This window comes from Cupressus sempervirens, chromosome 8 (assembly GCF_028749045.1).
Source record: "Cupressus sempervirens isolate cs-2001-9-10 chromosome 8, ASM2874904v1, whole genome shotgun sequence".
Lineage (NCBI taxonomy): Eukaryota > Viridiplantae > Streptophyta > Pinopsida > Cupressales > Cupressaceae > Cupressus > Cupressus sempervirens.
The window spans coordinates 329,811,391-329,955,569 of NC_143125.1; the positions used below are offsets into that span (position 1 = coordinate 329,811,391).

Here is a 144,179-nt window from a genome sequence, read left to right on the forward strand (position 1 = left end):
AACTAGAAAAATACAATGAAGATTTGATGATGGAGATTGAAGAAGGATAAGGATGAGCACAAATTTCTATGAAAGTTATATTTGTTGATTTTCTAGATTCATTGTATGTGGTATGAATATGAGATCGATGATTGTGGTTAAATAACAAAATCCAGAAGAATCTGGAAACAAAGAGACTACTATTTAAGGAGAAGCTAGAGAAATTTTTTGGTTGCTAATTAAGTTGTTGATCATTGGTGGAATTGTTGGAGAAAGCATATCAAAGTTCAAAATTGTTGAAGTTGAAAGAATCAAGGAGAACCAAGAAGAGTAGAAGGAAGATCAAGCAGAGTTAAGTGAAAAGTGAAAGTGAGAAGGTGTGAATCAATGAGTAAGAGATCAAAAAGAGATGAAGAAGAATAGAGATCTGAACAAGAAAGGTAGTGCTAAACCTAATAGAGCATTTGAACTAAAAAATCTCTTAACTGAGTATACCTAACAAGTCTTTGAAATCCCATATGGAAACATTGATTAATTATGTTTGTAATTCCTTTAGAGCATACCACTCTTTAGACAAGATCAAGGAGTAATAAGGTCTAGATGACCTTTGGTGTAAATCCTCTAACTAGGTCACAATAACTATGTATTTGTAAAATTTTAACAAGGTTGACTTGTAGTAGACCTCACTTCAGAAGAGTGAAATTTTTTGGATTGTTGATCCTATGTGGTTTTTCCCTTTAAAGGATTTTCATGTTAAAATTAATGGTATCAAATGTGTGAATTTTGTTATCTTACAAGTTATTTTTATCATTTTTACTTATTACTACAACTCAATAATAACTAGGTAATATTAGAGTTATAATTCTGATGTTTGGTAATAACAAAGACAGTGAGTTAATAGTCTAGAGTTAATTGATTACAAGATTTGAATGTGAAGTTGAATGAGATAACCAAGTGATTGAGTTTTATGATTGAGAAGTTTTATTAGTACTAAAATGTTTAAAGGGACTATAGGATAACTAAACATAGTTTATTCACCCCACCCCGTTGTCTAACAATGTAAATAGATGAAGGGTGCTCCCCTTAATACCATAAACACATAATAGAAACAAAGAAACAATAGAAAATGCGAGAACAAAATATGGACTTCTTATTATCACCAAAAATGTAGGTTTATAGAATTCACAAGTACAATATGTTAACCCATGTGGGTGCCTTCATTACAGTAATTTGCAAGACTAAGCTGTGAAATACAACCCAGAGTTGTTTTAGAAAATGGCCAGGCCTTTCTTAAATAGGCAATTTTATCCCACCTAAGAAGGTTCTAGACATTAAAACTTGATACCTAGGGTCAACTGACCCTAACAAAACATATAGAGTTGGCCAAATGCATCTTTGAAAATTATTTTAAAAATTTTGGGTAGCCCAACTTTGGAAGGCCATAACTCTCGAACCATTGCTCTGATTAGCTATTAAAACCACTTTTCAAAAATTTCATCTCCTGATCTATGGGCTTGAAATCATGCAAGCACCCTTCTGTTAAGTTTCCAGACCTCATCTGAACACTCTAAGGCCTCCAACAATGAGCCTGAAGGTTTTTCTCCTAAATTTTCCACCGAAAATCCACAATAACTTATCCAATACTTAAGCTAGAAAAATGAGATTTCTATGGTAGGCTTATAATTATAAAATGAACCTTCATGTAGAAAATGAGAACATTCTAAGCTCATATGACAAACTTACTAAAAATAGCAAGTTCCTAGAAATAGAAACCCCCTTATTAAAATAGAAAAGGCTGAAAACAAATTTTTTTTGGGTGATGCAAGATTGCTCTTACTCCCAGGATGCTCCTACATCATAAATCCATAGCACATTTTCTATTAGAAGCATCTGGAGAGCTTGGGAAGCCATCAATTTATGGATTTGTTGGGATTTTGATGGATTTAGGGATGGGTTATCTATGAACCAACACAATATTTTGTGGTCTCCCCTTTTTGTAGTGAAAGGAGTTCCACTTGATAAAGTCTAGGGTGCTAGTTCACCACATTTTTCCAAACGTGGCTTTTAAGACTCCCAAAGATATGTTCTTCAAAGTTATCATGAGCCTTAGATCATGGAAAAATATGCAAGTTTTGTTTTGTCTAACTCGTCCAAATCATCAAACTTTTGACCTACTTGATTATGCTCTAACTTCTCATATGTTCCGCAACCTAGGTATTTAACCAGTCAAGTCATGGTGTAAGGACTGGAAGTGGTATATGTGTACTCCTCTTATCAATTACAAGCCCAAGATGGGATATCTTAGGATGGTTGATACTCTCAACTAGTGTTGGCACCTCCAGTCTTTGCAGCATAATTAGAGATACAAGTTTAATACTATTTGGAATGTCATCATTAATCCAAAGATTGCACACTTTTCTTAGCATGTTCTATTCTAGAGATTGCCTCTAGGTCCTTGACTAAAGAACTTGGGTATTTCTGACCCTTGTTGTCCCTTTTGTGGGCAACTTGAGTCTTTACTACACTTTTTTTGGTTTTGTCACAAAGCCGAACATTATTGGCTCTAGATTCATGATTTTCAAGCCTTTTAGGCTAGAGCTATTTTCTTGGCACATGATCTTGCTAGGAGATTCTCCCTTAATCCCCTTCAAGTATACCCAATTTTGACATACTTTCAGGATGGAGATTCTTTTCACTTTTTGGAAGGATAGGAATGTTGTTCTTTTTACTCACAACGTTCTATATATAAATGTCTCTATGTCTATTAAAGCTTGCATATATAACAATGCAATGATGCAAGTCCAAGTACAAGCCAACAAGGTGGCTCTTAAGGTGGCCCATCTATAGGAGTTTCTTAATCATTGGGGTAATGTACCATGTATAGTTTCTTGTGTGCCACCAAATTCTACTTCCATGCATCGGAGTCCACCTCATGGCTACTGATGGGGTCATAGTTCCTCTATTCACCACTCACCAAAGAATGGTTTTGATGGTCAACATTGTCACTTAGCCTCTCTATGATGGGTTTCTCATTGGTCCCTGGTTGCTTCTCTTGCTATCCCTATTATTTTTTGTTGACCTTCTTCTAGTAGAGATTCAAAGTGGTCATTCCCCCACCTAGATTTGGTGATCTCATCTCTAGGGGAGGAGGGAGAAGAAGAGAAATAAAAATATGCTTTTGATGGTAGGTGGGCTCCTTCTAAGTTTATCCACTAATGATGTTGATGTATGGGGTTATAGTGATCATCATGATCTATCTCCCTTGGCTGGCACTACTTTAGCCACCTAAAGGAAGATTTTTTTTTTTTTATGAATAGTTTTTAGCTTTTTAGCTTTGTCATGTGAACTCTCGTAGGGTGATCATTGTATCCTCCAACCCTTTTTTTGTGAATATGTAACTTTAATATTTTAGTTAATAGAAAAGTGAATATTCATCTAAAACATATATAGGAAGATTAATTTATTTTTTAATAGGCAATTTATTAATTTCCTCTTTTAGATTTGAGCATGAGATTTCTTTTGGTTGCCTCATTTTTTTAACTTTCTTTTGTTGACTTGATGACTTTGCCTTTTTAATAGGATGTTATTAGAAGATTAAATAGGAAAGTAATTAATTATAAGCATAAATCTTTTACACATTGGGATTTATTTCGTTCTCATACATTTTCTAGAGACCAGTAGGTCTCCATTTGGACTTTTTTTTGTCTAGTCTCTTGATTTTTTCACTTCAATTTTCTAAATTATGAATTTATTTATTTTCGTAAGAATTAATCTAATGCTATCTTTTAATAACTTCAAATGAAACTATAGGAATTAATTTATTTAATTGAGTCTAATGCATTTCTTAGTTTAAAATTGGAAATGAAACATGCTAAAACTTATATGGCTATTTTCCTAAACTTTATTTTGCTAAAATAAACAAAGATATGCATTTAATAATCTATTAATTTTCTCACAAATGAAATCTTTGTTTGTGCACCTTTCAAGTTAATTTCAATCAATTATTTTTCCTTTCACTAACATAAGTAAAACTTGAATTTGAGAATATCATTTATAATTCCAGATTTTACAATGAATTTGAAGACATTCCATTAACTATTTGAAACACATTGGAACTAGCTTTTAAAGAATTCCTCATTTCATTACAAATCAATTTTCTCAACAAGTTCAAAAAATTGATTCTTGTTAAAAACGTATTTACATTTTGGATACACCAACAACACATTATAAAAGAACTAGATACATTTTTTCCATTATACACTTTGGGACAGCAATACAAGGAGAATGAAAAAATGAAGATTCCTCCTTTACAATGAAACTTCACAATACATCATAAATATTCCTTCATAATAACACCAATATGGTGAATAAATTAAAATATTTTTCCACATATTTAATTGACATATAACTTGCAGAACAATGAGTACAACCATGGAGAGCTCACCTCCTAGCCTAGGTCTCTACACGACCACCTCCAAATTTGGAGATCTAAGACTAAACAGGTTACAAACATGCACAATTCACAATGCAAAAATTTACAAGAACAAAAATAAACTCCCATTTTTATCATCACAATGGCTCACCCAAGCAACCCATGAAATAGGGTTATGGTGTGCCAAACCCAAGAGGAGAGTCCAAAAATAATGAATAACATGTGTTCACAAGGCTATAAAAATATGCCAAAACAATGTCTTCACAAGGCTCACAATACATATATCATTCTTCTCAAAAAGTCTCATTATCACCCCCAAGTTTATAATACATATTTCGCACATGGATCCCATGCTTCGTGATTTATCCCTCTTCTTTCCAAGGAAGAGACTCTATACTTAAAGGTTGGCCCATCTAACCCCTTCACCCAAGGCCACTACTTCCCTCCCAAGGGTGAGTGATATCCTTTCACACCCATTAACAACAAGCCATAAAAATCACAAAGAAGAAGAAATCAATGAAAACCATTCATACCCAACACTACAACAAGAACAATTTACATAACAAGGATTCATCTACAATAATTTTATTCTACAATAACTTAATGAAATCAACAAAAGCATGACTCTCTTTCATGGAAAGAGTAGAAATATTTCTCCAATGCAAATGGAAAATGAGATTTGAGAAGAGCCCCTTTCCTTTCCTTAGCTTATGCAATCTCCAAAAACCCTAGGTGTCTCTAAAATTAGATAGTGGGTGAACAACAACCAAGCTTTAAAAACTCCTTTAAAAAGCCTCCAAATTCCTACTCCACTACTCAACATAAATGTGAGGAATATCTAGTATCATATTTCCTCCACCTAAGTCTCCCCTCATGAATGCAATTTCAACTAAGAGTGTGGATAAGAAGGAAAATTAGCTACAACCAATTTCATTTTTGTAACTTTTTAAAACTGGAATATTTGAAGGGTCATAAAAGTTATTTAAGCATTAAGTAGTTAAAAAATAGTCCTAACTCATAGTACTATCATATAGGTAAGTTATTTTCACTAAAAGAATACTATATGACCATTTTTAAGCCCTCTAAAGTCTCTCTAACATCTGAATTCAATACTCATCTAAATGGAGCTTCACATGATATTAATATGCAAATAAATTTATCTTAAACATCCTATTTGGTCTAGTCTCAAGTTTTGTGTCTCTTTCCAACATCCTAATTTGATATGTCGCTAAATACATAAACATTACAAGCTTCAAGTGACACCATAAAACATATTTCACATTACAAGTGATGTATCGAATTCACAAAATGAAATTAATCTAAAGTACAAATTCACATTACATTTATGAAATAAAATACATCACAACAAGGTTTGAATCTCTTCAATAGATTAAACCTTGGCTCTTATAGCTTAAAAATAGGTTTATCCATGATTATCTAACGTAATACCATGCTTATTTTCCTACACACTCAAATTTGCATATCAGTAGTCCAAGGAAAAATCACACACATATAAAATCAAATCTACATACATTAATTGAATTCCAACACTTAAAGTTTCTTGATCCAATTCCAAATAACCTTTTAAATTCTAAATCAGTGTGCATATTAAATACTTGCATAATTCAAATCATCAAGATATAATTATTAACATCATCTCCTGACTTTAAAATATTACTCATCTAACATTTGCATTTAATCATGATTCAATTTCCATGAATAAAGTGAACAAATGAGTGCATATATAAATAATTAGCAAGCATAATAAGTAGGTCCTAATCATCATAGATAAAATCATCGTAAAGTAAATCATCACATAGTATCAAATGATATGCATCACTATCCAAATCAGTAAGAAGTATATCAAAGTCTCAAAACATAAAGTATTAAAATGTAAATGAAACGTAAATGAAATGTCTATGCTATGATGGGTTCAGGTGAGGCCTCACATCCTTCCCCCTAGGTATGAACCTCCTCTGGGAGTTCATAAAAAAGTATGGGTACTATGATCTCATTTGAATTGCATCCTCCCATGAAACTATGACAATCCAACTAGACCCTAACCTTGTCCAGCTCTCTATGTTGAAGTGCAAGAGTCCATCAGCCTAAAATGCAAATGGGATCCAACGCTAGTTGCCCACCTAACTCCAAATGCAAGGCATCTAAATATATAATATATGAATCATCATAAATATTCTTTCATAATATAGAAACATGAAATACATTGTGGATGCTTGACAGGATAGGTAGAAAGGCTAGATGGTAAGCAATTGGTCCTTGTCTCTCCAAGATCTCAAAAGGTTCAACAAAATGAGGTACCAACTTAGATCCTTTTTTGAAATTGATCAAACTCTTGTGTAGACACACTCTCAAGAAGAATTTTTCTCTATCCATATACTCTCCATCAACCCTCTTCACATCTACATACTTCTTCTACCTATCCTGAGCCTCCCTAAGGTGTTATCTAATCAAGGCTACTTGCTATTCCATATCTCTGACTAACTAAGGCCCAATAAACACTTTGTCCTTAATCTTATCATAACTCAGTGGTGTCCAACAAGGTCTACCATATAGGGCATGATAAGGTGGCATGCCTATAGATGAATGATGTCCATTATTAAAGGAAAACTTTAAAAGATCAAGGTACTCTTTCTACTTGACCTAATGGTCAATCACATACATACACAACATTGTTAGCATGAATTTTGATGATTCTACTTTGGGGAGTATCTTGAGCATTGGAAAGTATTGACATGTTCTATTCATGACTATTTGTTTTCATTGATGTCAATATATCATGGTTTCTGTAAAGACTGGCTGAGTAGCAAACAGAGATCTTGATGGTACAAACAATGGTTTGATTATCTAGTGATATGTATTTACAAACATGTTCGACATACTGGCCTACTGACATGGTCAGGTGTGCAGTATCTAAGTTGAAGACGTATAGTAGATGTACCTAATTTATAGAGAGAAGTTTAGAGATAGATTATTGGGAAAGTAGTTTGTGATGTTTGTTGGCTATCTTACATCTAAGATGTAATGAGGAGATCCATAGTTAGGCAATGATAGAGGACAGTTAGCTAATGACATCAGTAAGTGTGCAAGCCCTAGTATCGCATGGATAAATTTTTATATAGACTATGAGCCGACAGTGCTATTGTAATTATAATTTATTAATTATCTTATTATAATTAAATGGGAAAGCCTCAAGTCTGAGTCAAGGAATTATTATGAAGATATGGTATAAAGGAAAGGTGTTTCCCTTCTTTGTAATGTGTATCCATTGTTTCAAGAAGTGTGCAATGCAAAAAGGAGTAGAGTATTTACTGAATGCATCTAAATGGTCCAAGGGATTATTAGATGTAATATTTGTGATCTGGTTACAAGATCAAAATAGAGCAGAGGTCTGGTTGATAGGATAGAGAATGAGGAACAGTATAGTACCATTCTATTATTCTACAAGAACTAATACAGAGGTCATTTGGACAGTGGGTGCATTGGTCTTGCCCTTGAATTTGTTTGGGTAGTGAGTCCAACTATCTTCCACAACTCCTAATAGGGTTGGAATCTCCTAATAGGGATTCAAAGTCTCTTAATGGGAACTTATATGTATTGAATGTATTCATAGACTCCTAACAAGGTCCATCCTCTAATAAGGAATATTTATACTAGTACATCATCTTGTGGGTACCATCCCCATTGGAGTTTAACTGATTCAGCCCCCCCCCCCCCCCCCCCCCCTGTCAATTATATCAGTAGACTATATATTCTAACAATTAGTATTAGAGCATCAGGTCCTTGAAGGATAAGCTTAACAACTTTGGGAGATTGATGGTGAATCTTTTCAAAAAGGATAGTCCTAGATTTGATGGGGCCAACTGTGACAATTGGAAGGAGAAGATGAGGACTCATCTATTGTGCATGGGTTTAGGATATTGGATCTTGATAAAGGGAAAGAAGCCAATTATTGAAGAAGAAGAGCTTGAAGGATGCAATGAAGAAGAGAGAGATCTATTCATGTGTAACATGAGAGAAAGAGAATCTCTACTAACAACTCTTCAAGAAATGAATAAAGAAGTAGATCAGATAGTAAAGAATGATACATGGGATTTATTTCCTAGACCTAAAGACAAAAATGTGATAGGAACCAAATGGGTATTCAGAAAAAATATGAGTGAGCAAGGCGAAGGGAGGAACAAGGCTAGACTTGTATGCAAGGGATATTCATAGCAAGAAGGCATAGACTACAAGGAGACATATGCACCTATAGCCATAATGGAAGTAGTAAGGATGTTCCTAGCTTATGCAGCTAATAAGAAGTTTAAGGTTTATCAAATGGATGTTAAATCAGCCTTTCTGAATGGAGAACTTGAAGAATAGGTATATATTGAGAAGCCTAAAGGTTTTCCTTTATCAGAAGACAAAGATATGGTATGCAGATTAAAGAAAGCTTTATATAGTCTAAAGCAAGCACCTAGAACCTGGTATGCAAAGTTGGACAGTTATTTGGCAAAGTTTGGATTTGCTAAAGGTGCAGCAGACAATAACTTGTATTTGAAAGAAGTTAAAAATGGTTTGCTGATTATTATAATATTTTTTGATGACTTCATTTTTGGAGGTAATTATGAAGCAAGTGATAATCTTGCTAAAGAGATGAAGAAAGAATTTGAAATGAGCATGATAGGAGAAATGAAGTTTTTCCTAAGATTGCAAATTGTACATAATAGTCATGGTATTTTTATTTCACAAGCTAAGTACTTGAAATATTTATTGAAAATGTGTGGTTTGGAAAGTTGTAAACTTGTTGGTACACCTGTGATAACTGGTCACAAGTTATCCAGCAAAGATGAGACACCTGTAGTAGAGCAGAAGAAGTACAGATCCATGATTGGAGGTTTGTAGTATCTGATTCACACCAAACCAGATATAGCAAATGCAGTTAAGATTATAGCTAGATTTCAAGATGATCCTAAGGAATATCATTTTGTAGTAGTGAAGAGAATATTCAGATATCTGAAAAGGACATCTGATTATGGAATTTGGTATGACAGATCAAGTGATTTCACTCTATGTGCATAAACTGATGTGGATTGGATAAGAAATATGGATGATAGAAAGAGTGTCAGTGGTGGAGCATTCTTTCTTGGAGGAAGATTGGTTTCTTGGCTAAGTAAGAAGCAATATTGTATTTCACAGAGTATTGTTGAGGTAGAGTATGTTACAATAAAAAATAATTGTAATCAAGTTATGTGGATGAAGTAGATGCTAAAGGATATAACAATTGAGTTTGAAGAACCTATTATCATTTACTGTGATAACAGAAGTACAATGAGTATGTCTAAGAATCTTGTATTGCATTATAATACTAAACATATATCTATTAAGTATCATGTGCTAAGAGAGAAAGTAGCAAAAAAGGAGATCAAATTGGAGTATGTGAGTACTAAACATCAGATTGCAGATATCTTTACGAAGCCTTTTCCTAAAGATACATTTGAGTACTTGAGGTATGCTTTGGGTTATTCCCCTACCTACTTATGAGTAGATAATGCAAAGAGTGCATCAGTCTAGTGGTACAGAGCACTATTGTTAGCCTAGACTAAATGTTGATGCTTCCCATATGGGGGAGTATCTATGATGATCTAAGTCACTAAGGACTCTTGGTATTTGGTATTGAATAGTGTCTTTAGACACTCGAGCTGATTGATGAATTGGTGCAGCATATTGGTAATTGGTATTTAACAATTGGTATGTTGTAACATTGAGATTGAGGTCTTTGACATTGATGTCAATGGTGGAAAATATGCATGAAAAATACATCTCCTAAGCATGGGGAGAGATATCTCTTTAGAGATATTTAGAAAGATTCACAAAAGGAAGCAGAAATGTGCACCTGATGTATTTGAATTTTTTAGTGTAAGTAAAAAATTGTTGTCTAAGAAGGAGTATGCACATGTGTGCATCAGTTGTGTTTGAGATTGTTTTTAGTGTGTGGACAACTGATGATGGTCAACAGTAGGAGTAGAACACCATTTGATATTCTTGGAATTTAGATGTCTTTTCATCTATGTTTCCATCAATGCCAAAGGGGGAGATTGTTAGCATGAATGCTCATGATATTGCTTTGGGGAGTATCCTGAGCATTAGAGAGTATTGACATGTTGCATTCATGACTATGTTTTTCATTGATGTTAACATAGCATGGTTTCTATAAAGATTGGTTGAGTAGAAGACAGAGATCTTGATTGTATAGACAATGGTTTGATTGTCTAGTGTGTCATGCCCAAAATTTATAGGGAAAAAACATAACTACTTTTTTCTTTTTTCTTTTTTTTTGAAAAGTGAAATTAAGTTTACTAACACAATGGCCATTGAAAAGTTATGATCCAGTTATTGCCTAGCTATGTGTGCAAGACACACCTACTCAAGATTTTTGAGGGACAATTATGATCCCTAAGTCTCCTAAAGATCATTGTCTTAATCATGGGTAACTCCCTAGTGGTTGGGTTAGAATGAATAACATTAGTCCTCAAGTACTCAATTTATAATGTTCTACTGTCCAAAGAGAGTGTTCAGTTCTAACATGCTTAGTAACATAGCCCAATCCCAACTCTACTTCTTACTACAAGGACATACATATACCCTAGTCATGATTGATGTCATAATTACTAAGACACATGTTGTCAAGGCTTGCTTTGATGAACTTACTGGACTTAGGTTCTATTTGGACCATATATTAATAGATCATTTTGTGACAATAATGTATCCTTCCTTGCATCAATTTTTATCCAAATTATAAGATACCCTTCTTTATTCACTAGTTATGAAATAATAGAAAAAAAAATTCAGTAAATCTATAATGCTTTAGCTATTAATAATGTTAGAGTTCACAACCTATGTATTTATACAAGGATTTTAGGTATTCATATTACAGTTATGATGTGCACCAAATAAGAAGTAGCACCTAATACAACCAATCCTATGTAAAGTTTGTGATCAAACATATGTGCTAAAGATTAATAAAATCATCTATCAATCACATCAAATATCTAATTATGTTTATATGCCTTTATAAGACAATCACATCTTCACAACTACAAATTTAACCATGCCACATAATGGTGACTCGACGTATTATCTTTTAGTGTCATAGCCTATACAAATTGAAACCATATATGATAGCAGAAGTAACTAATTTTAATAATATGCATAGTGTACACACCTATAATGTTGCTTGATACATTGCATGACATCATGTACTTCTAATTTTACTATCAAATGTTATTTATTATTGAACATTAAATATTTTTAATAACTATTCTAACTTGATTAAACATGGAACCCTAGCTATTCCACCATATTATACACAAATTTATCTCACCATAATGATATTTTGTTTTTTACTAAAAATTTAACTAAAACAATCCACCTATAAGCTAAACATCCTATTTCCTAATACACCTACTACCCAATCTATTTTATTATTACTATTTTAACACACACAAAACCTATATTACTATTTCATTCACATTCCTCATAGTGCCCTCCTATCTTTATTTTATTTTCACATATTATTAATGACACACTACTAGCCATAACCCAATACTAACTAACCCACTAATACTTATAATATCACATTCTCATTGACTGATTCTAACTTCCTACTAACTAATATTCATTATTCTCTAAAGTCTTCCTCTCATGCCACGTGGCCAACCCCAAGGCCCCTTAGCCCCTCCTTTCTTATCACTCATTTTACCCTAAGCCGCCACTCCCTTTTCAATGCCCATGTGATGGGTTGGAGTGCTTGGGAGGCACAAATGAGAGGTGGGGACACATTGTGGAAGGGGTCTTTAGCTTGGATAGAGTGCTAGGACCATCAATGCATGGAGTGTGGAAGTTGATTTGGGTGGGGATTGGGACCACCGACCAAAAGGGGTCCCCTCCCATCATATCATTATAATTGTGTTTGTATCTCCTTGGAACAAGTGCCCATTATGACCAAGATAACTCATGCTAGGAAATACAAGTGCTTAGGAGTTAGTATAAATATTTTATTTGAAACCCCCTTTTTGTTCTAAAGACTTTACCATGGGGGAGGTGTTGAATCCCTGGGAAGGCTAGGGTGATAAGGGATAAAAGAAGGTGTTCTATATTAATACTTTCTTTTTTTTATGCTGAATGTGACCCTTTTTTATTGAGTGTCTTTATAGGTGGAAAGGTCTCATACTTTTATATATATATTCCTCTTTTTTTAACATGAAATGTGACACAAGGGTCACATGAGTCTTATATGACTATTTGTTTGTACTAAGAAATTTCATAGGTTATAAGGCTATAAGTTACCCATTATTTTATTAGCTTACTTAGGTGAGGATATGCTAGAGTATATCCTATTTGAATATTTTAATGGATTGTAATAGATAGTGGAATATTTTCCACTTCTCATACAAAATCTAGAGAAATAAAGAGCATGTATAGGCATGCTTCACTATAGGTTTTACTGCATTCTTTCTCTCTTCTCATTTTGGGAGACTATGATTATTGGTTTGATGAAGGCTTATCTATTCTTTTTAATTATCAATTTGTTCTTATTCCTTTGCACCATCTAATCTATAAGATTATTAATATTTACCACCTCAAAAGTTTAAAACACAAGATACATATGCACAAGATCAAGATATGTTCTATATGATGAATAATCTCATATATGGGGTTGCTTTTTAACTAGAACATATTGAAATATTTATCATACATACATGTCACTATTGTAACATAGAAAATTTAATTTCCATTGCTTCAAGGAAATGAAATCACTTATGTTTAAATTGAAAAACTATTATAATTTTTCGCTATAGAGTTTCACTATTGATTGATAAATAAATCTGCATGACGAGAAGTAACTCAACTACATGACTTCAACATAGACCTCACAACCATGGATATTCCTTCACACATGAACTATTTCCTTCCTTCTTAAACACTATGAATATGATATCATCTTTTCCTAAAATACCATTTATATGCATAAAAACCAATCTCATCTTACTCATTCACATTTATATACAACATGATGTGAATCCCTCTCACAATACATAAACCCCAAATGGATATTTTTCCATCACAACATATTTCAAAATGACATGAGAAGGAATTATTCCTTCAACTAGATGATACATCAACATAAAACTTGATTCTTCAATAATGTCAGGGGAAAACCCTAATTTTTTCATAGATCCAAAGCATAAAAATCTACAAAACAAATATACAAGAACCATGGAGGCTCACCTCCCATCCTAGGCTTCTAACAAGCCACCCACCGAGTAGAGGAAACAAAACTTGAACGGGTCACACTCAAACATTTCACAATGCATGCAAAACTCAATATCACCATGCATTTACAAACCCTCCAAGGTTTAACACAATGATTCACCATTGGAATCATGAAACAATGGGTGAAGGTGGGCTCTCCAAGGAGGAGAATTCCATATCCATATACACATATACATCTAAAATTGCATAATGCCCCTTCAAGGCTATAACCACATCAATACACTTATACCTCCCATAATACAAATTCCTTTTCAAGGCTATCAATATACACTTATACTTCCCATAACAAACAAGGCATATGGCTTCAATGGAGCCCATACTCCATGAACAAACCTCTCCAAGAGGAAAATATCTCAACTTCAATGTTGAGCCCAACTAACCCCTTCACCCAAGGCATCTCTTCCCTCCCAAGGGTGAGTGAAGCCTTCACACCCATTAACAATCAACACTCAAAAATAAGAACAAAGAAAGAAATCCAAAGAAAGTACATGCAACACAATCTACAATCACTTCAATGCAAAACAAAAATTTGATTCCTCCAACAATAGTATAGCAAGGTCACAACACCATTATGCAAGTGCAAAAGAAGGACATGGCATGGGCACAAACCTTGGTCCAAGCTAGCGCAATGATAGTTGATGAAGAGCTCCCTTCTCCTTAGTCTTTCTCCTTCCAAAACCTTAGTTATCTCCAAACTGAGAAAGTGGGTGAACACCCACTAGTTTGTCCAAACTCTCTTAAAAAGACCTCCAAGCTTCCCACTATCTCCATTTTTGGCAAAACATGAAACCCACTTTCTCTTACACTATTGTCCCTCCTAAACATAGGACCTTGACCAAGTGTGAAGAAAAGGTTAACGTTGTGTGACAACTCCAATTTCGAATTGGTGTAAGAATGCATTGGTTAAAGGGTCCCCTAGGTTATCTAAGCACTAAAATGGTCAAATTTAGGCCCCTAACATGTTATGCTAACATATAGGTAGCTTATTTTCACAAAAATGACACTTTGGGACCACATATTGACCCTCTAAAATCCTTGTAAAGTTTGAATTCGAAATTCATTTGATGGTGAACCATCCTATCCTTTCTCCAAGTGGTTTTACTTAATTTTATGAAAGATAATTAGTTTAAGGTTAAGTGTACCCATGACGAAAACCCTAGGTGACATCTCATCAACACATAAATAATTACAAGTGTAAAGTGACACATTAAAACACATTACACATCACAATGACATGTCCCTACTTATTCATGAGTTTAAACTTATTACACACATGTAAACTCATGATTACAAAATAAACACATCACAATGAGGCTTTGAATCTTCCAAAGATTTTCCTTGGTTATACTGTGTCCACATAAGTTTGGACCGTATTTCCCCAATTAAATTTTATGGTTCAATTGCCTGCACACTAAACTTGAACATCATTAGCCCAATGAAAAATCATCTAAAATGCATGTACATAGGTGCATGACAAATTCCATACTAAATAATTCACATTAACATACTCAATTGTCATAATCAACTTTTATTTCTTAGTCATTTTCATATAAAGCATTTGAAATGTTATAATGTCAAAATTTGCATATCAGCATTAATTATCTAATCAAATGATCCAACTAACATTTTGAGCCACATAATAATCCATTCCCTATCATAATGAAAAAATGTTGAATCTATACTTCTAAATCAGCCAGCATGAAAATTAGTTCTGATTACATACCTTAGATCAAAACCACCAAAATGTAATCATTACAAATAGTATTCTTTGATTCAATTAAATATAGTTTGATTATTAACACTATCTTGTTATCATTATGAGATATTACATTATAAGGCATATGTCTCTAAAATCACTAATGTCAGGAAATCAGGATGTTTTCATAATCATGTCTGCATAGGTTCAAAATTAGTCATTAGGTAAACCCATTATATCTGTTAGTCAATATACTATATGTTCATCTTAATCATCATCCACTGTGATCCCATCTACCTAATACTACTTGCACAAAAATTGGCTTATTATATTTACATCATGTTGAGTTCTACCAAGTAGGCCTTTATCTAAATTGATAACAATTTCTATCTATAATTATTATTAGTACTCACAAAGGCAGGTGTTAATTCATCTTTCCACAATGGCCATCTAAATCAATTATCCTAATAGATCATAACATACCATGAACCCATTGGAATAGTTTCTAAGTTATAACATCTCGAGTCTTTATTCCATAAGGTCTTAGCTCACCAGCTTGATAAAATTTTGAATATGATACTTTGCAAAATAATGACTAAAATGTATATCAGTCTCAATAAGATCTCAAGTCCAATATTAATAAGGAGATTTCCAATCATGACATACCTAAATCTTGGAACCTACTTACCATCATTCTATCATAAGGTGTACGATAATAGTCTATGATTCACATACCATACATGAGAGACAAAGACATGACATCTCACCTTCCTATGTTTCCTAGTTCTAACCATATTTGTGTTATTTAGGGTTTATAAAAGGGTACTGGGGAAGGGAACTTACATCATGATGTGTAGTTATGGACATGTTTGGCACAATGTCCTAATGATGTGGTCAAGTTCGTAGTGTCTAAGTCGAAGGCCTACAGAAGATGTACCTAATTTATAAAGAGCAATTCAAAGATAGAGTATTGGGAAAGTAGTTCTTGATATTTTTTGGCTATCTTACATATGAAATGTAATGAAGAGATGCACAGTCAAGCAGTGATAGAGGACAGTCAGCTGATGACATCAATGAGTGTGCAAGCGCTAGTATTGCACGTGTGAAGTTTTGTATAGACTGCAAGCCGATAGTGCTATTGTAATTATTGTAATTTTAATTAATTAATTATCTTATTATAATTAATTTGGAAAGCTTCAAGACTGACTCAAGGAATTATTATGAAGATATGGTATAAAGGAAAGATCTTTTCCTTGTTTTAAATGTGTATCTATTGTTGCAAGAAGTGTGAAGTGTGAAAAGGAGTAGAGTTCTTATTGAATGTGTGTAAGGGATCCAAGGGATTATTAGATGTGAGATTTGTGATCTGGTTACAAGATCAGAAGGAGCAGAGGTTCGGTTGATAGGCAGAGAAAGAGGAAGGAACAATATAGTATCATTCTATTATTCTACAAGGAATAATACAGAGATCATTTGGATAGTAGGTGCATTGGTCTTGCCCTTGAAGTTGTTTGGGTAGTGGGTCTAGTTGTCTTCCACAACTCCTAATAGGGTTGACACAACTCCTAATAGGGTTAGAATCTCCTAACAGGGATTCAAAATCTCCTAACAAGGACTCATGTACTGAATGTATTCATAGACTCCTAATAGGGTTCATCCTCTAACAACGAATTTTTATATTAGTACATCATCTTGTGGGTACCATCCTGATGTAATGCAAGGTAGGAGAATTCCCAAAGGAAATGTCCTAGCCCCCAACAATATAAACACATAGTGGAAACACAACATCAAGAAATAATAATGCAAGAACTGATACCAAATTACAATGTTTGATTTATGAAATATAATTGATTACATGCAATATGCCCAGCTGTAAGGCCTTCTGAGTTACGGCCAAATACAAATAGAAATTGAAAAATACAATAAATTCTACAAGATCCAACTTACAAAACCTAATATTAGCTACTCCAGATACACAACTGGATAAGAACACCAAGAAGAATCCACACTTGTACCCGTAGGTCCACCAAGCAATCCTCTAGTTCCTAAGCTGCAGCTCTAGCTCTTCAAATTCACATCTATTCTTAATTCCATTCCCAACTCCATATGACTAAAAGGCTCCACAAGACCCCTACTTATACCAATCTAAGCCAAAAGTTGGTCTAGAACACAAATTAAATACAAATACATAAATTAAATGCCACAAGTTGGCCTACAACAATAATTAAATGTCTAGAAATTGATATCTAAGTAAAATTGTGATATCTCCTAGCTCCAATTGAATTAGAACTCATGATTCAAACCATAGGTATAACTTTAGGTCATATACTACCTCTTAAATGTGAAAATTTTTATTCCCCAAGTAAAAGTGCACACCCATCCTGAAAGTCATGCACAGAAAATTGTCACGAAACTGCTAGAAATTGATACTCCAGGAGAATTGCCATATCTCCCAACCTTTGATGAATTAGGTCTTGCACCCTTAATCAAAGATATTTCTCTAGGACCTCTTTAATCCCTAAAATTAATAGACTCTCATTCATTAAGGATAATTGGTTACATTTCTTGCAATAGACACCCAAAAACCAAAAAACATAGATTCAACAGCAAGGTACAAACAGCTCAAACTCCAACTCAATCCATCCAATCTCTATGAAATCATGAGGAAATGTTCTCCAATGTGTCTCCAACACATCCCTAACTAGAGATATTACTATAGGCCCTCTTTAATCCCTAAAGTGCATAGCCTCTCATTCATTAAGGATAATTAGTTACATTTCCTGCATTAGGCACCTAGAAACCAGAAAACATAGATTTAGAAGTAAGGTACAAATAGCTCAAACTCCAACTCAATCCATCCAATATCTATGAAATCATGAGGAAATGTTCTCCAATGTGTCTCCAACACATCCCTAACCATTAAAACATAACTCCACCAAAATCCAAGATCGATGCTCCTCAACACTTAACCAAAATCCCTCCAAACATGCAGGATTGCAGCAAGCCTAGGATGCTCCTGCATTAGACACCCCAGGTTTGAAAAGATGTTCTAGTAACTGAAAGAACATCTTCTAGGATTCAAAACATAAATCCAAAACTAGTTCTTCACATACATGTCCTCCAAGTCTTCAACTTGCACACTCTTTCATTTTTTTTTCTTCTTCTTCTTCATATCCACCACAGGTGTTCCACAGGTATGCTTTCCATGCTAATCTCAACCTTCTCAAAATCTACCAACTCAACTTGGTTTCCAATACTCAAGTTCCTCCTACCAAGCTCTTCATTCTATAAAGAAATTACGAAAAACTTTCTACCACCTTTCTCAATAGTAAACACATTCCTAACACAATCATGCACAGCCCTGCAATCATACTGTCAAGGTCTACCAAGTAACACATGACAATTGTTCATATCCACAATATCTCACAACACTTGATCCTTATACTGCCCAATCTAGAAATCAACAAGGCATTTCTCCCTCATTTCTAAAGCATGTTCACCTTGCAACTACCCAATCCTATAAGGATAAGGAAGTCTCATTCTCTTCAAACCAAGTTTTTGAACCATCTCCTTAGCAATAAGGTTGTCTGTACTACCACCATCTATAATCACCTTACAGATTTTGCCACCGTACCTACAACAAGTCCTGAACAAACTAGTCCTCTAAAAAAAATCCAATATCCTTTCACCAATCAATATTTTTCAAGCTAGAAAACTCTCTCCTTACTCAAGCTGACTATCCTAGATTGCAACTTCATTCACAATAGCAGTTGTCCTCCCAAATGGACATTCAAAAAATATGTGCCCCTTCTTGACCACACTTGAAATAATTACCTCTGAACCCACCTCCACCTGTCCTTCTTTTCTATTCAATAGGTTTTGGTTCACCTTCTGCTTTTAGTTTAGCTTGTGCCTAACTATCTTGCTTCTCCTTCCCTCGGGAACTACCTTGATTCTTCCTCTTTAGCTTCTCCTCTGCTCTCAAAGCATACTAAAAAGCATCCTCAACTGAAGAAATATTCAGCATACCAAACTCATCCTAAATATTGAATCTCAAACTATTAATGTACCACTCTACCTTCTCCTTTGACAATTCTCTATGCCCAAACTGAATAGTCAACTTGTAGAACTCCTCTGTATAATCTTTCATAGCCATATCCTTATGTTTTAGATTCTGCAACCTCTTAAACAACTCAAGTTCATAATCGGTAGGAATGAACTTAACCTTTAACTTAGCCACCATCAACCTCCATCTAGTGATCTTCATTTCACCTTCCTCTTCTCTATCTTTTTGTAGTTCTTTCCACCAAAGAGCAACATATCTCTTCAACTTAGTTTGTGCCAACCTCACTCTGAGTGGATCCTTAATATCCTCAAGCTCAAAGTAGCCTTCCAATTCACCAATCCAATCAATCAGGTCTTCAAAATTCAAAGTACCTAAAAAAATAGAAACCTCTATCTTATGCTTTAGCTTCAACTGTGATCCAGGTCTGGCAAACTAACCAACCTTAGTTCTAATAAGTCTCTCCACATGATCAGTTATGTCCTTATTACTAGATCCAATAGCTTCAAATTCTTTAGTAACTTCCTCATAACTTCCTTTAGTACCCACATGCCTAGGTACACCACCTAAAGCACTTAAAATTTCAGCAATCATGTCACTCTTCATCAATGCAATCTCAAATCTGAACTTTGCTCCCATCTTCTCTGAGATCCATTCTTCTACAACATCACTAAGATTAGCAATTGCCCTAGGGTCCAATCTTCTCGAAGGCATCTTCCAAAAAAATTAGCAAACCCTAAGTAGAAAATTTACCAATCCACAAGATCAATCAGCCACAAGATCAAACTTCTTTGCAAATCTTGGTGTAAACTACCTCAGCTTTGGCGATCTATCAACACACTTAGGAAAAACCTTTTCTCTGATACCACCTAATGCAGTGCAAGGTAGGAGAATCCCCAAAGGATATGTTGTTGTTGTGTTTCCATTGTTTTTTTATATTACTAGGGGCTAGGACATCTTCTTTGGGGATTCTCCTACCTTGGACTGCATTAGGCACCTAGAAACCAGAAAACATAGTTTCAACAGCAAGGTAAAAACAACTCAAACTTCAACTCAATCCATCCAATCTCTATGAAATCATGAGGAAAGGTTCTCCAATGTGTCTAACACATTCCTAACCATGAATACATAACTCCACCAAAATCAAAGCTTGATGCTCCTCAACACTTAACCAAAATCCCTCCAAACATGCAGGATTGCAACAAGCCTAGGATGCTCCTGCATCACATCCCCGCTGGGGTTTTCCATCTGATCAAGGGTTTCCCTAGTTAACATATCTGATGTTTTTGTGTATGAGTATCTTGTTATGGTTTCAATTTATATTACTCATATGGTTTAGTTCACTTAAGTTTGATAATGATGGTATTAGTTGGATAACTGATTCACCCCCCCCCCCCCCCCCCCCCCCCGCCCTTCAATTATATCAGTGGACTATATATTCTAACAATTCTCGAACACTTGATTAACCCTCTTTGTCTATCCATCTACTTGAGGGTGATATTCTATGCTAAAATTGAGCACATGCCCAAAGTTTTCTAAAGCTTTCTCCAAAAAGAAGACATAAAAAAAGAATCCCTATTTGTAATTATCTAACAAGGAATACCATAGATTCTCACAATATCTCACAAGAAATCTTATGCAAATGCTAGTATTATAAAGCTGTTACAAATAGGTGAGAAGTGAACAACATTGGTCAACATATCAACCATCACCAAGATAACATCATGGTGATGAAAATACTTAGGAAAATCAACTATAAAATCTATAGAGATCATATCCCACTTCCACTCGAGTATCTCATGTGGCTACAGAAGTCCACCCAAATGACTATTTTCTATCTTTACTCTTCAGCACTCTAGGCATCTAGAAAAAATACTAGTAATCTACAATCTCGTGTCTGACTAATGATACAACTATCTCAAATCAAACTTCTTAACTGTGGGATGTGCAACATAAGGTGCTTGATGAGCCTCTAGGATAATAAAATCATATAGGTCACTAGTATAAGGTACATAGATACATCGTCTATGGTGTAAAAGTCCATCAGACTCCAAGGAATAATTTTTGTACTTCCCTTCTAGGGATATCTAAGAATGAACTAGCTGAAAAACCTATGCATATAACCTATCCTCTAAAAAATTATACATAATACACTCTCTCAAGTTCGTTACATACTCAGAGGTTAATTTATCTCACTTTATTCAATGCATTTTCCCCCCCATATTATTACTATATGGGTTTGGGTAGTACTCCCAAGATAGGGTCAAGGGGCAATGCCCTCGAAGCCAAAAATGAATTAACTATTGTACAATGGTTGGTTGTTATTTTTCTATTGGATGACTTATTCTAGCCCTAATTTTGTTAGTAAAACGCTTGTACAAAATGGCTTAGAGTTATAGATGTCATAATGTATAATAAGATTGTAGCTTCTTGCAATGGTATTAAGTTGTAAGGGATTGCAGATTGTAATCACTAGATAATAATAATATTTGACTTGTTGTTGGTGGACATAACCTAGGGATTGGGTGAATCATGTTAAATCTTTATGTCTTGTGTTCTCTTCTCTGTGATTTATTATTTTTTGATATTGGTTATATTTGCATGTAAGTGTTATTTATGTTCGTGGTTATTCCCAACAAGTGGTATCAGAGTGAGGTGTTGTCATTTTTTTTAGCTATCCTTTGCAAGAAGGTCTCATAGTTGAGTGGGAGTCTTGTGGTTGAGTGGAAGCAATGGAAAACGAGTGTAAGCTAAGGTTGAGAAGTTTAATTGGAAAAGCTTTTAGTTATGAAAGATGCAAATGGAGGACCATCTTTATCAAAAGGATTTATGACAGCCATTATAAGGAAAAAATAAGAAACTAACCATTATACAGATGAGGACTGGGAGATTCTAGACAGAAAGGCACTTGGAAGTATTCATTCATTCCTAGCATAATCAATGGCATTTAATACAAAAACTAAGAGGGTCGAAGAGCTTATGCAAACCCTAGCAAAACTGTATAAAAAGTCCTCTGCTTCAAACAAGGTATTTCTCATGAAGCATTTTTTTAATATTAAGACGATAGAAGGTGGATTTGTTGAAGATCATTTAAATAAGTTTAATATGGTTACCACCCAGTTATCTTCTGTAAATTTCAATTTTGATGAAGAAATTAGGGCTCTCTTGATTTTGTGTTCTTTGCCTAAAAGTTGGAATGGCTTGGTAATAGTTGTGAGTAATTTTGTTTTTGGATCTAATACCCTAAATTTTGATGATGTGATTTGTGTTATTCTAAGTGAGGAAACTTGTAGGAAAATCTCTGGTGGATCTATATCAAAAAGTTTTTTGAATGTATAAAGCACATGCAAAACAACTAAAAGAGGAAACAATTCTAAGATCATGGAAAATCAAGAGCAAAATCAAAGGTAAAGAGATCTCAATCTAGAGGACCAAGAGATTGTTGGTACTGCAGAAAACCAATGCATAAGAAGAAATATTATTGGACTCGAAAAAATAATGGAGACAAACAAAATGGAAACAAGGAAGCAAATGTGATAAGTAATAAATCTGAAAAGGATGCTTTTCTTCTTTCCTTAGAAAGTGTTGATGATTCATGGTTTTTAGATACAAGGGCTTCATTTTGTTCAAGGGGATTTTGGGCTTGTTTATTTGGGGGTTAATGAACCATGCAGGTTGTTGGAAAGGGACAAATTAAGATTAAGCTGTTGAATGGGAGTCATTGGCTACTACAAGAGGTAAGGCATGTTCCAAGGCTAAGTAGGAATTTAATTTAGTAGGGAAACTAGGTTATGAGGGTTGCTGAAATGTCCCTTTTCTAATTTTATATGATATTTCATGCCTCTAATCAGATTTTCAAAATCAAACAAGCAATATCACAAAGATCCACCAAATTTCTCAATAAACCCCAAATCGGGTATGCCAGAAATAGTGCCAAAAGCTTCACAGCTTCACCTATTATTAATAAATCTGAAAGTGGAAATTTTTACAAAAATTTGAGCAGCATAACAGCCTATAAAATGATATTCTAGATCTGTATAACATGCACACAATAGCTTCCAAACGGAGGACAAAAACAATGCTCATCGGGCTCACGAAAATAGCACAAAATAGCCCGGAATCACCACAAAAACTTAATAATATATCATAGAAGTATAATCATATATAAATACATATATTCAGCTCTATTTTAACATTTAAAAGTTTGATATACAGCAGCAACCCAAACTAATATGAAATACTCAACCGGAAACACCAAACTCTTACAAAACACACTCGAAAACTCACAAATCTGCACTGTTCAGCACAAAGGCAAACTCTGCATGAGCATGCCCATGGAATGGCTTCAAACTCCTGTCCTTAGCCTTCCTGGAAACTTGCAAACTCCCGTTCTTGGGTCTCCTTCTCCACAGGTTTGGCAGCCTCTGAAGAATAACAAAGAAATGAGCAAAAATCAAGTTCTGGAATGGGCCCAAAATGCCTCCAAACCCCTTAAAAGAGGGCATAACCATAACTCACGTCCTAGAGGGGTTAATAAAACATATTTTAATAATAATTTTCATTTATTAGTCCATTAGCTTCCAAATATTATCCCCTTTTTCCGAAACTTCACCTTTTTGGGCCTGCTTGCCTTAGCAAAGATTATTATTTTTAATTATTTGAAAAGGGGACATGACAAGTCCTCCCCTTCCAAATATTGCTTGTCCTCAAGAAATGGCTGAAAAATAGACCAATCAATCCACCTGGATCCCAAATGTAGTCATGAACTATACTATTTTCAATTAACACAGGCTCCTGCAATATCCTCTACAATATAACCAAGAGGAATCCATAATCAAACTGATAATTATTGCTCAACCAAACTCCAAAGTCACAACTTCCACAGTCAGAAACCCACGAGACACAAACTCTTAGAACATCAAAACTCAAGTAAAGTGGACAAATCAAATTGCCAACATAGTAAATACCATCAACGCATCCCACTGGCCTATACAGAATGTACAATCCAACTTTGCAACAATGGTGAATGCTCTTGAATGAAACTGTACCAAGTATGGAGAATCCACACACTATACAACTCCTACAGTCAACACAACTCTGCAGATCACTAGCCATTGTCGCATAACCATAACTCCCATGCACCCCTGATGGTGAAAAGCCATCACAAGATAAACAGCAAGAAATGGAACCCAAACCAAGTTTGTCTGCCATCAACTCCTCAGCACAAGGATCAAATGCTAACTGATGTACATACCTTGCAATATAATGTTGATAAAAAAAACCAACCTCAGTCAAAAACTCACCATGAACAAGTGATACAACCCACTGTGACTGATCACCAGCTAAGACAGGAGATGTCATAGCCAAAGGAGTAGAATCAATAACAACACCCGTTGAAGCATCACTCCAAAACTCCTGCTCTAAGTCATGTATTATCAAGCTGTCAATTGCAGGACCTATCGCCATGTCATGCCCATCACAACTCTCATCCCAAGGCATCAAACTATCCCATAACTGATGATAAGCACTAGGAACCAAAGTAAATCTCTGTATCATCATCTCATCAACATGGTCATCAAAGGTGAATTGATGAGCATACCTCACAATGTAATGTCAATAGAATGCACCAATCTTAGTCAGTGGCTTAGACTACAATCCAGATGTAACTAACTACAATTGATCACTAACCAAGTTGGAACTGACTACTACCTCTGAAGACATCGCCAAGGGAGTAGTATTACTAGCAGGAACCATGCCAACTGTCGGCTCACCAACATCACACATGGTCTTTGATACATCATCTCTAGTCTTTGTGCCATTAGTACTAGAGGTCACCACCATGTCAGGCATACCACAAAAATCTGTTGCAGCACCCAACTCAACTGAACCTGACTCTAGTGGGGACAAACCCGATATGCCAATGTTAGTATCAAGGATCGATGCATCCCCATCTCCACTGTCTTTGACAATCTTGACCATGGACATCCTTAGATCACCAGACACCATAGCTTGTGACTGTATAGAATCTGGTAAAGACTATAGTTGCTCTAACTCCATGGTCACCTTAGCCAAATAAAACTGTGACTCCTTGAAAGCCAACTGTGTACTCTCAAGAATCTCAGAAGTCACCTCAAGCTGCTGAGTAAGCTCACTCACCTCATCTTCCTTGGCCAACAATGCATCGTATGTTGTACTGCCCCACTCCATAAGATAATCTCTATCGGCTACCAACTGCATATAATCCTGTCTTAGAATTCGGATAGCCTCCCATAAAGAGTGGAACTCTATCAAGGAAAGATAATTGCCTCCCTGCTCATCACTAATAGGATAACCCCATCCATAAACTACTAACAACTGACGAGCAACATCAAAATGCTGGCAAGCAATAGCAATGTCTCACTCACTAACTCTCAACTGATTAGACACATGATGGCACTCGCTAGACTGTCTCCTACAAACCTCCTCTGATGCACTGTCTAAAGGAGTATCCTCAAAGTTACTAGTCTTTAGAGTATTACCATCCATATCCTATGAATCAACTCTAAAGCTCATATCAACATACGGAGTATCAAAAACTATAGCACTCCTGTCCAACTCCTTTGTATCCAAGGAAACTAAGTCTTCAAAATTGCCCACTGCATCATCTTGGATGTCATCAATGCCAATATGATCCTGGGACTCATTTGTACACACTGCCAAATATGAAAGATCATCAACACATTCCAGCAAGTATGGTCGACTGGATATATGAACAAAACCCAACACCGGTGTATAAAAACTAATACCAACATCGGACAAGCTGCTGGCACAAGAAAAGACAACACCCTACAATCTACTAATCAAATCCATGATAGCACCCAAACAAACACTGCTACCAAAAAGTGTTAAAGATCTCCAGTCAACTGAATCCCAAACGCCAATATAACAATCTCGAGTCCATATCTGTAAACTAGAATCAGCTGGTAACTCAAGAAAACTCCTCACCTGAGTAATATGACCAATACCAACTAACTCCATATACCTGTCATGATGAGATAATGAAGTCACAATACTATCTTTGTCCACTTTCAGCCAGTTGGACAAATCATGTGAAGTACTACCAGCCTCAACCTCATGTGTCAAAGCATCTAACTGTGCCTGGTACTCTTTCCCAGCAAAGTCATGAATGCTCAATGTCTGCTCATCTCTACTAGGTATCTCACCATCATGCACAACAACATCCTCATAATCATCATCTGAACCCACTACGATGTAGTCACTACCTGTTGTAACTATACCATCCTAAATACCTGTGACATCACCCTTTGATGACCTATATACAATTGTCTCAATTTGAGTATCAAGTTGACCATTACTATCAATCTTTGTAATATCCTTTCTCACTACCTCCTGTGGTAGAGTAGAATCTGAGACCTCAGCCTGGCTATAAGCTAGTTTCTCAAACTCCTCATGCAAGTTCTTGGTAATTGTGTCATCTGCCCTGTGAGAAAATCTGCCAAATAGAAATTCAGTCAACTTATCCACCTTAGCTGGGTTGGACAACATATCATTCATTATACGGTGGTGTTCAACCAACTGTTCAGACATGTCATGGCTTATTTTCCTAAGTTTATCTCGAATGTCTAAATAACCATCCTTTCTACTATTCTGACTCTGGATATCAATTGTCCAAGATCGTGTCCTCTGAGACTCTGTACTATACCTGTCCATTCTGGATAAAGTAGAGTGTAACCTCAATAGGTTATAACTTCTTCAAACACCAAGAACTAACATGCAATTGATTAGAAGTAGCATGCAACCATAGATTTTGACATGCAGCTGATTAGAAGCAACATGCAACCACCAAATTCACCAAGAACTAACATGCAAATGATTAGAAATAGCATGCAACCATAGATTTTGACATGCAACTGATTAGAAGCAACATACAACCATAAATTATGACATTCAAGATCTAGGTAGTTGTCAAAACTGACATGCAAGATCTGGGTAGTTGTCAAAACTGACATGCAAGATCTGGGTAGTTGTCAAAACTGACATGCAAACTTCTACAAACCCTTAGGCTGGCAAGATCATGGCTCTGATACCACTGAAATGTCCCTTTTCTAATTTTATATGATATTTCATGCCTCTATTCATATTTTCAAAATCAAACAACTAATATCACAAAGATCCACCAAATTTCTTAATAAACCCCAAATCGGGTATGCCAGAAATAGTGCCAAAAGCTTCATAGCTTCACCTATTATTAATAAATCTGAAAGTGCACATTTTAACAAAAATTTGAGCAGAATAACAGCCTATAAAATGATATTTCCATATCTGTAAAACATGCACACAATAGCTTCCAAACAGAGGACAAAAACAATGCTCATCGGGCTCACGAAAATAGCACAAAATAGCCCGGAATCACCACAAAAACTTAATAATCTATCATAGAAGTATAATCATATCCAAATAAATATATTCAGCTCTATTTTAACATTTAAAAGTTTGATATACAGAAGCAACCCAAACTGATATGAAATACTCAACCAGAAACACCAAACTCTTACAAAAACACACCCAAAAACTCACAAATATGCACTGTTCAGCACAAAGGCAAACTCTGCATGAGCATGCACATGGAATGGCTTCAAAATCCCATCCTTAGCCTTCTTAAAAACTTGCAAACTCCCATTCTTGGGTCTCCTTCTCCACAGGTTTGGCAGCCTCTGAAGAATAACAAAGAAATGAGCAAAAATCAAGTTCTGGAATGGGCCCAAAATGCCTCCAGACCCCTTAAAAGAGGGCATAACCCTAACTCACGTCCAAGAGGGGTTAATAAAACATATTTTAATAATAATTTTCATTTATTAGTCCATTAGCTTCCAAAGATTATCCCCTTTTTTCTGAAACTTCACCTTTTTGGGCCTGCCTGCCTTAGCAAAGATTATTATTTTTAATTATTTGAAAAGGGGACATGACAGTTGCATAGTTGCTTTTAATGATAAAAATTAGAAATTTTCAAAACGTTGCCTTGTAGAAGAAAAAGTTATAGATTTAGGCACCATATGTCTTCGTACATATTATATCGTTCCTTCGACTTTAATTTTTTCAAAGTACAATTAATGTTCGGGAACAATTAATTTAGTTGAGCAGGGAGAACAAACAATTGTTCTAGATTGTAAAACAATGTTATGGCAAAATAGGCTTGTGCACATGAGTGAGAGAAGTATGAAGTTAATTCATTCAAAGAAAATTTGAAATGTTTCAATATGAATTTCTGTGAAATTTGTGTGTATGGAAAACAAAGGTGAGCTTTGTGAAGAGTGTGAAGGAAAAGAAAGATGAGAAATTAGAGCTTGTGTTTACAGATGTATGGGGACCAACTCAGGTATATTCCTTTGGTGGCTTTCATTATTATGTTATATTTGTTTATGATGCAACTAGAAAAGTATAGGTTTATTTCCTTAGACATAAATATGATGTATATATAACTTTTAAGAAATGGAATGCTTGGTTGAGAATGAGACTGGTAAAAAGCTAAAATATTTCAGATCTGATAATGGTGGTGAGTATTGATGTAAAGCATTTTAAGATTATTGTTCTGCTAATTGTATTCATATATAGAAAATTCTTCCAAGGACTTGATGTAGGAGCTTTTAGTGGCTTTTTAAGTAGCAGCTTTTAGTAGTTTTTTTAAAGCTTTTAATGTTTTTCTTAGTTTTTAGAAAGTTGGTTTTTATTAATAACCTCAAAATATTACTTCCAATTTTCAGTGTTAGTTGGCAGTTCATCTTATCTCAGTTCTAGAAAGCTTCACAAAAAAAATTAGCTTTTTCGAGTTGTTTTAAAAATTACCAAAAATGGCAAAAAATGGTTTTATGAAAAAAATGGCAAAAATGGTAATCTTGAATTTGTATTTAAATTTTTATTTCCTCTCATTATAGGGGAAGAGAATTGGGGAGATGAATAAAGAATAATTTGGAGTTCTAATATTTATTTTTGTGTTCTTTCTCTCTTATGTTTATGTTAATTATTTGAGGAATTTTGGTTGCATCATCTAGTATCAGAGCACAGAAGGTCTGGGAAAAGGAGATTTTTATGGTTGTGTGGTTTTGAGTTTATGTTTGTGCAAGTTGAGAAGAGGAACTAGTTTCCCGAAGACTAGGTAGAGAAGATAAAATACCTAGGTTGAGGCAAAGACAAAGTAGAAGCATGGTTAATGGACTCATTTGAAAAACTAGATTTATTGATGAAGTATTTGCATATGAGGAGAGAAGAAAATAAAATAAAAAAGAAAGAGAGAAAGAGGAAGAAGGAAGAGAATAGACAATTAGAGTTGAAAAAAATGTTAAGAGAATTACAAGAAAGTTGGCAACAATTAAGAAAGCTAATAGAATTAGAAATGCAAAAATGATACCTACTAGTCAAGAAGAAGATCACATGGTCTATTCAGAAGAAGAAAAGGAAAGAAGAGATGGAAAAAATAAAAGAAGAGATAAAAAATAAAATTGTGAATATACCAATGACTTTTTTGACATCAAAAATTGAAGAAGCCAAGATAAACATAGATGTGGAAGTGTCTTTTTGTCATTTTCAGTATTATGTTCATAATGAGCAAATAGAAAAGGTTGTTTATAATGAGATTTCTAATGAAGATATTTCAAATTTTTTTAATGAGGTATATGAATTTTCCAAAAGGTATTATGTTAACTGTGGAAATGGTGGATATGTTGATATATTAGATATTGAAGACATAAATAATCATGGTGCAAAGGTTTATACAGAAGAAATTAAATTTTGGATTTTAAAGGCTAAGAAGATATTGAGTAGATTATGAGTTAAGAAAAATAAGACAAAGAATGATCCCATGATAGTTGCAAAATTGAATGATAAGATGTCAAAAAATTAGAAGACTAGGAAGAAGGAATAAACTTGTATTCCTCTGAGTCAATAAAATCAATGTTTGATATAATGGAAGGAAAAGTTCTAGAAAAGAAACTATACACATTCAAAAAAAAACTTGCAGGAGCTACATTCTTTCAACTAGAGGAGAATGATGTAGGAGCTTTTAGTGGCTTTTAAAGCAAGAGTTTTTAGTAGTTTTTTAAAGCTTTTAATGTTTTTCTTAGTTTTTAGAAAGTTCATTTTTATTAATAACCTCAAAATATAACTTCCAATTTTGAATGTTAGTTTGTAGTTCATCTTATCTTAGTTTTAGGAAGCTTCGCGAAAAAAAATTATATTTTTTTGAGTTGTTTTAAAAATTACCAATAATGGCAAAAAATAGTTTTATGAAAAAAATTTCCAAAAATGGTAATTTCAAATTTATATTTAAATTTGTATTTCCTCGCATTGTAGGGGAAGAGAATTGGGAAGATGAATAAAGAATAATTTGGAGTTCTAATATTTATTTTTGTGTTCTTTCTCTCTTATGTTTCTATTAATTATTTGAGGAATTTTGGATGCATCAGGACTCCACGAGAAAATGGAGTTGTTGAACACATGAACGGGACAATAATGGAGTGTCCAAGGAGCATGAAGTTGCATGTGGGGCTGCCCTTAAACATGTGGGTTGAAGGTGTCAATATTATTATATATTTTATCAATAGAGGTCCCTCTACTCCTTTGGGTTGTGGTATTCCAGAGGAAGCATGGACTAGTAAGAAGGTGAATTATTCTTTTCTCATAACCTCTAGTTGTGAAGAATTTGCACATATAGATTATGAAAATAGAACTATGCTAGAAAAAAATCAAAGAAATGTGTATTTTTTGGATATGGCATTGATAAATTTAATTATAGGCTTTTGGATTTTAAAAATCTTTAAAATGTAAAAAGCAAGGATGTCATATTATTCAATAAGAAAGTATTGTATAGAGATATGTTGCAGAAGCATGAAAAGAAAGAAAATGATTATGTAGCACTGGATGATACTCCAAAAGATGATGTTCCAGCAGTCCCTCATGCTCTGCAACAACCACAAGAACAAATACCACACACCCTAGTGAATGTTAGATGCTCAAGAAGGCTAACTAGACCTCTAGAAAGATTTTATCCCTCTTTGTATTCTATTCTATTAACAGATGTTGGTGAACCTGAATATTATGATGAAGTTGTGTAGGTGGATATAAAGATTCAAGTGGAGTCTGCAATGGTAGAAGGTATGGACTCCTTGATGAAAAATCAAACTTGGGATTTATGAAAGTTGTCTGCAAGTAAAAGGGCTTTACAAAATAAAAGGGTTTACAGGTTGAAAGAAGAGGATGGAGGTAAAAAAAAATTTAAATCTATGTATGTTGTAAAAGGATTTGTACAAAAAAGGGCATTGATTTTGATTATATATGTTCTCCTATTGTTAAAATGACTTCTATTCAGATTGTTTTAAGTATTGTGGCTACTAAAGATTTACATTTGGAGAATCTTGATGTTAAAACATCTTTTCTTCATTTTTCTTTTGATGAAGAAATATATGGTGCAGTCACAAGGATTTGAGGTCAAAGGTAAGGAGAACTTAGTGTGTAAATTGAAGAAAAGTTTATATGGTTTGAAGCAAGCACCTCGATAATGGTTTCTTAAACTTGATAGTTTTATGAATGAGCATTGTTATAGTCGGTGTCATTTTGACCATGGTGTTTATTTTCAGAGGTTAGATGATGACAACTACATTATTTTATGTTTATATGTTGATGATGTTCTTGTAGTTATGTCTAACATGGATCATATGAAGAGGTTAAAAGCATAATTAGTACATTCATTTTCTATGAAGGATTTGGGAGCAACAAAGGAAATAACTGGTATCAAAATTTTTAGAGATAGGAAGAATATAAAATTGACATTATCTCATGTTGATTATATTGAGAAGGTGTTGCAACGTTTCTCTGTGGAGAATGTCAAAGTTGTCAGCACAACTTGTACCTAGTAATTTAAAATTGACTAAGGAGATGTGTCCAAAGATATTAGAAGAGGAGGCTAAGATGTCCAAGGTATCTTCTACTTTAGCTATAGGTAGTTTAATGTATGCTATGGTATGTACTAGGCTAGATATTGCACATGTAGTGGGAGTTGTTAGTGGGTATACGAGTCATCCAACAATTGAGCATTGGAATTTAGTTAAATGGATTCTCAGATATTTGAGAGGAACATCCAGTAAGTGTTTATAATTTGGGGGCTCTACTACTGATTTTTAGGGCTATGTTGACTCAGATTTGGTAGAGGATATTGATACTAGGAAAAGTACTACATTTTATGTATTTACTATTGGTGGGACAAGAGTGAGTTGGATTTCTCGATTGCAAAAGGTTAATGTTGTATCCACTACAGAGGCAAAGTATGTTTTTGTTACAGAGGGAACCAAGGAGATGATATGGCTCCAGTTCCTCATAGAAGAATTGGGACACCCGCAAAGGGGTAATTATTTATTTATAAATAGCCAGAGTGTCATTCATCTTTCACAAAATTCTACTCTACATTCAAAGAGAAAGAAATGCAGTTGCAGTACCATTTCATTCAATAAGTTTTGGATGATGGTTAGTTTAAAATGTAGAAGATAGATACAAATGATAATCTAGCAAATATGTTTACCAAGGCAGTAACAAGGGAGAAGTTGCAATACCTCTTCAACTTTAGTTGGTCTTCTAGAGTGAACAAGATAAAAGAACAATAGTGTCTAGGGTGGTTTGATATTCCAGTGAGAGTTAAAAGTTTAATAGTGCTATGATCAATCTCCAAGAGGGAGGTTATTAGTGAGGAATTTGATCAGTCTCCAATTGGGAGATTGTTGTGACATGGAGCCTTATCAGACTCAGAGGCTAATTTCTCTCATCACTTTATTCAGAGCAATTTCCCCCTAGATTATTACTATGGAAATTGGGAGCAACTCCCCCAAGACAGGGTCAAGGGGTCTGCCCCTTGTAGGATCCTAGGGCAGTGCCCCAGGTGCGCTCCCTGTCACAATATAAGGTGCAATTGAGGGGTAACACCCCTATAAGGGTTTTTTGGGGGAAATTCCCTTGAAGCCAAAAATGATTTGACTATTGTAAAAGGTGTTGGTTGTTATTTTTCTATTGGACAACTTATTCTATCCCTAATTTTTGTAAGCGACAAAGACTTGTACAAAATGGCTTAGGGTTACAGATTTCATAATGTACGATGAGATTGTAGCTTCTTTTAGTTGTATTGAGCTATAAGGGATTGTGGATTGTAATCATTAGATAATAATAATATTGGACTTATTGTTGGTGGACACAACCTAGGGATTGGGTGAACCACGTTAAATCTTTGTGTCTTGTGTTCTCTTCTATGTGATTTATTATTTTTTGATATTGGTTATCTTTGCATTTAATTGTTATTTTTGTTTGTGTTTATTCTTAACACATACTATAAGTCATGGATGATAACATATGTCACCTCCTACTCAAGGCATCTGCAACTATGGTCTCTTTCCTCTTTATGGAATGAACATCAAAATCATACTCACATAGGAACTTCATCCATCTCCTCTGCATAGCACAAAGGTTTGGCTATGAAAAGATATAATGTAAAATTTGATGATCTAAATGAAGCTCAAATATGGCCTAAAAGGAAATATCACCATCTCACCAAGGCATGAACCACTACTTTGAGATCTAGGTCATTATTAGGGTAATTAAGTTTGTGAGTCTTTAGCTTCCTAGACTTGTATGCTATAACTCGACCATCCTAAATAAGAATTACTCCTATACCATCCAAAGAAACATCTGAGCACACAACAAAATTTGTTGAAGGATCATGCACTGCAAGAACTGGTGCACTAGTAAGAGCTCTCTTGAGCTCCTAAAAAGCTCCCTCGTACTTCTCTATCCACTCAAACTTCTTTCCCTTTCTCTAAGGAAATGTGGTAGGATGTGCCAATCTAGAGAATCTCACACCAAAGTGTTTTTAGTAACCTTCTAATCCCATGAAACTCCCCACCTTAGTGACACTAGTAGGTGTAGGCCAACCCATAATGCCTCTAATCCTTGATGGGTCAACTATGATCCCATCACTTTATATAACATGGCCCAAATAATGTACCTTAGATCTGAAGAAAGCACACTTTGACAAGTTGCCTAACATAAGGGAAGGTTTACCTCAAGGAGAAAAACCCCAAGCTATCCTTGCTAAGATTAATACACAAAACTTAATGAAATACAAAGGAATATGAGACCATATGCAACCATTTAATAAGTGTAATTATTAACTTCGCATATAAAATCAGCAACATGCCCATCTATGAGGCCTTCCTGGTTGTGACCTTATGCAGAATAATAATTACAATTTATAGTCCCATCTCATAGCTATATTTCCTATTGCTATCTATTCTTATTGATTCTCTCTCTAAATTTGTTTTCCTACATCTAACCAAGCTTCTTATATAGCCAGTTAAGAAACAATTAGGATTGTCAAGCATTTAACTATATTATAAGTCTAGTCTTTCAAGAGTAAACCAAAACCCAAGAAAAGGATAACATAAGATCATGTGCACTTAAAGATAGGTCCACATAGGAGTTAGGAGTTGGCTACCAACTTTGCAAGATGCCATGTCATCAACGATAACTACAAAAATAGAAAAACATGCCTTGCTAGATGAAAATTACAAGAAATAGAGATCACAAAGAACAACATAGAACTCAAAGAATATGAAACATCAGAATGCACAGACATAAGGAAAGGATCTAGGATATGTCCTCGACATGATGCCAATTGCGCACAATCTAAATTCAAAAGCAGAAATAGCTACTTCGTGAACAAAAAACTGGTACAAAAAATAAGAAATATTTTTGTTTGATGCAAGATTGCTGATTAACCCAAGATGTGCTTGCATCAGACGCTTGGGGTAAGAAGAGAAATGATGTCCACATTAGGACTCAAGTGTGTTCTATCCTAAATCATAAAGATCCAATTCAACCTATGATATCCGTATATTTTCTTCAATTGGTTTTCCTTTTTATTAAACAAGGTATTCCATGTAATCCTTTCCTCTGGTGCTTCTTCTTAGTCTGGTATTCAAGATCTTCTCAATGCCTTCCTCTTTCTTCTTTGGATAATCTGGATTATCAATCAACTCACTTTTAGGCTCATGGTACTCAAAGAAATAAAATGTTGAATATGGGTGAAATATCCATATCTTTAGGCAACTAAACTTCAAAAGCATTTCCACTATCAAACTTTATCTGAATTTTACAAGGTCCAAACTTCTTCATCTTCAATTTGTTCTATGTTCAAACTGGAAATCTAGCTTTCTTCAAATGAACCATCACTTGATCACCTTCATTGAAATATTTATGTCTTCTCCTCTTATGAGCTTGCTATTTATATTGTTGACTATTGTTCTGCAAAGTGTCTCTTACATCATCATGCAAATCATTTATGAAACTCACAAAATCTTCAACATCAACACTACAATGTTCTTCCTTACTCAAGTTTCTTAGCTTCATAATTCCTCTAGGATGCATTCCATTTATGATCTCAAAAGGAGTATTTTTATTACTTCTATTCACAAAGTTGTTGTATGAAAATTCAATGTGTGTCAAAACCAAGCCCAATTTGTGGGCTTACTTCCAACCAAAGATCTCAACAAGTTACAGAAACTTCTATTCACAACTTCAATTCGTCTATCATCTTGAGGGTGAAATGTAGAACTAAACTTTAGCTCAGTTCCCAACTTCTTCTAAAGTGTCTTCCAAAAGTATCTGGTGAACTTAGTATCTCTACCTGCAATAATTATCTTCGACAATCCATGCAGCCTCGTTGTCTTTGAAAAATAGTTATGCTATATGAACTAGATCAAATGTTTTCTTGCAAGGTATGAAATATTCCATTTTAGAACAATTTTCTATTGCCACAAAGATAGATTCAAAACCTCTCTAAGTCTTAGGTAGTCCAAGTACAAATTACATGCTTATATCTTCCCAAGGTGTGATGGGAATAGACAAAGGTGAATACAGTCCCAAATTCTGAATAGTTCCTTTGGGTACTTGACAAACTCCACAATTTCTCACAAATTTCTGAACATCCTTATACATCTATGGCCAATAGTATCTTTCAACAATCAACTTCAATGTCTTACCAATTCTAAAATGTCCAACAAGTCCACCATTATGCCTCTCTTTAATTGTGTTACTTCCCATAAATCCTCCAGGTATACAAAGTTGAATTCCTTTGAACAACATGTCATCCTGAATGAAATAGTCAATCCGATTATCTTGTTTAGTTGTCAGATGATTCTTACAATCTTTCCAAGGTTCTGCAAAATCAAGGTTAGTTTCATACATAGTATTCAAGTCATAAAAAGTAAGCACTTCAACCTTCATTTATGTGAGGAAAAGCTTTCTTGTACTCAAAGCACTAGCAACTTTGTATGATTTCCCATTTCTATGTTTCAATATAAAGGTGAAATTTTACAAATATTCTACTCACTTTATATGTCTTTGACTCAGTTTTTTTAGACTTCCAATGTATTGCAAGGCTTTATGATTTGTAAAGAAAACAAATTCCTTAGGCATCAAGTAATGTCTCCATTTCTTCAAAGCTTGAACAATAACATATAATTTGTGATCATAAATAGAGTATTTCCATCTAACAAAATTCAATTTCTCACTAAAGAAAGCTACAGGTCTTCCTTCGTGACTCAAAGAAACTCTAATTGCATTCCCACTGGCATAACAATCTACTTGAAAAATGTAACGCCCCGCTCAGGAACCCAAAAGAAATAAACCTAATATGTTACAAAGTTTACTGAACTATTTTTAAAAACAAAGTTTAAACAACATCAAAGTAACAATAATGTGGAAGCAATATATACATGCACATCAAGAACACGTAATCAATTACAAATGCAATTTCAATTCCTCAAGGGGTCCTTCCCATTGAGTCACATTTAAGAAAGTTTTATTAATAAGTTTAAGTCTCAATTACAATGTCCATAATCATAAAATAAATAAACACATACATAGTCATATAAGAAAATGCATAAGTACAACTAATAATATGAAAGCACATCTAATGAATAACATCCACTGCACATGTCACAAGGTATGTGAAAATAGATACAAGTACATCAATATTTAATAAAATATCATGTAGGATCTCAAAACACATGATACATAGATACATCAAATGAATAGAAGTCATCAAGATAAGAGGAAGAATGATAATGGTACCACTGTATTAAGGAGCATTCAATATTTGTCAATCTAAGGGGGACCCAAATGGTAAGAATACACTACTTCCCAACCGCGTGATCACCTCATCAGGCTCCCACTCCCACTATGCAGGAGAGATAATGTACGATCCACACACAGATAATCAAACCATAAAATAATCCTAGCTAAGAAATTCTAATAGCCAAAACAACTTCAAGGGTAACACAAACTACTCAAGAAGAAGATAATAAAAATCATAAGGACACTCATCCAATACCAACACCACATATCAAGTCAACATACAAATACCAAGACCAAAAATATACAACCACAACGAAATCAATGTCAAGTGTCACAAGCACAATGACCAACAAATAACAATTGTTATTAATAAAAGTAAACTACCAATCACTAACTCCAACAATAAAAACACCACTAATGAATAACTAATTATTCATTAATAAAAGTCAACTGTCAAAAATAAATGACATCCAATCAATGAGTAACAACTCACAATAAATACACCATCAAAAGCAATATCCAACAAGTACACCTCTAGAGGCAAATATAAAAAAACTATGAAGGAGACTCAGGCTACATACTATGGAGTGTCATCACATGAGCCAACTCTAGAGTTACCCTAGCAGTCTCTCAAGACCCCGACCCCCTAATGACTCTATGCAAAACTAGAATACCCTCTCATGATGATGAGGACACTAGTCATACCTCTCAAGGTATCATCTCCATGTCATCCTTAGTCTATACAAGCACTCAAGGCATGGACAAGGAAAAATCTCTAACTTATCTTTTTAATGTATCTCAAGGAAAAGGGGTAGGCAAGATATTTTAATTACTATGTTATCACTTGTTACACAACTTACAATGAATTACCTTGGCAACCACCTTAGGCCCCAACCCCCATTGCAAGCCACTCCCATAGACATGCACCTAGACTACCTTCCCAAAAATTGCAAACCACAATAGTGTCCCATACCACCAAAAGTAATATTGATCCAATTTGGTTCCTTAACATGTAACCCAAAAAATAACATTGGTTCCCAAAACTCAAGTTCTCAAAATTCCTCAATAGCATAAAACTCATAAAACGTAAATCTCAATTCAAATAATAAAGTTCATCATAACATCTAGTCAAATAATCATAAAAGAAATCTCAAAACTGTCTCTAGTTCACATCCTAACTTGGCCAACTAAACAACCCAGAAAGAAAAACTATCAATAAAATAAACATCACAAGACTATAAATAGAACATTAGAAAATACATTGTTTTTAGCAACAAGATTTAATTCCACCAAATTCTCTTGTTTAGTTTGGGTCATAAGGATGTGTTTAGAAATAAAGTAAAAATATATATGTTAATATAAATTGTTATGCTAATATACTTATTTAAAATAATAAGTATTTAAATATCCAATCTTTTTGTGCATATAAAATATCATACAATATTATCATGTTATTAATTTAAATAATCTTAAATCATAAATGATTTAATTAATAACATAAATGTATATCATTATATTTAAACATTGATATTAATTTCAATTTTTAAAATATTAATATGACTTATATTCAAGTCTAATATTAATATTTACTTTTTTTTTTAATTCATAATGCAACTAGAGATAAAATTATAAATTTAATTTAATTATTTATAATTTCTCTCATAAAGTCAAATAGTTATTAACTAAATGATTACAAAGTGAACTCTACCACAACTTCTCTTAAAATATAATAAAATTATAAATATTTAGTTATTAACTTCCCTCTTGCATTAATAAATATTAAATTATTTATATGCAACTAAGAGGTTAATTAGACTTAAAGAATCACTAATATTACCAACATTTACTTTAACTAAATGAATAATATTTATTTAAATTTTTTAAAATTAATAAATATTTTTAATTTTTAATTTTTAATTAACTAATTTATTTTTAATTTATTTAATTTATTTTTAATTTATTTAATTTATTTTTAAATAAATAAATCTGAAAATTATATTATATTATATAAAAATACACATGCAATTAGTATTTTTGCATGTCTTTGATCTCTCAAATCATGCAACCATACTATACTTATTCTTCTATTTTTATCATATTTGTTTTCACATGCAACCCTACTATACTTAGCTTTGTATTTTTAGCGTATTTATTTTTACATGCATGTAACCATATTATACTTAGCTTTCTATTTTTAACATATTTATTTTCACATGCATCTAACCATATTATACTTAGGTTTCTATTTTTAGCATATTTGTTTTCACATGCATGTAATCTTACTATACTAAATTTTTATTTTTAACATCTTTGTTTTCGCATGCATGCATAAGTTTGGTTACAACATGCTTTCCTCTCAATTAATCTTTTTTCTTTTCTCTAATAATTTTTACAATTAAATTATTTTAGATATAAGAATAATATTTATCTATATTTAAAAAATTCATGGTAATCACAAGATCTTAATGACAAATTTAAAGTAGAAAACCTAACTGTTCAATTTATTATTTTCTTCCAAATTTGCATAATCAAATATTCCTTATATTATCTAAAGGAGTTTATTAGAATACAGTCACAATAATTTTCTACAATTTTTCTATAATTTTCTTCAATCAAGTTTTATTGATTAATAAGTTTTTTTTTTCTTCAAAATCTACAACATAATTCTTTATTCAATAATCAATACAATAACTTAATAAGCAATGTGCAAACACCCACAAAAACATGAAGTAGACAGATCTTTCAATAAAATTCTTCAATGGGTTTTCAAACCCTCCCTCAAAACCACAGCTAAAATCTGAGACAATCTGTGAATGCATGCAAATCCAAACTCTTTGAAACTTTCAACAATTCTTTTGATCCAATTCCAAATTTTGTTCTCCAAAACCTATGTTTTTAGAAATGAGCTCTAATTTCCTTAATAAAGAGTTTTTCCCCAAAATCAAGGCTTTGATCATGCAATCATGCGACAACCCTTTGTCTTTAATTACTATATTTTAATTTTCATGCACACACTTTATGCAATTTAATTAAAATAAACTTTATTAAATCAAAGTTTTCTCTCTTTTATTAAATCATGCGACGTTTTTAATATAATATTTATTAATTTCACTAATAATATTATTTAGAGTTTATTAAAAATAAATCTCTTAAATAAATTATTATTAAATTAAATAAATATAAATACGCCTAAATTATAACTTTAATCAAATTTTTTAAATTTAATTCTTTTATGCACATTTTTAAAAAAATAAAAAATAAAATATTCTTTTATATTTATTTTTCGTCCACTTATTAATTAGTGCAAGCACTAATTAAAGCATAGTTTATTATTTAAATTAATAAAATAATCAAAGCTCATTGTTTCAATGGAACTCTTATTTAATTACTATTAAATAAATAATTATAATAAAGAAATATTAAATCTTTAATATTTTAATATTTTAATTATCTCTTTTTGTCCAACTTCTTAAATTAAATCTTTTAAAGTAAAGTAAATATTTAATTAATTTATAATTAATTAAATATCATCATTTTATAATTTATCTTTAACCAATTTTCTAAATTTAGACTTTGAATTAAAACTTTTAAATCAAAACACATATTTAATTAGTTTTTTAATTAATCAAATAGTCTCCCGCTTTAATATTTTATTTTTAATCAAATAATATTTAATTATATGATTAACCTAAATATTATAATTAAATCATTTACCAAATAAATCACATAGCAAAATTCACATAAAAGCAACATTACCAAAACAGACTGAAATTCAAAATCAAACAACATAGACAAAAATAAACTCATGGGTTTTAAAAAGGGTGGAAAGCCAGTTAGAGTCCTCCTTGCAAGACAAGTATTTAGGCAATGGTTGGGATTGGACCTGAACATTATCTCTCCATACTTACCATTGAGTTATTGTGATAGGGCACACTCATCATGGCAATTCAAGGAAGTCAATGTATGGTACCTACATTAGGCATAAAAGATGAGCATGTACATGTATATAAATATATCTAAACTAAACAGGTAATGGCAGGGAGTGGTACATCGTGTAGATCCTGACTAGTAGGTGACTACGACTCCCTCCCTTAACCACATCAAACACAACAAATAGAAAGATAAAACAAACACATGCACCATATACATGCAAGTATGCAGTAAGTACCATAATAATTATAAATCAAACATCAAACGCTCAGATAAAATTATGCATCGTTAAAAATATGAAGTAATCATCATTAAAGCATCATTAATGCACTAGTAATCATAATCATCAATAAACATGCAAAATATAATCAACTAAGTAATTCTTTGTTAATATATGTATAATCTAAATCATGAAATAATTTCATAATTATAAATCCAATACCCTTGAAATTAACACGTCCATGAAATAAGCATAAAAGAGTTTAATAAATATAATAGAAAAATAAACTATGGGTGGGCAATACATCCACCCCCCCTAGAATTAGGCTTACGCCTAGAGGCCTACTACAATGACTAGGGTAACTAAAAGTCAAAGAGTACTATCTACCATGTCAAATAAAAGGATCATTTAAGAAACTAATACAAATAACTATGTATACACTTTCAGTCACTTAGAGTAATATGATCCTGGTTTAATAATAAACCAAAAATTGTATTGATCCAATATTTATATTTTTTAATAAATACTAAAATAGATCCCCTAAAATACTCTTAACAAAAGATCAACATCTCTCAATCTATCGGAAAACATAAAATTTATAATGCATAAACATAAATCAAAAGGCAAGGACACAAATGTTATGAGTTTCCATATTTCATACTCAAAAGTTCCACTACTACTAATTTTTTGTTCAAACTGTTTAGGTTCAAGTTTGATGTTGATAAATGTTTATTATTTAAATCATGTTTCAAGTTTAACTACTTGCTAACTAATCGCACACAATATGCCTAGAGTTCCCAATGTTGAAACTTGGGCTCTGATAAAAAACCTTGGTGAAATCAAGCAAAGCAAGTGTAGGCAATTTTGCAACCTTTTGTTTCAACGTTTTAAAACTCTTATTTTCTCCTTATGTCCACTTGAAATCTTTTTTATCTCCTCTTATAGTCTCTATCATAGCATTACATACTAAACTGGAGTTTCTGATAAACTTTCTGTAAAAGCTTGTTAATCCATTAAATGATCTAACATATCCAATTGTCTCAGGTGTAGGTCATTCTGGTATAGCTTTTACCATCTCAAGATCCATCTTCAAACCTTCAACTAAAATCACAAAACCAAGAAATACTAGTTCCTCTTTGATAAAAGAACATTTCTTCAAGTTAATCAATGACTTTTCCTCTTGCAACCTTTATAACACTTCTATGATATGCTCAAGATGTTCTTCTTTAGTCTTACTGAAAATCAATATGTCATCAAGGTATACAATCAAAAATTTACCAAAAAATATCTTCAAAGATTCATTCATCAATCTCATGAAAGTGCTAGGTACATTAGTTAAACCAAAAAGAATAACCAACCATTCATACAAACCTTCATTGCTCTTAAAAGAAGTTTTTCATTCATCTCCTTCTCTAATTATGATCTAATGACAACCACTTTTCAAATCAATTTTGGTAAAGTATCTAGATCCACTCAAATAACCTATGATGTCATCAATCCTATGTAAAGGATGTTGAAAATTTGTTAAGTGCTCCCCTCGGGATTTGTGACAAGGACTTAACTACCTCCTATGTACTATAAGTTGAATGGTTGTATCGGGCATTGAGAGATCGATATTTTGGTGCAATGGAAACCCCACTCTAAAAAGTGGTATCAGAGCTTGGTCACAGGTTTGAATCCTCAAACCCTCGGGTAACACTGAGGGGGAGATTGTTGGAAATTTGTTTAGTGCTCCCCTCAGGATTTGTAACAAGGGCTTAACCACCTCATGTGTACTATAAGGTGAGTGGTTGTATCAGGTATTGACAAATTGGTCTTTTGGTGCAACGGCAACCCCACTCTAATAGAGACCAACCCCCTATTATGTTTGCATTCACCAACTTGTTGGAGACCTGCATGATCATACAAAAATATGTTGTGAAAGATGTCACCTCATACACAACCAAATGTAATGACCACCTAAGCATAAAGAAGAAAATGATGAAGCAAACTAGAAAGAAAAACACAAGAATTTTTTTTTATTTGCTCAACGTAATATATGTGTCCATACATTGATCTATCAACACTTAAAGCGAAAACTTCATAATAATAAAGAATTCCATCTACATACATCTCCATAGAAATACAAATACATATGGAGTTCAAAATAAGAATGAGATACATATTCATCCTTTTTAAATATATTATCAAGTTCCCTCCGAGTATTCTTCAACGAATAGTTTTCTGAATAAAGTAATCTTCAACAGTAATCCACAGATACTTATTAGCCATACAAAGCACCTGAAAGTGATCACATAAAAGAATACAACATAGAACAAGAGGGCTCAGTACACACTGAATCAAATGAATAATCCACCTGCATACATGTTAGAATAAACATATATAAACCATAATGCAGACATCTGAACCATTAATCATAATGCAGTTTCAAATTAATATGCAAGAAGTAAATTATTTACTTAACAACGCAAAATTAAACTCGCACTAAGAATAACCCGTAAATGAATCATATATATACTGAGGTGTCATCGTTATGGCACTGAGATTCTGCATCCATGTTTGGTATGCCCATAGTCAACTCATAACGGAAATTTCTATTATACTTATCATTGATAGAATAGAAATATGCCTTTTTCTCCGTACTCAACCATACAGGTGTAAGTCATAGGTAAGGCCAAATATATTTTATATAGATTTAACCCATCCCAAATTATTTTAAGGTTATCACTTATTTAATCAACTGAATTAGAATAATTCGATATTCAGCCACCTCGATATACATTCATTACAGTTATCCTTAAAATACACATCAAGCAGATATTCTAAGAATGCACAATTAAGAATAGCAAATCAGTTATTACATTCTTCATCTTTTGATAAACAAACTCATCTTTTACCGTCACATTCAAAAGTAAACTTAGATTATTTTAACAACAGAAATAAGTACTATAATATTACGCCCTCGTAATTATAACTAAACTATTTCACCGATTTAATGATAATTACCAGTCGTAACACTATACTACTTACTCCTATCGTCAAAGTAAACTAAGTTTAACCTTTGAAAAGACCAAGACAAATAAATAATGCTCGTATGATATTCTAGTTTAATTTGGTTAACTTATATCATAAAGTTGCCTTTCACAAAACAACTTCCCATTTCATTCATGAACAGAAATACATCAGGATAAATTAAAAAGAATTATGTTTCATCATAACATTCCAAACAATGCATAATAACTATGAAAAAACTTCACAACAAAATTCAAATATAATTAAATCCAAATACAGAATTACATACCATTCAGATATTGATAAAATAGCAACCAAAACAAATCAATTTCTTCAATCATAAAAAGAAGTTTATGCTGTCGCAACAGAACTTATACTTTAAATACAATCTCCATATAACTGTTTGATGAATTTCCATGTCAGATATCAACCGATAGTGAAACCTAAATTTCAAAATTATCAATGAATACTTTGTAACAGTAATACGATTTCGAATCACATTGCATTTCCATGATAAAAACAGTTGATAGTTTTACTATACTAATAAGCATTAAACGACTCTAAAAAAATCATTTCAATTTTATAGTACTCGTTCTAAAATCCTGAAGGTCAAACTTGAGTTTTATTCCTCTAAACCCATACAGTTGAATAAACAAAAACAGTGCCTTAAACAACATACAGGTGACTCTATGTTACAGCTTAAACCTTAGATCCTTGCAATAGTATGAAATTGTAAACACATAATGCCTCCAAATTTTGCTCAATGATGTCACATAAAAACTCAATCAATTCACACAAACATATCATATAAAAACTCCTTTACATACAACCAAGCTCAAACAAACACCATAATTTTGAAAATAATCCCCTAAGCTGTTAATCCTAATGTCTGTATATGAGCAATGTTAGTATGCTAATAGAAACCAAATTTAAATAAAGCTTCTACAAACTAAACAAAATTCATAAACTTCAAGATAGACTAAGATGAGCTCTCAATTGAGAATATGAGCCATTAATGGGCTCTCTCAATGAGAAGCTCTCTTGTTGAGTGGCTTTGTCTAAATAGATAGGATGTATGCTCAAGCTTATGCTTCAAAAAGGGCTTCAAATGGAGTTGGAATTTGGGTGTGAGTGTATGGTTTTGATGTAAAATGGCTTCTTAAAATGGCATTATGACTTTACTTCATGGATTGTGTTATTTTGCAAAGGGGAAGGATCCAATTTATAGGCAAGAGGCTTGAGGGATTGAGGGCTAAGATGCAAGGATGGGAAAAAGCTCATGGAGGGCTCAGATTGCATGAGAGGAGAGCACATGGATTGTGCTTCCTTACATCCAATCAAGGAGTGACACATGTCACATGGTGAGAGGATGGAGGAAAGGGGAAGGATGAGTCAACAAAGGAGGCTCAAGGGATAAAATCTTCATAAAGACCCTCATAATGACTTGTAAGAGCAATAAAAGGGCTTGGAAGAGTCATTTATGGCCTAGTGGGCTTCATAAAGTTTTATGGTTGAGATATTTTGAAGGAGATGAGAGCAATTTTGACTTGGGCTTGATTAGGAGGGTTTTAAGCTTGCTTAGGATTGTGCAAATGATTAGAGGATGGATTAGGATGGTTTAGGATTAGCTTAGGGATAGGCAAGTGGATGGCATTTAATGAGGGTGGGTGAAGGAGGAGATATTTGTTAACTTTGGCTTGGGTTAGTAAGTCTTAACCCATTTTTAGGGAATGTGACAAGGTTAGGAGGGGATTAGGATTAGGTTTAAAGACATCTTCTAGAAGAGTCTAGACTTTGGATGAGGATAAAGACTTTCTAGAATAGTCTAGAATTTCCTAGGATGAGGATGAAGACTTTCTAGAAGAGTCTAGAACTTCTTAGGATGAGGATAAATTAGATTTTTAGGAAATAAATAAAGTTTTATTTATTTCAAGGGTTTGGGTTGAGGAGATATTTATTAAAACTTTTTTAATAAACATGAGGATTAATATTTAATCTTAATTAAATATTTTGAGTTGGGATTAGGGGTAGGAAATGATGGGATTAGCCTTTAATCAAAATTAAAGAAGGATTTAGAAGATTTTGGAAGAGGTTAGTGGTCTTAAGGAAATTGGCCAAATTTTGGGCAAAAAAATAAATTTTTTATTTATTTTGGGTTTTTTGGTCAATTTATTAATTAAATAATTAATAAATAAGGAAATAATGTTTAAATAAGATTTAAACATTTTTGGGAGGGATTCCTTAATTAAATATTTTTAATTAAGATAAAGGGATTTAATGGCATAAAAATAAATTAAATCAGGACTTTTTTAGAAAACAAAAATACTTTATTTTCTAAAGGTTTTTAGGTGTCTACAATGTCATTACCATCAAGAGTCTCAAAACAATTCACTACATTTTTCTTCATCTTTCCCAACCAACAGTTCCAGACAGCTAATTCATGAAACAGAGTAACTATGTCCTCAAACCGACGTGATACTGAAATTTAATATGTGCACAGGACTGTGGTAGAACCACACATACCAATATCTCAAGGTATGGTTCTATCCAAGCTCAGTCCCAACGTAATCATAATACCAAACCCACATACAACCAACTGTCTCAAACTGAGGCTTCGACAGGGTTTAATATGAACTGAATGTATAGCTAGGGCACAGCCCAACTATAAGATTCATCAATATACCCAAATATGGTATTCCATACTCCACATCCAAAGGTGGGTATCTACAGGGCATTGCTCATAGTGTCATGCTCTGTACATATCCATCTTTGAATGCAGATTCTCATAATAAAAATCAAATACCCATTTGCCAAAACACTAAATAACAACATATAAAATTACAAACAAAAGAGAGAGTAGGGTAAGGAATTGCCCCTACGTGGGTAATGAAGATGGAAACACTCCAGTAATGAAGCACGAAGCTAAAGCCCAAAACCCAAGTCCAAACCACACTTCCACAAAACAGAGATTGAAGAACTTGCTCGCAACAAAGGAAACAATTTCCAACAACAAAACTCGAACCATAAAACAAATGAACTGACTGTCAGCAACATCCCAAATCTCTCTCTTAAACATAAAATCTCTTTTCTCGAGACCTTCCATAATGCCAATTTCCCAGCATCAAGGGCTACAGATGCATAAAAATCAAAGCAATGCGGCCATATTTCCGGCCCTAACTCAAAGATAACCATAAAACCATGATATCTCATTAATACACAACTGCCAGATTCATCGCACTGGAGTTCACCACAATTTCGTGGATATGGCGGTTCCATTTCCACCACCATGAGTGATATGCTTATAAAACAAAGCCAAAACCCCTTAGGTTTCTTTTATAAGACCATTCCAATTAAATACAACACATAACAAATTGAAACTAAAGGTATTTTTAAAAAGAAACCCTTATCACATAATCAGGAAAAATATAAATAACAAGAGAACCTCTTATTACTTATCATCATTTATCTCAACTGTAACCTAACCGATAATAATTCTTTTAATTTAGTGAATCAGATCAAACTGTTTTATAACAATATGCCTAAGCAAGAAAACTCTTTTCTGCATATCATAAATTGACATTGGCAATTGAATACTCGTAGCAATGTTTACAAATTAATCACACCATATCATTCTGAAGTAAAATTTCTAACATAATTCCCAACAGACTTATTAAAAATGTTTGCACAACAACATTGTAAAAACAGTGAAATCAAACATAGAAATCTGAGATAGCAATATGTTATGAAATAACACATGTCTCTAGAGAGTAACACCAAGTCCAACGGATAAAAAAAAATGTATCATCAGAAAGATACTATAACCACATAATCTTGATAAGCAGTAAAGTCCAGAAAAAAGAAAAAATCAGGCATGACATCCTCCCCCACTAGGTTTCGACTTTCTCCTAGAAGTCAGCAAACAAATGCAGATGAGTTGTTCTCATCATCTTAGTGTCCTCCCAGGTAGCAGATGTTTCATCATTGGGGTCCCATAGGACCTTTACCTGCCTTATTTCTCTTCCTCTTAAACTCATAGTTCTACTTTGCATGATCTGCACTGGTTCCAGCATGATTTGACAATCCAAAATCTGCAATTTTTTCCAATCCAGCATGTGAGCAATATCAAGAATATACTTACGCAAAACAGAAACATGAAATACATTATGAATGCGTGAAAGACTCGGTGGTAAGGCAAGTTTGTAGGCAATAGGCCCAATCTGTTCCAAAATTTCAAATGGACCTACAAATCGTGGTGCCAACTTGGACCCCTTTCCATAACGAATTGGACTTTTACACGGCCTTATCCGGAGAAACACTTTATCGCCAACCAAGAACTAACGGTCAATCCTATGCTTATCAGCATATTTCTTTTGTTGGTCTTGAGTAGTAATAAGGTGTTCTCAGATCCTCTTCACTTGTTGTTCCAAATCTTGCAACATATCAGGTCCTAAAAGAATCCTTTCATCCAAATTATCCCAACTGAGAAGTGTTCTACAAGGTTTGTCGTACAATGCTTGAAATGTTGCCATACTGATGGAACTGTGATATCCATTATTATAAGAAAATTCTACCAAATGTAGATACTCCTCCCACTTATTTAGTCTGTCCATAACATACATCCTAAGCATGTCTTCCAGAATCTGGTTGACACGTTCAGTTTGTCCATCTGTTTCTGGATGATAAGCTGAACTGAAATTCAGCTGAGTACCTAACTCTCGCTGCAAGGATTTCTAAAGAGATGAAGTAAACACTGGATCCCTATCAGAAATAATCTTTTTAGGAATTCTGTGTAACTTAACTATCTGTTCCATATATACTTTGGCAACCGATGCTACATTATAAGATGATCTAACCGGAACAAAATGAGCAACCTTAGAAAATTGGTCCACTACCACCATAATAGCATCATGCCTATGGGTTGTAATAGGCAATCTAGTAATAAAATCTATCGAAATGGTGTCCCATTTCCATTCTGGAATACTATGTGGTTGCAAAAGTCTCGCAGGGTGCTGATGTTCAGCCTTAACCCGTTGACACTCCAAGCATCGAGCCACAAAATCTGCTATGTCCCTCTTCATTCCCGGCCAATAATAATGTTGCTTAAGGTTAAAATGCATTTTCTTGACTCCCGGATGAGCTGAATATGGTGCTTTGTGAGCCTCGAACATAACCAAATTTCTCAAATCACCCGAATTAGGAATGTACACGCTCCCTCTAAAATGCAGTAAACCTTCAGAATTTACTGAATACCCCTCAAAATGCCCTTCCAAGATGTTGTTACTGTCTATAACAGCCTTAACATCCCAAAACCAAAGATCTGTAGAAAGATTCTGAAGAATCTTATCCCTAAGGTCCATTGTTAAGATCAAAGAAGATAATTCATGTCGCCTTCTGCTAAGTGCATCAGCAACAATGTTCTCCTTCCCTTGCACATACTTAATCCCAAAGTCATATTCACACAAGAACTCCATCCATCTTCGTTGCCTAGCGTTGAGGTTTGGTTGTGTGAAAAGATACTAAAGGCTTCAGTGATCAGTATGCAACTCAAATCGTTGTCCCAAAAGAAAATGCCACCACTTGGTCAAAGCATGCATTATCGCTGCAAGTTTGAGAACATGATAAGGGTAATTCACCTCATGACTCTTGAGCTTTCTAGATTCAAAAGCTATAACACGTCCTTCCTGCATCAACACTGCCCCTAAGCCATTCAAAGATGCATCAGTGCAAACCATGAACTCTTTAGCTGAATCAGGAACTGCCAAAACGGGTGCACTTGTCAAACAATCCTTAAGTTTCTGAAATGCTATCTCGCACTCCTCTATCCATACAAATTTCTTCCATTTTCTCTGAAGAGACGTGATAGGATGCGCTATTTTGAAAAAGTTTGACACAAACTTGCGGTAATAGCTTGCTAAACCCATGAAACTTCAAACCTCAGACACATTAGAAGGTACTGGCCAATCGACAATAGCTTGAATTTTGGATGGATCGACAAAAATTCCATCCCCAGAAATGATATGACCTAAGTAACAAATCTCAGACTTAAAGAATTCGCACTTCAAAGGATTTGCAAACAGTTTATTCCTACGAAGCCACTCCAAAATTTGCTCTAAATGCCGATCATGCTCCTCGACAGAGCTAGAATAAACCAAAATATCATCCAAAAAAACCACTACGAACTTATCAAGGAAAGTTCTAAGCACACTATGCATAAGGCTCATAAAAATAGAAGGTGCATTAGTTAACCCAAATGGTACTACCGTGAATTCGTAGTGCCCATACCTGGTGCGAAAAGTTGTCTTATGAATATCCGCTTCCTGGATTCTAAGTTGATGATATCCGAATTTCAAATCAATCTTCGAAAAGACTCGGGCACCCTTGACTTGATCAAACAAGTCATCAATTCTAGGCAAAGGATACCTGTTCTTAACAGTGACCTTGTTTAACTGTCTATAGTCTATACAAAGTCTTAATGAACAGTCTTTCTTCTTGACAAAGATTATCGGAGCACCCCAAGGTGAAACGCTAGGTCGAATCAAACCTTTCTCCAAAAGTTCTTCCAACTGAAATTTAAGTTCAATTAGCTCTTGGGCTGTCATTCTGTAAGGAGTCTTGGAAATTGGTTCCGTTCCTGGCACTAAATCGATCTGAAAATCAACTTCTCTTCTCAGGGGTATTCCCGAAATCTCTTCAACAAAAACATCCAAAAATTTCCGCAAGACTGGACGATCAAGAGAAGAATCCTTATCCATGATATTATTTAAGTCGTTTACCGATATAGCAAACAAACTACAGCCTTTTCGAGCACACCTTGCCAATTGCTTGGCAGAAATTTTCCGCAAAGAGATGGGTCTCTTGATTCCAGCAATAACTCTAGCTGATCCAACATCATCTAAACAAGTGATTAACTTATCCTTGAAATCTAAAATAGCTTGATGTTGTTCTAACCAATCCATTCCCAAAACTATGTCATATGATCCCAAAGGTATAACCCTAAGGTTCGTTGAAGTAGTAAATGGTTTCATTTGAATCTTACAATCAAGAGCCACTATATCAGCGTTCACCCTAAAACCTGACGCTAACTCCACAAGCCATCTATCCCTTTCCTTAACCACAGGAATTCCACTATATGCAACTAAAGTAGAAGAAATAAAGGAATCTATAGCTCCAGAGTCAAATAAAATAGATATTTTCATACCTTGGATATTACCCTGAGCTTCAATAACCATGTTCTGATGTTCTGCTTGCTTCTGATCCAGGGTAGCAAAAACACGGTGGTTTCTGGCAGAATCACCAACTGTCGCTTCAGACCTAGCTGGCTTAGGTCCAACCTTTGGCTTGTCCCAATTAGGGCACTGAGACTAGTAATGACCTATCTGACCACAATGATAACACTCAACAGATTTTTGAAATCCCATATTCTGACCAGAAAGGTTAGGAGATGGGTTATTACTCTGCACACTAAGAGGTGGTTGAGATGATTTAGGCTATTCTGAACTCGTGGAAATCTTACCAAATTTTCTCTTCTTGAATTTTCCACCTGAAAATCCTAATTTCAAACTACCTTGTGGAGGCTTTTGATTCCTACTGACATCTGGAGTGGGTGGATTCATGCTGGTTTTGTATGAAGCCCCATGATACCCAGACTTCATCTCAATCAGCTTTGCTGGTTCTGAAGCTTCCTGCATAGGCACAGGTCTGAAAGTTCTCACTTCCTCCCCGATCTTGGGCATAAGCCCCCTGATGAAATGCTGAATCACGGCTTTATCATTTTCTGCCCAACCAGAAAACTTCTTAAGCTCGTAGAATCTACATTCATAAGCTTCCACTATAGAGCCAGACTGCATAATCTGAAAGAACTCTTCTGCACGAGCCTGTCGCCAATATTTTGACATAAACCTCTCCTTGAATCGCTCTACAAAGAGCTCCCAAGTAACTAAAGAGATATCAATGCCCAGTCTCCAACTCCTGCTCCCACCACAAGGAACCAAATCCTCTCAAATGCATAACCGTCCATCTTACCTTCATATTACTCAAGTAACGATGTAAGACAAAGCATCGTTCAATGTTCAGCAGCCAAGCTTCTGCCGCTGTACCCTGTTTCATACCGTAGAATAACGACCCTTTCATCTTGGAAAGATCCTTGAGCTGAGCTCTTGCCACTGGATTTTCCTTAACAAGAAGGTTAATACCCTGCACCAGAGGTATTCACACATTTGCACCCCCACCAGGAATCTGGTTATTAGTCTCAATATTATCGAGACGTTCCAATATCCGTTGAAGTACCATAGCTTGATCTGCCTGATTCTCTAGATTTTTTCCAACCCCAGCATTCTAATCAAACTGATCATCCCCAACATTTCCTTGGTGCCTAGGACCTCTACCACGGCCCCTACCTCTACCAACAAGGTTATCTTCAAGAACACCACGACCTCGAGTTTCTCTAGTGACGGGAGGCATGGTAACAACCTAAAACAAATAACTATTAATAATGCAACGAAGACGAGAAAAACCCTAAAACCCAAGAGTCCTAATTAATCTAAAACTGAGGCTCTGATACCAAAATGTAATGCCCACCTAAGTATAAAGAAGAAAATGATGAAGCAAACTAGAAAGAAAAACACAACAATTTTTTTTTATTTACTCAACGTAATATATGTGTCCATACATTGATCTATCCACACTTAAAGCGAAAACTTCATAATAATAAAGAATTCCATCTACACACATCTCCATAGAAATACAAATACATATGGAGTTCAAAATAAGAATGAGATACATATTCATCCTTTTTAAATATATTATCAAGTTCCCTCTGAGTATTCTTCAACGAATAGTTTTCTAAATAAAGTAATCTTCAACAGTAATCCACAGATACCTATTAGCCATACAAAGCACCTGAAAGTGATCACATAAAAGAATACAACACAAAACAAGAGGGCTCAGTACACACTAAATCAAATGAATAATCCACCTGCATACATGTTAGAATAAACATATATAAACCATAATGCAGACATCTGAACCATTAATCATAGTGCAGTTTCAAATTAATATGCAAGAAGTAAATTATTTACTTAACAACGCAAAATTAAACTTGCACTAAGAATAACCCGTAAATGAATCATATATATACTGAGGTGTCATCGTTATGGCACTGAGATTCTGCATCCATGTTTGGTATGCCCATAGTCAACTCATAACGGAAATTTCTATTATACTTATCATTGATAGAATAGAAATATGCCTTTTTCTCCGTACTCAACCATACAAGTGTAAGTCATAGGTAAGGCCAAATATATTCTATATAGATTTAACCCATCCCAAGTTATTTTAAGGTTATCACTGATTTAATCAACTGAATTAGAATAATTCGATATTCAGCCACCTCGATATACATTCATTACAGTTATCCTTAAAATACACATCAAGCAGATATTCTAAGAATGCACAATTAAGAATAGCAAATCAGTTATTACATTCTTCATCTTTTGATAAACAAACTCATCTTTTACTGTCACATTCAAAAGTAAACTTAGATTATTTTAACAACAGAAATAAGTACTATAATATTATGCCCTCGTAATTATAACTAAACTATTTCACCGATTTAATGATAATTACTAGTCGTAACACTATACTACTTACTCCTACCGTCAAAGTAAACTAAGTTTAACCTTTGAAAAGACCAAGACAAATAAATAATGCTCGTATGATATTCTAGTTTAATTTGGTAAGACAAATAAATAATGCTCGTATGATATTCTAGTTTAATTTGGTTAACTTATATCATAAAGCTGCCTTTCACAAAACAACTTCCCATTTCATTTATGAATAGAAATGCATCAGGATAAATTAAAAAGAATTATGTTTCATCATAACATTCCAAACAATCCATAATAACTATGAAAAAACTTCACAACAAAATTCAAATATAATTAAATCCAAATATAGAATTACATACCATTCAGATATTGATAAAACAGCAACCAAAACAAATCAATTTCTTCAATCATAAAAAGAAGTTTATGCTGTCGCAACAGAACTTATGCTTTAAATACAATCTCCATATAACTGTTTGACGAATTGCCATGTCAGATATCAACCGACAGTGAAACCTAAATTTCAAAATTATCAATGAATACTTTGTAACAGTAATACGATTTCAAATCACATTGCATTTCCATGATAAAAACAGTCGATAGTTTTACTATACTAATAAGCATTAAACGACTCTAAAAAAATCATTTCAATTTTATAGTACTCGTTCTAAAATCCTGAAGGTCAAACTCGAGTTTTATTCCTCTAAACCCATACAGTTGAATAAACAAAAACGGTGCCTTAAACAACATACAGGTGACTCTATGTTACAGCTTAAACCTTAGATCCTTGCAATAGTATGAAATTGTAAACACATAATGCCTCCAGATTTTGCTCAATGATGTCACATAAAAACTCAATCAATTCACACAAACATATCATATAAAAACTCCTTTACATACAACTGAGCTCAAACAAACACCATAATTTTGAAAATAATCCCCTAAGCTGTTAATCCTAATGTCATTACCATCAAGAGTCTCAAAACAGTTCACTACGTTTTTCCTCATCTTTCCCAACCAACAGTTCCAGACAGCTAATTCATGAAATAGAGTAACTATGTCCTCAAACCGACGTGATACTGAAATTTAATATGTGCACAGGACTGTGGCAGAACCACACATACCAATATCTCAAGGTATGGTTCTATCCAAGCTCAGTCCCAACGTAATCATAATACCAAACCCACATACAGCCAATTGTCTCAAACTGAGGCTTCGACAGGGTTTAATATGAACCGAACGTACAGCTAGGGCACAGCCCGACTATAAGATTCATCAATATACCCAAATATGGTATTCCGTACTCCACATCCAAAGGTGGGTATCTACAGGGCATTGCTCATAGTGCCATGCTCTGTACATATCCATCTTTGAATGCAGATTCTCATAATAAAAATCAAATACCCATTTGCCAAAACGCTAAATAACAACATATAAAAGTACAAACAAAAGAGAGAGTAGGGTAAGGAATTGCCCCTACGTGGGTAATGAAGATGGAAACACTCCAATAATGAAGCACGAAGCCAAAGCCCAAAACCCAAGTCCAAACCGCACTTCCACAAAACAGAGATTGAAGAACTTGCTTGCAACAGAGGAAACAATTTCCAACAACAAAACCCGAACCATAAAACAAATGAACCGACTGTCAACATCATCCCAAATCTCTGTCTCTTAAACATAAAATCTCTTTTCTCGAGACCTTCTATAATGTCGATTTCCCAGCATCAAGGGCTACAGATGCATAAAAATCAAAGCAATGCAACCATATTTCCGGCCCTAACTCAAAGATAACCATAAAACCATGATATCTCATTAATACACAACTGCCAGATTCATCGCACTGGAGTTCACCACAATGTCATGGATATGGCAGTTCCATTTCCACCGCCATGAGTGATATGCTTATAAAACAAAGCCAAAACCCCTTAGGTTTCTTTTATAAGACCATTCCAATTAAATACAACACATAACAAATTGAAACTAAAGGTATTTTTAAAAAGAAACCCTAATCAAATAATCAGGAAAAATATAAATAACAAGAGAACCTCTTATTACTTATCATCATTTATCTCAATTGTAACCTAATCGATAATAATTCTTTTAATTTAGTGAATCAGATCGAATTGTTTTATAACAATATGCCTAAGCAAGAAAACTCTTATCTGCATATCATAAATTGACATTGGCAATTGAATACTCGTAGCAATGTTTGCAAATTAATCACACCATATCATTCTGAAGTAAAATTTCTAACATAATTCCCAACAAACTTATTAAAAATGTTTACACAACAACATTGTAAAAACAGTGAAATCAAACATAGAAATCTGAGATAGCAATATGTTCTAAAATAACACGTCTCTAGACATTAACACCAAGACCAACGGATAAAAAAAAAATGTACCATTAGAAAGATACTATAACCACATAATCTTGATAAGCAGTAAAGTCCAGAAAAAAGAAAAAGTCAGGCATGACACCATATACATGAGATTTTTCAAAGCTTTTCAATAACAATGCAAGATCAAGAAAGAATGTCTTATAATATGGTTTGGAAATATAGTATTGGTTTTCTCATAAATAATGAATATAATATGATGTCCAAAGAAACAGAAAAGCAACCAAATAGACTTTTAGATAACATGTTGCATAAGTATGTGAAGCTTTAAGGTTGGAGCATAGCATGTAGACTAAGGGTATTGAGCATGAGTTACGACCTACCTTATAGATACAAATACAATGTAGGATTTGTCATTATAAAATCTCGTCTCAAAGGCACTAAGGATCCATGTAACTCTTCTATAATTTATTCAAATATTTAGCTTCTACGATTGCAAAAAAATTAGGATCAAAACTTAGGGTAAATTACCTTCTCTACAATTATAATTTCCTTCAATTCTTCACCAGCTCATGTAACAAAGATAATTATATAATCAATCCAAAGCAAGAAAGAAAAATTATTCTCATCCTCTTTCACTTTGAGAACTTAAAACTGAGCTCTAAGGATTTGAAGCTTTAATTCCTTAGCTTTCTCATCTCCTTCATTAATAGTATAGTATGTGACCCAAATTTTCTTTTTTGTCTTGCAATGCATGACTTTCACAAAATCAAAGTTAGTTAAACACTATATATTAGAATTTGTTGCTCTACTTTATTCTCACAAGCCTTCTTTCCATCTTGATCCTTTGGACGACTATCTAGAAATTTATATCCATTGACAATTGATTTTCAAACCTCAAATCCTAAAGCCATCAAATAAGATTCCATCATTTCAATCTAAATAGCATAGTTAGATTCATGAAAGAGTGGACTACAATTTAAAGCCAAAACTTTTAGGGCAACTAAATGTGTCACCCTCAATCTACCTTAGTATGTTAATCTTCTTGAAATTAACTTAGCTTTGATACCAATTCTAAGTCACACAATATAAGTTGAGTGGGGGTGAATCAAAATATTCCAATTTCAACTTGATTGAACATTAATTACCATTAATAACAAGAAATTCAAGTCATTAGAACCGCAATTACTAATTTCCTCAATGTTAAAGCAATTAAATAACATTTAACAGACACATCCACACAAGGAACACTATATATATGTGTGTGTGGAAAGTCAATATGAGAAAAACCATGGTGAGAATATCAGCTTAGATCTATTGTCCAAATCCAACCTCACAAAAATAATGAATCATGTACAATATGAAGTAGGAACAAACCAAATGGAGACACCAACCCCCTATTTTGTTTGCATTCACCAACCTATTAGAGACCTAGATGATAATACAAAAATGGGTTAAGCATGTCAAAGATGTCACCTCATACACAACCATAAACATGAAATTTTTCAAAGCTTTTCAACAAGAATGCGGGATAGGGAAATAATGTTTTATAAAGTGGTTTGGAAATATAGTATTGGTTTTCTCATAAATAATGACTATAATATGATGGAAGCAAAAAAAGAGCAACCAAACAGACTTTTAGAGAACATGTTGCATAAGTATGTGGAGCTTTCAGGTTGGAGCATAGCATGTAGACTAAGGGTATTGAGCATGGGATACGATCCACCTTATAGATACAAATATAATGTAGGAATTGTCATTATCAAATCTCATCTCAAAAGCAAATAAGGATCCTTGTTACTCATCCATAATTCATTCAAATCTTTAGCTTCTTCGCTTGCAACAACATTAGGATCAAAACTCAAGGTAGGGATCTAATTATCTTCTTTACGATTATAACTTCCTTCAATTCTTCACCAAGTCATGTAACAGAGATAACTGTCTAATCAATCCAAAGCAAGAAAGCAACAATATTCACATCCTCTTTCATTTTAAGAACTTTGAACTGGACTTTAAGGATTTGAAGGTTTAATTCCTTAGCTTTCTCATCTCCTTCATTATTAGTATACTATTTGATCCAAATATTCTTTGTTGTCTTGCAATGCATGACTATCACAAAATTGGAGTTAGTTAAACAATATATATTAGAATTCTTTGCTCTACTCTAATATCACAAGCCTTCTTTCCATCTTAATCCCTTGAACAACTATCTAGAAATTTATATCCATCGGCAACAAATTTTCAAACCTCAAATGCCATCAAATAAGATTCCATCCTTTCAATCTGAAAAGCATAGTTAGATTCATGAAAGAGTGGAGTGTAGTTTGAAGTCAAACCTTTTAGGGAAATTGAATGTGTCACCCTCAATCTACCTTGGTATATTAATCTTCTTGAAAGGAGCTTAGCTTTTATATATATTGAGTGGGTATGAATCAAAATATTCCAATTTCAACTTGATTGAACATTAATTACCATTAATAACATGAAATTCAAGTCATTAGAACCATAACTACTTATCTCCTTAATGTTAAAGCAATTAAACAACATTTAACAGACACATCCACACAAGGAACACTAGATATACATGGAAAGTCAATATGGGAAAAACCATGGTGAGAATATCAGCTTAGATCTATTGCCCAAATCCAACCTCACAAAAATAATGAATCACTTATGATATGAAGAAGGAACAAACCAATAGGAGACACCAATCCCCTAATATGTTTGCATTCGCTAACCTATTGGAGACCTAGATGATCATACAAAAATATGTTAAGCATGTCAAAGATGTCACCTCATACACAACCATATACATAAGATTTTTCAAAGCTTTGTAGCAAGAATGCAAGGTAGGGAAAGAATGTTTTATAATATGGTTTGAAAATATAGTATTGATTCATAAATAATGACTATAAGATGATAGAAGCATCAAAAGAGCAACCAAATAAAGTTTTAGAGAACATGACGCACAAGTATGTGTAGTTTTGAGGTTGAAGCATAGCATGTAGACTAAGGGTATTGAGCATGAGTCATAACCCACCTTACAGATACAAATATAAAGTAGGATATGATCCCTAGTAGTGAAGATATACTAGAGAAACTTACTAGATTTATAAGGAAAGATAGAATGTGAAGCTAGAATATAGATTATATGAATGTATGAGAGCAATAGGACTAAGTCAGAGACAAACTATATAACACTAGAAAATCAACAAGGTTCAAAACTCTACTTTGTCCCCAAATATTTTGCTAGCACATAGAATAATTGTGATTATATTTAATTCAAATACATGATATGCCAATTACCTAAGTTTTCACAATGGAGGGTTCATTGTGAGGCAACGCGATATCGTCATTATCTATGTCCTTTATGAGTATATTATTCCTTTCAAATTGGCTATTTGTCTATTTCACAATGCATCTTCATAGCTATATATGGAGGCCATAGTAAGATCTGAGAGTAAGGCTAAAACTACATACCTTACACTTTTCCTATCCATTTTGAACTCACCAAAAACCAATAAATGCCTATGTAATAAATTGATTCCAAAATAAATAAAAATTTGCCAACATGTTGACAACATAGAACTATTTTTATAAGGTGTTTAACAAAATAACCTAAATACAGTCCTACACATCAAAAAAATTAATTTAATTAATTTAATTTACAATTTGTCGTGAATGACCTTCACTCAAAACCACAATGCAAGAACAAACCAGTTAAAGTAATTTCAACCCTTAAATATTTTTATTTTTATTTTTAAGTACAATTTGGCCGATCCACCATCACACCTATTTGCATTATGAACGACTAAAGCGCCCAAAACGTTAAATTGCATACTAGGAAATTGTATAAATAGAAAGCTCAACTCACTCGTCATTCATTAACCAAATTTACGAAAAGAAAAATCTTAAAAAATCACTAAACATCACATCGTCATGTGTGTTGCATCTACATCCCAACCATATTGCAAAGTTTCTTTGGTGGCATACAACTATCAAGTATCAAGGTTTTGACCGAAAGGGAATCATACTAACCTAGCAAGATCATCGACAGCATTTATCTTACTATAATTTCAAGCACGGATTTAAGAGTCAACGTTAAGGAGATCTCAAAACCTTTTCAATGCACATCAAATCCACACATAGAGGTCAAACTCTGGTAACCACAAATGTCAACCAACAAATAACAATTTTAGCAATCGTAATCAATTGCAGCAAATCAACTAACTACATTTTATTTCAACCACATCTTCATTGAACCTAAAGCTAATCACAATTAATACTTAAATGGAAACATAAATCTCCAAAATAAAACGGTTTCCTCGTTGAAATTTTGATTACTTTCTCTAGCATTTCTGTACGGTAATATTAAATTTCCTTACAATTATATGTTTCAGTATCCACTTTGTTAAAATAATATGCTACTTACAGCCAAGAAACATTCATGTGCCAAATGTGGAAGTCTAAACCCTTCTTGATATTTGTATCCACCTCATAAGGTGCCATCATTAAACCCTTCAAACCATCTGTTTCCCAAGGTAAATTGCCTCAGCGGGAACATATGGGAAAATACATACAGTTGTTCAAGGGCAGGTAGGGCAGGTATCTTTTAGCTCGGCCAGACTGTCAAACTGCACCCAAATTAAAAACTTCATAGGGGAAAATGAGAGAAGATTCTAATATGAACATGTCCAGAATATAGTTGGACGCAAAGAGATGCTACTATTATGGTTTAGTGTAGATATAATCCGGTGTAATGTTATGTTAACAAAAAACTATGCAAGGCAGCAATTCTTCAATATAATCAGCATCATTCTTACTAACCTCAACTGTGACAAACCTGAAAGCCAAAATCAAAACAAATGACAAAATCCAATTACATTGCAATAGTTTCATTGTATTTCATTTGTTACTTCTCACATAGAAAATACAGAGATGTGTGCAAGCAAATCAAACAAGTGATTCTCCGACATGCTTAAAGACACTTTAAAAGCTTATTCAGAGCCACTCCAATTCATTATACAAATTTAATGAAGTGTATTTTGCGAAACAGGGAGATCCAAGCAGTGTACTCATATTTGTGGATTCTAACAAATGATTTAATAAGGCCCGACTCCTTGACCTTAAATCCCTCACCCTAGAGCATCTGAAGCCGTTTAGCTAAATATGTCTACTGCAAATAAATGACTCCTTCCTCTCTGATCAGTATGTTATATAATAAAATGAAACTCACTATGGAGGCTCAGATATTCAGGGAACATAAGCAGCGATCCATTCCAGATTGTTTGGAGTATGGTTACATTGTTCGGCACTGCAGTAATTTTATCCTCTTAAGGAAATTTTCAATTAAAAGGCCCCTCCGGTGAAGTTAAATCTTACTGAGCTTTTTAAACAAATATCTCGTGTTTTAGATACATTTCCAGGTGTCCTTATGCCAATATGATATTGCTCATTGTGTATGATTAACTACACATAAGATCTAGAATTATTCACAACTAAGCTGTCAGTTCAGTTTCAGGTGAAGTTCATTCAAAAAAATTTGGGGGCAAGTTTTGAATTTGTTTTGGGTTCATCCGTACAAAACATGTTTTTTCTAGAAATGTGTGCAATGTATACGAATACATATGCAGCAGCAAACAAGTTCATAAACCACTATGCTAATAGTAAAGCGACGTAGAAATACACCACCCTATATACATTAGTGAATTAGTCCAAATGAAAAATGTTTTACCTTTTTGGCCTTTTAAGTGATCTATTTTAGGGTTGGAGGATAGGATTGACTAAAACAGACCAAACAAAAACTTTATAAAAGTAAATATTTCCATTTTTTTACCAAATTCGGCCTAGGTCCTGCTGCAGATTTGCACATTCGCAATAAAAATGGCAAAATTCATGTCACTTTCATCTGACAGAACTTAGGCAGGCTTCGAATCTACAGCAGACTTTTGGAAGAATATGACAAGGACCAGACTTTTGCAAGAACCGGCCCAGACTTTGGGCTTGCCTGGGAAGAATTTGGTAACATAGATTCACAAGTAGGCTCCAGTGAAAAGCAGCCAAATTTTGACAATATTATTGAAGTATATACACAATTGAGCCGCAAAACAAGTACCTTTAAAGAATCAAACAAGCGGGCTAAACAAAATGAAACATTAACCTCTAAACACGTGACCAGCCTTTATCAATTGATCTCCCTTCGAAAAAGGCCAATTAAGATACAGAATTTTGGAATCCCTCCCATTATTCACCTATAGCTGAGAATCTCTCTGTTCTCATAAATCTTGGAATATTCACACAAACAAGCAAAACTAAATGAAACATTGATCTCTTAAAAAGTACATGTGTGAGAACATTCCATATCTGGAACAGAAGGAACTCCAAGAGCTTCGGTTACATTTATGCCTTTTCTATTACCTATTCCTGTTAATGTGCTACCTATTCCTCATGTGCTGCATGAGATTAAGATGATCCAGTCCATCTATTTTGAAGAGTCCTGAGAATGGGAATAATTCCAATCAAAGCTAGCTGAAGTTGCTCTGAACTGCTTGTACGAATACTAATTTGCCCAGCACCTCGATTGTTCAAATTTGCACGAGCTGTCATGGTTGTGTTCCGTCCTACTGGAAATTGAGATTGTAGATTGCACCCAATAGCAAGATCTCCATGCCAGTCCATGACAGAAAGCCCCAAGGTAGAAAGCGACCGACCTATTGGGTAGTCCTTGTCTCGCAAAGTAGCTTCAACACTTCCTCCGTATGCTACATCTCCACGACCAGTAATGGCACCCCCATTTACAACCAGCTTAATCCTCTTGCCAATCATTAATATATCTTCAAGCTTCATACCAGTTGCTATGGCATTTCCCAACAAAGTAATAGCAAGACCTGCTGTGGTTTTATTGTGTTTAAAATTACTAAATCTAGTTTCACTTCGCAAGGTGTAGGACAGTTCCTTGCCAACACTTTGAATTTCCAATCCAGCCAAAGTAGATTTGTCCTCACCAAGCTTTAAAGATGTTGCACATTCCATTTGTACATTGCATTCCTTTTTGTCTTTTGTAGCTTGACCGGAGACTGAAACGGGAAACTTTTTGGCAATCACAAACATCTTTTCCACATTCACACCCTCGTATCCAATGTCATGGTCCCAACCATGGGTTTCCAGAACAGGTCGTACAAGCCATTGATTATATGAATCACTATCAAGATAGCGATACCTATGAGCAGGATTATCAGCATCAAAGGAGGGTGGCAAAGCCATATCTGGCATCGGCACAGGCACAGACTCTGGGCCAACATTCTCCTCCTCCTCCTCCATGTTACGAAGATTCTCAATTTTCTCCTTTGAAGCTGCTTTCATCTTCTTCAAAGCCCTCCGACGTGCCCTCTCTTCCTTCAACTGTTTCTTAATGAATAGTTTTTCCCTAAGCTCCAGTTCTTTATAATAAGCATCTTTCTCTTCTTTACTTAACTCATTGAGCTCAGCCTTTTTTAATGGTCTAAAGCTAGGAAGTTTATCATACTCAGATTGACCCTCTGCATCAGAAGTTTCTTCCAATTCGTCATCAGAAACATCCTCATCTCCGAGCTGTTCTTCTGGCAGCTTCAGCTGAGCTCTTGACTGTAGCAGAGAAGAAAGAAGATAAGGCAAAGGTGGAACCCTTGGGCGTGTGCCAAATGCCTTTCCTGTTGAGCTGTCTTGTAACTTCAGGAGTGCGTTTGCTTCAGCCAGGATCTTGGATGCAAAACAAAGTAACAATAATTGTGGCTTCCAAATCTGCCCATTTGGTAAAACTCTCTGCCCTGCCCTGTTGGTCCTGCAGGCAGAGTGATTTTCCACCAAAGATACAGGATTCATAAGTCGCATGTCTCCAGCAGCTTGTCGAATGGCCTGTTGCACCACATGGGATCGCTGAGCTACAAACATTTCATAGCTCAGAGGAGTCCCATTTGGTCCATCAGGTGGTGCAGACGCAGCATGAGTGAGGACTACAATTGCATTAAACCAGACAGTTGGGGCAAAAGTTTCAGTGATGGTGTGCAATAATGGCAAATCTCCATAGTCTCTAGTCTGCATATCTAAACGATCAAAATACAAAACAATATCAGGGGGTGTCTTTTTGATAAAATGCTTTACTGATCGCAGAACCTTCTCATTGTGATGCTGATCAGCAGAAGAAGCTAGAAGTCCAGGTGTATCAATTACTCTAATTTGAATTCCCTGGACTGTTCCTACGATCTCCTGAACCTTCTTTGTCCCTAACTGAAATGCATTTGTACCAGATTTCACCTCATCAAAAATTGAATTAATGGTTGCACTCTTACCAACTCCTGTCTTTCCAAGAACCATGATTGTACAAGTAAAATCAAGGCCTTCCTGCCCAGCTGCTTCTTCCTGCTCTGCAATCACACTTGCTCTGTCAAAACTGAAGGCTCCATTTCTTCTGGGATTTCGGCTTTGCCTCAACTGCTCAGCCAAACCAAGCCTGTACAAGACCTGTGCTACCACAACATTGTGTGGAGTTTGGCCTAATCTATGCGCAAGCCGCAAAAATTTCACCCTAATCATCTGAAGCTTCTCATGAGTTTCATTATTCTCATCTGACTCTTCACTGGGCTGCTCCTCCACAACCTGAGATGCACGAGCTGCTGAAGTGCCATTTGCTCTGGAGTGCTGCACTGCACGTGAGACGGGCTCTAACAATGGTACTGATGATCCTAGGCCTGCAGGTCGAACTGGAAGAGATAATCCAGAACTGCTTGAGGGCGCGCCATTGGATCCTGCTGTGCTAGCTATTTTTGCAGCCAAGGAAGGCATCGTATCATTCATTTCTTCATCTTCATCACTGTCATCCTCTGCCATCTCGTCATCTGAGTGGTCATTCTCAACTGTAATGAACCCTGAGTTATCATTGGTTTGTTCAATTGTCTTGCTCCTATTTGATTCAACAGCCAACACTGCATCTGGTACAGGCTTTTTTTCTCTCCCATTGGTACTACTAAATGTTTCATGAATCTCTGTTGTATAATCATCTTGTAATTGAATTGTGTCATCCTGCTTTCCATCTTCATCTGGGATTACCTTTTCTTCAATCTCCATAGGAATTGCTTCAACCTCTACCTGTTTCTCATCATTCATCAAAGAGAGTTCTGAGATCATGTCAATCTGCGAAGACATTTCATTGATCGGTAATTGTTTATCAGTCTTAATATGCCGTCTAGTGTTTTCTTCATTATCTTTAATTTGTTGTTCTTCAATAGGTTCTGCCTCACTCACATCTTTAATTTCCTGATTAGTTGAGCAGTTGTCCAATATCTCTGTTTTTTGAACAATGTCTATTATTTGCTCACCCTTATCAGACAATTTATCAAAGCTGTTAACTTCATACTGGCGTTCATCTTGAACTTCCTCTCTTGAGTCAGACAATTTATCTGCATCCCACTGTATAACTTCAGAATTTGCTTCCTCACCATTTCCATTTGCTATTAAATCCATATTCTCTAGATGGTTCTCCCCAAATTCTTCAACTTCCCTATCTCCTCCTCCAAAATTAGGCTCCTCGTTGATTGCAATCTCTTCTATCTCCCTTGTCCATTCTGATATTGTTCCTTCTTTACTTGTATCCATCAACATTGTTGCTGCCTCCACTCCCACAGTAGAAAGAAACTGATCAGTAGCTGCAGGCGTCTGAGGGGCATTAGACAGATGAGAGAATGACTTTGGTACAATACACTTGGCAATAATTCCTTGCATGTGTGGTTCAGAATTCTCTTCTTGGTATTTGCCATCTTCTGAAGATTTGTTCTCTTCTTCTGGCAACGTTTCACTTACTTGGATGCCTTCCACTGTATCGTGGTTTACATTTTGGTATTTGCCATCTTCTGATGACTGTTTCTCTTCTTCTGGCAACATTTCACTCACTTGGATTCCTCTCACTGTATCCTGTTTTGCATTTTCACTGCCATCATTTTCCCTCGTTAACAGAGGTTCATCTTCTGATACAGCTTCCACGTCAATCCCTTTGGACTTGTGCATGGATTCAGTCTTAGCCGATTCAAATGATCCTTCCTTTCCTTCAGAAAGATCTACGACCCCTCCATCTTTTTTTCTAGCCTCCAATTCATAATGACTTGTTTCTTGCTGATTATCTACTGGTGGTTCAGATGATTCTTCACATTTATTCTCCATCTCTTTCATGTCCTCAGTTCTCTTCTCATTTACTGGTTCCACTCTATCCTCAACCACCGACATGGTTGAAAAGTTGTTCTTTTTTTACACAACTTTAATATTGTTATAACTACTGATACGCAACAGATCTATCCCTCTGTGTATTTCATTGCCAAGATAAGTACATTCAAGGACAGAAGTGCCTATGTAATACACTTCTTGAAAAAAAGAACTGAAAACTCCCAAATACAGGAGCTCCTCTCTGACTGCGCGCAAAAAAACTGCCAACAAACACATCTTCTCTTAAGTAAATTCTAAAAGGCTATTAAATGAGATGCCATGCCTGATTCTTCATAAGAAAATTGCAGGGCCAACTAGCAATGTCAAAGTAATATAACTAGTTTAGAGCAACTACAGAACCATAAAAAATTATTTAAATTCCAATCCTAATGCATCTCAATACAATATCAAATTTAACAAAGTGATATAATACCTCTGGCAAATTACTGACTAAAACCATGCGCTCAAATAGCTGAAGAAAACTATGACTTTATCAAATTTGTCAGGGATAAAGTACATAAGACAAGTAGTAAAATTAGCAGTGTCTGAACTGAACAAAATCCCCCAAACAAATTGGATATCTCAACATCTCGAACATATGCCCAAAGAGAAAGTGCAGCAAACAATAGAGAGCGAGTAGAATTCTACGACAACGCAGTTGAATCCAGAACACCTATTATATATGGTCATCTTGAGACCAACTAGTAAACATAAATAACTCGAAGCAGCTTGTATGGCATCCATAACAGTTTATCTTCGCCTTAAAGACCTTACAATATACTGAGAAAAAATTGAAAGCCTCATTCATAATAGAAACAAACAATGAAAAGGCCCTTCAACAACAATTTACAAGCTACACCCAAAGAACAGATTGCCCAGGATCTAAAACTCTAAAAGAAAAATGAAGACCTGCATTTCCCAGTTCAGACTTTCAATAAAATAGGTATCCAACTGTAGGGAAAATAGACTCAAACCTCAATGAAGAAGAGGCATCGATCAAGAATTATCCTTCAATCCACCAACGAAAAACATCCAAGAAGAAAACAGCATTGCTCAACATACAAATTCGAACCTTGGGGCACTCCAGATGAAATGTAAATCCATAAGGATTTTTTTAAGTTTAAAAAAAAATAACCGAATTCAAAACCCCCATAAACAAAAGAACAGATCCAAAATCTGCTAAGTAATTAACAACTCCGACCAAAAAACCCAAAATAATCTCCGTAAAACAACAACACTTGCGATCAAGTACACATGATTTCATCATACAAGCTCCAATGATCCATAATTAAATTAGGATTTTTTAATTTACATATTAGATCGTGTAATTGCAGACTGATAAACTACCAAAATAATCCTCTGAAATGAATAAGTAGAACACTTGATAGAGAACTTCAAACGACAAGATTCGAACATGACTGTTTCTAATAAATTCAAAGGAGCCGAAACAAGTATACTACAGTGCCTAGGAACCTAACGAAAAAAATCCAAACAATACACGCTTCCACCCACCCGACTGAAACAGATGCCCTAAAATTTATGTTTTCCAATATTGATAATACTGCAACTTTAACGCTAGAAAAATGACAACTTCACTAGGAATTATAAAAGACAAATCGAGGAAGAAAAACAGAGGAAACATACCGAGCAAATCTGTGAAATGTGCAATGCTCACCGGAGTTATGAAAACTGGTCTAATTAGCTCCCCGTGTTTTGAGTATGGGATTTAACAAAATCTGAATTGTGCTCTATGATTTTGTGCTCACAAGCCCAACAGATAAGGACTCCAAGGCCGTTGATTTCAATCCCCGTGATCGGACGGGCGAGGTCGATTTGTTGGTAGTCAAATTTTGGTTTGTGCTCGGGAATATTACTATTTGTATTCTCATGACAGGCGTGTGTACATCTTGGGAGAACAAGCAAAGCCCAAGCACCTTACCTAACATTGAAGGAGGCCCTTCCAATATACATGAAAAAAGGCCTTACCTAACATTGAAGGAGGCCCTTCCAATATACATGAAAAAAGGGAGGGGATCTTGCTCTCTCAATCAGAGTCACTTTCACTTTGATAGGTGAATAACTTGCCAAGAGGATGCCTTGCCATTACCTTCATACACATTATCTCTCAAAACCGTAAACCGTGTCTTGAACAAGGAAGACCTTAATTAACACATATTAGTTAACAAATAATAATCCTTTACATAAAAGGGAGATTGGTTTGAAAATGTGTAATATTAACATTTAAATTCGTAGATTGTTTTTCTTGGAAGTGTTCTTGTGGTTGTAGGGGTTGTTTGTTTTAGTGAGGTGATTGTTGATAAGTTTCAAGAGCTTGTTCCAGTCCTGATTTGGTTTTAGTTAAGATTTATTATGGCTTTGAAGTTGTATCCACCTATGTTGCTCTTTCTTTGGTCTTTTTTCTCAAGTCTCCTTCAAAGATGGAGAAATCTCCTATGAAGGTGGAAACCTTCTCTATGAGAAAGATTGAGGATTTGTATCTTCGTCAACTTGTTGTCTTCCATGTTTATCCCATTGAGGTGGATGGTTCTCTTCTTGAGTCTCTTATTGAGATAGAGAATGTTGGGGTGGAAGAGCTGGTGTATTGCTCTATAAGCAAGGTTATAGGCCATGATGAGGAAACGTTGGTTGATGAAAGTCAAAGAGGTCAATAAACCTAGAGACTAAATAGAGCGAGTTACCAAGTGAAGTCTAAGTCAGCAAACAGAGTGAGCACTAAGCATAGTAGTAATTGAGCAGTGTATGGAGACCGAGCACAGAGAGTACCAGTTTTATATATATATATATATATATATATATATATATACAAAGTGACGCATAATGCATGCAAATGTTTGTAATTGCACATAATTTTATGTGTTTGATTCCTACCAAGCTAGGAAACAATTTACATGGATTGAGACAAAGATAAGGTAAGATTTATTGGAAATAAAACATGACTTTATGGATCCCTAAGCATAAGTATTGACCAATGAAAATAATTCAAGGAATATTGTTAAGAGTGAATGAATGAGGATCGTTGATCTAATTGATCAAGCATTCCAGAAGTTTCCAAACCCTAATTAGGTTACATATGGTGGAAGCCAAAGGTTTCTACATAAAGAGGGATCAAGAACAAATTATATATTGATGAGAGATGAAGTTATGCTAAGAGAAAGTTATGTTGGAAATATAAGAGGAGTAATTGTGATTCAGTTACCACAAAAATAAATCCCAAATCTCTTAGATATTAATACAAATCAAAACTAAACTTTATTGAAACTGAAAATACTATTGTAACTCGGTTAGCACTGAATCACTTGGCAAACACTAAGAATTACTGTCACTCGACAAGTACTAAAATATCAACTATAAGTCGGTAATTACTGAACATGCAGATCTTAAGATATTAAGTGCGATTAACTTTAATTAACTTAGTTGTATACACATAAAAGAAATAGCATGAACACAAGTGGCACCAAGATTTGACGTGGAAACCCAAACTAGGAAAAATCATCAATTGCAACTAGTTACTATTTTTTCACTCTTCAGAAGTGAGCCCTATTAAGAGCCAACCCTGTTAAAGGTTACAAAACACACTATTAGGTGTGACCCTGTTAGAGGATTTAATCACCCTATTAGGAGTGACCTTGTTAGAGGTCTTCAAACACTACAATCTAGAAATGCCACCTTGTTAGAGGGTTTGGCAAATAGTCGTTAAGCTAACTCTGTTAAGAGATTTGATACACTAGTACAATTCTTAGAGAGTAACAATGATATGACCTGATTGTTGATGCAATTGTATTGTTGATTTCAGATCTTTGTTCTGGCTTGTATACTTGATCGTCCTTGATAAGATAAAAATTTGCAGCTTGGTGAACTTGTGATACTTTGATATCCTTCCAATTCACTTCTTTGGTTTATCTTTTCAATCCCGTGCTTCTCATATTCAATCCCACAACTTGAACTTATACTTATATCTTTTACCTTGTCAAGTCGACTTGAATACACTTATAAATATTCAATGTTCATCTCTTAAGTTGGCTAGACTTAACAAATAAATTCATTAAACTAAATATGTTGATTTAAGAAAATCCTTTGTTAGTTGACCCAGCTCGGTAGACACTAACTCTGCAATGATTTTTTTGTGTTAACCAAGTGAACTCAGTTAACACTACAACTTTGTAAACTTCCTTTGGTAATCGAGTGAGCTTGGTTAACACTGAACTTCTATGAACTTCTCTGGTGCCTGAGTGAACTTGGTAGATACTATCTTCTGAACTTGGTTTACTCTGGAATGCTCAACAGACACTGGAATCTATCTTCATCGCCCGAGTGAGATCGATAGACACTGACTTGTAAAGATATGACATTTGGTGTAACATCAAAGACAATATATAATTGCTCAATTTTTTTCAAGAAGTTATGTTAAGAGAATGACAATTTGAATACATTATAGTAACACAGAGCTATCAAGAAGAGATTAAGGGAAAATTGGTTGGAATCTGTCACAGGAAGGTGATATCAATGCAGAGTATATTGAATCTGAATCAAGAAAAGTAAGTTGCAAATTATTAGATCATTTACTATTACTTTCTTACCATTGTAGTGTAATTTCTCCTAACAAAATGAACTCAACAGTCTTTATGTAAAATCTCTTAACCAAGTGGACACTTGAAGAGTGTTCTTAAATCCTCTAAAAAGGTGAACTTCAATAGGTTCTATTCTATTACTCCTAATAAAGTAATTCACTAGAAGTGACATCTTTGTATTCCCTAACAAGCATCCTTTTTACTGTAGTGGTGAACGATTTGTGGGTGTCATCCTCACCACAAATTTTCCTTTAATGAAGGGTTTTTACGTGATCAAATCTTTGTATCATATGTGCTAATGTGTTGATGAATACATGTGATGTGTTTATTGTTACAATTATTAGATTTATTTAATATTATTCAACAAATGTTAACATGAATATGTATGCAAACAAACTTTAGTAATCAATAGGTAAAAAGAGTACCCATGGATAAAAGTTTTAAGAGATACTGATTCACCTCCCTTCTCAGCATCTCACCTTCAATCCCACAACTTGACCTTATACTTATATATTTTCCCTTCTCAAGTCGGCTTGAGTACACTTACAAATATTGAATGTTCATCTATTAAGTCGGCTAGACTTAACAAATAAATTCATTAAACTAAATATGTTGATTTAAGAAAATCCTTTGTTAGCTAACCCAACTCGGTAGACACTAACTCTGAAATGATTTTCTTGTGTTAACCAAGTGAACTCAATTAACACTACAACTTTGTAAACTTCCTTTGGTAACCGAGTGAGCTTGGTTAACACTGAACTTCTACGAACTTCTCTTTGGTGCCCAAGTGAACTCGGTAGACACTATCTTATGAACTTGGTTTACTCTAGAATGCTTGATAGACACTGGAAATTATCTTCATCACCCAAGTGAGATCGACATAAATTGACTTGTAAAGATATGACATTTTGTCTAACATCAAAGACAATATATAATTTCTCAATTGTTTTCAAGAAGTTATGCTAAGAGAATGACAATTTGATTATATTACAGTAAAACAAAGCTATCAAGAAGAGATTAAGGGAAAATTGGTTGAAATCTGTCACAGGAAGGTGATATCAATGCAGAGTATATTAGATCCGAATCAGGAAAAGTAAGTTGCAAATCATCAGATCATTTACTATTACTTTCTTACCGTTGTAGTATAATTTCTCCTAATAGAATGAACTTAATAGTCTTTATGTAAAATCTCTTAACCAAGTGGACACTTGAAGAGTGTTCCTAAATCCTCTAAAAAGTTGAACTTCAACATGTTCTATTGTATTACTCCTAATAGGGTAATTCACCAGAAGTGACATCTTTGTATTCTCTAACAAGCATCCTTTTTACTGCAATAGTGAAGGATTTGTGGGTGTCATCCTCACCACAATTTTTCCTCTAATGAAGGGTTTTTGTGTGATCAAATCTTTGTATCATATGTGCTAATGTGTTGATGATTACATGTGATGTGTTTATTGTTACAATTATTAGATTTATTTAATATTATTCAACAAACATTAACATGAATATGTATGCAAACAAACTTCAGTAATCAAGAGGTAAAAAGAGTACCCATGGATAAAACTTTAAAGAGATATCGATTCACCTTCCTTCTCAGCATCTCACCTTTTCCCAAAATTTTCAACATCATTGTGTAATTAAATCATCACTTTTGCTTCTCATTGTCACATCATCAACTTGTCCAAAAAACTTATCAGCTATGCCAACATGTACAAGGATGCACAACATGGTTTGAGAAAAAATCTACAACATAAACATGTGTGATGAACTCCAATTTTATTTTTCAAAACCCTTATCAAATATATAGACTTGCATAGAGAATTTTTTACTTGATAATATGAAGCAAGGAATATCTATGAAAGGAAAATTTAGACAATCATTGAGGTCTACAAATAAGCTTAAGTGAAGTCTAAAAACTTTATCCACCAAATCAATTGAAAAACCATATCTAGAAGCGATAGTAGAATGAAGCTTCCTGAGTAAAATTCCAATGTGTAAATGAACATACGAAAGAGTGAAAATAAATTAGTGCTTCATACCTCAGTATATGGAAATGCAAAAGGTTTTGTGCCTTATTTAATTGTCTTTTCAATTCCAAAAATAATGTATACACAAGTTCTTTTTAACCTCATGTTAAGTTAATTTGTACGAAATTTATAATTATTTAATATTTATTCCATATTATTGAAAACAATGTAACTTACTTATAAATAACTTATTATATATTTTATATTTATTAAGCAATGGTATTTGTTATTTAATATATATTAAATATATTATAAGACAATAATATACAATATGTGTAGTACAAATGTTTTTTTGAGATTTTGAATAATAATTAATTATTCACACTATAAAATAACTAATTATTAAAATGTTTTTTATATATCCAAAAATTGAGGGGAGCTTGAGTTGCTTGAGTTCTTGTTAACATAAAAGTGTATTTGAGGGGAGATTTTGCATGATGATGATGCTTTCATTTTTGAACTTGGAGTTCATTCATTTTTTGAGGCAAAATAGAGTTAGAATTTTCAGTGCATGGGGTATATATATATATATATATATATATATATATATATATATATATTTAAGAAGACAAAGTTAATTTTATAGTTATTGGAGGCGATTTTCATTTTCTCACACATGCGTATATGTTAGAGGAGGGGTTTTGTTTTCTCTCAAATACAAAAGCTATTTAGAGGGGATTTTTTAGTCTTGGAGTAGTTCTTGTGCAATTTGAGGCTAGTTTGAGTTAATTATCAATCCAAAGCCCTTTTTGGATCAACTATCTTGGAGTTATTGTCAATCAAGTTCTTGATTCTATGAGTTATTTTTCTTGCATATGAAGTCACGAGCATTTGCATTTTTTGAGGCAACTATGATGTAATTTGGTGTAGTTCCACATTAGTTTGAGATTACACATCAATTATATTAGGGTCTAGGAGAGTTTTTAGGAAGTCAACTACATATTTCTAGTAGTTTGACCTGTCTCCTCTCTTTTTTTTCATCTTCTATCAAACCCTTTGAACTTTGATGTCTATATAACATTTTTTACCTCATTTTTGGGGGTTTGACATTTTGTCATAATTTTGCACGTTGCAAATTGTGATAGACTATTTGGGCATGTAGATTGTAGCAGATTTCCTCATTATTCATATGCAAAGGTTGATTCCTTCTGTATTGTTTTTTTTGTGTTCAACATTTGTTTGTGAGTTATTTGATCAAATACTGTGTTTTAAACCTTTATTCATGTAATATCCTTATAAATATTACATGTGGATTCTATATCCCATGGTTCCGATTTATGATTGTGGTTTATATTTTGATGATTGAATCTAATAAAATATCAGTGTTTTCCTCTTTAAACATTAGAATACCAAAGCCTTTTGTAGAAACATTTTTGTAGGTCTTGTCTAATAGAGTTATGATTTTGTGGTGTTCTTCTATGAATAATTTTGTGAAGTTATAGTTGCAAGTTTGTGAACTACTTTGGTGCATCACCTTTTAGTTTTAGATTTAGTTCCACAAGCATATCCTTCTATCCCTTTTCCCATATGGTTTTATTTTAGGTGAGTACTAAGAGGAACCAACCTTTCAATCCTAAAGGTTCATTCTTTTCATAGGTTTTCTCACATCCTAAGAGTGTTTCCATATTCCAACAAGATAGCTAGACACCAAATTTTGCTATAGGTGCAATCCTGATTGACAACAATAATAATATAGGTGTAACTATAACCAAACATCAATAAATTATAACATATTCAAAACCATCATCGTATACCTCATGACATATAATAGCATACACATCAACAATCCCTGACACACTTAGCATGCTTCTATGTTATGACCCCTATTAGCGACTTCCTTGATTTTCACTAAAAAAGCTCGATTAGGGTTTAGATGACATTTGTTTCATAATAATATAATTCAAACTCCCTATCATCATCATATTTAAAAATAATCAGTATCTTATAATACATACTAAGTCTCAATTCCTTAACCCTCTCCTAATCACCAACTCTAAGGTAGATGGTAGAATTACTTCTTCTGTAGTACATAAATAATAAACTTGAGGCCCCTTCACAGTTCTTACTTGTATCAAGACTCCTTTGCCCCAGAGTGATCGAATTACTCCCTCCCCTATAGAAACTCCCTATCTTCTTGGTTGTGTTAATGAGTGATTAGAGAATTGACTTATTATACACTATTATGTTTATATCCCAAATATATGTTAGATTTAGTGGTTTTGAATTGGCATCCAAGTTCATAATGCATTTAGAAATTAACATATTTAAGTCTGAATTCCCTTCTTCTCTCCTAAACTCAATCTTAGGGAGAGTACAGATTTACTTTTCATAAGGTGCTTGACACCATGGCATTCTCTGGATTTACTCCTCCTTTGCCTACAAAATACCATCTATCAACCCTTGGGATTATAGTGAGAGAATAAGGGACTAGGATATATGCTACGACTCATGTATTATGAATATAAATGTAGACATGACCAAATTGATTTTTACCTTTGAATATACGTGTATATAATCATAATCTTAGTTGTCCTGATAACAATATCATAATTTGACTTGTTATGGAAAATATCTCCTGCTTATCAATTGACAAGCTTAAGGGATTTCTAATGAATGGTTCATAAGGCACAATATTTGGTGAAGTTTTTTCAAACATGGTTGCAAGAAAAGGGGGTTCAACCATGGAGGAAACTTCATAGCCACACACACTTAAGCTAGAGTAGTATTGGGATGGGTGACCTCCCGAAAAATCCTGGTGTTTCACCTATATGAGCATCACCTAGATCCAATGAGTGGTAAGTGTTCCATTTGTTCTCATGAGAGATGGATTCATGTGAATCACTACTCATGAAACATAAGTCAATGAGTTTGACTTCAAAACTACAAAATTAAATCTTACTAGCAATATCATGATATTATCAATGTTCACTATATATTGAGAAATCCTTGATTATTGATACTATAACATATTATTTTGATTAATTAATTATAATAATATTAGTACATTATTAATTAATTCTCATAAATTAGTCATTTAACTATTGTTATTCTAATATTGATGGTACAATGATCTACATGTCCAAGATGGTATTCACAATAATCAAATAAGTATTTACATGTATTAATATATTTGTACATACATCAATTATGGTACGTGAAATTCCAACACCTATAAAATGTTTAACTTTCATGTTTAGACCAAAATGAAAGGTATATGAACGAATCAAATAAATGGAAAAAGCTTAATACAATAAATTATAAATCCAAGTAATGATATAGATTCAGTTCATGTTTACTTGAGATTTGGCTAAGGCAAGAAGCTCTAATGGCTACACAAAAGCCATCGAGCATTGGAGGCTTTTGCCAAAATAAGTAACATGATTAGAATAAACTCAGAGGAGAAAGGATGCATTTATTACAAAATGAATATCGTTCCACTTTTGCACATACAAAAGTCCACCATGTCTTCTACACATTTTGGTTTCCTTTCTACATATAGAAAAATGTGAGCTACTTTCTAAGTATTGTTTATTAGGTTGTGATCATAGTTGTGTACTATTACTTATTCCTGACATGTGGAATAGAAAGTTGACGTGTTAGAATAAAATTTGCAGGTGGACACTTATTTTCTCATTAAGATTAGATGTGAGACAACATGTTATGGGCACAAATCATACAATATTTGATATACTATTGAATGTTAAATTTGTAGGCAGAGGTAATATTTCACTCACACCATGGGCCACTACCATTATTGTAGCCATCTAGGAGTATTTTATGGTAAGTTTGACACATGCATATAATAATCTAACAATGAAGGGAGATCAAGACATCACGTAGATCTCACAAATGAGCGGCTATGACTTCATCCCTCTTTATTCATGCACATCATGCATGATACATAAGAACAATAATATAGACATAATTGTAACTAAACAACAATAAAGTGAAAACATATACGAGAACATAATCACATACCCTCACAATATCTACTAGCATACACATCAACTATGCATTATCATTAATAACCAACATTTAAGTATTTCAATCATAAACTTTTCTACTAACTCTACCATTTATCCGTAAACAACATTAATTAGCTCTAATGCTATTAACTATCATCTAATCCAAATATTTTGATCTATTTAAGCCAACATATAAGCATCATCAATTATCATGTACAACCACTAATGAATAACAAAATCTCATCAAAGATTATCCACTAACATCATATAATTTCACTTAATGCAACATATGTCTCTAGCTACATTAACTAATATTTAATATCACATATACTTACTTCATATCATTTGTACAGTCTTAAAAAAGAAGTTAAATATTCAAATCTTATATCCCACAACAAACAATCCCATTTATTGTCACTATATAAATCTAAAAACACATAGCTATAATAGAATAAAAATTCACATTTCATTTTGTATCTAAAATATACTCTCAAAACCCCAAAACACATAGCTCATAGTAATAGTCTAATAGAATAAAAAATACATTTCAAACACATAGCTCATAGTAATAGTCTAATAGAATAAAAAATACATTTCATTTTGCATGTGAAGTATATTCTCCAAGAACTTTTCTAGTTCACCAAAAACACACAAATTTGAATATTTTCATTACTCCGAATCAAAATTAGCCTCCGTACACGATGGATCGTAACCTTTTCCCCAAGAAAATGGGCAGTCTTTATTAGAATCCCCTCGGAGGCTCAAATATCTCCGGAGTGGGACGGCTGAATTCACTCCTACCGTCGGGTATAGCTACCGTAGGCAGTGTCTGGTTTTTTGAGCCTGTTTAACGCAGACCTGATTTATTTTGGACAGAGAGAATTTGGATAATTGTTCAATTCTAATCAAGAGTTTGTGGCGTAACGAGAATCTGTTAACCCGTTGCCCCAGGTATTCTAATTCATCTTATTTTCAGATTCTCCTGGGTTTTGTGAGCAATTTCTGTTAGCGTATCTGGTTGTTATTTTCAAAGTTTATCTGAAGCATTTGACTTTGGAGTTTTTCTTAGGCGAGGGCTTTCAGTTTCACACTTCCACGTTTGCATCTGCTTTGCGAGATACCAAGAATACAGTACATAATCGAAGCATTCACAACCGTAGAAGGTACGAGTATTCTAGAATTTTCATTCTTTTTTGCTTTGCTAATTATTAAGTTCTTGGGTATTTTCTTTAGGGTTTCAGCTTTTTGTTTCTTTCCACATCAAAAGGTTTGGATAGAATGTGAAGGTGAATTTTATCCCTATAATATGAAATTAATGCACTAGAGCAACGACGGACCCTATTATGAAGAAAATTTAAATTTTACTTTTCCAGAGCCTTAAGCCCTCAGAATATAGTGTATAATCGAAGCATTTACTACTATACAAGGTACTAGTTATATAGAATTTTCGTTATTTTTGAGCTTTACTATTTATCGAGCAATGGGGTATTTTCTTTAGGGCTCAAGCGATTTATTTCCTTCCACATCCAATTGTTTGGGTAGAATGCGAAGGTGAAATTTATCCGTACAATACGAAAACAATGCATTAGAGCAACGCCGATATCTATTATTTAGAAAACGTAAGTTCCATTTTTGCAGAGCCTTATTCTTTAAACGAATTCTGCTTATATTTAGCCCTCAGTGAATTATCCATTAACGCTATCCGTACACATGCAATTAGGCTAAGACTGCTCAGAATATATTAGTAATTATAGATATGATCTTATTAGATTTCCCGTTTATAATAATTCACCTAACCGCATGGCATGGTCATTGGCATCTTAAAATTTTAATTTTTTTTTCACGAAGAATTCTTTCCTTTTAGAGTACTCTCGTCAACGATTTCAACTTATTGAGCATTTTTTGAGTTGTCGTTGAGAATGACGTTTTTGTGATGCAATTCAATTAGCATGTCTATCACTTTGGATTCCTAGATAATTTTTGGATCATGAGAGATGGTTATTTTAAATATAAATTTACTGCAAAAGCAGTGGCACGACTTTTGATTACTAGATATATAAGGATGATAAACATTAAATAGATCAAATTTCCACAATCCATTGTTTTAGTTTGATTTGTTTCTGGATACGATTGTGTAAAGATTTGTACCATCAACATTTCGAATTTTGGATCACTTGCTCTCTTTCATCCTGACGATGGATCACATAGTGTGATTCGAAACATTGATGGTAAAAATCTTTACACAATCGAATCCAGAAACAAATCAATGTAATACAGTGAATTGTGGATCACTCGCTCTCCTTCATCTTGATGATGGATAACGTAGTGTGATTCGAAACGTTGATGGTAAAAATCTTTACACAATCAAATCCAAAAACAAATCAATGTGATGATAAACATGTTATACTACAAATCATTACTGCTATTTTGATTTTCTACATATATTGGGATGATGTAGGATAACATACTTATATAAATCATACTGCAAAAGCTTTATGGCGTGTCAGGGTATTACTGTTGAATATAAAGTTGACTGCAAATAGTAAAATACACTTTATATGCTTGCAAATTCATGACAAAGCATTATATTTCCTCTTAGATAAACTAGAATGACATGGCATAGTTGCTGTTAACATCAATTTGATTTCAAACGCTAAATTCCATTTTTAATGTACTTGCTAACTCATTGTGAATCATGTAATGCAGTTCCATTTATTAGTATTAGTTCCGCTTTGCATTCCTAGGTAACATTGGAGACATGAGATAAATAAGTATAAATTTGATTGTCAACTAAAAAATCCCTTTTCCATAGATTATGATGTAAAACAAATCCTCACAATGCTGTTGAAGTGTATTGTATTTTCCTTAATACAAGTCAAATTTATTCACAATATACTTTTGATGGTTAACATGAATTTGACTTCAAGTGCCATCCCTCTTTCAATGCATGTGCTAATTCATGGTGAATCATATATTACTCTTCCATTTGTTACTATCAGTACCACTTTGCATTCCTAGGTAACTTTGGAGAACATGGGATAATTAAGAATAAATTTGACTGTTGACTTAAAAGACCCTCTTTCCATACATTAAGATGAAATACAGGTCATCACAATGCTGTTGAAGTATAAATGTATTGTTCTGAAAACAAGTCAAATTTATCCACAACATTCTTTCAAGCAAGTGAGGCCTTTTGCATGTAATTTTTTTTTAATGCTTAACTGTAAATTAGTTCCACTTTATTTACCTTATTATTTCATCTATTGTTTGGTCCAGCTACTATTGTATTAGATGCATTATATTTTGAATATGTTTGTTTACAAATAACAGAATATCAAGGATATTACAACATTACAAAGCAAAGAATGCTGAATTGAATACTTATATTATGGAGAGAGTAGGTGAATGATAAAGTTTGACTTACTATCTTTAACCATCATCATTTCAATTAAAGATTCTATATGCAAAATGTTCTTCATGCTTTATTATAGTTGTTTGAAAACAATTTTGATAACATGTTTAACATGTCAAATGTTACAATCCTAATAAGAATACTCTCTGCATATGTTTTGGCAGGCGAGGACATAAAAGCTAAATAGATATAAACAGATTATGGCTCCATTTATTCTGAAGATTGAAGGTGCTATTATATTAGTTTGACTGCAATGATTGGCCGCAACTTTCTCTTTATCTTCTTGTCTCACTTGGACGGGCAGGTGGATTCATTTCTGCCCTGTGTGGAAAGGGGGGGTCCTACGACAACCAATGTTGTGGAAATCCTTTCAAGGAAAACCCATGAGTTGTGTCTTGACTCAACAAATCCGTCATTTTCATTAGGTGTAGGAGAAAGGGATTCAAATCTTCTCAAGAGCCCTGGTCCAAATAAGCAGTTTATCAGTGGGCCTCAACCTTTTTTCTCATAGAGATTTCATATTTGAATTATTGTTACTCTTGCTAAGTCTGCCCATGGAGAATGTATTTATTGAGCACTCTACATTGGCCACTTCTTCTAAGGATATGCAGGCCTCCTCCGCATCTGTTCCAAATGAAGAAAAGCTTTCTGCTACATGTAAACAGCTCTGTTTGGGACCAAGTCAGAGGTTCGAGGATGTGTATCCTGTGGAAGGAGCGGGAGAAGCAATACTGGAATCTTCTGGCATTAAGGTAAAACTTACATTTTAGGGTTTCATTCTGAGTATCAGCTTAACAGATACACAGTGACTGTTGCTATTTATTAGTCATCAGTGCTTGAGCTTTGTTTAAATTTTACGTACAACCAAGCTGTCTGATCAAAACGATGCTTTTGGAAAAAAATGAAAAGAATGTCATAACTATAGAGAACTGAATCATTCCACTGATGGGTTATATTTTAGATGCAAAAACATGAGGCGAACAGCCTTGCTAATGCTCAATAAACAACATATTTATATAAAGCAAAACCATTTAATAGCACCAGGAAAGTACCAGAAATAAATATACAATCATTGATTATATTGAAGCAAAAAGTAAAAACATAACTTTCTAAAAATTGCATTTAGGGAAAATAAAAAAATATTCCAGAGAGATTGTTGTTGATATTCAATCTTCCCTTTCTCAATGTTACCAAAAGCTACTTGCACAGTGTTCCTAGAATCTACTTGTTCCAAACGTAATGAACAATGGAAGTATTGAGTTGTTAATTGAAGGACACATATAAAGTGTCATATGTATCGCATTTAATACTGGTTAAAATCAATTTAAAATCAATTAGTCGGATGTATGGAAATGTTTCCTTTCTAGTGATGATGGCAGGGAGGCTGCAGGAGGATACTTTGTTTCTTTCCCATCTGGGAAATGGCATTCTGAGGGGCATGCACCCTTGTGGATCTAAGTAGCTCTGCAAAACAATATCTGGTCCTGCTTTATCATTAAGCTGTTCAGTAGCTCTGTCCTGCATTGAAAGTCTATTCCCTGGAAAATTGTTCTACCAAGTGGAAATATGTATATTAAAGGAGCCTGCTGCCCTCAGTAGAAAGCTTCAAAAACCCTTTGGATCACACCCCACCTCTTCTGAGAGAGGAAATTTAGATGGAAAGCACCTAACCCGTACTTGCTTTGGTTAAGTAATCCTATCTCTTGCATAGAGCCAGTTCTATATTGTTATAAATTGTAAAACAAGAGCAGTTTGAAAACACCTACCAATCTTTGACCTCAGTAGCTTTCAGAGACAGTTTCCATCCACACTTCAGGACCTCCATTATATTAAGAATTACTTGACATTGCTTTCAAGCCTTTGAATGAAATTTTCCATGGTACACATGATGAGTTGAGTTTAAACTGCATTTGGGGAAGGGAGAGAAGTTTTTACAGTTTAATTAAATTCAATCCATAATTCACCAGAGTTAAGATATTAAACAGGGGAGACAACACTTGAATGCTTCATAGCATCCTCCCACCTGTCCTTTTTGTGGTTGCAGCTTTACTGTGAGCTCTGATTGCCTCTGGTTTCTTTAGAGTCTTAGACAAATTGAATACCTCAGTGGGGATATGATCTAATACACTTCTGTATATATTACTATGTTTTAGACTTGAGCAGTCAATATTTTCTATTGTCTATTGGGTCAAGACATCTATCAAGAATCCAAACTTCTAATTAGAAACCAAAAATTGGAATTCATTCCAACAACCAACTGAAGAAATGGATTGACGAAATCTTCCTTAGCAGTGCCGAAGTTCAAAGGCTTTGACCTTTAAGTCTTGTTGGAACCTTTAATTCTTGTTGGAAATTGAGGTCCAAAAAATCATCAGCTTGGAGAGGTATGCTTCACAAACAATCATGGTCCTAATAAATCTTGTAGAAGATTTTGGCACCCTACACTGCATTCATACTTGATTGTGGTCCAATTCATTTGACAAACCAACCCTTCGACACATGAGTTCCTATGGCTGTCTTGACCACAAAATTGTGTTGAGTATTAGCAAAGATTTAAGCTATTTAAAAAAATATTATCTCTTAAATCACTAGCTTCCAAGAAAACATAACAACTTTTAATCCATTTGAGCTTCTAGTTTTGCCTTCCTAATAATGGATTTGTCTATTTGATGCTGGTGAAGGAAATTAATTTTGTGATGAGAAAGAAACGAGGTACTTTTTTCTTAGCCTTAACCAACATCTTCCATAGTAGAGGAAGCCATTCATTTTTATACAAAATTCTTGGTAGATCGCTGCTCACTATAATTAATCTATGTACATGCATTCATCACTATCTGTAGTAACTCTTAGATTTTCACTTCAGTAATTCCTTAGTTGTTCTTATCACCTAAGGTATGGATAAATGATTTAATATTGCATGATAAATTTGCTGGCTAGGTTTGTGAAAATCTTACAGAGAGAACCTATTTTCTCAAGTGTCTGCCTGTTAGTAGATTGGATATATACATAATTGTGAAATCAGAACTTTTTATTCTTGTCATCTTGTAAGAAATCCAAAGAAATTTTAGTGTGTTGGATTTTTTTGTATTGGCTTCTTCAAAGTGAATCTAGCTATTTATGATGATAAGTTGAGTAGCATATTTGGCAGCTAGGCTTTAGAGATATTCTTTATGATAGTGTAGTTAAAGCTGTATTTATTGTTGAAAACTTTTTGCCATTTTGGATGAGGATATTAATGAAAATGCTCTGTGGCTTATTTTTCATGTCATTATCGAATATTTTGAGCCAACTTGATGTTATATATTTCTTTACAATGCCTTAACACTGTTTCTTTATTCTTACTTTCTAAATCTTCGTTCTTAGTGTCTGATTTGAAGTAGAATATGCTATTTTCCTTGACTAATAAATGTTCGTAATCATGTTTAGGAATATTATGACAAACAGAAAGGAATCCTCAATAACAGTACACGAGAAAATTCATATGATTTTTTGTTCTGCGCTATTTGTCATGATAGAATCATGCTAGAGGAGATTGCTCAGATTAAAGGTTGTGAGCATGCTTACTGGTTTGTCCTAAACTCTTTATTCACTGTTCATTTTTAATCTGATTTTTCCTTTCTTCTGCCATTTGTTTGGTTTTACATTTGTTTTTTTTTTTATGGTTGAATAATGTTGCTTGCAAATAGTTTTGTGGGTTTGAACTTAAATAAATTATGACTATTTTTTTAATGATTTGACTTGTATAATTTGTACATATTTTTGATGATCTCCAAATATTTTGTAGAATGGAAAATGAAGTTTGTTTGCAAAAATATAAAGAAAGGAAATGAATTTTTACTATAGTGTCTGCAAAGTCTGCAAAGCCAACCAGTCTATGGGGATGAATAGCAGCAACAAAAAAGCAACTCACAAACACAACTCTGAAACAGAAGGCCTCCCTATAGGCACTATGAAGTTTTAAAGCCCATTTTGACTGTGGATCTTCTATTATGAATCACGATAAAGTAGTATTGCAGTTTTGTACAGCGTCGCCTCTAGCTACTTTTGGAATGGAAAATGATGTTTGTTTCTGGAAATAATAAGAAATGAAACAAATATTTTATTAATGTCCACAAAGCCAAGTGGTCTATGGGGGATGAATAGCAGAAACAAAAAAGCAACACACAAACTCAACTCTGAAATAGAAGCCCTCCCCAAAAGCCCTATAAAGTTTTTGAGCCCATTTTGATTTTGGATCTTCAACAATGGATCGTGATCAAGAAGTTTGCAGTTTTGTCCAGCCTTGCCTCCTCTAGCAAGTCATTTAAATTATTTACTCAGGTTTTGTTGTACTTGATATGGATGTCATTGTATGCTGAGTGCTCAATCACAGTGCCATTCTGCTCCCACAGTTCCCTTGATGCCAAATAGGAATTTTCTCATGTCCTACTTCTTAGGTATTTTTCACTTCCAAATCCTTAATCTAAGATGACATGAACTAGTCCTTAACTGTGGCATCAACATTTTCGCTTTCTGTAGAGTAGAAATATCACACCACTTCAAAAGGTAGTTAGGCCCCTTGGGGACTTGATGCTCTCCTGTCCACTCCAAGCAAACTGTTGAGGTTCCTCAACCTGTGAGTGATATGTTTGGGAGTGGTCATAGTTAACAGATTGAGATATTTAAATAATACGCATCAAATAAATAGTTTGCAATTGTTTTTTTGGCTAATCATCCTCTCTACTTAGGACAAACGTGGTCAAGGACAATAGTGCAGCACACTAGCTTTAGATAAAGAGTATTGAAGTCTATGGTAGAAAGGTGCTAGACAAATAAATACATATATGTTTTTAAAAAAATTTAAATGTGACTTAACCAAAGTGCATGCAAATGTTTAAATTACTAAAGTAATGATTAAAGAGGTGAAGAAAAATGAGAGATACAAAAGACTCCATGAAGCCTCCATCATACTCAAATTCTTCCTTCTTGTACCTGCACACATGCAACCGAGGATGAAAATGTTGGGTGGTTGTGATTAAAAGTTGCCATTGTCAAGCTTGTGATTTAGTGTTTCCATCTCCATGGACAATCATGATTGATTAATGGAAAGGTAATGAAAGCACGAAATGAAAAAGAACAAGAAAGGATACTACACTAAGCAAGATCAAAGATGAAAAGGAAGTGAAAGAGGAAACCCCTCTTCTACACCATGAGCAAAAGGCTTGCTGAAGTGAGGAAGAGAGATGGACCTTTTATGTTGGTGATAATGGTGGGATAGAAGATGCAACCAAGAATGAGAGAGTATGCTAAGAGCTTGTGAGATATTTTAAGAGGGTAAAATTGCATCCAAGAAGTTGTCAGATCCAACAAGAGGACCAAATAAAACAAAAAGGAGGAATTTAAAGAGGACAGGCTTCCTCCCAAAGATGATGAGCATCTAGAGGGGCGTTACATTGCAAGAATTAGGAGTTGTGACATCCCAACAACAACCTAGACAAGAGTTTTGTGGAACGAGTGTGCAACACAAACATCTTAGGTGCATGTATCCACAAATAACTTTTGACTTGAGGGATGAGGAGTGTAGGTGGCAAGAGGTGGCAAAGTGGTTTGAGCGGGTTGATTAAATGGAACATGACCCTTTTTTTAATTGGACTGAAGTAAATGGAACATGCAATTTATGATGTTACATTTTGTACCCACTTTAGTGAGCACGAATCATACAAGCAAAACTAGAGAGGATGGGGTTGAGAGGATTATGCCTAGATGTGAAGGAAAAGCCAAGTCTTTGCTCCACGTGGAGTTACTCTCAGGGAAGAGATTTGAGTTGAACCTTTTTGAGATAGTGTTGATCTGTATTATCACAACATGTTAGCTGTAGACAAACATGCTAAAAAAAGCAAAAAAAAATGATACAAAAGTGATCATAGATCAAATGTTGATTTGAGATTAGTCATAGATTATGAGATAATGATCCCTGATATACAAGATTGTTGGGATATTTTTAGTATGGATGGCAAGTTGTGTTATGATAGGTAGCCATATGAATAGTTGGCATGTAATTGCGACCGACTATGTTTAGGATATACACATAAAAGATACAAACATAAATTTAGATAAACATGTAGGGTTTTGGCAGGAGCTAAGATAATGGATACACTCATATTTTGGAAAGAAATGCAACAAAAGATTTTGGATTAAAAATGATGATAATGCAAATATAATAGCTACCTTTTAGAGTGGGATGTGTCACGCCAAGGGGAACACAAGGCATTCTAAGGAGAAGAGTCAAAGGGATTTGATTATCCAGGGTCAGTAGAATTCATGGCACATGAATTGTTCATCTTATCCCAGATGGGGTTAGATCGTATGAAGAAAGTCACATGTAGATAGAGATTGAATATAAATTTAGGTCAACATGGAAGACCTAAATGCCCCCAACACTTTGCATAGTCCCTGATGGAAACCTAGTTCTTTTTAAAGAATTAGGTCCTTCATTTGAAAATTTACATGGAGATATAGTTGTTAGACTCTTCTAGCAGTGAAGATATCACAGATGTAGCAATTAAGACCAAATTCATACAGTGATGGCATATATACCAAGGAAGTCAAATTAAAGAAAGCTTGATCACGTGCATATGCTCGGAAAGGTGAACAGCAGATTACCATACATCAAACAAATAAACAACATCAATCATATTACCAAAGAGCAGTAAAGTTAAAAATGAGATGTTTATTTGATGAGCCCTCACTCATTCATTTATACTCAACAAGCAATATACTTGATTTGTATGAAAAGTTTATTACAGTATATAATACACTCAAAGATAATGCAAACTTTACAATGCAAACTAGTGACCATACATGCAGATATTCAGATATAAAAGAGGTATTATGTGGTTTAAAGCTTATTCCAGCAGGCATGGTAATCACTCTTGACATGTCGTCTTAAGTATACAGGAGGAGATAGCATTTATACATCATTCTGAATATGAAGTGTTTCCAGTGAGCAAAGAGAAATACAGGTGAATATTTCAGTAAAACAGTGGCTTATATCATATGTACAATATAGACCTCTGCATTGCTTTTTATAAAGTCTGTAGTTGAAGAAGGTGATCATTCAGAAGACAAAGGTCCTTCCATGAATACTGCTGACAATGTATAGGAAGATGTACAGATTTCTCAGGATCAGAAACAAGTCTCAACCAATTACATCAATATCAGCTCTATAAATTACAGGGTTAACATATATGATGTCAAAGCCATAGTGTGAATAAAATGAGCATGTGCTGTGTAAATGTAGTGAGCATTTAATATAACAAAGTTATATGAATTGGCGGCATTTAGAGGTGTTCAAAGACGATCAACAACCATAAAGACCAATGAGAACATTCACAACGGTGAAGTCAAAACAATAGCATAGAAGGAATCTTTTATGGCAAAACTTTTGGAAGACGTCAGGAAATTGTTCAATAGGTCCTCTATGTATTGCAATCTCAAGTGGAATTACTCTACACTGGGACATGGGAGTGCAAATTGTGGCATACTATAGGCGACGATAGCCTTTACGGAGAAATTGCAAGCTTTTCACTTCCATAGATAACAGGAGTCTTCTATGTAAGAGTGCAGAGTAAATGCACTGAAAAATAACGTTATTGCCTGGAGTTTAAACTTGGAATATAAGTTGAGGATAATGGGAATAATGGCATGAAGGAAGCTCCAATATCATGGTCATTCATGACAACATCAAAAACTCGTCTGAAAGTTTTAATTCCTTGTTTCTATATGTCTCCTGTGCATTGATTGAAACTCCAGTGGTTTCTGCACGAGTCAATGGAAGGATGCAGCATATATGAAAATTCGATTTGAAGATGACTTTGGCTAATAGAAATAATCTTTGGCTAAAATAAATAATCTGTGGCAGTTTTTTCAAGACATTATTATAAAATAAGATTGTGATTAAAGTTCAAAACAAATATCAATTTTCAAATCGATGGTAATTTGCTTAAAAGGCAATAACATGTAAGTTTGTTATTATTTGCCGGCAAAACACCATATAGCCCAATAAAATACAAGGAATTAAATAAAATGAAGAGATGCCATTATAATAAGAGGTAAAATATTGTTTATTTTAAAAGAAATGACTTTTCACTTTGAAGAGTTGCAACCTCAACTAAGTGAGTTATAAATAAAGAATTATTGAATAAAGAAAACAAGACATATTCGAAAATATTCGATATTCACAAGAAGCATTTCATATTAATTTGTATGGAGGAATAAGGGCTTAAATATGACTTGTAATATAAATTCATTTATTTTATTTTAATAATAAAATAAAATGTCCTTTGTTAATTTCTAAATGGCATGGAGATTTAAAGTGCAGATGATTCGTCCTTCGTAATTATTTTTTGAATTTTGTGTACAATTTAAATGTCAGATAAGTGGACATGGTCATTTAGCATCTTGAACTTGATCATCACAGATATTGTGAAATATCAAATTGTTTCTGTATCTGTGTCCTGTTCTTCTGCCTACCAGAGGAGTTAAAACTCAATCTGGACTAATTTAAGATTGCGTAAATATTTGATTTGTCTCATCTTGATTATTTAATTGTTGACAGTATAAGTGCATATAACATTATAAATTTGTATGTGACAAATCTTCATTGAAGTTGACTCTATTGCTTGGATAAGTAGGGCACTAGTCTTTTTATTATTGAAGTCAGAAAATCTATATCTTCCTTCTTACAAACATCAAATCCGTTATTTACAAATATTATACTATTCATCTATTTCAAATACTCAACATTCAGTTTCATTTTGATCGAGTTCAAGTAGTTTGCCAACCGAAAAATTCCAAAGCTTAAATTCGCTTTAGAAAAGCTCTGAACCAAGTGATCAGGTGCGAGGTGAAGGTCTACTCGCCTAGGTGTAGTAGAACCTGAAGTGCAGGGGAATCCTATTAGACAAGTGGTAGGCTCTTGGATTTCCAATTTGCAGTTTTGGGAACAAACAGTCTCCAAAGGCTAATAATCAAATATGACAAAAAGAAATGATGGAACAAATAGAGAAATTGCATGACATATATTATTAACTGTTTTGGATAAAAAAATGATGATAATGCAAATATAATAGCCACATTTTAGAGTGGGATGTGTGACACCAAGGGGAGCACAAGGCATTCTAAGGAGAAGATTTAGAGGGATTTGTTTATCTAGGGTTAGTAGAATTCATTTGCATGTGAATTACTCATCATATTCCTGATGTGGTCAGATCTAATGAAGAAAGTCACATTAAGATAGAGATTAAATATAAATTTAGGTCAACATGGAAGACCTAAATGCCCCCAACACATTGCATAATCCCTAAAGGCTAATAATCAAGATATGACAAAAAGAAACAATGAAACAAATAGAGTAATTGCATGACATATACTATTAACTATTTCCAAGTACCTATGGAGTAACTTGGGTACTTCAAGGGAGCACAAACATATAACAAGCACAAAAGATGTCGAGTGTGGTCTTGTTTATGCCTCCCATTTTTTCTTGATGCCTTGATCATAGCTTTACCAAGGTTTTTAAACTTTACATTTCACTAGTAGTCATCCACAAGTTTTTGTCCTTCCAATTGAGATCATAATGGGAGGGAGGGTGAGTGTAAAGTGAAATAATCGCTAAGGCAACAAGGGGTGCTTTACTAGTAGTAAGAGACAAGGATGATGCTACCTCAACATGCTCATCTAATAGGTCCTTTGAGGCAAGAGTCAATGACAATGTCAGGATTCCTTCTAAAGAGTCAAACATACACTTTGTGAAGGAGTGAGGTGACAAAATTAGAGGCTATGGAGCAAGAGCTACATTGTCGACTGTTGTTAGAGGGCTGGTGATAAAATCTGGAGAAAGTGGGGGTTTAGATACAAACCAAGAGGTTGTAGGAATAAATTTCCTGCGATGAAATTGAGGAACAAGGTCCTATTCGAACTAATATTTAGGCTGTTGAGGCGAGGGCTTCATGTCAATCGTTGCAAGTTTGGGAAAAAATGATAGGAGAAAACAAGGTCACACTAGATATCACTTGTGTATGGACCATGTCTACAAGCTATGGAAATAGAGGGACACTTGGAAGAGTGGTAATGAGAGGTGGCTCAAAGGAAGGAGGGATGAACACCTGCATTTGCTTTAGATGAGCCTTATCTACATTCCCTGGAGCAACACAGATAATGGAGCAGATGTTGATGTAGGGATGGCAAAAGCAATAGGGATTGAAATAGGCACAAAGGTAAGGGGAGCATAAGTGGATACTTAATACTCACCCTTGGTCTTCAAGGTAGACTCACACTGACAGGTTGTTGCTTGTAAATGATGCGTACAGTTGTGCACAAGTTGGTTCAACATAGATAGGCTCTAGGAACGGAAACCTAAGAATACCTTGAGACATCTTGTGTCGCATGGGGAATCAATTGTGCAGTTGCCAATGGAACACCACTGATGAAACAAGAGGAGCACTCAAAAGCAGGGAGTATAATCTTTGTTGAACCTTTCCCTTTTTTGCTCTATGAGCAGTTAGATGAGCAAGAGTAGCCCTTGATGGTTGATAAAAAGGTGCTAAAGGAGAATTGTAAGGTTGTGGAAAACACTTACCTGTGCTATATATATCAAGATAAAGCATATTTACAAGGATAAGAAGCTCAAATTTACGGTGGTCCTTAAATTTCAACAATATGGGTGCCTTTCCTTTGTCTATGCTAGACATAATCATAGACAAAAGACACCACCATGGGTTGTGATGGAGACTTATTTTAATCTCCATTTTTTACTATGAAGAGTAAGCAAAACTGGAAAGATGGCATTGGAGCCTAGGTTACAAGAATGATATCATCTAACAATTTGAAATATGGCATCCACTGAGAGCAACTATCATATGCTCGTCTATGAATAACTAGCCAGGGTTGCTGTTAAGCAGCAGAATGAACAATCAGCCATGATCCGTTTAAAGAGAGCTTCCTCAAATATTGCTATATTAAAAAGGAGTATTAACTGTTATCTTTGGTTAAGATTATCATAGATGAGGAAGACCAGAAACTGAGCAAACCCTTATCACCAGAGTTGATATACCAGCCTCAGGAGCCTCTATCTGAATTGGGCAAATTGTGGTGCCCAGGTTTCTGCCAAGATATAGCAGATAAGTTCAATTTGTCATTGTTCAGGCCTGTTAATAATCTGCAGCAAATAGTTAAGCATTTGTATAGAGGCAAAGATCTTAATAGACCAAGTCAAACTGCATATCCAGAAATAATGGTCATTATATTACCAGCTGACAGAAAATCGTTCAAGTGAATAATTCCCACAATTCATATATATTTGCAAACAATGATATTTATGAGTCAGCTTCAGGCAAACAAAAGAAGTGGTCAAATATGAAGTGAGAATGCATGACATGGCACAGATGGAGTTATCATACAAAATATGTTGCAGAAGAAAAGTGGGAAAGATAAAGATATTGCTATGCAAGAGATGGTGCGTTCAGTATCAGCAAACATGTCATAGGAGAATATTGCACAGAAAAAGGAAGAGAAAGCTTCTACGGACCTAACAAATGCAATGTCTACAGACACACATATGTGGTCTCTGCTTAGTGACTCCACACAATTGATAGGGGAATTCGAGGTCAATCACATGAGTCACCGAGAGTGGGAAATCAGACGCTGTGATGATTCCATCATGCAAGTTAAGGCAATATGTACATTTATTGTAACACATCGATGCCATAATAATCCTGCAATTGTGTATGACAGTTGAATCTTCTTGTCTCCTAATAAATATCACACATGGTTGAAGGCTGTAGATCATCGGGTATGTGTGGAAGCTGAGCAAAGCAACAGAAATAAAGAAGCAAGAAAAATAGTAATAAGATGTATAGTGATGAGCTTCAACCTTCAACAGCCACGATGGAGATGGTGCAGCGGCAAGGCATTTTTAATAAAGAATATATACGATATAAACAACGATTTGGTATTCACGGCAATTATATATAATGGAAATTTCAGTTGAAGGAGCCTAGGTGGATCTGGAATGTGGGGAATGTGAGCAAAATATGTTTGTTTGTTGAAGGCAGAATATTTGATGACATACAGAAATAGCCAAACAAAACCACTAATCATAAAGTGGTGATTCATATCTAACAATTCTTTGTTTTGTTGCAGGCTCATGAGTGTTCAGGGAACAGAGGATGAGATTTTCGAAGGCAAATGTTACAAAACCAAAGTGCGGAGGAGAAAGGATTTGTGCGGATGAAAAATATGGGACTCCCAATGTGCTCGATTGTGAATTGAGAGCTTCACGGGAGGAATTGAAAACAAGTCACAGGAGTATATGCAGGCTATGTGTGTTGTTAGGCAAAAAAGTTTCAAAGAATTCATCCTCGTTAACAAAGCATAAAACTACATAACTCATTGGTTTTTATTGTTAAATCAATGCAACATTTGAATAGTTGGTTATTAGTTTCAAAGGAGTGCGTTGTTTTGGAATGGTTACACACCTTTTCATTGGTTATAAATATGAGATGTAAAAAACAAAAGGCAATTCATAGTCATATGCAAGTTTTTACATATCCTATGCACTTTGATATATTATATCCTTTCATTGGCAAAGGAATGAATTTTTTGAACTAAGCTCGTGGATTCGGATCATTGAGTGCGATTTTTCTATGCTATTTTGGAATCTAATTGCATTGGATGGATCATTTGTTAGGAGTGTCTTCATTGCAATTTTAATTCCGATATAACCAGTAAGCGTTTTTTATTTTACTTATTTGCATAATTTTTTTAGAAATTTAAAATTATTATTAAGTTTTGTCCTTAATAAATATTTTTATTAGTTTCTATAAATATTTTAATATTCAGACAAGTGGATTGGATCGTTAGTGCATTTTAAACTTGATATACTTAGATATTATGAAATATTTAATTGTTTCTGTATCTATGTCTAGTTTGTCTCTGTATCACAGGAGTTAAAGTGCATCCTACACTAGTTTAAAATTGCATTCGTGTAATTGATTTGTTGCGTTTGGATTATTAATCTGTTTATAGTTTAAATTCATTGAACTTTACAAAGTTGTACTTTTCAGCTTATAATATTGACTCTGTTTGCCCATTCAATTAAGCAGTGGGCTTTATTATTACTCTTAATTCATAATCCATATGCTGGCAATTGTTTCATTTCTTTCCTTTGAAGAATTAATATATTCACTTGTTGCATTAATCTATACTTATTCTTATTTTAAAAACATTCATATATTCATTTATTGTTCTCAGTTCATAATTTGCAAGTTAAAAAGCTTTCTATAATTCTTGCCATTTTGGAAGCTTTCATTATATTCGTGTTCTAACCAATCTACTATAAGGATCTTGGACTTGAGTGATTTGTTCAGGATCATGTACACATGCCTTAGCCTTGCAGAGCCAGATACACAGGGAACTCGAATTTCATTGTTTGGTTTCGTCAAGTTAGCCATAACCGGTTGGATATCCCAGCGTCGAGTTGGCAAGACTTGTACGATTCCAATTTACAGTTTTGGGAACCAACAGGTTGCTTGGCCTTTGGGGGACGTGGAAGCCTACCTTGTAGAATAGTCTTGTCCTTAACTCTTGACAGAGAGGGAATGAAAGATGAAGCATGCTGCAATGCAAGAGTAAGCGAATTTTGCAAAGTTAGTTGTAGGAGCCAAAAATTAGAGGGTTGGATAGACTTAGGTGCTAACTCCCTTGGCTTATACTTGCGATATGCCTTGTAGTATTTCATCATAGTTCAAAATCGTGTTCCCTACCACTTCTTGGCGAGGCAGAAAAAGTTCTCGGCAAATATTAGAGATAGATTGGCAACTTCTTCGAAAAATATTGGGAATTTTAAAAATGACTTAAATTTAATTAGAAATGCATTTTTTTTGCGAAATTCAATAACTAGATATGTCTAATGAGTTAGTAAATGAGTAAACAAACCAAACAAGCTGATGTAGATATATATAATTGCAATATGTAACAAAATTGCATCCTCGTGGAATGCCAATGGTTGGCAGCCATATTCAAAGACTCTGAACTTTGAAGCAAATGAAAAATAGTAATTTTTCTTTGTAAAAAGAAAGAAAATACAAATGTCAAGTACAATATGAAACTAGTCTACATCTTCCTCTTCCCCCTCCCATTAAAATGATTTTTTTTTAGAAAATTTACTTGTGAATCTGGTTTTGCTTGAAAAATCTCTTCGAATCTGCTTCAAAACCCACTTGCAAATAGTCTACGAGGTTGCCAAAGACTATTTCTCTCCACCAAAAGCCTTCTTGTCTCCTCCAAACACTAAAAATTGCAAAATAAACAATGAATGCGGAAGTCATTGGGCCTTCTAGTTTTACTAGTGCCACCCACAAGAAGTAGTTAAATTATTGTGAGAAGTTTGCGATTTATCATAGAGAAGTGGCCAACTTATTAGTGAGAATTTAAGGTCTTTTTGGCTTAAATATCTCACGAGAAAATTGCAAGTTTTCTCATTTTGCAAAAGTTCTTGTGAGAAGCAGATATATCTGCCACTTCTCGGAGAGATTTTAATCTGATGCTTTGTACAATAGATCCTAATGAGGAAGCAAAGGTCCAACTAGAGTATGCCAGAAATGATTGAGGATAAAGCCCCCACATGACACTAGTGATTGATGACACTAGTGGTTGATATTTAGTTCCTTGGATGATGTTCAATGCCCTCATGGTAAAACCTTAAACATTTTCGCAATATGAAGGGGATTGCACCCAATAAAATAGCCATGGAATGTCTAGCTTTAGAGAGAATAAGTTGGAATCATGGATGAGAACAAGTGTGCTAAAAACCTCCTTGTGTGCTACAAGAACTAGCAAGGTAGCCAATCCCATAGGGGGACAGAAAGACCATCATGTGTATGGAGGTTATGGTACTCATCATATCTCGCACATTGCAATTCATTAATGAAGAGAGCCTTCCTTGTTATCACATCGACTTTGCATGCAATCTATAATACCTCCAATGGTATTACCAATAGTATTATCGTTGATCTTGGTCGAGATGTAAAGAGGAGAAAGCTACCCACAAAATTTCAAGTCAAGAGATGTGAATGATTTATCCATTCTTGTAATCTCAAGTGAGATTGGAGTGGTGAAAATGTTCACATAAGGACAATTACTCATTGAAGGAGAAGATCTAGAGATGAAATTTAGATCTGGAACTCATTATTAGGTTTATCAATAGACTTGTTTGATTTTTGTTTCCCATCTCAGAGTTGGATAGCATTTGTATAGTCTTGGACTACATGTTTCATATGCGTACAACAATCAATGTCATGGCTAGATACATGGTGATACTTATAGAATTGAGCCATCATACCAATGTGGGTATGGGTTATCAAGCATAGGTCGTATCTTTGGAAGGGTTACAAGGTTATCTTATAATAGCTTTTTTAGAATACTTAGATAAGAATTGAATAATAAAACACTTGATGACATTGGAGTTTTGGTGTGCCCTTCTTAGTTGCTTTTAGGATTTTTGATTACATTTGCAACAATCTTATTCTTCTTGGACCCATTTGAGGAAGATTCTCTTTCTAAATTATCAGCATGGAAATTTGGAGCAAGAGCTTTGGATTGAGCCAATGCGTATTGGTAATTAGTGAGAGTAGTGCAAAGATCAGAGAAAAAGGCCTTTTACCTTAGTGGTGGCTGCAAACTATTGATAAATGTCCATCGAAGGTCGCCATTAGGCAGGATATAGGGGATTTTGGATGATACAAATTGATATATTGAAATGGAACTGGTCAGTCTCTCATTTGGTGTAATGATTCCTTAGAATTAGTAGTTGTGTAGTTGAGAAAATACACTACAGTAGGAGTCCTTTGATCTCCTTCTTAGAGGCTCTGCTGTTGGCTTTCACTGTACATAAAAGATTGTCCATATATTTTATAAATATATATCTTTTTTGATGCCTGTGACTCCTGATATGTTTTGCAATTTATACAATACTAAGAAATAAGGCATGACTATTCAAGACATTATTTGGTCTTGCCCTAATTGCCCAAGAATATTAAAACATGGTTATTATGTTTAGTCTAGGCATAGTTTATTAATGCTTTATTGCCAGTTTATTAATATTGTGGATGCTTTGCATTACATATTAAATATTAGAATATGATTAAATATTAGTTTACTAAACATTAAATTTATTAATATGACTGCTAAATATATTGATTCATTATTAGCAATCCACATTTTATTAACAGTGTGATTATATTTTTAGAATTATAGTTAATTATCCATATTAAATTAATCATATTTCGTATTTTATATATTTATATAATATATTTTAGTTATAATAATAGTTTATTATGATCTTATTTATTTATTTATCTTTTATTAATATATATATATATATATATATAAAATTTATATATAATATAATTATTATATAGTACTTATATTTTATATTTTAATAATTATTTGTTATCAAATCTAATTTTAGTGGGGATATCACATTTGGCTTTTGTTTTCAATGAACAAGGGTAGTGATGGTGACCTTGCTACCAATGTTAGCCTGAAATTGTCTTAGGAATGTTTACTAATTGGTAAAATTCTTGCATAGAATAGTCTGACAAAAAGCTATACAATTCTAATGTGGTTCCTTTGAGAGACCGAGAGAATAACTTTACTGGAATGTTGTTTCAATTGTGGAAATCATTGCATAATGTATTAATGCAACCTACATGTATATGAGGATCTCCATCACCATTGTATCGATCAAATCTTGGAATTTCAACCCCTTTGGGTAGGGGAGTATTAAGAATATAAAGGGCTAACATACTACGGTAGTAGTATGGAGGAATCGATGATGAATTAACAACACTAGCAAGGTTGGCAAGTTGTTGCATCTGCCCTATATTATGCAATATGGTGCTGAGGACTGGTTCGTTAGGCAAAGGAGACAAAGGTGGATTAGCCATGCCAATAGAGAAATGGGTGATAGAGGAGTTATCAGTACCAAAATCCATATTGATATTGACATTGACACCATCGCCAACACCAACACTAGGGCCAATAACGAAAGTAGGAAGCAACATGGAATACCACAAGGGAACTTTAGAAATATTGATACTAGAAATGTTACTTTCAGATAAAGAATTAATGTTAGGTCTTGATTCCACCATGTGGACCAACACTTATGCATAGTGACACCAAACAATAAATGAGTGATAGTGGACCAAGCGTCTTGAGGATTAAGTAGAAGGCACACTAGATAGGAAAACTTTAAAAGTCCTTCAATGTTTCCTCAAGGGATTGTTTTTGATCGAATCGAACTGTTAGAGTAGATTTGTGATGCACGATAGGAGGAGAATCAGGAGGAGAATTCGTTTGAGTATTATCTTGAGAGCTAGATTGTGAACCAGATGCAGTAGATATCCTAAGACTCAAAGGCAAAGAATGTGATCCGAAAGGGGAAGGTCCTTCTCGAATCTCACCACAGTTCTTGGAGGAGTCCTGGTCATAATGCTCATAGAACTTCACAACACTTTGACAACTGCAAGAATGACCAAGAAGGTAGGCTGATGGAGGAAAGTTGTTTTGTGTTTTGCTAAAAAGTTTTGATAGAAAGTGAGGTTCTTGTTAGGCTTACCAAAATGTAGAGTAGAAATATTTAACCATTCCAAAAAGGCGGTCATATCCCTTTAGGACTCTAATACTTTTCTGTCCATTCCAAGTGAACTGTCAAGGTTTCTCAACCCCCGAGTTTCTTCACCGAGATAAGTATGTGTGTGACTGCTGGTAGTTCATGGATTGAGTTATTTAAATAACATATTGGAACTAAACAGGTTGCAAGAGCTCATTAGCTAACCATTTACCACCCACACATGTGGCAAGGATGACAGCACAGTGTGCTAGACAAAATACAAAAGTCCTTACCAAAAATGCACTTGACATAAAATACAGTCTGCTTATTTAATGTGTTCTAACCAGAGTACATGCAAATGTTATTGATGCAAGCAGAAAAAATATTTCTGTATGTTGTGTAAGATCTGCTCGAGCTTCTGTTTTGTTAGTGCTTTTTGCATGGGAGCTGTGGCCTTAAGTTGAAGAGCCATGGATAGAGGACAAAAGCAGAGGGACAAAGCTTCCATAGAAACCCACCTTTTGTGTGTCGCAAGGGAAAGCTTTGTTGTGGAATGAATCCCAAAACCTTTTGCATGCAATGTCTTAGACTCTTAGCTATGTATTCACACAGGAAGAAAAAGACATTCAAAAGCCCCAAGCATATTCTTACTCTTTTTCATAAATGTTTGACTGCTTAGGAACCTTGTAAGTCATATGGAAATGCTTGTTTAGGTGTTGCAACCTTATACTAGGATTTTGCCCAGTATCGTGTGCTCTACTCACCCTGGCAATAACATACACTTCCTTAGGTTATTCTTGAAGGTTGTAGGGAAGTTGAACTGCGAAATATATTTGAAGGCTGAAGAATAAATCCACTAGCAATGCTCAGGTAGTCTTAGGAGTTCCATACTGTGGTGAACCAGGTCTGTTTCCTCTTTACCCTTTTAAATTTTTGTAGCTATGGTTTTTATTGGATGCTTATTACTCTACTACTTATTATCTTTGCATGTCAGTATTTACTTTGTTGCGATTCACATTATGTTGTTTGGATTAGTTGATTACTTGTTGACCTGCTTACAATCACTATCTTAGCCAACTGTCTACTTGTCCAATACATTGTCTATAAGCATTTTCTAAAAAAAATGTTTATACATTCTGTCTTTCAAGAGGGGCCTTCTGCCTCCTCGTTGTTTAGATGGTAATATTATTAGACCTAATTTGGTGCATACCTGACTTTTCATTCTTGAAAGAATTGAATGAGGTTATAATGAAGTGGGTACACGTATATTTAATTTAGTGCATGGAAAGGAAACCGTAAGAGTTGAACCAAGGATTCTCAAGGCACGGGGTTTCTTACTAGTATGTTAAAAGCTTAAATTTGCAAATTATGAGGGCATGCTGCCTAAGAGCCCAAGTATGAGACATTTGAGAAGCAACAAAAAACCATCAAAGTGAGAAACACATGCTTGCAACTAAAAATAAAGCTAGATCAAGCTTGGAGGAATCAAAGGAGGATTTTATTTGGAATCACAGCCCAAAATTAAAAAAGACCAAATGGGGCTGTGATCAATTTTAAAGAAGTCAGTTGTGTAAATTGGTGTTGCATGACATGTAAGGGTAAGATAGTTGGACAGATCTGGTTGGAGATGCCAAGTGTGGAACAATCAAGGTCGTGAAGAAGCTTTAGGTTGGTGTTTGAGGCAGAGTTGTATAGCCTAGACTTAGAAGTGGAGCATATTAAGGTTCAATAGCTTATGAGCCTGCAAGAGGGACAGCTTAAATGCCAGCCAAGGGGCACATTGAAGTGGAGATGTTAATGATTGATCTTATATAGCATGCTGCTGTGGTGATGGGCCTGGAGAGGAGATGTATGCAGTTGGCAAAAGGGACATTGTATCAAGCTTTGCAGATCAAAACATGGGTGGTGGCTCGCATGTTGAGGTGTCTCAAGGCTAAAATACCTCAATTTTTGAATGGTTTTTGGGGAACTTTGTAGGGAAAATGACAAATTTTATAAGTTCACAAATTATTTTTTAAAATTACGTTTTATTGGCCAAGAAAAAATTATGTTTTCTGGTTTTCATTTCTGATTTATGCAGAGATTTTTGTTCTGATTATTCCTAACTGTAGTTTTTCCCTAATCCAACTTTTTCCCAATTCAATTGAAAAAGCTTTTGGTTTCCCAATACATTTTCAAGAAAGATTTTTGCTGCTACAATGTGGATAATGCATGCAAAGATGATTGCCCCATATTTAGGACTAATGTCAAGTGCAACTAAGACTAATTATATGTCAATGATGTGGATATTCATGGAATACTCCATATTTACAGAATACTTTGGAGAAACGATAAAATTATCAACTGAAGAATAACAGAATGATTTGTGTTCATAGTATTACTTGTTTTTTTGTTTTGTATCGAAGATGTTTTTTTATAGCAGACGACAGTGAAAATGGGTCGTCACTGGAAAATAAATGAATTTACTCTAGATGACTGACTTTTGATGTTTCTGGTTGCTGCATTTATAGTGTAACATGTATCCTGAGATGGGCTTCTTATAAAGCAGAATGTTGGTGCCCCCAATGCAAGCTTCCTTTTTCTTTCCTCTTTGTCTACAAGGCATTGGATGGCAGGTATTATTTGGTCCATTATATGCTTTACTTTTGCTTGTTTATTATGCTCAGTTATTCATATACTGTCAACTTTTTTAATTCCTCTTATGTGCTATATTTTAGCGTGCATGATTACATGTCTGAGGAGAGTGTGTGCCTGCTCTTGAGAGCTGCTTGGTTCAAGCCTGTTCCGATTGAATTTAAGGAGGTGGTTGAAGAGAATGATGATTGGCAATATGAAGACGATATCTATGATGAACACTATTACACATCAAATTTGCGGTTGGGTAATCGACGTTGGGGTGATAATGGATATGTGCGGGCAGGTCGTAAAGAAGCCAGGCCTGTAGTAGTTCCTGAAGGGCGTAGTTATGAAGATGACACAGGTAGCTCATCGACAAGGCCAAAAAAGGGAAAAGAAATTTCCAAAGATGCAACAGGTCGGCGAGCAAAAAGAGCACTAAAGCGTGAAGCTGCAGACAAGGAAGCTGCAGCGAAACATCAGCAACACTTGCATAGGCTTGGGCGTAACTAGATTATCTACATTTTGTGCTTACAGAAGATATTTGTGTTTATTTCTATACTGTTATAAACCTTTTGTTAAATACATCTAGAGAAGTATACAACTACTAGTGGACGGATTGGAGAATACATTGCTCGTGGGTCACACATGAAAACACAGTCACATCCTGTTAATAATTTTTCGTACATTTTAAACATAATCACATCCTGTTAATAAAATTTCCTACATCTAAGCATTTTCTGTTTCAAGCTTTTGAGTGCCATGGGATATTGTAGCATTTTCTTTTAACTCTCTAGGATTTCCTTGATATTTCTTGGAGCTCTGCCCTACCAAACGAATGCCATTGCTTCTTGTCTTTGTAAATCTCTATCTGTAATCCATTTTGGACATTGTTAGTATCAAAGAAATGCTGACTGAAACGATTCTTGAAACATTAGATACACAAATATAGGTTGGCTAATGTAGTCAAAGATGGACTTAATTGAACACTCCCTGGTAATCATTGGGTAACCTTTATAGTTGAACTCGTAGGACAATGTTATTTTTCAAATGCAAGAAAATCTCAAAATTTACAATTGAAAGCAAACAATTTGCCAATGTTGAAAGAGGCGAAAAATTGAAAATAAAGAAAACTTTTATTTTAGAAATATCTTCAAAATTTGAATGTTGTGTATGCATTTGGTGGTTACAAAAGTACTTTAATAATTCAAAACTAATGAACCGACTTTATTAATCTACATGGAAAAGATAATGGGAATTGCAAGAATAAGATTTGACACACGTACTACGTGGTACTTGTTATATGGACATGAGAAACAGACATTTAGAAAAAAAAAGGTGGTACTTGTCATCTGAATAAAAATGGAGAACGGACTTGAATGATGTTCATTGTATTATGATATGAAATGGTAAAATATTTACTGAGAAATAGAATGTTTTAAACAAATATGTTGGGGATAGATATAAAATTTAAATAAATGAATTATGTGTGGTAATAGACTAGGAGAAAAATTAAGTCCCCAACTGAAATAATTGAATATTTAAATTCCATTGAGAAATAAAGTGCATATATTTTTTTCAAACTTTGCCAGTCTCTCCTAGTTCAGTCATATTCTCAATTCTCAACTTCTGCATAGAAGCAATCCCTGTCATAAGAATTGCTTGGGATGGAAACGAAATAGCTAGGCATTAACAACCTGTTATAAAACACACATCATTCCATTCTGGATTCCATCACATGTGGCACTCTTTATGAGAATTCCATGCTGCAATCATTTTATTTTATTCCTTGAGATGAATGCCTCTTTGAGACAATCAGTCAATAAGTCGGTTGCACTTTCTATATGATTCCACATTTTTCTTAAATAAATAATTCCTGACAAAGATTTGCACATATATATTTTGATGGACGTTCATAATTTATTTCAAATCTTTCGAGAAAGCTCCAGTCCCTGCCTTGTGCCAGGCTCAATAGTAAATGAAACAGGTGGTGGTTGTAAATTAATAGTCAAAGTCTATTTCGGCAAAGTTATAAGATATGTTGAATAGAGTTTTGATATTTAATTAGAATTACAACAACTATAAAAGCAACTATAAAAACATATAGGATTACATATTATTGTGATGAGTTCAATTTTAAATAGAATATTTGTAGGCAACATACAACAGTGCAAATGTCAAATATTCTTGAACTTTACACAAAAATTAGAAGTCTGGAATCATTGTTCTTTTTACAACTAAAAGTTGAAGTGGACTGAAATGGGTGGAAGATAGAGTAACTAAATTTTAGGTGATGTAGTACACAACCATATATACTACACTTAAATAGGGGATTCAATGCGTCAAAGTTTCTATCAATAATTAGAAAAGAAGGAAAATGGAGATTTATAGGTAGAAAGGAAGGATATGAAGAGAGAGCTAAAAAAGAGAATGATATGTTATTATATGAACAATTAAAGGTAGGATGATAGAGAGAGTTGAAGGGAATTCAAAAATATTAATAATTATATTATTTTAAGAAATATATAAATAACAATAGAAATTATATTATATGAATGAACTAGTCATTTCTAGCAATTCAGTTATAAGTTGAAATATTTGATTTTTAAATTTTTTTTTGATTATTTAATTCAAATTACTAAAATATCTAATTAGTTTGAGGGGTAGTTTTAGTTTTACAATTTGTAAAATGGTATAAAAATAATTAGAATATGACTGTAAAATAGTAGTTAGTAAAATATAGTGTAAACTTAAAGAAATAAAATTTTACAAATGACAAAAATAAACATCAATGTAAAAGTAATTAGTATATTTAAAACAAGAGCTCTTTGAGAGCTAGAGTCCTTGCCTTTTGGGGTTATAGTAGAAGTTGGTGTTGTTAATGTCCTATATTGTTTATGTCAAAGCCTACTAGTCAAAGATATTAAGATGACAACCACATGACATCAATCGAGCTAGTTACTCACTCCAAATCTCATAATATGGTAGGGTGTTTTTGCCCTATGCTCATTAAACTAATCATGTATTAATTTTTTTAATTTTAACTTATTTTAATAATAATTATAACATATAATATACAGTTTTATTATTTTTTAAAATATATAATATCTTTACAAAAGAATTCTTAATATTTAGTTAACTAATATTAAGACAATTATATGAAATTTTTAATAATTTAATTTTTTTATATATTCTTAAAAGTTAAAAAAGTTATATATTCAAATTGGATAATTATTTTTTTAGATTGTATGTGATGTTATATAATAAGTATATTAGAACATTTATTTAACTAATATATTATTTAAATATCTAAATATATAGATAAAAAATAAATATATTATTTATAATTTAATTAACTTATCATAAATTATTTTTTATATTCTATATATTTTTATTTATCACAACCTTTATAGTCTTTTTTTAACAAGTTAACTTTTATTATTATGTTCCTATTTAATATTTCATTAAGTACACATCTGTAATCTAAACTTTTATCATAACAATAAATTTGTGTTTTTAACAAATATTTTTTCTTTCGAGTTCTACTCTAAAATAAAGAAATTAAAATATTAACAACAGAAATTGGGGCAACATTTATGATATATGACATAAAATAATGAGAGTGTGGCAGTGTACGTGGAGGCGTATTGGAAGAGCTTGCCGGTGGAGGAGAAGATGATGAGGCCGAGTTCAGCGTCGCTTTCCAAACTTATTTAAAACTTTTCCGTAGGTCCATCTCTGAACCAAAGTCTTGGGTACTAAAAAATTTGAGACACTTTCTCATTTCGCTCCTCTTTACATGACACTTTAATGTTTTCTGCCCCTGTTCAGTTTGTGCGTTCTTTTTAATCTTCGCTGAAATTTGGCTTAGCTCAATTGGAGACTCAGATTGTCATAAACCGAGGATTAAAAAACAAAGAATCAATGAGGGACTGGGTGGAGCTCGCGCAGTCCGCTTTTATTGCTCCGATCTTTGCCTTCATGCTCCGAGAATTGTGCCCTCAGCGAAAACATTAGTACCTTGCTTATGGACTAATAAGAAATATAAAAAATTTAATCTTATATTTAGAAAAATAGATAGTGATAATTAATATTGATTAGACATTCATTTATGAAATGGAAGATTATTATTATTATTTTTTTAAAAGTTAATCCACTTGTCACAAATGTGGAAAAGATAAAATTGTAATTAATGCATTAATGCATAATGCATGATAGACTTGTTAGAAAACATTAGTATTTTTGTTGGAGAAAATTGAATTTTCTCTCTACCAAAAAATAATATGGTCCAATAGAATGAAATGAAAAATGTGATTTATAAAATAATGAAAAATTAGAAAAATATATAAACATTTGAAATTTCTTTTAATTTTTTAAATCTTACGAGTTGATTGGTCAATTGAATTGAAAAATTGAACTGAATGATTCCAATACTTTCTTGCCAAAGGCATGAACTAATAACAAACACCAAATGTATACAAGGGAAAAAAAGTTAACTTACTTTACATTACTATTTATGCCACATTAATTTAGAAACAAATTTCACGTTACTGTTCAAAAGAGAGGCGTCATTTACAGTCAATTTAAATAAATTTTATGACGAGAGTGATTCCAACACCTAATAAAATTTGTTATATTTATTGAGGGGAAAATTCTAGTCCAGGGCTTGAAACTTCTAGAACTAAACATAGAGCTTGGAGATCAAATATTCTTCATCAAAGCAAATGTTTGTTTAGGCTCTCAATGTCGTTTACCAACTGAACCATTTATTACACGAAAGAAAATAACTGAAGCAATAAATCAATGACTCAAATGATTTTTGTGAGGAATGACAAGGCATCTAGCTGTAATCACCTAAAAATGGTCATCTAGACTATTAGCCCCCTTTTCAGCATTTTGGCTAAATTAATTTAATCATTTACCTAAACCAAATTGCTAATAATCAATTTATTTGATTATAACCTATAGTTTGACTATGCTATCCTAAGTTCATTATTTGATTAAAAGAACATGTCCCCTTTTAATTAAATAAAACACTCCATTCTTCTAACCCACTTAAAGTGCACACATAAAGTCCTTTTTCTATTTTACAATTAAAAGAAAAGGCTTGTGAGACTTTTGTCTTATATGACAAGTCAACTTATATTCTATTGGTTGACTTGTGTGTGCACATGGATCACACCTATTTTCGAATTCCACCGTTGATCATCCACCATCTTCATCTTGATCTCTACCGTCCGTACGACTTTAAAAGGGAGAGAGCTTTTCCCCTTAAAGCATCCATCCTCATTTTGAATATTGTTATACTGTAGATTTTCTAACAGGTTTCTTTGGAGCTTTGTGGAGAACTTCTCTTTCTTGTCTACATTCTCTCATCCATGGCATTCTAGCTTAGCTTAGCTTTCATTTTTACATGTAGCTTAAATCATATAGTCTAATAGTTAGATTGTAACACTCTCATCTATGCTTAGAATAACTACACTTTTCATATTCATGCTAGCTTAATCTTTAGTTGCATTGCATCATTGAGGAACTCCTTAGGACATTTGCATTCTTGCATCTTGTCTTTGGAACCTCCCATTGCATGGTTTACTAGCAAGAAGAGTATCTCTAAGGCTCAGCTGAGAGCCCTTGAACTTGAAATACACTCTCTTGCACTCCGTGGATAGGAAGCTCTAAGCTGGCATCCAAGTATTCCAAACTCATGGAATCGTTTGGATAGAAGGGTTTAGAGTGGGACACTTTTGAGTGTACATTTTTGACGCCCACCGTGGGGCTTGAATCAAGTTTCTAGCTCCATTTGCTTTCATTTTTTATCTCTGATTTTTTACAGCAGCATATTGGATCTAATCAAGTGCTTTTGTAGAATTATCACTTTGGTTTTAAGGCCAACCTATAAGTAGATTGGTTTGAAGGCCAAAAATAAAGTTGGTTTAAAGATTTGATCATATCTTTTAAACCGCTTTGAATTTGGTCTGAATTTTTTTTAACAAGTTGGGTAAGTGTTCAAAATGTCTCAGTCCATTTTTCAAAGCATTTTGACATGATTTGCGGGAGTTATGATTTTTTCTTTGTTTTTCATAAAAAGCCATTTTTGATCGCAAATCAGCTCATTTTTGGAAAAACTTACATTTTTAGAAAGGTTTTTGAATTCTAAGAGGGGTACTCTCTTTGTGTTTTGACTTTTGAGGTCGTATTAGGGATTAAAAACTCAATTTGATAAATCTGGCCTGTTTTGACAAAATCGATCTCTAGGGAGCAAATGAAGAGATTTTTTTGAATTTCTTACATTTTTGGAAAGCTCTCTAATTTTTAGTAGGGTTCTCTTGTTTTCATTTCTATTTTTGGATCCGAAATCATAGAAAACAAGTCCAATCTTGTTGACTAGGTCAAAATCAAAGAGTAAAAATGAGAGCATTTGTGATTAACTTGCACTTTCTTTGCATGCACTTGGTTGGAAGATAAATTGGATTTTTGAGGCAACTAACCACTTTTTATTGCAGATTTTTATGTTATTTCACACTAACTTTTGGTGCTAAAAAGTTGTGATTACAGGTTGCCATCCTTATGAAAAAAATTGAAACATTGCATAAAAAGAATGCATGTCAAAGCTTCAAATGCGTAAGGGCTACTAACATTATTTGCCGGGCTGCCCAAAGCATAAAAACTCAAAATTTCTTGCTTTTTTGTTTTCATGTGTGGCATTGACTAATTGTTCATTTTTCATAGGCACATAAAACTTGTGATTGGAGTCTTTTGGTAATAGGAGAGTATGCTCTTCACCCTTGTGGTGAATCAGAAATCTTGACTTGCCATTTGGTTTCAAAAGCAAGGGGTAACTGAATCTTCCTGGTGTGTTTGAGAGAAAATGATTGGAATAGGAGAGTATGCTCTTCACCCTTGTGGTGAATCAAAAATCTTGACTTCCAAAAGTTGATCCACTTTTTGTGTAGTTTAGAATCCTTTAGAGGGCCTGCTCTTGAACAACTTGAGAGGAACGACCCAAGTGGGGACAAGCAAATTACCCGACTCTTCCAACCCACTATAAACTTAAGGCTATCAAGGACACAAAACCTTGGTAGACGTAGTGTTTGTCTTTGCCTAGTGTGATCGCTTATGAAATTTCGACCATAGGGAGATCACTAGGCAAGAATGCTTAAGGTACTCTTGTGGTTGCGAGATCGGTTACTCATCGCAAGGCGACGTGTCCCATAATTGGGAGCAAGAAGAACACTATGAACGGAAGCCCTATCTAAACACCCTAAGTTAGTAACTACCCTTTTTAGCCGCTCAACTTCTTGATGCAAGGATTGATCCTAGTGGATTACCCTGATCACCCCAAGATTTACACTCACCATATGTGCTCCCTTGGTTGTGCTTATGACACTTCCATGAAAAAGCCAATATCTCTTGTGGGAAACCACTTGGTGTGAGGCAAAGGAGCATCAAGCGTGGGCCAAGTTGTTGAGTAATGAACCATGACAATTAGGTAGATATTGCTTGATGTGTTCTTGAATGTGCTAGACCTGTCAAAATATTTGGAACATACACATGATGTAATTCTAGGGATTTCTTTTAAGACCTCACATATGCTTGTATCATGCAAGGTTGCTTTGTCCCTTGCTTGATTGTTTAAAGAATACTCCATGTGTCACTATCTTGCTCGAAAAGAAATTGCTTTTGAATATCAAACTTGTTATGCTATCAATAATTGTCAAACTTTGTCAACCAAGTCAAAACATCAAGTGCAAACATTTTCTTGTGTTGCTTGCTAAGAGGAGTCTCATCATTTGACTTTTCTTTTATATGTCTCTAGTGCTTGAACATGCTTAAATTGATTCTTTGGTCTTAGTGCTCTTGGTCTTTTTGTCTTCATGGTCTATTTTTTCTTGCTAGTTATCCTTTTATTGAAATGGTTGCCTTGATTTCTTGACTACACTCTTGGGTTGGAGAGTTGTTCACTTGTCACCCTACTTGCTCTATCTATTTGGCTATTTGGGCATCTTGCCTAGCCATTGACTTGAGTCATTCATGTCGTAAGTTTCTTGGACATATTGTTTGACAAGTCACTTTAATCTCTCTCTACTATCTTGGCAAGTAAACACTCTACCTCCTATAGTTTCAACATCAAGTTATCTTCTAGGCTCTTTTATGCTTGGCTTTGCATCTACCACTATGGAATTCAAATTTTGTGCTACCAAACCTCAACCAAATCTAGATGATCATGATATCCTCCATATCACTAAAGAGTTTCAAGATCTATATGTGCAATACAAAGAACTAGAAGAGACAAATGATCTTTCTTACCTTCATCTCTCTAAGCGCATGATGGAAATGAAGTCTAAACTTGAGAAAAGGTTAGAGGAGAAGATTGCATCATTACATGAATCTTCCTTAAGGTCTTTACATGCATGTGAGTCACCTTCTTTGAGGTCATCCTCTTCTTCTAGGTCTACATGCTCTACTTCACGACATCAAATATCTTCATCTTCTAGATCTAAAGACCTCCTTAGAGAGAAAGCAAGTGATACCTCCTTTGAGCCTATGCCAAAATTTCATGATGGACCTATCTTTGACCAAGATAATGATGAAGACATGAATGCATTCTATTCACTTAAGAAACAACAAGAAGATCCTAGACATACTTCTAATAGAACTTTTGCTCCCTTGAAAGATTCTTATGATGACACTTTGCAAAAACTTCTTAGCAATAAGATCATCATGTTACCTAAGTCTAGCTCATATGGAAACCCATTCTTGGATATCTATTGTGCTTATCATCAACATAATGAGCATAGTACTTCAGATTGCATTGAGCTAAAACATAAAATCCAAGATCTAATGGATAATGGAATTATTGGAACCTCTAGTGACTCATGTGCTGAGGATACTTCTCTTGAGCAAGATTACGTTGATGAACCTATGTCTAGTAGTGGCTCCATTACATCTTCCACTTCTTCCAACACTCATGCATCTCCCAACACTTCAAATCTTTCCAGCATGCCTCCATCAAATAAAGAACCTAATGCTTTCCACATAGACTACGTGTATCCTCAAGGGCTACCTCTAAAAGAAACTCTAGCTAACCTTCACTTGGCTACAAACCTTTTCCATGCTACTAATCCTAAAAATCCTCAACCTTCATGCACTACTATACCTAATCCAAGCACTACTCCATTCACTCTTCATTCTCCCTTGTCCCTATAAGTGGCTCCATGTCAAGAGGACTCTCAAAAAGAAAAAGCTATAAATGTCAAGAAAGATCAAGATCAAGCACCCTTTCATCTCTTTCAAGATTTTTCCCCTCCATATCCTATAACTTGTCCACCTCCTAAGTATGATGAAGATACCACTTCCATTATCTCCCTTGAGCTTACTGAAAATTATGAGAAAAGTTCTCTTCATATGCTATCCAAGGCTACTTGTCAAGATCAAAGCATCTCCTCATGTTCTACTTCTCCATATCCACTTCAAAATTGTGCTCAAGCTTCAAGTGCTACTATTAAAAATGTTGTTCCTATCAAAGGTACTCATGAGTCTATTGATGGCTTTGACCATGTTGCTCATTCTAAAGATGTTGATATCCCTTCCCACTATCCCTTTGCATCTTCTAAATCTATCCTTGGTCCTTATCCATCTAAGCTAAAGCATTCAAACCTTCCATCCATTTTGGGGCCTTATGTTCCTCCATCTCCTACATTCATTCCTAGCTCATTCCCTAGCTCTCCTATAATACCTCAAGATCAACAAAGACACTCATCCTTGATGAATTTTCACCCATCTATACATCTAAACCAATCATATCATCCTTATTCATCCACAAATCCAAATTCCTTTGGAAGTGAGAATAAAAATAAGAATCCATTGAAAAAGAAAGATCACTATGTCCCATCTAATCGACATGTGAATGGTAAGAAGGAGAATGCACAAAAGAGGCTTCCATTCCATCTTCTTCCAAAAATCTTCCTAAAAATATTCCAAAGCCTTCCACTCCACTTTTTTCCAAATCTTTTCTACCACCTCATACATCTAAATCTCAAGCTATTTCATCCATGATTCCTCCATTGTTCCAATACCCTTCAAGGTGTGTGTCAATGTTGATCTTGTCCAATATTTTAACTACATGAAATCCTCTAAAGCTTACACTTACTTTATATACATGAACTATTATCCTCCATATACTCTTCCTACTACCATTCCTCTTTCATCACCCTATCAACATCTTTGAGCATACCTTTCTATGGTCTTGGCTTATCATGACTTATCTTTCTTATAGGAGCACTATCTACATTCAAATAGCTTGAGCTCTTTCTAAAAATTCAAAAAAAAAGCAAAAAAAAAAGAAAAAGAAAATGTGCCTTGGTGAAAACCACTTCTTGTGGCACCTTGGTAGCAAAAGTAAAGAGAAATACATTTATCCTATGGTGAAAACTACTTCTTGTGGCACCTTGGATAAGTATCATGATAAAAACCTAGCAAACAGGCATCATGCATAATTCTTCCATCATCCATCTATCCCCTCTTCTCTCTTTGATCTTGACAATGTTGAGCTATCTTTGCATATTGGCTATCTTATCCATGAGATTATCTATTTGTGCTTTATCATTCCCTCATAGCCTCAATCTTGAGCTTTATTTTTATTGCTCTGTCCCATTACTATCCTATCTAGTTGACCCCTTGGTCTTGATCATAATAAATGAAAATGGTTCTCATAGGTCTCTTGACATGGCTACTCTTTTGGAGTACACATTTCATGCTATCTCACTTGTTGGCTTCATTGCTTATCCTACATGCGATCTTTCTCATTACTTACATTGCTTATCCAAAACATGCTTCATATGACTATTTCACCTCTTTCCCTAGCTTGGGTACTCTTGAGGAGTCAGTTCTTGAGGATCACTTTCACTTGCTTCACATTCCTTTCTTATGCATTATTGCTTATCCACTGGCTTGTTTCTCCATCATGTCATATACCTTGCTAGACATTAGGAGAAAATGATGTGATCTTGCTCAAGAACTAGTAATCTCTAAAACCTTCTAAAAAATCCAGAAAAATCACATATGATGCTGAAAAAATCTTAAAAATCAGAAAATGTCCTGAAAAAATGATCATCTTAGTGAAAACCTAGCAATAGGCACTTTGATGTATCACCAAAAAAATCAAAGATACAAAAAAATTGAAAAAAGTCCTGAAAAAATCTGTCAAGTGGTGAAAACTTGGAAATAGACACTACTTGAAACCCTTGCACCTATGTCTATTAATCTTAATCACACACTCTGCTACACATTTCCTAGGTTGGAATTATTTCTTGTCCTCGTGTTAGGGGCATAACTACATAGCCTATTGAGGTATTCTTGTGCATTAGGGTTTCTTTGACAACTCACAAAATAGTATTTCTCAACACTTCCCCCAACTTTGTTGAGATAATGGGTGTTGCACACATTGCATAATATTGTTATTTTATTATTTTATTTTATTATGTAATGTTGTGCCTAGATGGACGTGCAACATGTAAAGATTCTCATGGAATATTCTTGATGAGTTGTATTGTAACATTGTAAAAATATTTTATGTAATTATTTAATATTGGGGAAAAGAATTAAATGCCCAATATTAAATGTGGGGTCAGTGGGTTAGGTAGCACATGGTTTTAGCACATGGTTTATGTAATACCACTTGGTGGTTTTGTGGGACTTGCTACTATATAAGCAGCCACAAGGGTAGTTGTTGTAGAGAAGAGAGAGTGACAAGGAAAAGACAAAAGGCAAGAGTCGAGCGGGACAAGGCTTGACAGGTTAGCCAAAGGAGCATTTGTGAAGGTTGAAAGCATGGCATGGGATGTGTGGATTCATGCTCGTTCACATAGTTTGCTCAGTTGTGGCTATGGCCATGAAGGCTTCCATGGTTGTATGGAAATGGTATTTTTTGCTGAATAATACATGGTGATGGATGCTTTTGGAGGCTGGGTTTTTCCCTCAATGAGGGTTTCCCAGGGTATATCTTGTGTCACAATTTTGTGGGTATGTTGTCTATTCTCTTGCATGTGGATTTTTAATTCCATATTTATTTTCAGATCTATTATGGGTTATGTGGAAACGGTTATATTCTTTATTGCCAAGTTTCCTTACAAGTGGTATCAGAGCTATAGTTTAATTATTATAACCCTAGATTGAATCCATGGGAATGCATGAGAGGATAAAAGAAAGGGGCAAGATATATGAATGATTTATTGCAGGTCTGAGGGTTTTGGATTTGCTGTTATGATGGGATGTTAAAATATTTGGGCATGTGAAATTTTTTGGACAAAAAGATTTTTTCGGATGTTTCATTTAAATGAGGGTTTTGGGGGGTAGCTTGCAAAAATGACCTCCTGGGTAAAAACAGACCTCACCATTGGATCCGGGTCGACATTTTCATAAATTTTGATATATAATATGCCCTAGTTTGGCCATGTTCAGAGAAAATGAAAGAGTTTTTTAGTTTCAGCCCATAATGGCCGTCAAATTTAATCCCGTCGGAATTTTCGTCACTGAAAAAATAAAAAATGAAAAATCATACTGAAAATGGTAAAAAGACTGTCTTAGTAAAACAACCATAACTTTCTCTCAGAATATCAGATTTTAGAGTTCTTACAGGCGTTGGAAAGCTAATTCAGAGCACTACAAGATGGTGTAGGTTTGGTTCTATGATTTTGAAATTTTGTCAGGTTTTAAGAGCCCTAAAGTCAGATGTTATTTATTTTGAGCACGGATTAGGGCATAACTTGGGCATACAAAGTCGAATTTTGGACTTCGAGTAGTCAACGAATAGCTCTTGGAGAGCTCTACAAATTGGTTCAGATTTGGTGCAGGTTTGGCATGATTTATTTGTTGATATATTGATCTGAACAGTTTATAGATATATTTTGACTATGGTAACATTGTGAGTTTATGACATTGGAGATTTAAGTTTTGATGTCATTGTATACTCAATTCATATTTAGATTGGTCTCATGATGATATGGTTATCAGTGTTTGGTTTGGATATGCATGATGACTTGTTGGGTCTACAAGTTGTGCAGTGTTGTAAGCGGTCTATACTTACAAGTTGCATTTATAGCTTGGTTATGGGTTGTCTTTGCCCATTGATCTTTCATTATTGATGCATATTCAGATTGGTGGCTTGATTTTGGGTTGTCTATGCCCTAAGTCACATGATTTTATCTTCATGTAGAAGGGATGAGATGTTGTTACCAGGTACAGTCATGGTGGAGGATTGTGGTTGACTATTTTATACTGATAGGTTGGACATATTGAGAGCCAGATGCTCAGTTCATGGATGTGATCATGGTGTCATGGATTTTGGCATGACATGATTGGATATACAGGTACATCCTTGATGTTCATTAGCTTGGATTTTCTGATTCAGTTATGGTGGTATATCTTCTTGGTTGAGGATCATGGTTATTTGGTTTCTTTTAAGGAGCTCATGATGTGCACTTTGAGTTCTTTGATAGTTTGATGCCTTGGTTGATTCTCATGGTTAGAGGATGGTTTTTCATCATATGTCATGGATAGCTTGGATACACGGTTTAGTGGGAGCTTGTGACAGTGATGGGGTGACAGTGCAGGATTAGTTCCTGGTTTGGTTTATATCTTCTTGGTTTGGAGAGGATGGATTTTACGATGCCATAGGTGACTTGGTACCACGGTTGAGTGGGAGTTGTTGGCATTGATATATTTATTGAGTGTTTGCAGATGTTGGAGGTTTGTCTTGGATCCTGTTGCTGCAGAAGCGTCTTTGACATTTGCATGGTGCACTTGTTATCTTCATGGTGTTTGAAGATGGTTAGATCTTGAGGACTCATGGAGTTATTGGTTATCTTCATGGTATGTGGAGATGGTTCTTCATGGTGTGTGGAGATGGTTTTCTTCATGATGTGTGGAGATGGTTGCATCTTGAGGACTCACAAGGTTCTTGGCAAAGGTGTGGTTTATGCTTTTATTTGGCATGTTATCCTTGGTATGAGGATGGTTTCATTATTATGTCATGGTATACTCTTGATACACGTTTAGAGTTGTGACATGTTATAGTGTGTTCATGTGGAGCATGTTATCTCTTTAGTTGAGATGGTAAGATCATGTTGTCATGTTTATGTTCTTGAGGCCATGGTTGGAACTTTGACATTGATCTTGGTTTAGTTTCTTGGTATTGAGTACACTGATCATAAGCTGGATACTTCATGATATTGCTATGTTGCATTTGGAGTTGGCATGGATTGATTGGTTACAGGTGCTCATGGATACTTAGAGACGGTGGTGATGCTGATTTTCTCTTGGATTAGAGAAGTATTTGTTGGGACGGTTGATGGTTTCAGCAGGAAGTCCGAGGGGCAGTCACCTGATATGGACTTGAGAGGAGATTGTTCTTAGATGAGTCTTGGTTGGAGACTTGGGTATCTTGATGAGGATTCTCATTCCCCACTCTTGGTCTACTCGGCGGTTTGCTACTTGAGAGGTATAGCCCATTGTTTCTCTTAGCTGTATTATATTTATGCTTGTCTTTCATGGATATGGATCTTGAGCTATGGTACATGAGTTAGTTCTGGAGAGTTCATTTGAGAGATGGTTTAGCATTGGTTATCTCCATGTGCATATGTTGTTATGCTGGTTGAGTTTGGGAGATGGTTTTATATTGGGCATATTCTTTGGATTAGGAATGGTTATTCCTTGGTTTAGGAATGGTTTTATTGAGTTTGATCTTCTTGTGAGAGGCTTGCATCCATGATGAGTTATATGGTATGGTTTGGGTGTTGTTGAGGCTTCTTGTTGGGGTTTTATGGAGGAGATCATACTTGCACAGTTTACATCTAGAGGTGTGTGTAGAAGGACATAATACAGGTTATGATTTGCATGGTTTCTCTGGTCTTGGTTATCTTCCTGGATGTTCAGTTTTGCTTACATTGGATTTGAGATTGGTTAGAGATTGTGATCACTGGTTTGTGCTCATGTATGTCATGTGAGAGATGACATGGTTATTTCTTTCTCTTTCCTCTATTGGTTATGGAGAACTTGGGAGAGCATTGAAGACTTGTTATGAGAGTTGTTCTTGCAGGATATCAGTTTATGTATTGTGGATGTTCTTGATGCTACATGGATTCACTTCTTTGAGATGTGTTGAGTGAATTGGTTATAGATTTGACATTATCTTTTGCAGTGGGAGCTTCTTGGTATATATGTGGCAGGTATTGCTCTTGAGGTTTGTGATTGCAGGTTATAGATTGGATATGTCAGTGATATGAGATTCACTTGTTATACCTTTGAGGTATGGATAGTTGGATGGGTTTGGCACTTTGTTGTGGGTGCTATTTCAGCTATGAATATTTTGACAACTACGAATACATGTGATTACCTTTGGATCAGGTTATTTGTGCTTGAAATTTTAGTTGGTACAGGATTTTATGATCTTCTAATGCAACAAGTTGGGTGGCTTTCTCTTTGGATGGCTTCTATGTATGTCCAGTGGCAGTGGCATAATAGGAGGTGAGATCATTCATGTTCGAGATGCTGGATACTTTCATTTTGTTGCAGGTACCAAGATGGAGCACTTGGTGTATTTTGATCCATGATGGTGGATGTGCTCGGAGGGATTGTTCCCTTGTTCATTTTGTGTGGCTATGGATTGACCCTATGCAATATATACAACAAGTGGGAGATTGTTGAGATAATGGGTGTTGCACACATTGCATAATATTGTTATTTTATTATTTTATTTTATTATGTAATGTTGTGCCTAGATGGACGTGCAACATGTAAAGATTCCCATGGAATATTCTTGATGAGTTGTATTGTGACATTGTAAAAATATTTTATGTAATTATTTAATATTGGGGAAAAGAATTAAATGCCCAATATTAAATGTGGGGTCAATGGGTTAGGTAGCACATGGTTTTAGCACATGGTTTATGTAATACCACTTGGTGGTTTTGTGGGACTTGCTACTATATAAGCAGCCACAAGGGTAGTTGTTGTAGAGAAGAGAGAGTGACAAGGAGAAGACAAAAGGCAAGAGTTGAGCGGGACAAGGCTTGACAGGTTAGCCAAGGGAGCATTTGTGAAGGTTGAAAGCATGGCATGGGATGTGTGGATTCATGCTCGTTCACATAGTTTGCTCAGTTGTGGCTATGGCCATGAAGGCTTCCATGGTTGTATGGAAATGGTATTTTTTGCTGAATAATATATGGTGATGGATGCTTTTGGAGGCTGGGTTTTTCCCTCAATGAGGGTTTCCTAGGGTATATCTTGTGTCACAATTTTGTGGGTATGTTGTCTATTCTCTTGCATGTGGATTTTTAATTCCATATTTATTTTCAGATCTATTATGGGTTATGTGCAAACGGTTATATTCTTTATTGCCAAGTTTCCTTACAAGCTTGACATCAAGTGTTTTTCAACACTTTTCAAATAGTTTACCTACGGTCTCTGATGTCGCGATATTTCTCACTATCAGAATCAAGTCTTGAAGAAATGGCCAAGTGACTTACACACACGCACTTTAACACTTAAACAACTAAGCTATGCTGATCTTTATCTACTTTGTGTGCTGTCTATGACGATTTATTTACTATATGTTCCATCCCTAATAGTCTTTCAAGGATGTCATTGACTAGAAGACTGGGGGCATGGGGCATGTTTTCTTGATTTCTGGTTGTGGGTATACTTTATTTTTCTATAGTGTTGTAAGCATTCATGCTTGTCCTATTCAACACTTTGACTGATAAATGTATCATCCTTGACTGTTTTCCAAGACCGCACTCAGGGTTTATCCTGGCGCTTATGCCTTGATACAGGTGTAATCTTCCTAAATTAAACTTAGGGAATCTAATCGTTTAGTTATCTTGACTTACATGTCTCTGATGCTTAGATTGAATTTTCACATACCTATTTAATATCGATCATATTCATATCCTCATAGTTATACTAGTGATGGTTGTATGATCTCATGATGTCCCTAATGAACGATCAATGATGAAATTAAGAGTCTAAATGTTATGCATTTCTTGCTGGTAAACCACTTTGCATTTTAGCTTGCATTTTAGGTTCATTTTCTAGCTTAGTCTTGCATTCTTGCATATGGGGAAAGCTCTCTCTTCATCTTTTCCCAGACATATCGGCTAACTCCTTTCATATATTTCTTTACTTTCTTCTTGTTCATGTCTTTTCACCTTCTTAATCTTTCACTTCATCTCTTTTCTATCTTATCATCACATTTTATAAAGTTTTGACCTCTTAAATAATTTCAACTTCCTAGATTCATTTTCAGGATCAAAATCCAAATTCGAGTTCATTTGATGGTCAAAATTGTCTTTTAAAATTCTACTTTCTTCTGAGCGGTTAGCTGACCTTTTGAGGTCTAATCTTCGAATCATCACTGGGGCATCTTCATTTCTTCATGTCTTCATCATTTCCATACTTCATATCTACTTCAATTCATTGTTTCATGTCTAAAATCACCTTTCTACTCGTTTCAACCTAATTTTTATGCTATATGCTTCAAGGTCAACTCTAGTCAAACTGGGGCATTTTATCAATTTTTTTATAGTCATTCTTGGGTTCTAATCATCTATTTGTCATCTTGGACATTGCTATATTCTAATTTTCTCATATCTAGCTTGTTTCTATGTCCCCTTACCTCATTTCGATTTCGATCCTGAGGGGGCAGAAATACTCTATTGCTGATTGTTACAGCTATCTATTTCTTAGGAGCATTTGTTTGATTTTATCACTTGCTCTCGATCTATTCGCTTTGCTAGATGTTAGAATTCTTTTCGGATCCTAACATCATCTTCCTAATGTTCAGTACTACCGCTATCAGGCTGTGCATTCAGGACTTGCTATCTATTTCTGTATTTCATTCTTTGGAATCAGATATCTATATCTATCATCGCCTACTTGGCTTCGATTTTATTTGACATAATGTGTTCCCAGATCGATCACGCATTAGTCAAAGAGGGGCAAATGTAATCACCTAAAAATGGTCATCTAGACTATTAGCCCCCTTTTCAACATTTTGGCTAAATTAATTTAATCATTTACCTAGACCAAATTGCTAATAATCAATTTATTTGATTATAACCTATAGTTTGACTATGCTATCCTAAGTTCATTATTTGATTAAAAGAACATGTCCCCTTTTAATTAAATAAAACACCCCATTCTTCTAACCCACTTAAAGTGCACACATAAAGTCTTTTTTCTATTTTACAATTAAAAGAAAAGGCTTGTGAGACTTTTGTCTTATATGACAAGTCAACTTATATTCTATTGGTTGACTTGTGTGTGCACATGGATCACACTTATTTTCGAATTCCACTGTTGATCATCCACCATCTTCATCTTGATTTCTACCATCTGTACAACTTTAAAAGGGAGAGAGCTTTCCCCCTCAAAGCATCCATCCTCATTTTGAATATTGTTATGCTGCAGGTTTTCTAACAGGTTTCTTTAGAGCTTTGTGGAGAACTTCTCTTTCTTGTCTACATTCTCTCATCCATGGCATTCTAGCTTAGCTTAGCTTTCATTTTTACATGTAGCTTAAATCATATAGTCTAATATTTAGATTGTAACACTCTCATGCATGCTTAGAATAGCTGCACTTTTCATATTCATGCTAGCTTAATCTTTAGTTGCATTGCATCCTTGAGGAACTCCTTGGGACATTTGCATTCTTGCATCTTGTCTTTGGAACCTCTCATTGCATGGTTTACTAGCAAGAAGAGTATCTCTAAGACTCAACTGAGAGCCCTTGAACATGAAATACACTCTCTTGCACTCCGTATAGGGAGCTCTAAGCCGGCATCCAAGCATTCCAAACTCATGGAATCGTTTGGATAGAAGGGTTTAGAGTGGGACACTTTTGAGTGTACACTAGCTTCATCAAAGAATTTACCTTGTTTCACCAAAAATAATGCACAACTATTCATTTAGATCAGTTGCCCTTTATGCTTATTGCACCCATTTGCACTGGCATGGATTCTTTAATTCTGACTAGACTACACTAGTTTTGGATTTATTTTCTTATCCTTCGATGAATTGTTTGATTTTGAGGGAAAATCAACTATGACACAAATTTTTTTTTAATTTAACAATTTATTGCATTTGTGCAATTAGATCTTGATTTGAATAAATGGTTTTGGCGAATTTTTGCTTTTTAATTGGGTGGTTTCCTGAAGCATCTCATGTTTATGTTTTTGATTGCTGATTGCTTCTGGGGGTTTGCAAATCTCTGTAACACTTGTTGCACCTGTCATGGCAGCAACTGGCTGGATGACTTAAAGTTGGTCGAGCTCTTGGAAGTTTCCCTTGTCAAAATCAACCTTGCCAAGGATATTACAAGATCCCCAAAAATTGGTAGATGTTACAAACATTTTCTTACAACATGTGAGAAAAGAGTCAACAGCTTTAGCATGCCTGGATTGATGTATGTGATGTGGGTTCCAACCACAAGGTCCGAGTTTTCATTATTTATGTGGAACAAATTCTTCAATATTTACACTTACAAATCAAGTTGTACTTTTTAGTTGGAGGACTAAGCCATGAACTCTTCATGTTGTTTCCAAAGACTTTGAAGATGTTTCTAGAATTTAATTTCTGATTTTTTTTGCATGGATAAATTAATTTTACCCCTAGGAAAATGGGGACCAACCAATCAAAATTAAGAAATTAATGTGTAAAAAATAGTTTAAAAATAAATTATTTTTGAACTTTATAGTTATGATGACTTTAATTATAAAGATTAATTGGTGGACCACAACTGAAGACATTAGTTCCCTGCCTTATAAATAAGGCAGGGACTAACAATTGAGTGGAATTTTCCTTGGTAGTTATAATGGTCTTCATGAAGACTTCATCAACAATATTTTTCGTAGAAATACAATAAACTATTGTACCTAGAGGTTCAACACAATTCCACAAGCAGTTGTTGAAAAGTAGTAATAGGTTGGTGAGGTTTAAAATCGAATATGGGCAAGGTTTTAATGGAGTGGGCAGATTTAGTTTCAAATAGGGGCCAAGTTAGTAATTTTTCCCATGACCAATGAAACAAGGCAAATAGATCAAATAACATTTGAAAGACAATTGTTTAAATTTTGCCTTGATCATTCTTATTGACTTAATTTTTCTTCTTTAAAATAAAAGCAATCAAATATTAAAATGATGATATCATCAATTTAGAGTAATTTTTTTAAGGAATCTAGTATGACTTATGTGAATGAACTCTATTGCTCATTAAAATAAAACGGTTTTTATTTTCTTCAAGATACATTTATCTAATTCATAAGCTTGAATATAAATAATTTATTTATGCAATCCCCCTTTCAAGGAATCAATCCACTCATTGCTACAAATAAGCCTAAGATTATAGAAGTTGTGATGATGGCACAACCCAAGACAAAATGAACACAATAAGAAAGGAGACTTCATTATCAGAAATGAGATGCTAGTACATTCATTACAACAAAAAAAAACTCAATTGTATGCCTTATGAGCTTACAACATAATCTGATTTTGGAGAAAACCCTTCTCATAGTACCTTCTCCCAAACTCCACAAAAATTGTCTTTACAATGCAAGAAATGATCTTAAGTAACCTAAATTGGGTTTAGGGGTAGGAATAAATTTTAGAATATGCCATTTGACATCCACTGCCAAAGAATAAGGTTCTAGAAGATACATTAGAAGTCAATGCAAAATTAGAAGAATCCAAAAATGGTAGTCCAACTTTCGAGAGGCATAGCTTTTGACTAAGGCTTCGATTGATGATACGTTAACATTTTCAGAAAGTTCTTTGAGTTCTTTATATGCCTTTACAATGGCTTCACTCATCCTCCATTTTTTGGGCCCGTATGAGGCCATTTAGTGCCTCAAATATGAGTTTGAAGCATTCTTACGAGGTCTCTAGGCAACTTAAAATAGTAACAAATTTTAAACCAGAAAGCCTTTTGACCTAATTCTTTTTATGGAGTGTGTGAAATTGCAAGAACAATCATCCCTTCAACTTACACCCTCTGAATCATCATAATTATGGCTCAATTACAAAATAACCCAATTTCTAGATTGGCATGTATCTCGAGGTGCTAAAAAACACTAACCCAAAAAACTAATAGTGGAATCTCTTTTTGGCCCAAATAGGCATCTAGAAATACAAACACATTAAACAGAAAGTAGCACTGAGCATATTTTTGGTGGTACAAGGTTGTCGTACACCACTAGATGCTCCTGCAGTAGAAACTTAGGGTAAATTGAAAAGTGACCTTGTCACTTCATAGTTGGTTGAGAAAAACCCAAAAAGGAAACCTCTATCTTGGATAACCAGGTCAAATCTTCCACTGGTCGTCCCTTCCACTTTACTAGGTACTCCTCATATTGTATGTTTTTGGTACTCTGACCCACGCGACTATCTAAAATTTCGTCAATCTCCACCTTCTCAAAAGTAGGAATGGGACATGGCTCGAGTATCAACTCCTCCTTTGCACCATCTTCATGATATTATGTTAAGTCTGCAATATTGAAAACAAGGGAAATATGGATCACATCTAGAAACTCTACTTCATTTGCATTCCTTGAATCAAGTTTCTTCAAAATCTTGCAAGGGCCAAATTTCTTCATCTTCAACTTGTTATAGTGCCCACTGGAAATATTTCCTTCCTCAAGTACACCATAACCAAATCCCAACTTGGAACTCCTCATGTCTCCTCTTTTGATCTGCTATAGCCTTAAATTGTAGGTTCATCTTGTTAATATGTGCACACACCTCCTCATGTAGGTTCTTGACATGTTTAGCAAAGTCTTTTACCTCAACACTAGTCCTCTCTCCTTGCTCCATCTTCCTCAACTCGGGTGCAGTTCGTGGACTCCTCCTATACACCACTTGGAATAGTGCTCTACCAATACTCCTATTCACATAATTATTGTAAGAAAATTCTGCTTCTGGTAGAATCAAATCCCATCCCTTGGGCTTATCTTCTACTAAACACTTGAACAAATTTTCCAGATTTCTATTCACCACCTTTGTTTGTCCATCAATATGGAAATGATGTGTAGAACTAAACTTAACCCTATATTCAAATTCTTCCACAAAGTCTTCTAGAAATACCCCAAAGATTTTTTACCTCTATTAGAAACAATACTTTTTGGGAGATCATATAGCTTGACCACCTCTCTGAAAAAAAATCCACAATATGCACTGCATCATGGATCTTATGATAAGGAATGAAATGAGCCATCTTTGAATACCTGTTAACCATCACAAATACTGAGTCATTACCCTGTTGTGCCCTTGGTAACCCAAGAACAAAATCCATTCTTATGTCCTCCCAAAGCCTTGATGGAATAGGCAATGGTTGATAGAGTCCAGTACTTTAACTGACTCCTGTAGCTGTCTGACACACTCAACAACTCTATACAGATTCTTCACATCCAGTGACAACTGAGGCCAGAAATAATATTCTCTCATAATGACAATGGTCTTGTCTTGACCAAAGTGTCTTGCCATCCCTCCCCTATGTTTCTCCTTGATGGAACTCCTTGGAATGCAGTTTCTAATTTTGAACAACATACCATCTTGGATCATATAATCCAACCACTTAGTCCTATCAACAGTAATATGTTCCTTACAAGCCTTCTGATCTTTTGCAAAATCAAGATCTTCAGGGTACAAAGTCTTGAGTTAATTAAATCCAACCACTTCAATCTACATTTCTGTTAGTAGAAATTGTCCCCTACTTAATGCATTTGCAACCCTATCATACCTTCCACTTCTGTGTTTTAATATAAATGTATAGCTCTGCAAGAACTCTACCCATTTCAAATGTCTCTGATTTAATTTACCTTGGCTATTTATGTATTGCAATGCCTGAGGATCAATGCACCAAAAAAATTATTTTGGCAACAAATAAAGCCTCCATTTCTTTAAAGCTTGAACTATTGCATATAACTACCGATCATAAAAAAAAAACTTCTTCTTGGCATAATTTAATTTCTCACTAAAATATGCAATAGAATTATCTTCCTAGCTCAATACAAGTCCAATGGCACTACCACTAGCATCACAATCCATCTAGAACACATCTTTAAAATCAAGAAGTGCCAACATAGGTTGCTCTATCATTTTCTTCTTTAATAACTCAAAACTCCTTGCAGCTCCTGCAGTCCACTTGAACTCCTTTCTATCACCTCTCATTGTTTTGGTAAGGGGCACACAAATACTACTAAAATTCTTGTTGACCTTCCTGTAAAAGCTAGTGAAACCATGGAATGACCTCACCTTAGTGGTAGACCTTGGAGTAGGCAATTCCAAGATGACCTTCACTTTCTCTATGTTCATTTTTAGACCTTCAATTGATACAAAAAAACACAAATAGACTAACTCCTTTTTGACAAATCTACACTTCGTCAAATTAATCAACAATTTCTCTTCCCTCAACCTCTCAAAAACACTATGAATGTGCAACAAATGTTCATCTAGAGACTTACTAAAAATAAAAATATCATCCAAATAGACAATACTAAATTTTCCCAAAAAAATCATTAGTAACTCTTTCATAAGCCGCATGAAGGTGCTCGATGCATTCATCAGTCCAAAGGGCATGGCTAATCACTCATATAGGCTCTCCTTGGTCTTGAATGCAGTCTTGCACTCATCTCCCTCTCTTATCCGTATATGGTGATAGCCACTCTTGAGATCTATCTTTGTGAAGTACTGAGTTCTACTCAAGCAGTCAATAAGATCATCCAATCTTGGCAAAAGAAACTGATACTTGTTGGTTATCTTGTTTATAGCCCGAGACTCTATTTACATCCTCCATCTCCATCCTTCTTTGGTTCTAGTATTGTAGGTACTGCACATGTACTTAGGCTCTCCTAAATCTGACCTTTCATCAATAGCTCCTAAACTTGTCTGTTCAACTCTTTAGTCTCACTAGGAGTCATCCTATGAGCATCCTTGTTAGACAAGCTAGCTCTAGGGACTAAATCTATTGGATAGTTGATTTGCCTTATTGGCGGCAACCCTTCTAGGAGATTATCAAATATGATATCTCCATACTCACTTCATAGACTCGAGACTTCAACTGAAACTTCACTACTACCTTCCTTGTCCTTTCTAGAATTTAAAGCTTAACACATATGCTAATGTTTCATGGCATCAAAAAAATTTCTTTCATCAACAAGACATATCCTAGCACTATTGCATACCTTTTCATCTTCCTTTATCAAGGGCTTCAACTTGCGACAAACTCCATCCTTCGTCAAAGAATTGGTGTTTGCATGACCATTAAGTATAGCACGCCTATCATACTACCATGACCTTTCCAACAACAAATGACACACATCCATCAATATGATGTCATAAAGAAACTCATTATGGTAACTCCCAATATTGAACTTAACCATGAGACCTTATGATCATCCAGCACCTAGGAAATCTGATATGGATGGGGTGGTTCTTTCTCTTGAGCGTTAGCTTTGAGACCATCTCCTCCAAGTTGTCAATGCTCCCACCATCAATAATCACATCATAGAATTTACCCTCACACTTGCACCTGGTATGAAAAAAACTTCTCCTTTCTCTAGGTTCAGTCTCACCACTCAGCAAGACCCTTTTATTAATCATAACCTCTCCTCTTTCTACATCCTTTTAATGCAATGACTTAGCATCATCATCCACATGAGAAACCCTTGCTTGACCGTTAGCCCTCCTATCTATCCTTCCTTGGCATTGAGGGAGCTGATAGGCTTGATGGCCTTGTTCATTGCAATGAAAACATGTACCATGAAATCTTCCTCTTCCCAGACCTTTTCCTTGTCCTCTACCTATTCCTCTTTGGTCTCTAAAGTTTTGATCACGAGAGTAGTTGAAACCCTCATTCCTCTGGTTTCAGCTAGTACTCACATCTTCATTTTTCTTCTGTTCCTCATTTTAGCCCACAAAAGACCTACCACCACCACTTCCTCCTTGACTGTGCACTCTTTTCTTTCCATAAAAGTTTTTATTTAGCTTCTCCTCAACTCGCAAGGAAAACTGGTATGCCTCTTCAATGTTGGTTATTCTAAAAGGATTTAGCTCCTCCTAAATGCTAGGTCTTAACCTATTAAGGTAATGAGAGACCTTGTCCTTGTTTTCTTCTACATTCCTTGTCTTAATAAATATTCGATAACACTCCTCCATATATTCTTGGACAAATTTACACATTTTCTTTAACCCTTGCATCTTCTTGAACAAATCAAGCTTGTAGTCAACTAGAATGAACTGCTTCTTTAGTTTGTCCACCATGCAATCCCATCTTGTGATTTTCTACTCCCCTCTTCTATTCCTCTCTAATTGAATCTCTTTCAACCAGATTTTCACATGGCTCTTCAGTCTGGCCTTTGCAAACTTACTCAAAATATTCCTCCAACTCATTGATCCAGTCAATCAATTCATTCGGGTTTAGATTTTACGTAAACATGCTGACCATTTAGGTCTTTTTCCTAGCTTGGGAATACACCTAAAAAGCTTATCCCCTACTTGGTTCAAGACTTCTCCTTCTTCTCCTTCCTTCTCAATATTTCCTCTTCATTTTCCTCCTTGCTTTCATCCCTCTATAGATCTCCTCTTGCAATGCTTGAACTTGTCCTTGGACGAATCTAACCTCAGGGGGAACACCTTTGAAACTTCCACCATGCTCTCTTCATTTAGGCATCTTCTCACTATCTCAAAACCCACAACCACACAGTCCTGGTTTGAACTGCCTCACAGTTAGTGCTCTGCCTATACACACCCCTACATTGATACCACTTATGAGGGCATAACCCAAGAAAAAATGAACACAATAGGAAAGGAGACTTTTATTATCACAAATGATATGCTATTATATTCATTAAAACAAAAAAAAACTCAACTATATGCTCTATGGGCTTACAACGTAATAAAAATTTGGAGAAAAATCCTTCTCACAATATCTTCTCCCAAACTCCATAAAATTTGTCTTTACAATGCAAGAAATGACCTTAACTAACCCAAATCGGGTTTAGGGTTAGGAATACATTTTAGAATATTCCATTTGGAATATACCACCAAAGCAGAAGGTTCTAGAAGACACGTTAGAAGTTGGTGCAAAATTAGAAGAATCCAAAAAATGGTAGTCCAACTTTCGAGCAACATAACTTTTGATCTCGAGCTCTGATTGACAAACTATTTAAATTTATAGAAAGCTCTCTAAGAAATCCATATGTATAACCAAATTTTCTCATCCTCCATTTTTAAGGCCCACACAAGACCATTTAGTGCCTCAAATCTAGCTTTAAAGCATTCTTAGGAGGCCTCCAAGCAACTTAAAATTGTAATAACTTTCAAACTGTAAAGCCTTTTGATCTAATTCTTTTTATGGAGTACTTTAAATTACAAATAAAATCACCCCTCCAACTTAAACCCTTTGAATCATCACAATTATGGTTCAATTACAAAATAACCCATTTTCTACACTAACACATATCCTAAGGTGCTCAAAAACACTGACCCAAAAAACTAATAGTGAAATTATGAGAGTTGAAATTTCCATTTGGCCCAAATGGGTATCCAGAAATACAAACATATTAAACATTAACTAACACTAAGCATATTTTGGGTTAGGAATACGTATATCGCCTTGGTCTTGTAGAGCGAAAAGCATAGAGGAGTAGATCAAGTTGATCAATCATGTCAAGTTAGCCATAAATCTATTAGATATTATAGCATTGAATTGACAAGGTTCATAGGATTCCAATCTATAGTTTTGAGAACGAACACAAGGCATGAATGGGACACATGTTAATGGTCTATGTAATTGGAGGTGGTCTCCACCCTTGGATGCTCTGGTGATGGGAAATGTGTCCCATACCTTGGGTAGATTCCCTTACCACTAGACCAATTTTTTAGTGTAGTGGTTAGGATATAGTGATATCAAAGGGTCTCGAGGTTGAGACCCACTAAGCATCATGGGTTGTAATGTCCCATGTGCGGGTTATTTTCCCTAATGACTGCATGTCAAGTTCTACACAGTTGGGGGTGGTCCCCAACCTCAGATGCTTTAGTGATGGTATATGTGCTCTACACCCTTAACACCCTAGGTAGCTACCCTTACCAATAGGTTGATCTTTTGGTGTAGTGTTTGTAATATAGTCTGTATTATCCTATAGAGTTATTTTCACTAGAATTTTCCAAAGAGTTCATTTAAATTTAAACAAATATTTGCATGCAGTTGATTTTAAATTTTATTCAAAAAATATACTGAAAATCATATAATATTAGAATGAAATATAGATGTCTAAAATGAACATTGCATTTAAATATTCATTGAAGTATCAAATTGCAACTATAGAACTTGCAGTTAGATTAGATAAGCACGAATATGAATCAGAAGCAGAAGTGACACACTTCAATGCTATCTCCAACTACAGACAATGAGTTTACATTCATTACCTCCAAGCTCAAAGGTTTCAATCCTTAGGGAACTAGAATTGAACAAGAAGCTCTCACAACCCTCTTAAAGAAATGAATAAACAAAAATATGCTAAAGAATGATCCCTTCACTTAATTTTATAACTTTTTGTTTTAAATTTTGAACTGACCAATGGATGTGGGAATTTTTTTTTTTTCCTTATAATTAATATTTCCCACTAAAGTTTACAAAGTGTTCTTTTAATGATAAAGTGACACATAATAATATGTATTTTCCCATTCGTGGGTGGCCTACCTTGACAACCACATGTTTAAGGTCTGGATAATTGGGGGGTGGTCCCCACCCTCAGATGCTTGGGTGATGGGAGATGTGCTCCACACCTTGGGTAGCTACCCTTACCACTAGGCTAGTCTTTTGGTGTAGTGGTTGGGCTATAGTTTGTATTATCCTATGAAATTATTTTCACTAAAATTTTCCAAAGAGTTCATATAAAATCAAATAAATATTTGCATGTAGTTGATTTCAAATTTTATTCAAAAAATATACCTGGAAATTGTATAATAGAAGACTAGAATATAGATTTCTGAAATGAACATTGTATTTAAATCTTTAATAAAGTATCAAATTACAACTATAGAACTTGCAGTTAGATTGGATAAACAAAGAGTTGAAGCACAAGTTAGGCACTTGAATGCTATCTCCAACTACAAACAATGAGTTTCTGTTCATTGTCTCCAAGCTCAAAGGTTTCAATACTTAGGAATTTGGAATTGAATAAGAAGCTCTTTCAGGAGCCCTCCCAAAGAAATGAAATAAACCAAAACATGCTAAAGGATTGATCCCTTCCCTTAATTTTATAACCCTTTTTTTAACTTCTTGGCTAATCAAAAAATGTGGGATAAACCACCTTCTTACTTATAAAATAACATTTCCCACTTAAGTAAACAAGTTTTTCTTTTAATGATAAAGTGACATAATATGTATTGTCCCATGCATGGGCGGTCTGTCTCGATGACTACAAGCTGAAGGTTTGCATAATTGGGGGGTGGTACCTACCCTTATATTCTTAGGTTATGGGAGATGAATCCACACCCTTAACACCATGGGTAGCTACCCTTACCATTGAGATAGTTTTTTGGTGTAGTGGTTGGGCTACAGTCTATACTATCTTGCAGAGATATTTTCACTTGGATTTTCCAAAGTGTTCATATAAATTTAAAAAAAAATATTTGCATGTAGTTGATTTTAAATTTTATCCAAAAAAAAAATCAAAATCATATAATAGTAGATTGAAATATAGATTTGTGAAATGAGTATTGCATTTAAATCTTTAATAAAGTATCAAATTGCAGCTGTAGAACTTGCAGTTAGATTGGATAAATAAAGATATGAATTTGAAGCACAAGCGAGGAACTTGGATTCTATCTCCAACTACAAGCAATGAGATTCCATTCATTACCTCTAAGATCAAAGGTTTCATTGGGTAGCCACACTTACCACCAAGCCAATCTTTTGGTGTAGTGATTGGGATATAGTTTGTATTATCCATCAGAGTTATTTTCACTAGAATTTTCCAAAGAGTTCATATAAATTTAAACAAATATTTGCATGTAGTTGATTTTACATTTTATTCAAAAAATATATTGGAAATCATATAATTGTAGGCTGGAATGTAGATTTCTAAATTGAACATTGCATTTAATTATTCAATAAAGTATCAAATTGCGGCTATAGAACTTGTAGTTAGATTAGATAATCAAAGATATGAAGCACAAAAGAGGCACTTGAATACTATCTCTAACTACATACAATGAGTTCCCATTCATTGTCTCCAAGCTCAAAGGGTTCAATCCTTAAGAAATGAATAAATTGAAACATGCTGAATTATGAGCCCTTTACTTAATTTTACGAACTTTTTTTTAAAAACTTCTCAACTAATGTGGGATAAATAACTTTTTTCCTTATAACATTTCCCACTTATGTAAAAAAAAGTGTTCCTTTTAATGATAAAGTAACACAATAATATGTATTGTCCCATGTGTGGGTGGTCTGCCCCAAAACCACATGTTCAAGGTCTGCATAATTGGGGGGTGGTCCCTACCCTTATATGTTTGGGTGATGGGAGATGCACTCCACACCCTTAACACCCTAGGTAGCTACCCTTACCACAAGGTCGATCTTTTGGTGTAGTAGTTGGGATACAATTTGTATTATCTTACATATATATTTTCACTAGTTTTTTCTAAAGAGTTCATATAAATTTAAACAAACATTTGCATGCATTTGATTTGAAACTTTATACAAAAACTATAACAAAAATCATATAAGAGTGGACTGAAATATATATTTATGAAATGAGCATTGTATTTAAATCTTCAATGAAGTATAAAATTGCAACTATAGAACTAGAAGTTAGATTGGATAAACAAAGATATGAATATGAAGCACAAGTGATGCACTTGAATGCTATCTCCAACAAGAGATAATGAATTTCTACGCATTGCCTCCAAGCTTGAAGGTTTCTATCCTTAGGGAACTGGAATTGAACAAAAAACTCTTAGAGCCTTCCCAAAGAAATGAATAAATAAAATATGTTAAAGAATGAGCCCTTCACATAATTTTATAACCTTTTATTTAATTCTCAACCGACCAACAAATATGGGACAAATCACTTTTTTCCTTGTAAAATAACATTTCCAACTAAAGTTTACAAAGTGTTCTTTTAATGATAAAGTGACACATAATAATATATATTGTCCCATGCGTGCATGGTCTACCTCGATGACCACATGTTCAAGGTCTACATAATTGGGGGTTGGTCCCCACCCTCAGATGCTTGGGTGATGGGAGATGTGCTCCACACCCTTAACACCCTGCATATCTACCCTTACCACCAGGATAGTTTTTTGGTGTAGTGGTTGGGCTATAGTCTGTATTATCCTATAGAGTTATTTTCACTAGAATTTTCCAAAGAGTTCATATAAATTTTAACATATATTTGCATGCAGTTGATTAAAAATTTTATTCAAAAAATATATTGGAAATTGTATAATAGTAGACTAGAATATAGATTTATGAAATGAAATTTGCATTTAAATATCTTCATTAAAATATCAAATTGCAACTATAGAACTTGCATTTAGATTGGTTAAACAAAGATTTGAAGCACAATTGGGGCACTTGAATGCTATCTCTAGATAAAGTCAATGAGTTTCCATTCAATGCCTCCAAGCTTGAAGGTTTCAATCCTTAGGAAATTGGAATTGAACAAGAAGTTCTCAGAGCCCTCCCAAAGAAATGAATGATGAGCCCTTCACTTAAATTTATAACCTATTTTTTTTTAAACTTCTCAACAGACCAAGAATGTGGGATGCATCACTTTTTTCCTTATAAAATAACATTTCCCACTTAAGTAAATAAATTCTTCTTGTAATGATAAAGTGATACATAATAATATGTATTTCAATAAAATAGTCACTTCATTAATAAATCATTTAATCTTCATGCATTAAAATTACCGATCAATTAGACTTAGATAATCATGTATAATAGCTCATTGGAAATGTTTCGAGGAGATGCTCTCAGTCTAATTTTAAAATACCAATATCATTCCACCCACTATTGGCTTGCTAAAAGTAACAAGTATCTACAAACTCTACTAAATCAACTCTGATTGGCCTAAAATTGGAATTGCCTAAGACAAATCACTCTACGATCCTTGTAAAGTCTTGGTTATCCCATAAGAACAAGGAAAAAAGGGATAATGACACATCATAAACTGATGGGATAGAAAGGGGACATTATAGTCTTCCCTTCCTAGGGATGGCTTTCCCTCAAGCAAATTTCAAACTTCTTAAATTGATCACCAAAAAGAATATAACAATGCATAATAATATGAAAAACAATTCCTTAACATGAGGATTTTTTTCTTGAGGAAAACCATGTTAAGGGAAACACCCTACTAGGATGATACCCACAAGATCATGTACTAATATGAAATTATTCCTTTTATAGGACTTGACTGTTTTAAGATTTGATGCAATATATTTAGTAGATAAGTCCTTATTAAATGATAAGTCCCTATTAAAGGACTAGACCCCTATTAATAGGTTTCAACCCTAGCAAGAGATGATGAAAATAAAAGGCTCACTATTTGAGAACACTTCCCAAAGAAAAGGTTAAGCCCACCTTCAAGAAGAATCACAATCTAAGATGCGAAGGTTAAAGCCACCATAAAGGATTTACAAATCCAAAATGATGAATTGACTTGTGATAATACACTTGTCTTAACAATTCCAATAAAGTGCACTAGGAAGGATAACAATTCCAGTTGTACATCTTCTCAAAGCATTTGAAAATCCTTCAAATCTTCTCTAATATCCAACATCAAGTCTTGCATACATTCATTCTATTATCATACAACTCCATTACATTACAAATAAAAAAATTAGTTTCTTTTATACCAAATAACAACCAAGCAATTGGGCATGCTTGATAGACTTCCCCATTGCATAGTTAAATAAATAAACCCATAATAATGCGTATGCCCCTTTTAAATAAATATAAAAAATTACATAAATTAATGTACATGCCAAGATCCATAAATAATGCTCGCCACATTATTTAACATGCTATACTATCTTATTGGTTGCTAAAACAATATTCCATATACAACATGCTACCAACCAATCTAACATGGACCGAATGATACAAAAATCATAGGAGACACACCAATTCAAGTCTTCTAACATGTTCTATGATCACAAACCTTAAGTCCAACTTGTAATCATACTATACCCAAAATTTTGTAACTTCCTATGGCATAATTCTGTATCATTGGTTTGCAACCAGTCTTCATCAAAATAACCATAACCAACTCAAATAAACTCACACTAAGTCATGACCGACATAAGGTCCATAATAATCCTACAATACAAAACCATGCTTGCATGCTTTGGAATAATGTACACTATTTGTATTATACCGATCAATAACCTATAAAAAAAGAATTTGTTTGCTTCACTCTAAAACTATAGAACATATATTGGCATCAATGACAAAACCTATGGTCAATCAATTATGTCAACAACAATTCCAATTCAAAAAATTTTATCTTACACATAAAAAAAATGTTTCTTTTGGGGGCAAGGGGTGGGTTGGGGTGGAGAGAGGGGCTTGCCTTGGTCAAGTCTTCATCTACAAATTAACCTTGAAATGAGAAAGCATGTAAAAAAAAGATCCCTGTAAATATTTACCTTATTTGTCAAATCTCTATGGATAGATTCATATTCGTTATCTACAAAGATGTATAGATGCTTGTAAGTAGATGTATTTACAATTTATAATGATAATGTAACTTTTATCCACAAATTAAATAGATCTAAATGTTTTAAATCATATATCCCTAGATGTAAGTATGGTCTTGAATGCTTGAAGAGTTGAATGCTTATGCAAAGCTGATGAATGAAAATATCCTTCCTTGATGGCAAAATCCACTATCTCTAGTGAATAAATAAGCTATATCTTGAGAAGGAAATGCATGATCTATGACATTATATGAGGGCCTTCAATAGATCACTTATTTTTTGGCTTGAAATCCTTGAATTCACCTTAAAATCTTTCTTGAATGGCTGATGAAAATGAATTTCTTGCACTTAGAGTGAATATAAAAATTGTGTAGGGATAGCTTGCACTTAGGTTGGATGTCTTTCATGGCCAAAAAAAGTGATCTAGTACCCCTTTTTGCTAGTTTTAGAATCAAATTCAAAAGGAACTGACCTCATTTGGGTATGAAAGGGAAAAAAATCCCAAAATAAGCCTAGGATCCAAAGTAAAACCTACAAGGTAAGGCATGTAAGGGACAACCTCACTCCTTACCTTTGGGTAACAAATGACCTCATTGCTTATCTAAGTATTTTACAACATTGGGACAACTTTTTGAATCTTGGGTATGGAGAGAGAACTATTAGAAATAGGCATAAACTCAAGAAAATACATAAGTTATATTAGAAAAATGCATCCATTTTCTATGAGATTGCTAAAATGGGGTCAAAGAAGACTTCAAGAAATCCCAAATTGATGGGTTCTAAATATTAAGACAATACATTTAGCACCTAGTTTAGTGGGAGTATATTCTAAACTCAAATTTATGGTAAAGTAGATCAAACATATAAGATGGTCTCATCAAGATGAGTTGATGTTGTTTGAGGTATAGAAGGCCAAAAGTTATCAAGGTCAACATAGTCTCCATGCCTAAAAGAATGACAAAAACTATGGTTTATGGTCTTGATATCACCATAACAGGGAAATTTAAGATACTTATGAATAAGAGAAGCTATAACTTGTCTAGAAGAGAGCCACGAAAAACCAAAATTAACTTGAAAATCAGAATTAGGAATAAAAATAAAGGTAGTACTCAAAAATTTATCACAAAATTCCATAGGAAAAGATATAGGGTAATTAGGATGATAAAGAAAACCATTAGAAGTTTGAATCCATACATCGCATGTGTCACATAAATCCTTTTTCAAAAATTTATTGAAAAGTTTCACTTCAATTATGACAATCACCATGGAATAAGGAACAATAAGAACTCATCAGAAAGGAATACTATAAATCCTAGAAGTAATGTAAAGAGGGCCATCATGTTTTTTAATTGTCTCAACATGATTGAAGGTAATGCAAGGTTTTGGTTTAGATTTATTTTTAGATTATATGTTGAGCTTCAGGATTAGTTTTAGGTTGGGCATGCTCAACATGGTTAACCGATGTAGTCAAGGATATAGAATCCCCAAATGGAATGTATAACCTTGCAATAATAATATGCAAAAACATAAATATCCACAAGTGAACAAGTAATAAATACAATTGGAATAAATTTCACTAGATTAAATTCAATTTGGCTTGCAAATATAGATATAAAATCATCTTTGTTAATAAACAATTGTTATAGGTTCATAGCTGATCACACCTCAAATTAAGAAACTAAAAATAGGCTCTAGTTATCCCAACTACTTCTCTAAATATATTCTAACATCTAATAATCTAGTATTCTTGCCACACTCATCACTACCTTTCACTTCCTAAATAATAACTACTACCCTACTCTTATACATGATCAATATCTATAAGGCGACTTGTCTGATCAATATTCTCCAATAAGAAGGAAACATATTACAAACATATAGGTTAGGAGCTAAAAAATAAGAACAAGCCCAAATAAATACATTGTGCCATATAAAAATATAAGAGGGTCACCCAAACGTGTCACCACATATAAAAATACACCATTTTACATTGCATTCCATGACTCTTCATCGCAAGTTTTAACTCTCCACCTTGACCCTTAGAATAGGAAATACAATATTGGACTAGACCAATCTTAAGATAAATTCATGTAGAAACATTAAAAAATAAATGTAAAGCTAGGCATACGATATTGATGATGCCTGCACCATGCCATAAGGATCATATAAGAAAAACAACTAACTAAATCAATCACAAGCGAAAACAACAGGAAAACTGCTCAAATGAATAGTAAACAAATAAATGGAAAGGAAATATTTTTGGGTGATGTAATATTTCCAATAACCCAAGGATGCTCTTGAATTAGACAACCCATGTGAATAGAATATTTTTTATAAATGGAATTTATTATTATCTTATATGATTTAGAGTACAAATTCTATGCTCTTTCTTCACCCACTTTCTTTTCCATCGAAGACCAATGGTTGCTTGGACTCAACACATGACCATTTATACTATTATTAGTGCAAGTATTCATAAAAATACATGTAGAATAACCTCCGTCATAAGGTATCTTACTACTAAGTTGCTTCCACAAACTTGTTTTTTGATTATCCAATCTACTCCAATTACTACTACTAGTGATAATTTTGTATCCTACAACTAATGTCTACTTGATCTTCTATTGTTTGACATATAGCATATCAACCTTCAATTCATTATTATGACTTTTCTACTTATTTGATAAAACTTTACCACTAGTTACCTACTGTGACACCCTTTGATTGTCACTAGTCTTCAAGTTCACACCTACACATTTACACATCTAATTCTTCAACCACTATACAACCTCAAAAAATCTTTCATCCACCTATAAAAGATTCATCACCTTCTTATAAAAATAGAATAATATCCTAAGGTGTGACTTCTCATCATTCTTAGGTTCTCATCTTTCATTCCTTCTCCCCTTAAAAAGAAGTAAAGTAAATCTTATTTTATATTTGATGGTAGAAACAAAATTCCTTCAACAATCATGAATAGCACCAACATTATATTATGAAGGTACACCCAACAAAATATGGAAAGCATTCATGTTAACCACATCCCATAATATTTCATCCTTGTATGGCACTATGTTTAAATTAATTTAATACTATTCTTAAACCAACTAATCCCATAAGGATGAAGAGTTTGATTCTTCTCAATCTCGAATTTTACACCATTTCTTTAGATACAAGGTTATCTGTACTAGCACCATTCGTTATCACTTTGTAAAATTTCCCACCAAACTTGAAAACGTTTTAGAACAATCACATTCTATGCATACGATCTTATTATTTATTACTTAACATAGCTCTTTTGAACACTAGAGATTGTCCCAGCTCAAGTACAATTTTTGTTTTAAAATTTCATCTTTCTCTACTTGTTCCTCATTTTCCTCTGGGTTCTATTTTTTACAAGTGTGATCTCTAATCTCTAGTACCCCAATTCTTCTTTTTCCACTTTGCACTATCCTTCAATTGATGTAGATTAGAATCTCAACTTCTCCCACACCATAATAAAAATACATTCAAGTCAAGACACTAAATTCCAAATGCTTGTTCCACTCTAATGTAAAACTAGCTTTGATACCACTTGAAATAGTCAAGGACAAATAATTCCCAAAGGACATGTCTAACCTCATGTATGTGGTAAAAATCTAACCTATACGTTGCAAGCCAAAAAAATGAAAAAATAGGCAAATAAAAGATCTAACCTAAAATACTATGAATCCCATTAAATATTTCTTACAAATAAATTTGAAAATGCAATTTACAATGTAAGATATAATGGATGATTCAAGGGGTTTCAGAACAAGCATGAAAAAATTGACCCAAATATTCACATGATGAATGCAAATGCAAGATCTATGAAGAAGAAAGGAAAATACAAAGATTAAGAATCTAAATGTAAACCGACATAGGAATGCAAATGAAAGATGATTAAACTAATGTATGAATTTAAAATCTAAGAAAGGAAATATAAACTATGAATGGAAAATGAAGCTATAGTAAAAATACTAAGGATACTAAGTTCTTAAGAGTGCATAAGATGTCTAAAATGTGCTTAAGTGTTGTAAGATCCAAAATCAAGAGCAAGGTCTAATTTTATAGAAATTTAAGAGGCTTGAGTGGGGGAGATTAAGATCTTAAAGAATGTATGACCAAGATTAAGAGGCCAAAAATAATTGGCTAGGATGAAGAGGAAAAATGAACAAGTGGCTAGGATTAAGAGGCAAAACACACAAAAGTTGAATTCCACTTTCAAAGAGAGGATTTCAAAATGATTGAAGGAGACAAGATATGGAGAGGTGATCACCTTGGAAAAGGTGATTATGCACATCATTAAAAGTAATATATCTTTTACTCATAATAAGAAGAATAATTAGTAATAAAATAATATTAAGAAAGTGAAAAAAGGATTAAATTAAATCCTAGTTTAGTATAACTTTAGGCTAGTGGAGGAATAAAACAAATAAATCTTATTTTATATTAAGACATAGAGAGATAATACGCAAGGGCCTAGAACACAATGATAAATTATGAAGTTCTTATCTGAGAGGTCTTGGGTTTGATTGTACTTAAGCTTAACACATAATGATAATTAATTTTAATAAATAATAATAAATAATCTAGGCTTTGCACCCTTACCTATAAAAAAGAAGACACAAATGGATAATATATTAAATTAAATTTAATATATTAAAGAATATTTCAATAGAATTTAAATATCAAAGTCAAATAAATTGATTTAATTAAATTAAATAAATCGAGGAATATAATAATATAAGTAATTTCTATTTTTAAAAAATGGCTCTACATTTTTCAATAAAGTTTTTTGTCAATTCTGGGCAATAACAGCTTTTGAGACATGCCTTCATCATTCAAAGGACCAAGTATGCACTTTTGACTTCTGGGACTTTGGATCCCCTTTCTCAAGCAATTGCAAAAGATTTCTAGACTATGGTTTCCAACATAAAATTGGTGACTCTCAGTAGGAGGTCTCACCATTCCCCTATCAATAGAATGAATGTCTTTAACTAGTTTAAACCCCTACTTGATGCTGAAAAGGGTTGCACAAAACTAGTTCCCAAATAGCCTCCCCCACACTCATTAGTCCCCTCTCCAATGGTTTTTAATCCCTCTTCAAATAAAGATTCCATGAAGATGCCTAGGGTTATGGAAATTATGATCAAAGATTTTTGGATTGGAATCTCTCAATAAATGTTAGGGCATTGCTAGATGGTGCAAATATGATAGATTGATGGAGGAAGTTGTGGATTGGATCCAATCAAAATTTCCTAAGGTAAATATAATTATTTTATCTAATTTCTTCCTACATATAGCTTGCCCTTTAGATTTAATAACTAGATTCTTGAATGGTTTGTTGCCTTTGTTAAAGGGATACACACTTTCATTTATTAATTGGGAATAAAAAATTTGGCCTAGAAATATTAGTACTTTCCAAGCTAACAAATACATTCAGATCCCCAATTTTTAGATATAATTGATAAATATAAATTTAATTAAAGAATTTAGAAATAGACTGGGTACTATTATAGGTTGTAAATAATTTAGACATGTGAAATTGGATATGATTATGGTCTATAATATGGATTATATTATTAAAACCCTAGATCTAGTAGCTTTTAGAAGGGGGAGAAATAGTTCAATTTCTTGAATTTTATTATGGGCCCTTAAGGAGATATGAAGACTTGGAGAAAGGATGTAGAAAGGATGTGTAGTTAATGTTAATAGTAAGCCTAAGGTTGAGATATGTTTTTAGAAACAAGAGGGTGGGTTTATTTTAATGGATATTGTTTCTTCTCTACCTATTGATTTGAGGAAGGGGAAATTACAAAAGATAAGATATTGAATAGCCAAAATAATGGTGGTGTTGGCTTGATGTCTAAGGTTTCTAGGTTGGTTACATCTAGTAGTGATGCCAAGGATTTGGAAAGGAAAGACTCTATCTTACTAATTTTATATCGAATTCACTTAAGGGGAAGCCTAATTTGTTGATTCAGTCGAATCTAGAGACTCCTCTTATATAAAAAAACTGATTTGAGTCTAGAAGAATACAAATAATTTTTTATAGGTATTCGTAGATAGGCATATATGATGAAGAAATTAGTACATAAGTAATTATTGTTAATGGAAAAAAAAGTTTCTTTAGATGGTTGGGTAGAGCTTTCAAATTTATTTCTCTTAGAAAAGATAGGGCAGAGTCCGTTGATGAAGCCAAAGATCTTAACATTGAGGAGATTAGTGAATTTGAGGGCCTAAAAATTCTCTCTAAAAATCTTAGTTTTGGTGAAGATTAAGTTCTATTAAATGAGGTTACCTAAGATGAGGATAGGGATGGTATTAATGTTTCTATAAAGGGGGTGATTCAATAGAGAATGGTGAATGTGAAGAGAGTTTGACTTTAGGTTTGGTTTTCTTTAGAATAAGGGAAGAAGAGAATAGATTGTGCCAAGAGGGATAATAAAAGAGGTAGAAATTAATTAGTTGAAGTTAGACTTATAGATTTAAGGCCATTGGTCAACCAAAATTATCATTTATATATGTTGGGAAGGAGAAGATCCTTTCCACTGAGCCATGAAACTCATATCTTGAAATGTTAGGGGAATGAATGACTCTAAAAAAATGCACATTAACAGGTGCATTTTAAAGAAAAATGTTTATGATTTTTTTCTAATTCAAGAAACTAAGTTAGATCAGGAATGTATATAAGGTTTGAAGAAAAAATGGGAGGTTGGGATTTGGTAAAGGTGCCCACCAAGGGTACCTCAACAGGGGTAGGATTTATCTATAATCCTAAGAAGGTTCATCTTGACATTATTGGGATGTGAAGATTTCAGATTGGAGGAAAGCTTAAATTCTTTATTAGAAATTTAAATACTTTCATCATTAACAACTATGGCCCCTCCTTTTTACATGAAAAGGAATTTTTATGGACATAGGTTGAAAAGTATTTTACAACTTATCCAAGCTAGAATTTACTACTCGAGGAGATTCTAGTGAAATAATAAGAAATGAAGAGAAATAAGGAGGTTTAGGAAGAACCTCCCAAACTATGGTAGCCTTTTGTAACTGGGTGCATAGGAATGTTTTTTTGGAAATATTGACATGTAATGATACTTTTACATGGACTAATTGTAGGATAGGTTTTAGAAACATTAAAGAAAGATTAGTTACACTATTTTTTAAGGGTAGCATTTTAGATTTTAATTTCAAATGTTTTGATTTCATTAATTCTACCCTAATTCACACTCTGATAACTTTCTAGTTCTATTAGAAATCAAAGGTAATGTTAAACCTAATAGAAATCCCTTTAGAATTTGGAAAAAATATGGTTTTTAGACCCAAAGTTGGTAGAATTTATTAAAGAATGGTGGATAGTGGAATGTTTTGAGGGCTTTAAGGCCTTTGTTTTGATAGATAAAATTATGATTTTGTATTAATATTAAAAGTGTAGGAATTACAATATTGCCATATGCAATTTGGTCATTGTCCTTACATACATTTATCTACCCATTCTCAAGGCCATACATATTGTTTTTACAAAAAAATAGAGCATTAGCATCTTGCCACAAACACAAAACACCCAAACCACATAGCCACCCAAAAAGAAAATAAAAAGGTGCCTTGAGAGATGACGCTAACCACCTCCACCACCATCCAATGGCTAGCCTTGAACCAATGAGTTGCCTCCTCTCGTGTGAAATTTGAAGTGGCTCGATCGTCCGATATAGACAAATGCCTTAGCTTCCCGCATGCAACTTGGTGATGCTTACTGTTGTTTTCTCCCACTTCTTCGATCAAAGACACATCCACCCACATGCCCTTTACCATGGAATCACCCCCTTCCTTCAGATTCATCCTCCCAAGTTGATGTCACAAGGGTTACCCTAGCACTAGCACACTCTTCCACAATGTTTCCTTCTTGAAACCACACTTGTCCTCATCCGACACCCAAATCCTCCCTCATAGGAAGTCCACTATCTTACTCCATCCTTGTTCTACGTTGGGTACGTGCACCCCTTTTGGACTTTCTCTAAGGCTTTTATTTTCATGGTAAAATTGAAGGAAATTAAATGAAGATTGAAATAATGGAATATTGAAAGCTTTGGAAATATCTTTGAAGAAAACTTAGCAAAAATTAATTTAGAAGTTATATCAAATAGGATGAATAATGACACTTGTTTTTAGAAAAAGACTTTATGAGTATATAATGCCTATGTTGTAGAGAAGGGAAAAATATTTTGGAGACAAAATTCTAGAGAAATTTGGCTCAAGGAGGGTGATAAAAATATAATGTTTTCAATACTAGTACCAAGATTAGACATTAGATTTATAGAATTAGGCTCTTGCAAAATCAAATGGAGAAAAATTAGAGAACCCATAAAAGATTTGTAAGGAATTGGTTTCAATCTTCCAAGATCTACTAAATAATAAGGACGATGATCATTTGCTTCATGATAATATTCTAGATTATATCCTTAGCATCATCACTCTTGATAAGAAGAAAAGATCGATAGTCTGGACATCAAAAAAGGAAGGATAAATGGATTTTAGTCAGTTTAACTAGGATAAGGCACCGAGTCTAGATGGGTTCGTAACCTTTTTCTGCCATAAATGTTGGCATTTGTTTGGGGGATGAGGTTGTAGAAATATTGGATAGTATTAGGAATTTAGGTAATTTATTCACATAATTGAACACCACTTTTTAAACTATTGTTCCCATAAAATAAAATCTAGTTTCTCTAGACGAGTGGACTATTTCCTTATGTAATACTATTTATAAATTAATTAAAGAAAATGGATAGAAAATTCATGTACCTTATATCATCTCTAAGGATTAGACATGGTTGGTTCCTGGGAGATCTATTCTAGATGGAGTTAGTATTGCCAATGACACCATTCATTCAGTAAAACATAACAAGAAAAAAAACATGCTTATCAAATTGGACATTAAAAAGGCTTAAGATAAAATTAGTTGGAAGTTCTTGTGTAAATGTCTACAGGATTTTGGTTTTCAAATTGAATTTTTGAATGTATCTCAACCCTGAAGATGTCTATCCTACTTAATGGAACCTTGAAGGTTATTTTGATATATGTAGGGGATTTCATCAAGGGGATCCTTTGTCACCCTTTATCTTTGTTATTATGGTAGAAGCATTGGGTAGATCTTTTAATCATGCCAACTTAAGAGGTAGTATTAAAGGCATTGAGCTACTAGTGTATTGGAACCTATGGCACATCAACAATTTGTGGGTGATACTATGTTATATGGTGAGCCCTATATAGTAGAAGATAGATGTATAGATAAAATAATAAAAGTCTATGGAGATGTTTACAGGAAACTTATTAACAAGAAAAATCTAAGGTCTCTTTATTTAATACCTCATAGAATTTAGAGCATGTGATTTGAGTTGTCCTACATTTCAAGAAGGGTACTCTCCCTAATAAGTATCTTAAAATTTAGTTGGATATGAGTTCTAGGATAGTAGAGTTGTGGGTAGATACAATTTAGAAAATAGAGAGAAAGATGGCCTCATGGAAAGGGAAGTGACTCTCCTCATTTGGTAGACTATTATGCTTAAAAAAGTTCTAGTAGCCATTGTTGGAATTACAATAGGAAAATTAAACTTCTAAGAGGGGGGGTGGGTAAATCAGTACTTCAAACTTTGACCCATAAGATATTTACCACACATCCATCTCTCATATTCAATAAGTAAACTAAAATACCATGTAAAGCATATATATCTAAAGCATGTAAGTAAGAATTTACACATATATGACACAAGATATGATTACCCAAAAACCATCCAATGAGAAGGTAAAAATGGGGTGGGGATGAAACCCTCAAATCTTCATTACTACAGTAATAAAGTGTATATAGTGAAGGTTGCAATGTTTGATCATGAAACATGATCTACCCTGTGAAAGGTTTGCCCTGTTAAAGACTTATAGAGACTGTTAGGTCTCACCCTATTAAAGGATTTCAACACCCTGTTAGAAGTGTGCCCAGTAAAAGGACTTCAACTCAGAATTAAGTAAGCACCTTGTTAGAGGATTTCAATATAGCCTATTAGGACTATTTAGTTAAGAGATTTAACTAATCCACCTATTAAAATGTCTTAGCAATGATCCTATGATTAGCACCTTGA

At 34.2% G+C, this 144,179-nt stretch overlaps 2 protein-coding genes across 2 annotated transcripts; one reads left to right on the top strand and one right to left on the bottom strand.

The window, feature by feature from the left end:
- Window positions 1–62,931: 62,931 nt before the first annotated feature.
- On the bottom strand, window positions 62,932–68,783 carry LOC149542694 (translocase of chloroplast 101, chloroplastic-like). The gene is made up of 2 exons (XM_089797573.1): window positions 68,651–68,783; window positions 62,932–67,227 (listed from the first exon to the last, which is right to left on the bottom strand). Exon 2 carries the CDS (start codon window positions 67,028–67,030, stop codon window positions 63,239–63,241), a length of 3,792 nt encoding a protein of 1,263 aa, XP_089653699.1. The 5' UTR covers window positions 67,031–67,227; window positions 68,651–68,783; the 3' UTR covers window positions 62,932–63,238.
- Window positions 68,784–78,360: 9,577 nt separating this feature from the next.
- Window positions 78,361–102,014, top strand: LOC149542695 (uncharacterized). Its single transcript, XM_089797574.1, has 6 exons — window positions 78,361–78,538; window positions 78,657–78,750; window positions 81,164–81,751; window positions 84,426–84,565; window positions 101,160–101,264; window positions 101,367–102,014. The coding sequence occupies exons 3-6, from the start codon at window positions 81,554–81,556 to the stop codon at window positions 101,776–101,778; spliced, it is 855 nt and encodes a 284-aa protein (XP_089653700.1). The 5' UTR covers window positions 78,361–78,538; window positions 78,657–78,750; window positions 81,164–81,553; the 3' UTR covers window positions 101,779–102,014.
- Window positions 102,015–144,179: the final 42,165 nt, after the last annotated feature.

Coding starts and splice junctions, on each gene's coding strand:
- LOC149542694 (XM_089797573.1), bottom strand. CDS start 67,030: ATGTCGGTGGTTGAGGATAGAGTGGAACCAGTAAATGAGAAGAGAACT.
- LOC149542695 (XM_089797574.1), top strand. CDS start 81,554: ATGGAGAATGTATTTATTGAGCACTCTACATTGGCCACTTCTTCTAAG. Junction 81,752..84,425: donor TGGAATCTTCTGGCATTAAG/GTAAAACTTACA, acceptor AATCATGTTTAG/GAATATTATGACAAACAGAA. Junction 101,265..101,366: donor TACAAGGCATTGGATGGCAG/GTATTATTTGGT, acceptor GCTATATTTTAG/CGTGCATGATTACATGTCTG.